We start from the raw sequence: 144,179 nt of genomic DNA on the forward strand, positions 1-144,179 counted from the left end.
TGTACCTGCACGTATGCTTAGCTTAAGATATCACAATCATATCTGTTTCTTCAAATACAGTTTGTCCATTTCTGAAACTGAACGCACACTGAATTCGGAGCACTAAACTTTCAAGAATGGTTTCTTCAATTCCTTACAGAAGTTTAAAAAAGTATTTTACTTACAGGTAGGTGCATGTGTGTGCTTGCACACATACAGTAGCATGCTAGTGTGTGGTAATTCAGAATTTGATTGAACTGTCGTTCTGCTTTGACGTTTAGAAAACACTGAAATACAAACATGCTTTCATTTGTTTTTATTACATTTTTTCAATTATTAAAGAGAATTTCTTTACAACATACATTTAGCTGTGAATCAGATGTTAAGAAGGTGAAGAAGGGGAAGTCTGTGACATCACAATATTTTACAAAAATCAAGAGTCTGACTTAGTTGCTTCTAGCAGTGTATAGCAAGGGTGAAAGACGAAGGCACACTAAGGGACTCATGGCCTATGAAGATGCCATTGACACTGTGGGCAGTATCTGTGGTAATCTGATAAACATGTTGATTCAATTCAAAATGAGTGTCCCTATATTAAATACCTGCTGCTGTTTTAAGGCTGTGTAAAAACACAACCAAAACAACCCAGACCTAATTAAGAAATAAATTTGGATGAACAAGTAAAGGTTAAACAACTTGACCCCTTTCAACTGTGAAGAAGCCACTTATTGATTTAATTCACTTTGGTCGTTTGATGAAAATCAGCCAATTCTCCACAATTGATAGTAAAAAGCAGATGTAGTTGAAAAATAGAGTATGGGGAAGCAAGTAGGTGCATACACCCTTGTTACACACTTTTACCTAGCCGATCTAAATTATCTATCTAAATGCTAAACACTACCTGATGAGCAGTCCTTCTGTCCATTTGGGGAGAAAAAGGGGAGATTGAAAATTAGGTATAAAAAATTGAAATAATACAGATTAGTACATAAAAATAATCCCTACAGCATGTTGATATAGATATTTAATAGATTAAAACATGCTAATCTGGTTGAATAAAAAAAGCAAAAGAACCAAATATTAAAACCAGCTGTCCAATGAATTCTTTTCTGGGAGAAAAAACCTTTTGGTTGCCCTTATTTTGCAGCTTTTCATTGTTGCAGGAACCAGCCTGCATCTACTGCCTGGTTATTGATTTCTATAATTTACATTATAAATGTCATGGTGCCCTTTCATCTACATTGCAGCCAATCAGATAGTGTTTCATATATCAGTGCATCACACAAAAGAGGCCATAGTAAGAACTCACATCTCTCATTCTTAAACAGCAAAGAAGACAAAAAAACAGGACTCAATGCTTAAATAAATGCCACCCACAGCACTGTCTACACTGCCAGCACAACAAGGGGTTTGTTCAAGAGCAACGTTGGCACAATTAGAAATGAACCACGATGAAGGGTGTGGTGCTACCCCCGAATATTTCTAGGGACCAGAGTTACAACAATAACATCTACATTCTTTTATTTGCTTTAATCAGACAAGGGAAAATAATTTAATTGTTAAAAAAACAACTGAAATTGAAAGGAAACTTATTTAACAGCTAAAGAACTATGCACAACTCAGGGTGTAAGGCACAAATTTACATGTGGAAGAAAAAACAGGCTATTCACAGATGTATTCCAACTAAGAACCCGTGTGATAAGACTACAAATTATGCATTTTAATAGCTGGCATATAAATGTTTTTCACACCTTTAGTTTTGCGTGGTATTCTTTCCATTTTTTGTTTGCATTTTTACATGCAAATGTGAAATGAGATGGCACGTCACAAGCCAATGCCTTTTCAGAAAGTATCAACTACTGACAAAAGCCATATTACTGAATGCTGACATCAATGGTGTGATAAATGTGCAGTTTACGAGTTCCTTTTGTAGTTTGTTTTACGTTTCAACCTTGGAGTTTTTGCTTACTGACGATCTCAGATCCAATCAGCAGCCACCTGGCACAATTAAATAAATATTCCCCCCTTTTCAGAAAATTCATGTGTGTAGGAAAGTCCAAACAAAGTTCAAGAAACCAGCTCCACACAGTTAGTGGACCCATTTGCTAAAAAATAAACATTGACTGGCTCCAGTTAATTGACTTTAAATAATTTCACACTTGATTAATTGTCTCAAGAGATTTTTGTAGCCTCAAAGGCAGTCTTTTTTCTTTTTTTCAAAAGCACTTAAATAATAAATACAAGGAGCTATTAGTGTTAACAGTCATGTGTTATTCAGTAACCAGTAGCAGATTTTTCAGGCCAAAGCCTGGACCAAAGCAGCACTTGATTGCGATGACCAATTGGTGTAACACTGAGAGGCGTTTCACAGTTATCTGCACACAGTAAACGTAAGCCATTGTTTAAAGTCTGAGTCAGCTTTGTCAATGCACTTTTCTCCTCTCTTCTCACTGAGCTGAGAGCGAGCTGTACAGTACAAGAGTGATTACACATTCAATGCAACATTGTGCTTTTGGCCTGTTGTTACAAAATTTCCATTGGGTTGCTGTATAATGCTTTGCTGCCATCTCTTACAGCATTGAAGGATGACGTGGCTTATTTTTTTGTTGTTGTTGTTCTTTTGTTTCATCGTAGTTTGTAGGTTTCAACAGAAAATATTCCACTTTTCCCAGGGAATGAGACCAAACATCCTGAGCTCAACAACAGCCTTTTTTTTCCTAAAAAAAAACCTTTTGTTGCATTTGCTGTACACAGACAAGAGACAGTAAAGTCAATGCAGTTGCGTTCCCTGTCTCTCAGGTGGTAATTATGTACATGCATCATTTGGATTGATGTTTGCTGAAAGGGGAACTAATGAGGGTTTGGGTGGTACATCAGGCTTTAAGGAAGGTGTGCGTTTCACCCCCGTCCTGGGCAGAGAGCTGTATGAGCTCATGCTTGGCTGTCTGGACACAGTCACAGCCTGTGCCTGAGCATTCATATGTATGGAGTCCACTCTCTGTGGAGCAGGAGGTGGGTTTTCCACCCTGTTGAAACTGTGGTTTCTAGATAAGTGTGAAGAATTTGAGGAGTTAGTGTTGTGCTTTTTGAGAGCAGATCCTTGATGGCTTTTCTGCTGAGAGCTTAATGGGTAGCCCCTCTTGTAATCGTGGCCATATGCAGAGGAATGCACTTCTAGACGTTTTCCCATCTGAGGTACTCCAGTGGGAGGCCCCAGGGATGCTTCCCTCTGGGGAACTCTGGGAGGGATGGCGTCGTTTTCCACTATATTTAAGCCATGGCATGGGCTCTTACTGCCTAGGTGTTCTTTAATAGCCTTATATTCCAGTGTGGCACTCTGGTCTTCCATGGCAATCTGGTTCATCTCAACCCTGTGGGGCTGGTCCACGTATTCATGCTGATAAGACTGCTGGGTGATGGGGAGGACCACCACGCTGGGGATGTGCCCCGGAGACGCCCGCAGCGGGAGATCCGTGGGGATGACCGGAGAAGCCATCGGTGCCAAGTCTTTTGTGCAGGCATTGATCAGGTTTTGGTTTCTCTCCCATTCACGGCTGCCGCGGCTCGGCTTCCGCTTCTGTTGTAAGGTAGGCGTGGACTCGGGAGTGGGCAGCGCAGTGAGGTCTAAGTGATGCTGATCAGCTTTAATCAGCATTTTCACTGTGCCATTGGGTGTCCCCATCTTGCCGTTATGCATCAGTGGGGTGAGGATAGCTTCGGGCTTGGGGTCCTTTGCCTGGGTCTCGAACAACCCTGTGAGTTTGGTGACACTGTTCATCGACCCTCTTCTTGAGTGCACCGTTTCTTTGTCTTTCCTCCGGACCATCTCCACATCCCTCCTCCGATGGTCACACACACAGTAGACGATGATTCCGGAGAAGATGGCTCCCATTACAAAAGCCAGGATGACTGCTATCGCCAAGAGGGTGACAGGAACGAGCTGATCACGACCCTTCTGGTAACTCTCTCGTATCACGCCTGTAAGAAAGTTAATACCTTTAATAACACTTTGCAAAAGAACACATTTGTTTATACTTCAACAGAAAATCCATACTACCTCTTAGTATAACTTAAGAACACTTGGCATCGCTAACTCGGAAATCCCCATTATTCTTCACTAATACTTAATACTTGTTGAAAGGCATTTTACATAGAGATCCAGTTGGTGTAAGCTTACACAAGTATTTAGAGCTGTTCCTGCAGATTTAACTTCACAGGAAAAAAGCTATAATTAAGACTTAAGAACATACCCACATGACTTCTAATGATTCTAAAAAACATTTAACAAAGAACTTCTGATTAATGTTGTGGGCTTGGAGCAGCTGTGCTTCCAAAGGGTGGTCTACTTAAGCTACTTTGAGTTTGATGGGGGTCAAGGTTAACTGAGGAGGAGGTTAGGACTAGCAGTTGGTGCCATGTGCTTTTGAAGAATTACTCAGATGTGCTCAATAATTCAGAATTGTATCTACTTCTCATTTTTTTACTAACTGGAAGTACCTGCACAGAAAATGCATCAGTATCTTTAAATGAAAATTGTTGGGATCAACTTTAATCATCTTGTTGGGAAATATAAATCTGTTGACATACATAGTAATCTAATATTTTGATTGTAATTAAAATAAATTTGTAGCAGCAGCTAATTGTCAGCTTTACAATAAAAAATAAAAATTTAAAGTCTATTACTGGTCTCAGTTGTTGGAGATTGTGATTTTTATAATTTGTAGCATGATTGAAACTGAAATATGAAAAATATTTTGACTTACTGAGGAGAGAATGTGAATATACCAAAATAATTCTGCCATTTATCTTAAAAGAACAAATGAGAACAATATATTCCACAGAGTGTTATACTGTACTCATTTTATATGAATAAGACAAAACATATATATTTTTGAATTTACAATGATTACTATATTGTACAGTAACTCGATTTGGTTTAACTTTGGTTAAAAAATTCAAGATACTCTTTATAACCATAATACATTATTACCTCAATTCATTAGAGTATTTTGAGCATTACACAATTTAATATTTACTAAAACAGGAACAATGCAGTCATATTTCATTACAGAGGTAGGTACCGCTGACCAGGATGTTGGAAACACATAAAACGTTGACCAGTTTAGGAAGAGAATCAAGAGAGTTGATTCAGTTAATTAATGATTGGTTATCCCTGATATAAAGCTGCATTTGTTTTTCTGTTTCTAGTGCCTATTCAAAATACAGAGAAAACTTTTTCAATGAGGTTGAAACATATGTCATGGCATCTATTTTGATGATCATACTTCACACGTTCCATAGAAAGAAAACTCGTTTCTGGGAATGTCGATCTGGTGGTTTGCTAAACTTAAGTTAGTGAGAAGCTAACCTGCCATGACTTGACAATGTCAGTCTTTACTTGAGAGGGATACTGTTAAGCCCCTTGACCCTGAGTCCATTTATTTGAAGTGCTTGAAGAGATTATGTCTCTTTTTTTTTTCTAGCTGGATATTTCTGGCAAAATCTGTTTAATTTACATGAAAAATATTTTCATAAGAGAGAGACCTCTCATACCATTACACATAACACATGGTCACCTTCTGTGACATTTAGGTTTTCATCTGCATCCAGTCAGAAACAGAATGACATGCATGTGGAGAGTAAGTATCTGCTTATTTTCAAAGGCTATAATCAGATTTTGTTTAAATAAACTGCATGTCCTTTTTGTATTTTGGCATGGGAAAACATTAACTAAATAGCCTCTAAATAGAAGATGTGGTAAATGTGTGGATGGAGTAAGTTTTGGCTTTTAACTCACACCTGCAGTAAAGGGATACTATCTTGCTCTTTACCATATTGACATCACTAATAGAAGGATGCAGATCATTGACCTGCTCATTTTATCTTTGTTTGATTGATCTAGCAGCTGCCATGAACTGGAAATTACTAGGGAGACCTGATTATCAGGGAAGGCCTAATCTGAAGAAAGAAAAATGCCAGCAAATTCTTTGATTCACCAGAATGTAAACAGTGCAGAAGGCTATTCACTGAAAGGGCCAATCACTCATCCCACAATCAGTCACTCAGTTCTCTGCTTCATTGGACTGAATGATAATAGTCAGTATCAGCTAAAGTGGACAGCTTACCTACATGATGAAAAAGCCTTGTACAATCTTGTCAAAGAAGCTAGCACAACTGAGTTAACAAGACAATATACAGTGAAGTTTTTAAGGTAGCAATTTGTTTCTCTGATATTCATCCAACAGATTTGCTTAATTGTTTTCTATGAAAATTAGACCTAAGCCATTTTTGCATCTATGGTCAATAGGATAGTACAAGATGTTTTTAATAGTGTTCAATGTAAACAATAGGTTCAATGTAAACAAAGTATTTTTCTAAAATAAAGACCTGATTTATATCAACCCATGTTAATTATAAAACCAAACATTTTAGCAACATTTATATGTGATCTCAAGTTACTTACACTGCTTCTGATTTGTTACAGATACAAAGCTTGAACATGAAGTTGCTGAATCCCCAGGATTTTGGTTTTAATGCCCTTTTCTTATGTAAACACCGTTCTTTATACATTTGATTAAAGTTTGAACCTTAGGAGGACTTCAGAATTTATAGTCTTAACACGCACTATCATTCAAATGACATACTCGCTATATATTCTGAGCCATACATAGAACTGTGAATGCTCATTTAAAGCAGTGCCCCTCTGTATTTCTTTTCTCCACATATTATCTTTAAGGGATAGAATTTCACATTTTGGAATGATAAACTAGTGAATGTGACGGCAAAGTTTTAAGCCTGTCAAAGCCCAAGTTTATAATAAAGAAATACGAGTTCTGTGGTGCTCATGGCAATATTTATCTTTGTTGGAAAGAATAAACGGAACAGTGCAATAAGGATCAATGCTCAGGGGTAAAGTCAAGCAACGTTCTCATTATGGAAAAGAGAAAGAAACATAAAATATACCTAGAATGACTCTGAAGATTTTAATCTTTCATTTACTAAGTAAATTGTTTCTCATCTAAGCTGCAGATGTAGACACAACAGTCAGATCTAAAGGCCACCCAAAACTATAACTGAACATAAAGCTGCAATACAACTTTGTCATTTTGACTTTTTCAGTGAAACATTCTACAAACATACAGCTAAATTCCACATTTCTACCTAAGGCTGTGTTAAAACAAAAACAAAATCTGAAAGGGCTTCAATGCTCTTTGCCAGCAAGCATGTCCTTTTTATATATGATTTTGTGATCCATTCGGATTCGGATTAGCTAAGATAGTGTCATGGATACGAGATCACTTAGTAATGAATTTGGAGGAACAACCTAAAACACCTCAAAGTACAGTGTAAATGGTCTACACTGGATTTTCAAATACAAGTATACTGTAACTAATCTGATATGTGTGATTGCTCCTGTAATGTTTTCCTTGAGAAATAATCAGAATATATTTTACATTTATGTATATTATGTAAAATATGTAAACATAACACAGGACGTTCATCACTGATTATAGGAAAGGTGTGTTCCAGACTTAGAGCAACACAAGAGGCATCTCCCTAACCTACAGCAACATGGAAGGCTTGTCCCTAAACTACAGCTAATCTACTCTATGGGTGTTTTAGGAGGTACATTTGTTACATTTGGTGCAGGATAACTTAATTTCCCCCAGACTTCCCTTTATTATGCAATTCACGTCTTCACTGGTTTTCAGATACTTGATTTTAAAATAAAATTTGATTTTAAAATTATGTCTTAGTTCTGAGCCTAAGAATGAGTACACTAATGGTTTATTTTAAGCATAGAAGAGTTTCAGGATTTTCTGTTTTATGAATGCATGAGCAAATATGATCAGATAGGTATAATACTTCCAGCCTATCTGAAGCCCAAAGTAAAATACAAGCAATTCACATCCTATTTATTTTTGTGAAATAAGTTCTGGGGAAGGAATAAACTTTCTTTTGCAGGCAAATAATAACTTCAGCATATGCATGAACACGATTGATAAAATGTCTACTGTATGCAGAAACTGCTAAAGGTTTCTGAGCTCTTTTACATTTTACCTGATGTAAACTGCTTTTTTACAACATGGAACCAACACTCACAATTATTACTCTCATTTTCAATTCCTGTGTCAGCATTAAACAAGCATTTAAGACCATTCCCACACCTCTTCAGACCAAGGTCACCCATGCTTAGTACAAATGCCCTGGTTAATCCTCCGTGAGCATGCAAACAAAATACAGAGACCTTTCTATATTTCAGTCCCTTGACTTCACCCTTACTCATTACAACAAATACTATTCCCTTTGTCTATGGGGACTTCAAAGAAGACATTTTATAATGGCAGAGGTTCCATCAAGGCTGTTAACTTTGATCTACTACTTTAAGACTAATGAATTGAAAGGCATTGTTTGAAAAGAAAGAAAGAATTCAATGCTCCAATACAATCTCCCAAACAGAACAAGTGCATTTTGTTTGTAATCCACCATTATAGCTAGATAAAAAGATAGATGGATAGATACTGAAATGACTCACAATTAAATGGACAGAAAACAGAGGGTTTTAAGTGTTCAGTAAGGTTTTCCTCAGGACCAGTGTAATAGTTTTGTGCCTTTTATTTGAATCCCAAACCATATAGATGGTAAAAAAGTAAAAAAAAAAACGATTCTATGAAAAGTCCCAATAAGAAAAGCTATTAAAGCTCTAAGAAAACTTGTTTACAATCCTGGACCCCAAAATGTTTCGTGTTGTGTAAGACTTCTTTTACATTCATTAAACTGACCAGCAGCAATGACAACATTACATCTAGCATCTGAAATTCTTCAGTATGCCAATCCACTAAAAAATACACTTAACCAAAGTACTGATTTAGCAACATATGATTTTAGGTTCCTGTGCATTAGATTCTGCAATGTTTAGACAAAATCGCCATTATTTTGCTGTTCTATCTCTAGCCTTTCTCACTTTTAGTCTCTGTCCAGACTCTGTCCGGGTCAATGGGAACTTTGCCCAAAATATGATTGGATAATGACATGACTCTTCATGATGTCATGCACACTTAACAGCTCCAGCATAGCCTTAAGGCAGGGGTGTCAATGAGGCTTGCGGGCCTGGTCTGGCCTGCCAAGCCAATTTGTTCGGCCCAAGTGGAAGTTGCGGGCAGAGCTATCGGCTGGGATTCAATTTGTATCTTGTCAGAGCCCACATAGCCTACACACAACACAAGTGCCCTTAGTGATGTACAGTAGCTGTATAGTTGTGCATGCACTACACTCCCTGTGGTTCTAAAATCACTGTCCATTCCTGGTCCCCATGTTTGATGTTGTTACAATGAGTTTGACAGGGGCATGTCTTTGTATGAAAACAGGGAAAAGGGGAAAAAATTGACATCTGTGAGACCTAAGCACACAAGCCTGGCAACCTTTGGCAGCCTTTGTCTTATTGAAACTCTTATCTCAAAGGGATCTCAAAAGGATGTTTTGTTTCCAAAAGATGACATAGTTGTTAAAGTGAATTTATTGCTGTTTTAATATAACTGATATCTAGGAGATTTGTGAGTGTTCTGCAACTTTCGTTGTTTGTTTCAGTCAAGCAACATTCTTCTAACTTTACATTTTGTTTATTCTGTTTACAAGTCAAAAATCTTAAAATTAATAACGACAACAAGGCAAACGGCTTCTCACTTGCCATCACAGCTGTTTGTAAAACTTTATCATTTATCCGAGAGCCTGTATAACATGCATTTCAGTCCTGCAGTTTACGAATTTATATATATGCACCATCCCATGGTTTACAATGGTAAATTAAGCTTCCATTACTTTATATGTAAAAGCTTACGACTCATTTTTGAGGTCTAGAACTTTGCCAAATATTACTCATTGTTACCTCAAAAGTTCTGAATCACCAAAGAACACTCTTGGGTGTGTATAACAATTGGCCCATCTAACTTAGTCCTGTAGTTAAGAAGACAAATAAGATGTACTGTATAAAATTCTACACTGTTGAACAACAGTACTGTGCAGCTCAATTCTATACAATGCAAATGTCTTTCGACCTCTCTTCTTTCACAATGCCTTTTGTCTGTTTTACAGCCAGGAGAAATGTTTCTTTGTTATTTTATCAATTAAAATGGAATGGATTTTGCCGACATGGTGTTAAAAATAAGGAGGATGTTCGATTATAAAAATCACTTAGACAAAACGGGAAGTAGCTACAAAGAGAACAGCTTTTGATGTGAAAATTCTTACATCTAGTGACTGAAAAGCAAGCGGTGGGTTATACAGTTGTACATTTATTTTCACCAGTTATTGAAATGCCCTGACAATGTTACTTTCAGCACAGATTTATGTGGTGTACAAATATCACAACAATGATATTTTAAATAATTAAGGTTAATAATGCAAAAAAAATCTCATTCTCAGAGGGTAATGAGTACATTTTCCTAAACTGATATCTAATGAAGATGTAAAGGCTGCTAATTGAATTTTAAAAGGGGGTATATCATTGTGATAAACATCACAAAATGCAAAATAATACAATAAATATAAGTATGGCTGTGTTTGATTTTAATAATTTCTGGTTCACTTGAAGTAGATATAAACAAATCTGGCCACAACAGCAAATGCGTTTGACACACCTGTCTTAAAGTAGCATTTCAACAAGAAATCTAACATTTTAATAAATGAGAAACTTCACATATGTAGGAATCCATGGTAGAACAAGTGCTCATTCATCTCACAAAACTGCATCATCCTGGAGCTGAAGAAGTCAAACAAAACAAAACCTTTGTTTCTTCTGATGACAGACACTAATAGAGAATTTTCTACTACAGTCTTCATAAATAATCACATTTATGTGTAGACTACAAGAGGTGTAGTGACAAAGTAAAGATATTGAAGGAAAGGAGGAGATATTATTTTTTATTTGACATTATTACTTCTGCATGTGAACAGAATGTACAAAATCAGTAAAATGAAGGATACACTGTTTAATGGAGAGAGGTCTCTGAATTGCTGAATATTGTTCAGACAATGGTTAAATATTATTAAATAAAGAAATTAACCTAAAAGAAACCCACCCTTTCTTAAAATTTTCAAAAACCTGACTTATTGTAGCTTCATTCTCATTTTCCTCCTTAGCTATATATTAAGTATATACAGTACAAGGGCCCGAATTCACGTACTGCTTTAATGTTTCTTTGTGAATACACGTGTTTCTGCTATTCATTTGTATACCTGATTTTACATTTCTTATCTACACTTTCCACCTTCCTGTGAAGCACATTTTCTTAATGACATATTTAAAAACGTTATTTGGCATATTGCTGAAGCTTTGCAATCACAGACTTCTTTCCAGATCCAGTTATCTTTTACTCATTGAGTTTCTGTTTGAGATTTATAGAGTGACAGGTTCATCAGTATTAGTAGCGGTGTGTGAAAGCAATCTCTATCAATTCCTCGATTCCTAAAATTCCCTAAATTGTTTGTGCCCTGATCACTCACATTAACTGTTTCCTAACCCCTGTTTCCTCTGAGACTTGTAAATCTGTCCCTTTGACTAAAACAATCTATATCACCCTTGACATCTTTTTTTTCCAAATGTTTTCAAATGTCACACAATTAGCAACCTTTTGGCTTGGGAGTACTGAAATAGTAGATCAAAGCCAGTTGGTATCTCCCTTTCTGCTCCACAGATCTAAATCACAGAGAAGAATGATATCATTGATATTAACTTTCATAATGACCTGTTAATGGTAGGTGACCTATCAAGAAATGTAGGTCACAAATCATGCTCATTTGTAGGAAAAATAGAGCTAAAATTGTAAGTTGAAAACATCATACTTCTGATTCCAAGAAAAGAAAATTTATAGTATTTCTGCAAAATAAGAAATCCAGTACTAAGACTGGCTCATGTTTATTCTTCTCATTCTTGGATTTCACCCAAGCACATTTTTATATACACTGTTCAGGAGCAGTGTCAAAAATATGTGCAATTTAACTGCACATCAGAAAGCAATTATGTCCCATATATCACAGACATGACATTTTATTTAATATGACCTGAACATGGCCAAAAACACAGGATTATCATACAAGAACTGAAAAATAAACCTTCTGAGATATTCAAAGATTAAAGCAACTAAATCATCGTCTCTGAAAAGTTTCTTGATTCTTACATTTTCTTCTGATAGTATGGTTCACGTTCTGCTATTTGTCTGAAGAAAGATCAGTACATGATATGCAGTCAAGCAAAAGACACGGCATACTTGTCAATCAATTGTTTTGCTGGTGTTTGACAAAGTCAACTCTATAGTGAAAGACTCCAGACTACATGCTGGATGACAAAGAGAAGTCTACAAAATAGAAATATATACAAGGATGACCACAGGATGAGGGAGGGGAAAAAAAAGAGCAGGACAGATTTCATTCCCCCGGACAAGAAAGAGATACAACTTTGTTAAACCAGTACAGATGCTGCATCAATATGGTTAGTAATACATTTGCACTACATAAGGTAAAGCCTTGGAACATTCCATCTCGACAGATGAAATGTCCTGTGGAAGGGAGACTAAATACAATGGTAGCAGATGGGGGAGGGAGGTTTAGTTAGGTGGGGGAATATGACTGGAAATCATTGTAAAAAAGCACAACACACATTAAGATTTTCTCAGGAACAACAATGCTCCAATATACTTTGAAAACCACACCATGCTGATGATAAATCTAATGACTAAAAATGCACTATAACAAATATAATAATAGTAAAGAATAAGAAACCTGTTTTTTGTGGAAAGCAAAATAATAATTTACAGATTGCTAATTTAATCTGAATGACAGGACATCAAGACATCCCACTAAGTACTCTCAGTTTAGTTTTCTGGAGTTGGGGGTCCTCTGAACAACATGTTAGGAAATTAACCAAGGTGTCCATGTCATTCCCTTTCATTTTTTTGTGAATAACCTCACCACAACAAGGTGGTGAAAGGAAATCAAACAGCAGCAAGCAACTACTTCTGGGTACTTTGGAGTTCACAGTTTGGGTGTTATCTGTTTACAAACTATGCTGGCTTAAAGAGATTAGAAGTCTAAGGTTCTAAGGTTGGTTTGGTGGGTTTCAGAGTACATTAAGCAAAGGTAGAACTGGAAATGTGTCATAACCACATGCACCTACTAGCTGGAAGACAAGTCTGTTAAGTTTACTTCCAGGATAAGATTGTCTGAATGAAAGCACACAGAAGTGAGATCATCAGGGGAACAGCTTTCCCACAGAAAAAAAACAGGGTTGATCGGAATATACAGTGCTTATGAAACACAAAGGGCTGAAAGCAGGGGAGTCAATAAAGATACCCCAAAACAGCAAGAAGAAAGCCATGCAACACAACTCCAAAACAGCAAAATTATATTTCCAACAAAATGCTCACTGCTAATTAAATCAAACACACATATGTGTACAAATTGAAAAGTTTAGTTCTAAATAAAACAAAATAAGAGTAGGCTTTATTTTAAAATGTGAGACCCCCCCATTGCCTTTACCTAAATGACGTGTGAAGCATGAATTTGAATCGGTAATGGCAAAGGGGAGAATAACGCAACACATTAATGCAGTATATCCATGCAGTCACCTCTGCCACCATTGCTTCCTGTCTCTAGGTGTACTGCTTCCAGCCTTGTCAATAATAACTTCGCCTCTGGAGCTTGGGAGATTAAACTGACCCCGTTAAGTAATAAGACCCTTGTGCCATTCTTTATCCAAGAAGAGATTGCAATCGACTGATGCCCAACACATCACCCAAAGTGAAACTGATGAAGCTCAGGTCACTTCAGATGATCTCATACATAGAAATCAGTTTAATTGCATCACAGTTCAAGGAGATGTGCATTACACACGCCAAGAGAGAGAGAGCTTCTTTTGTCTGTCCTTCCCCTTGCACCTATTTTGGCAGATTGTAATTGTTATGATTATGAATGAGCAGATATCATCTTAGCCCTAAATTGCGTTCCTAAACAATTAAGGAAATGTAATTTACAAGCTTCCCCGCAGAGGCATTTGATTTTTTCTATTGAAATTTATTCGTGGTAAAACCATTCCGTTATATGACTTTGAATAACCCATTTAGCAACAACCTTAGTCTCTGCACTGCAGCTGCTTCATTGTCTATGCCTTGAATTGACCTTGGGTGGACTGAACTTTTATGATGGCAATGTTGCCAATAGAAGGGTCTAGCCTGATAGGTTATTCAATGTCATGTAAAAAATTAGATCAAGATGGCATAATCTTTTAAAGGAAGCTAAAAACAATTTAGCCAGACTTGAACTGGAATCAGCTGGGTACTAAATTCCTTTGTAGGCATAAAGGTTTTCATAGAAACAAGTGGGCTACAGTATTCTTGGATGCTATTATACTAAAACCATATTGGTTCAGCTGGAAGCAGTTACACTGTAATTCTATTCCCAACCACAGGAAAATAATATTTTTATTCCAAGGCCTTACCATTGGTATCATGATGATTATGGGGCGAGCCTGCCATGTATGGGTCCTTCTTGTCAGAGGGGGCCCCGGTATCTTTTTGATCAAGCATTCGCCCCCGATCCTCAAGTATCTCTTTGGCTGGTGTGTGGGAAGTGGTGAGAAAAGGAAAGCCTGTGTGTCCTATTAGTGCCAGAAACACAACAGAGGTTGCAATATGAACAGCAAGACATTTCATGATTTTATTATAGAAACCTTCTTTTACACGCTGCTGGACAAGAACACTGTGGTACCCCCGACTGAGAGGATACTGCAGTATGCGTGCTGCATTGAATAACCTTACCTTCAAAACAAGCTCCTCTCCTTTTAGGAATTGAAAATGAACCCACTAGAAATCTAGCAAATCAGTTCGCCAGCTGGATTTAGCGCATTTTGCAACCTTTTAAAAGTCATTTTTAATTCAAATTATTATTTCTCATGGGGAGCTGCAACAGTGTATCTTGGTTGAAAAGAAACAGGTAAAAAACTTCACACAGAAAAGTAGAAAGAAAAACCAGAATGTTTTATGCCTTCAGGTGTGAGGAAGCACATCTCATACCTGCAATTAAGCTGAACTGCTGAAACTCTGAGTTTTACATTTCTACTTTTCAGTGTGGAACTAACTTTTAGTCATACCATTATTATTATTCTATCAATACATATTGCAAATGTAGAGTGTTTAGGGGATGCGAATGAAGAAACAAACTATACAACTTTCCAACACAACTCCAGTCTTTGAAATGTTACATAGATTTTACTAAAGCAGAAAAGTCGCTCTAGTTTTTTTTGGGACTACAGATGAGAATTCTATTTTGAGTTAGATGCCAAATTATTCATTTAGAAAGAAATAGAAAATAAATTCTTTATCCTAAAAGGCAATTTTCACAGAATCTAAAAGCATAAAGTGAAGCCTTTGATGGAAAAGGGGACACCGAGCTCCAAAGAGACAAACTGCATACGGATCAATCCTTTTGTACTTTATGGTTTTCACAATAAACCAATTCTAACAAACCACCCTATGTGAAAAATGGTCCTTTGAAGCCAGTGTTGTTAGCTTTGGTTCTACCAAGCACTGCACTCCTCCAGACTGCAACTCGTAATCATTAAAATGATTTATTTAACAATGTACTGCAGGCTGAAAGATTAGTGTGACAGGGCTATTTTATAATTCATTATCAGCCCTGACAGGAAGTCAGTTTTCAAGCACATGACATTCATACTGAAAACGGATGCCTAATTTTGATAAACAAACGGTTTGCTTCTGGATCACTTATCCTTTAGGCAAATAAAATGGAGACACAGGAGAGGAATTTTAACAACTAGGTAATACTGCATCAGTTGTTATCTGATGGTATATACATTATATTAATTAAAATATAATTTACTTTAAAATTAAAAAAATAAAATAAAAATATTTACTTCCAATTAGGCGAGTGTTGAGTCAAATTTACAAGATAAACTTAACTAAAAAGAAACATAAAAATATATTTGGTAACTACAAATAATCTATATTTCTGGATTATTTTGACGCTCAAGGATGATGCTTCATTATCATTTACCATGAGCAATATCATAAAAATATTAACATTACCTTAATGTTGTGGGGATTTTTAATACTTTTTTCTAACTCAGCATTTTCTGTAATTGTGAATGTGCATACTTATAACTGCAAAGCATACTCTTAAATTAACCACCTTTATAAAACAAAACATAAGAGCTGCGTAAGACAATTCTTCTGGTCAGTGCTACATTTACAGTTTTAGAAAATGTCCCTTTATAGAAAGAATTCAAGAGACATGGTTCCAGAAATGTAAAAAGCCCTGTGCAATTTTAAATCTGCTCTGTGATTTTCAGTGAAACCAAAACAAGGACAGCAGTTATTGTAGAGATTACATATACTTAAAAACAAAGAATAATGGACCCCAGTAGTGCCACAGGACTTTTCAGTCTTTACCAGAGAAAATGTTTGCATTTTTGCTGAGTGTTTCAGTCCTTCCAATAAGGCAACTTGCCCTCATTCAATGGTGAAAGATTACAAAGTCCTCTTGTTACTCACACAAAATGCAATGATCTATATTCTGTTCTACATTTTTCCAAAAGTGAAAACAAACAAAAATACTTTAGAACCAAGACCTGAGTCTGTTGTTCAAACCAGACTGAATATCATGTCTGACAAGACTAATGCAAGGTGTTAAGTTTCATCATCGGTCCCAGGTGGAAAATGATGTCACAAATGACAAAAAAACACTTGATTAGTGCGAAAGAGAAGCAAACATTTGTGTCAAACAAGTTGCATTTTGCTTTACTTCATGATTAACACATTGTATTGTGGTTTAATCTATTATTTCTAGGCTGCTGAAAAACAAGTCCATGTTTAGCTTTCTACAAGGGCAGCCACTCAAATTAGCCTTGATTGTTCTTCTAATATGCACAAGTCAGCAAGACCCTAGAGGCCCTGAAGCACCAAGTTCTATCTTATTAACAACTATAGCAACCTAATTAGACAATTAAAGGCCAAGGCAGAATCAATGCTACAGAGGCTAGCAAGAATGCAAAACATGACAAAGAAAGGCAGAAGCAGCTGGGAAAATATACAATATTTTCAAGTACAAGAGGGTAACTCTAAGGTCAAAGGGGGTTAATTTCTCTGAGCTAAAACAGCAAGAGAACTAAAGATGTGGGGGAAAAACTGACCATGCAGAGAGTTTCGAGACTTTTCACGACCTTGAGGACTGGTTGGAATGTCTATGAAAAAAACAAGAAGGGAATTCAACAAAATTTCTTTTAAGAAATAAAAAAAAACTTATTTGTGGAAGATTGCGAAGCCATCTACAGTACTGATAAATGCACAATACATTACAGAGTTTGCATCATAGATTAAAAACGGTATGCTAGCTTACCATTCAAGGCCACAAAAGAATCTGTAAGTTAAAAAAATAGAATGTCAACACTTGTACACGAAAAAAAAAACATAATAACATCACCAGTGTTATTATAAACACATAACAAAGTAGAAAGATATTTTCATTTCACCAGCATTATACTAATGTTAGTTTTCTTGAGGAAAATTGTCAAAAGTTCAACTTTTGAACTGAATTGTCAGGTTTGTGGCTTCCTTTAAGTTCTAAAACTTAATGGCCTTAATATACATCTGTTTTATTAAATCTTTAAAAAGATTAATTATAAGTCACCATTAAAAAAAATGAAAAAATGAAGTGCATGTTAACATTTCATATTTATAGAAAAAAATAAAAGAATAAGATACCCATAACAAATGATATTGACTCGATATTGTTATGGCCTGTTCTGAGATGACTAGACATTTTTCAAGCTATTTCTGTATCTGCTTTTTTGTTTATACATTTTCTGTCAACATAAAGCTGTTCAAGTAATATTGTTCCTACACTGCACAAAAAGACACTTTGACCCAAGATAAACAGAGGGAAGAAGACTTGCTTACTTTGGCAGTCACCCAGCCCATCTGTGTTGCCGTGCTCAATGTCCTGCTCAAATGCCAATCTGCATAATGAAAGGAGACATCATGGTGAGCATCTCAACTTTCAACAGAAAGGAATACCTAATAGGATAAAGATGGCAAGACTCGAAAGAATATGTTCAGCTCTTTCACAGTGCCAAAGCCTACAATCCACTGTTTATACAACAAGCCTGGTTTAATAATCACACGTTGCCTCCAATAAGAAGAAACCACTGACAGGAGTTTGACAAAGCAGGTTGTGCATCCAGTCAATGGCCATTTGTTTAAACACTCCACAACTCAGTGAATAGTGAATAGGCTGTGTTAGCATCACCTCACAGTGATCAATTGTCCCCACCTGAGAAATCCATTGTCTTTTAAGGACCAACACGTATAAAATGAATCAGAAGTAAGAACAGACCTAGACATTATAGTCCACACTTTCTAAAAAAACCTTGTTTTCATTATGGTTAATAATAGGCTTTCTGGAAATTAGATGACAACTGAGAGCAGAGAGAAAGAAAGTTTGAAATTTAATAACACTGAAAAAAAAATAAATGCAAGTCATTCCTACATGTGAAATTTCTTCATATGTAATTTGAAAAACTAAGCATTTTCTTTTAGATCTGCTACTCAATTACACAGCTAACATCCATGGCTTCTACTTATTAAGTAATTTGGTTACTCCATTACAGGCATTTGATAATGGGTTATGCAAACCACAGACACCCAATACCTGAAAAAAAGCTTACCAAACCTTATGCAGTTTTAATCATGAGCATCCTTAGCTATGTATCATTTTACAACCCTAGTCTTTGAGCACAGGAAGTGGTCGAGTTAATGGGGCCCCAAAGACATCTTTGTAATGTTAGTCATTATGACTAAGATGAAGCATACAATCATGAAGTTGTTATAAAGGTTTGCTGTGGGCGTAGCACTGGTGATAAGGGGCCAACCTGTTACTGAAATTTTAACTGGGATTTCAAAAGGGCAATAGGCCAATTATCAGCTACTTCCAGATGGCACCACAGTTCCGTTGAGAATTTTGAAAGGAGCTTAAACGAACATGCTGGCAAAGTGGCCTTTACAAAATTTCCACAGTCTGTTTGAATTAAACCAATTTTTTATCTTTTTTTAAACTTTGGAGTGCTTATGGTCAAATGTTTCCAGCAGCAGACTACAAGCTCAGAGATCATGATTGTTTAATCCCAGCTCACCCACTTAAAAATACTGTAACGTCAAGGTCACGTCACCTATTAATGCCTCAGTCCACCCAATTCCCAAAACAGACTGAAATGGAAACTCTATCAAAACCATCAGAGCTCTGCTCAGAAAATAATGACAGATTCTGATGAAATATAATATGCTTTGCAGTAGTAGCTGTCTTATTTTTACAATTGTAATAAATATCGATGGCAGATGCTGAACTCTTAATGATTTTTAACTATATGTAGTACTAGGAGGCAGATACTCTTTTAGTGAATAAGATAATATGACGTGTTATAACGGTTATTTCATCCATGTAGGGTGGAAGGGTTAGCATTGACTTATATTATCCATGCATCCATTATCTAACTGCTTCATCCAGTACAGCATCGTGGGAGTGCCAGTTCCTATCCCCAGAAGGACACAACTACACAAGACTGGATACACCCTGGACAGGATGCCATTCCATCATGGGGCACACACAGATACAAACATGCACACACTTGCACCTAGGGGCCAAGTTTCCCAAAAGCCAATAAAACTACCATCGTGTTTTTGGACTGTGGGAGGAAACTGAAGCACCAGGAGAAAACCCCCATGAACATAGATAGCACCCTAGGTCTGGAATTGAATCCAGGGCCCCAGCACTTTGAGGCAGCAATGCTAACTACTGCACCACAGTCCATTCATTTACATTTTTTGAACATTTTCTGTATGTTTAGCAACTTGAAAGAATGAATGCTAGAAATCATTCTTACTATGCTATTATTAATTAATAACAACCTGGCAAACAGCCAGTAATGTTCAATTAAATCAAATGCAGTGTGATAGCTCTGTCTTACTTGGTGTCAGGTGAGATGTCTGTGCATGTTTCTTCTTTTACCCATCCGCAATAGGGGTCACGTGATGCAATGCATGCCCTTTAAGAGAAAAGATTTAAATGATCTACGTATTCAAATTTACATTATAATTACATTGTGTTTTGCACACTCTACTGATGCACATTGATTACTTACATGTTAATACTAGATTTTAAAAGATGCATTAAAATCAATAAAAACCTCCAATTCAACAACTCTTTTCTTGCAGTGTCCTTTAAGACAGGGCTTATCATAGCTTTTCAAAACCAATGCACATAAGACAATCTCACAAAATGAACTACACTAGTCAGTAAGAGGATTTGGAAGATTTAAAACAATATACATATGAACTGCATACATACATGCGTGTGTTTGTTCAATTATAGAATAACAGGCAAAAAAAACTTACTTCTTGCATTTGCCATGACGTTCACATCTTGACAGTGGCACTTTTACGACACAAGATGTGAAAGCCACATAAAGGGAACTCCCTTTTTTGTCTAACTGCATACCAACAATTCTCTTGTCCTCCACACCATCAATGCTGCATCTGGCAAAAACAAAAGACATGTGCATGGTAAGGCTGGACAATTACCTTAGTTTCAGTTTAAAGCAGCAGTAGTTTAAAGATAAATGTTATAGTGCCTCTGCTTGTCAACCTTAATTTCAGACCTTACGCCAGGCTACAAAGAGCTAAGAAACACTTGGACACAAGAGCTTGAAGGCTGAGAGACTAACTTTGATCTTAGGGTAATTTATCTAGAAAAGAGGGAAGTCAATCTACATCACAGTCCTCAATTAGAGCTTACATCTAGGCTCTGTAATACAAAGTCAGCACTCACCCCAGTGATTCCTCCCTTGCAGAGTCACTTTTACACTAACCGCTAAACCATATGACTTACAGCCAAGGCATTTTTTGCTGGTAAAACAAGAAAGAGCTGGCTTGTCCTTCAGCACACTCTACCATTACTAAAAGCCTTGCACTGTGCGACAAAATGCATCTTTTAAATGACCTCAATCAGTTCAAAGTAAAAGTAAAAACCTTCCCTGCACTTATATTTAAATCATTAAAGTTGTAAATGCAAAACCTACCAAGACGACATTTGCTTTTCATTTCAAATAAATCTGTTCTGCATTTGTAAGTATAGCTATCTTCAAGAGGACATTAAAAGGAATGTCTAAGTTGCCTTGAAAGGCCAACACAGTTTCAATGTCTTTTTTCTTGACTAATCGTCTATTAACTATAAGCAGGGTATATGTGGAGGAACTACAGAATATAAGTTCCATGAACTCTCTAATTTACTAACCACTGTATTGCAATGAAACTTGATAAAATTATTTAAATGAAAGACAAGCCATCTCCTTGGATGACTCTGACCAGGGACCTAATGAGATACACACTTTTCTGGGTTGTAGACATTCAGCTCCTCCAGGAAAAGACTGTCATTTAAGAAACCACTGCTCATTTTGGCCAGGAATTTTAAAATGATCCCCTTCTCTGATCCAAGGAAAACGACGGTGTGATTCTGATAAGGTCCTGCAGCATTATCCACAGCAATGCGGGTCAGTCTGTATCTATAAAGAGACAAAGCAGGTTTCATTGTTTCAGACTGGTTTCATTGTCATTTGTCCAAGAGGATAGTACATTTGAAAGGATTTAGACTGCTGATCAGCTCTTTGGTATGGAAATGTGTACAATCTGTAACAAATGGTAAGGTTTGCTATACTTCCTAGACCTTAGGCTTCTCACTTAGACTTCAGGCTTCCACCTAGCTGAAGTTTGAATTGTGGCCTCTAAATCTCCTGTCCTCCTAGTGTTGCAACCTTCAATCAGAAATGCTTCTATAAACAGTTTCATAGCTGATAACATTTATAAGCTGGAAACTTGCATTAAATAGGGTGTACTGATACTACCAGAAGTAACTGAGTTCAATTGGTACAGTAGATGTGATCTTCAGGTAAATTAAGTCCCTTATTTTCTGTTTGCCTCGGCAAAACCGTATGGATTCCTTAATAGTTGAATAAAAATCCCCATTCATAGCCTTGCCAATAGATTCGACTATCCTCTCCAGTCCGTAACTGTATATACCTCCATTTCGTGTGAAAGCTATGCATTTGTATATTATTTGCTAAAGCATTTACTGAAGATATTTGCCATATTTACCATATTTGCACTCCTTTTTCTATCTCCAAGCGAATTAATTTACCAACAATTCAATAGTATCATAAATATTTATGTCTCCTTTGTCCAGGCATGTACTATAGATATATTTTGTTAGGTTTACACAAATATAGTATTGTTGTAAAACAATTTATTTTTTAGAACCAAAACTAATTGTTTTCTTGCACATTGTGAAGAAAACACTTTTTCAGCATGAGCCACGTAAATATGAGGTGGACATTTTAGGAATTTACAAATTGTATGCATTTACCTTGATTAAAACCACTGTGTTATTGTAATTAGCTAATTGCTAAGCAAATTCTGATTATAAGAAGAAGAAGAATCACCAAGTGCCAAACCTACATACAGCTTTTCATGCTCTAGGATATTTGTTTATAAATCAAGGTTTCCTACATAGAACATGTTTTCTGATATGTGATCCGGAATATCAATGTGCTACCTGGCATCTTTCAGAAGCTGTAAGAGAGTTTTGCACTTTAATTCATTTATAGATTATAAAAGCTTAGTTCCTACTGTACTAGTAATAATTCAGATGAACTTATATTGGATTGTATACTTAATTCAAATTATTATACATATATGTATACATACTCAAGCAACCTGACAACTACTGCAGAAACTCCTACTCACCGAACCATTGTCTTCAAGAACCATGGTCTGTTTGCAATGGATGACACTGCTTCATCCATTAGCGGGTGCATTTTAATGAAATTTAAGGTATCATCGGGAAATTCATTGGACGTTTTGTATTTCTCAACTGATGCTGACCCAGCACAACTACCCGGCCTGTTTGATGGGGACAAAAAGAGTAATTGTTGAGGAGACAAAACAGGCAGAGTTCTCAATGATCTGCTTAGTAAACATGGTGAGTTATGAACACAAATGCCATCAAGCTTGAAAACAAAAGGAAATCAGTTTATTTTTTTAAAGAAGGAACAGGAAATCCTTTGTATGTGTATGATTTTTTTTCTTTACGGGAACTTGAACGCAATTTCCCCCTTGAATGGGAAATACATTTGGCCATACACCAGTATTCTAAGTTGTCTATAACAGAAAACAGTTTCATTTTTAAATGTACAGTAAAATTCAAATCTTTGCTTAAATTTTGTCTTCTCTAAGACAGAGTTCATTGTTGCAATCATAAAATTAAGTGCTAATGATTAATAATATTTATTTTGTAGTTTTAAATAAAAATATTTTTTTAAAAGGTCAAGAAAAGAATGAACATTCCTTAGACCTTCTGAGAATTCTCCTTTTTGTTTATTCTCAGATTTTATATCACACCTGACTTTACAAGATGCTAGGAATGATTTTATGTTATTCATCTATAAAATATCCTGCTGCTCTATCTCTTAACAACAGTGTAAGCCATATGGAATGCGCATAGTAGCAATTATCCTGTAAAGATCTTTCTGTTAAAGCTATTTTTAAGACACAAAAGGTCCAAGGAAGTGAATTAATTAGATACACATTAGAACAAAAGTATATCTGGGTAGTGCAATAAGAGAATCACTAAGCCATCTGTGAATTGATTTTTAGAATTGCGTTCTTCGTTTATTCAGAGGGAATTATTTTTTTCTTCTCTCCGCTGACTGCTGGAACTGGGAAACGAGATGTTTACCTCGGTTTGGGCACTCTCTCATCAGGGACGGGAGTCCAAGTGGAGTCAGGGGACTTCTGTTCTTTGAATCTTCCAGTAAAAGCATTGGCAACATCTGCCATATCGTAGGCACACACTGCAGAACCGGGGATGCTGCAATTCGACATTGCACAAGACATATTTCTTACTAAAATGAGCGCTATGCATAACATTTCTCTGAATCATATGCTAAATTCAACTCTTTTTTTTCAAGGGTAACTTTAAGCAACATTAGATTCATGGCAGTCACTATGGTTGTAGACAAAGGGCAGAATTGTGGCAGCTACAGAGAACTTATTCTATTAACCTCATAATGCAAGTTGTAAATAACACAAATCAGGGAGCATTAGATATGTCAAGAACAGAAAGCAAGGCACTAAATGTATAGGCACTCTGTCAAGATAATGACTGTTTTTTTCCAATTTTATGGCTGTTCTATCCAACTGAAACATAAAGCAATTTGAAAGAAAGCCTTTTCTCTTTCCTCCCACTAGTTAAAATACATGACCTAATCAAAAGTTTATGTCCTAGTGCTGAATAAGTTGTTAGACAGATGTTATTCTTATGATTGCATTTCTTAATTAACCGTGCAAATAGTTAAATTTTAAAATTCATGAAACAGAGTCATTGTGCTTGCTAGGATATTCATTCATTCTGCAAGTCAGTGCTTCATAGGAAGCCACTTTTATGTCATTATCAGACTAGTAATGCAGCTCAAAACAGAACAAAGAACGATGGAACTAGGTGACAGGCCCAAAGTCTTCCATATCTATAATTTGATGCAATAAGCAGCAAACAAATAAAGATAGTTTATAATTTTAAGCTTGAACTGCTTCCACACACAATTTATATAATGGAATACATTAAGATAATGTAAGTATCCATGTATTTTAAGAAACATTTAAATGTTTTTTAATGTGGATTTTGAGGATTAAAATCAAGCCAGGGCATTTCAGTTATGTGATCACTTTGTGCACTGTTCCTTATAGTAATAATTAGCATTTAATCCAAATATTTTTCATGGGTAATTTTACAGTTACGGAACAAAAATTGTTTAAATACAATAAAAAATAAAATATTTTCCTTCTTACTTTAACTGACGATAAAAAAAACATGCAACATGATAAATGTCAGAATCATACATTACATTAAAAAAAAGAAAGTAAAAAAAATACAAATTTAAAACTAAAACTGTAATAATGGGCATGTAATAGGAAGACAGCCAAATCTACCCTCTAACAAATCTAACAAACATTATTGAAAGTCTGTCTATCCTCTTAATTTTTAGGCATTCTGTAAGGCATTCAAGGTAATTATTTATTATAATTACAGCCATGACTAAAGAGTAGTAGACAAACCTGAAAAAGTGAAATAAACAAGGAAAAAGCAATACAACTTTGGCAGAAACATTTACAGACCAATCCATTTTTGAGTGGTGCCATTAAACAAGCAAAAACAGAACTCTATCCAAACTAAAGTATTTGTTATAGCAGAAATACAAGTTGTTTAAGAGTTCAAGAAATCTCTTGTCTAATAACAAAAGCCCTGCAGTTCAACTTGGTAACCTCAGAGAGCAAAAGAACTGTACAATGATACTAGAAGCAGGGAAGAAGGGATACCAAGAAATGTTACTAAAAACTAGCACATGTAATAAACTAACATACAGAAATGACGATGGCTAACAGTCTGCAGTATTCCAAGGAGCATCTGTACTCAACCAGCAAAGGTGTACACCTGAGCACAACTGGAGTTCAACCATCCATATGTTGGTTACATCAGTATTTGACTATGAGTGATTCCCTAAAAGGTAGCACAGAATTACCTGAGCACTGCTGAAGGAAGGTTAGAATTAGTTGACTGGGGCTCTTTTGGCTCCAAGTGATGCCTGCCCCTTCTTTGCAGTGTTGGTGTTTTTCCAACCGGCACAGAACTGCTGTCCTGGGGCTGCATTGTCTCTGGTGTGCTAACATATGAATGGTTCTACCGTGATGCCTGCTTAAACTCATTGTGTAGAGGAGACCTTGCACCTCACTGAAAAGAGTGTCTGTCGTTCTCTAGCATATTGGATACAAATTCACAATTGGTTGTGATAGCATTGTGAAGCACGTCAACAACAAATTTTAATATAAGAAATAAATCCAAGTACTGGGCTGGTTATTTCTATTGTCATGTCAAGTATTGTCACACAGCTTTGTTAAGTGCCTTGGGGCAACCCTGTTGTGAAAAGCGCTATATAAAAATAAATTGAATTGAATATTGTCTGTCCTGAACTCTATTTAAATGTAATGGAACTCATGGAAGTTTTAGGTGCCAGGTAACCGATCTATTTGAAGGCTCTCAAAGTACCTCCATAGAAGTATGGAGGATATTTTCAGAAGGATATTGAATACTTCCCCAGTGTCATAAGTAAAAAGCTGTAAAAGACGTCAAATAGGGATACACTATTTAGCACTAACGGTGAGTAAAAGAACTTCATACCGATAAGTATTTGCAGTGTAGTTCTGTCAGCCAGTATTTTGCACTATTATTAGGTGGGTTAAATTATTACAAAGAATTTGAATACATTAAGTAAGACATAAAAGACAAGGTTTCACAGAGTGAAAAGAAAATATTTTCAATCCACTAGACTAGACAACAACAACAAAAAGTAATACCTGTTGTAGGGTGTTGAAAATGTTGCCATGACTACATCACGGCCGTTTATCTGGATTACGTTAGTCACAGCTTGGAGGATGTTGAAATAGAAATGGGAATCCCCAGGGACCGAGCAGTTGAGACGAGCTTTGAGAAATGAAGTCCACTGCTTCTCCAGCACCCTCTGAGACCCTCCTCTGTCATTCTTGCACACTCGTGCCACCCTGGGAAAAACAACCTGAGCAAAAAGTTTGTGGGTCAGAAAACTGCGTTTCTCCAATCATCTCCACAGTGGGTTTTGCCAGGACAATTGAAAAAAAAAGAACAGAAATTATCTGGTATGTTGAATATTTCTTTCTATCCACCCACCGTGCTATTCCAGCTCGAGAATAATGTGATACACTCAAGTCTCCGTTTACCAAAAGGACACTTAAACATGTGGGAATAGATTCAGAATTCAGTAAATGAAAAGCTGGAAAGATTCTTTTTTATCTCTTGCATGCAGCAACCTAAAACAGATAATTTTTAGACCTTTTGGTTCTGACATTTATAATAATATCAGAAATCCTTCAGGAGTTTTTATGACAGTAGATATTCAGAAACTCATATGTGCAAAGGTTACTTAGATTTGCCTTTCTAACCTTTCTAACCTTCTTATCTTGACTAATTAGGAACTGTAGCTTAGAAATTTCAATACACAATTGTAATCAGTCTGCTCACCTGGAATTAATGTCCTAAATACTGTTTTCACAGACAACAAAAAACTAAATTTCTGTGTTGCTGTTTCCTCATTTTAGAAGTAAAATTTTATGCCCTCTACTGATTTTTTCAATATGAAAACAGAATAGTGAATTTGCATAAATTGTTTTTTCTAGTAACTATTTCCTGTTTTCATCCTAAATATTGAAATTGTAGTTCAATTAAATGTGCCAAAGGGTGTGAGGGGAAATAGTATTCCCTAGCAAATGGGTTTTATGTTATGGAAGAAGTACATAATTTGCAAGAGGTCACATTTTCTCTTTCCTATACAAATATCTTTACATATAGAATTCTCTCTATGTAGGAATTGATGCAGCAATAGCAGCAAGATGGGTTTAGTCTTTCAAAAATGGTCAAACCATTTTAATGCATAAAATATTCAGAAAGTCATTATTCCTTTGATCCTTTAGAAACATTCATAAAGAAACTTGAACAAATCATTCAGTGATTGAGGTGATTGATATGTGTATGCGAATGTCCTGTATATTAAAAATATATTCCTAATGTATTTAAACAGTAACTATTATCATTCTTTTTTAATCACTTTTAAAACTGCAACATTTCTGTTTACATCAGTACATAGAATGGACTATTTAGTTTAATATATTTTAGTAAAGTTTATGTTCTTCCTGCAAAAAACAACAAGGCACTCAATACAACCACCTCATTTATGTGCCAATGTTTTATCCGGTTTCTGGTCTTATCAAGGAAGCCAGAGTGTTTTCAGAAACTGTTTTACACCAATATTCTGCTGCAGTGTGAGGCAACGTCTGTTGTAGCTTCCACGTTCTCTAGCCCAGACTTACCTTCCCCATGCTGTTGTACTCCACTGCAATTTCACGAAAGAAGAAGTAGATGTAGTCACCATAATCCACTGCCTGTACAAAGTATGGCTCTGAAAAAAAAGAAAAAGAAGGATTATTACAGGGCAATTTCTAACAAAAAGAATCAAACAGCAAAAAATGAGCCAAATATGGGATATTGATGAGACCTATCCTATGTAACTTTAATTGCAGCCACCATGTTATTTTAATTACAGAAGCTTCTAACTACACAGTAGAAATGAAATACATTTGACTTTAAAACACTGGTTACAGTATTTCCAAATAAATACTAATGCCAAAACTGTGGCTTGGCTCAGAAGGAAGAAGGCTAAATTATATAGCTTGTGTGCATTTCATAAACAACAAAAATGTTTTGCTTGACTTGTCAAGATGTCAGGAATGTTAGCCTAATTTCAGCTGATGAAGGGGGGACTATAAAGCTTTGTAGCCAACATTTAAAACACATCTGATTTACATCTGAAAATGCAGTTTCCTTATTTCCTCAGTGCTTAACAACTGGCTAGCTTAAAAGCAAAATCAGGCATAGGCAGAGCTTAGCTGTCTTAAACATAACTCATTAAATCAACGGTCAGGCAAGGAGGACAGTGAAGCTGCTATCTGAAGCATTTAGCACAACAACTGTTCTTACATGCATAGCTCAAACCTGCCTCCAGAACCAAAGAACCCATTTCCTTCTGCCAAATCCCACAACTCTGTCTGTGACCTGACCCTGCATTCAGACGCATTGTGTTTCCATCAACATTTTAAGAATTGTCTGATGTACACATCAGTTTACTCACCTTTCAGCCATTTTGAGTCATGTTTGACTGTTCGCAGGGTTGGACTGTCTCCAAGGCTGCGATAAATGACAGCATCGATCGCTAGGAAATCCGTTACCGTGGCAGAGTAAAGCTTCCCATCTGGAGAGAAAAGAAAGAGACCAGCACTCATTTTCCCACATCAGTCATACACACAAAGAAAATAAGCTGGATGACTGAAATCATTTCAATACATGCTGGAACACTGGACTGGAAATTTTAACTGCATAATTGGAGAGGCAATGAAAGACTAAATGGTTTGGATTTTTAAATTACACAGAGATTTACAACTCTGTCAGAAATTAAGGGGTAGCCCTGAAATGTTTACCCTGCCACAGAAAAATGGAAAAAAGAGGATAATAATTAAGTTAGCAATTTATATCAATGGGGATGAATTAGAGAATCTAACAGTAAAACAAACTGGACAAGCTACACATCATCCTAAAAAGTTATTTCACACTGCAGTTTTTTTATTGTCTTGTCCTTAATGTGAGGCAATCGCTGAATATTCTTATGTCTAATTTTCCACTGAGATGTCCACATTGCATTTATGTAATTAAGTTGAGACCTCCAGAAATGCTTCTTTGTTCATAGGCCCTGAAATATTTTATATTCTCCTCATTAATTCAATAATATAAAATGGGCATGTGGCAATGTAACAAGAAATCACTGTGAAAGAAATACAACATTAATAAAGGCTAAATTGTATATACTGAGTGCATTTCTTAAACAAGAAATCATTTTGAAATGGACTGTTCAGAAAAGATATTGCATGACCTTTCCAGGCATCAGTAGTTACTATATTTACAACTGATGAAAACAGTACTACTTGTTTGGCTAAAAACGTGATATACACAAGTTATGTAACTCAACAGGAAAAATATAAACTACTGAAAGAAAAAACATTTAAAAATACAGTTACCAAGACCACAGAAATACTTTTATTTAAACTTACTTAGTGGGCTACAGCTATAGTACAACAAATGTCACCAAGCGAAACCTGTGCTCCAACGTGAGGAAGACACAAGCTGGCCCTGCGACTACCATTTTCCTTGTTTGTTATCTGTACAGTAGATAATGATTTACAATTCAGCAGCCAATCGATCATCAATGAAATGAGTGACTAATGAACACAATCATACTATGTTTACAGATCACATAGTAACTTTACATGTGACTCCCAGGCACAAGCCACTGTAGTTGCTAATGTATTAGTCTGAGTCCTAAAATCCGTATTTCTTATAATGTGATTAATTATAGACCAGACTAAATAAGTAAATAAGATTTTTTTTTTATGAATGTGAATTGTGTGGATCTGGATCACATTGGTCAGGTGTTGGAGGACGGCAGATATCACTGGAAGCTGCATTCATTGGGGACTGGCAACATTATTATGTATAAACATGACATGGATGACAGACCTATGATCTTATTATACATTTTGACAGTCTGATTAAAGCCTTGTTGAGGCCTGTGCAACTCAAGGGATACGGTGTGTTACGGTGTTTTAGCACACAAATTTAGAATTTCTCAAAATGTATACAGTATACATCAGTGATCTGGCTAGCTCTTCAGGTGCAACGCACCAAAAAAGGAAAATAAACATAAACATGACAAACTATAACTATAAACTATAAACATGACAAATGGAAAAGAAGAAACAAAATGAACTCGCTACTGCTAATTACCAATGACTGACTCTGCAACAACAACTTAGCAAGTGAAACAGATGGAAATTTGAAAGACAAGTTTCAGGGGGTGGTGTGAAAGGCTGCAATCTGTAAATGAGTGGAGGGAATGAATTCATTCATTCAGTGCTTGCCGAATTACCTAAAATGGTAGACACTTTTGTACAGGACATGTCCTTTGGATGAGACATTAAACAGAGGTCCTGACTATGTGGTCTATAATGATCTCATGGCAGTTTGGAATACTAGGGGTATTAACTTCAATCTTCCATTAATCTGGTAAAGGCATTCATCACATCATCTGCTACATAGTGAGGCTGTTCTGTATGATTACAATGGTTGTTGTTTATCACGCAGGTTGGTGTGGTGTGACACATCTGTGGTGACTGAAGTGGACACTCTCCTATTTCATCACTTGGGATGAAAAGATCTATTGCACATAATTATTATTTAATTAATATTAATATTTGTGAGGCCATGGCATTCATACAACTTTTGAAAAACTAAATAAGGAACAGGGATGTTTTCCAAATCTAGAGAAGCATGACAAGAAGATTTCCATCTCTGGCAGAACTTGTCATGCGAATCTTAGCAATATAAGTCTACAACCTCCTTGAATGTGCCTCCTTATCTTTTAAAAATGTGCACAGGGATAACATAAGTCACATAAAAATGATGGTCTCTCCATATAACGTCACACCAAAACTGAGATTTATGAAGGGACTTTTCCAAAAAGAATCAGTTGATAAGCGAGTTGTTTTTGTTACATAGTTTTTCATCAAATATGTTTATTTTTGTTTTACAAGGACTGCAATATGTATCATTTCAAATTTTAATTTGACAGGGGAATTAAAATTACTGCAGTAAAACTGCTAAATCATGTTATATTGTACTACATTACGGTTAATTGTTGCAATTTTTTTGAGTATCATACCATTGATTACATAACATACCAATGTTTTTTTTTCCATTTATACATAAATTTGCCTAATTTTACAGTGACAAGATGGTATTCATAATAATGATATACAGTTATGTGCAATATACTGCCTTTGTTTTGTAATAAAGAATATATAGGCAATATTTATATTCTATGCTAGAGCTATAACCTTTTCTTTTTCCTTATTTGAAAACTGATTCCTCTTACAGGACTAAGTACACGATTAAGGAAACACAAAATTCTGAATAAAGCACCATTTTCAAAGACAAAAGCACATTTCTATGGTATTCTTCATGGGTACAACACAGACATCTTTACATTTTGGTGTATGAACGTACCAGCGAAAAGAGCAACATTTGCGTGCTTCGCATCATACGGGCATCGAGCCATTCCACTGATCTCTTCTCCAACGGTGTCCAGGGAATCCATCTGCAAATCAGGGAGAGGGATTTCAGAATATCTCTGGAAGGGCTGCCTCCTGACCATATTTAATTACACACACTGGTAAGTGAATGAATGTGTGTGGGTAGAAATTCATTATCCTGTAGTAGTTGATCATTTACATATAAGGTGTTCTATCTAGTACTAGGTACTTTGTTTAGAATGACTGAGATCTATTTTAGCTTTTCTGTGCAGGTTTACAGGCTTTCAAGCTCTTCCTGATGAAAAAGGGAGGCTGGTCAAAATAAAAATATTATCCTCTACTTTTTTGACATCTCCTTTTGCTCAAATCTCAATGGAACCAGCTATCACCTGCCCAACATAAGAAGACAAAAACACTTACAAAATCTGTGTAAAAAATTCAAAGCACTTAAAGAGCTCTGTTGGGAGCTACTTCTCGAATTTCAACTAATTACCACATAAACCATAACTTTTTTCAAAAGCCAAATGAGAGTAAAAAGATAATTGGTATACCTTGAAGAAGGATAACTGCAATTAAATTTAACAATCTAAATTATTTTTACATTCTGTTTCACACTCCTCATTTTTCATACTCCTCGTTTTTTCAAGCATTTTAAGATGTTCCAGTACATCTACAGATAAGAAGAAAATGCAGCTTTTTCAGCTCTCTCTCCACCCGTTCACTGGGTGAAAGTCACTGAAACCTGTTTCAGAACAGTTCAAGGAACTTTGTGGTCTGTGGTTTTTGGCAAACAGTCATTGATTTATCCTTGTGGAGAGAAATCGAAAGAAGAGGCAGACAAATAAATGGGACACATATGAGGTCTATAGATCACGTAGCAGGCAAAAAAGAACAGTAAGCTGATTTTATCCAGTAAAGAAATACATTTTCTTTTTAATTAAATTCAACACACTTCCATCGAGTTCCAGGTTTTTGTAATGCCTAACCTAACACATATATACGCATCGAATAAATTCCTAATTTGAACAGATATACAGTAAAATGAATCTGAATTCTCTACTTCCTTATAAAAGGTGTATAAATTCAGTCAACTACATTTTACAATGCAAGTGAACATCCTTAGCTGTAGAACTAAAGAATAAAATAAACTTTCCATCAATCAATCTGAGAATGTAATGACAGCAGATATTTGATGCCAACCCCTCAGTGTAACAAATAAAACACTTTGGTTTATGCTTTAAATCATCTTTCTTGATTTCTTTACTCCATTTTCTTGTCAAATATGATGGCCAATACTACCACACTGCAGCTGCATTATCACCTTGTCAGCTCATCTCGTCAGATCTCACAATCTAAACAAGGCTGGGCCTGGCCAGCACTGGGAAGTGAGACCTCCAAGGAAAATCATGTTGTTGCTGTAAGTGCTTTTCGTGGACAAGTATGTTTCACTCTTCCCTCTGGATAAGAATTTTCAAGCAAAATCAATGGCGATGTACTGTGAACAGAGACTCGGTAATGTAGGAGGTGCTGTCCTTTGGATGAGATGTTAATCCAGAGGCCCTGACTTGATCATTAAAGAGCAGGGATGTTAACCTTGCTGTGCTGGCTAAAGTGTACTGGGTTCCTGATGCATCAGTGCCATGCATTACCCAGGCGAATGCTGTACTTCACTGGGTCCTCTTGTACTGTCTGGGATACTTCTGAATGAAATGTTCTACATAGATGTGCTTTAATAAATAATTATTTATTATAAAATAATTATCATTCCTAACACAAAGTTCTAATTTGCTGTCTGCAAAACCCCAAAGCACTGTGATGCTTTGAACCTATATGAAAACATTTGTCTTCCTTGGCCTCGCAGTCAGAATAAATTACGATATTCCAGTCTAATCTCTGTCATGATGAATTGTGTAATTCCAGTTTAATCTTAGTTTTGGCTCAGAATCTGAGGTGCCACAAAATCAATATCCACTGCTTTGACATGTCTCAGGCATTTCTCAGCTATTAAAGGTAGGTAGGTCCCTTTTCAGCCCTTCTCAGTTATTAAAGATGGTGAAAAAGAAGTACTGCAAGTACCCACGTGACCTGCAAAGATCAGCACTAAATCCCTAACACAGGGCAGCAACAGGTGAAATCATCAATACTAGCAATATATCAAGGTAGGAATGCAGCTGTAAAAGCCATTAGTGAGTCCTGGTTAACTCATCCTAATAAAATATCAGGAAGAAAACAAAGGAGGAATAAGAAAAAAGAGAGGCCGTCAGTGGCAATGAGACTGGAAAGGTGTTTATTGGGAACGTTAACTGTGATAAGCAGAGCTGGAAACACAAATATTATGGTAGGAATTGGAGCTGGCTGCAGATGGGGCTAGGGATGGATGGATGGGATTAGATGCTGCTGACAAGAACATTTGTACTGATTTTCACTCCCCCTATCAAGTGACTCTGATTAATGTGAAATGTGCCAGCCCCTGAAACAGAGCTCCATTCAGGCCAATCACACGAGGGAAGAGGAAAAGAAAACTGCGGCCAAGGTAGATGTGCACACGTGCAGCTCCTTCTTTCAGACACTAGAGTTAAGCAGCGGGTAAGCCAACGGGATTAAAAGGGTTATCTTCTGCTGAGGAGGCTACTGCCAACAGAGCTGTCAATTGGTCTGAGCTTCTCCCCATTACAATTAGGCTGCATTTAAAGATTGTTCTGTGTCATTAATTAAATCTTTTTGAACTCCAATACTCTGTATTCAGAGGCCTGCTTGGACTTGCTGGTTAAACAATACTTCATCACAAGCCCTGTTTTCTAACTGTTCAGCCTGACTTTCATGTACATAGCGCCCCTTCTCTCTAGTGTCATATGATACTTTTTCCATCCGGAGCCTCTATGGCACAGGAGCTGAACATATGAACACACAACTGAAAGTGCCTGATCTCCATCAACACCACATATGAGCAATTTGACAGGGATAACATTGTTAGTATATTAGTCTGTTTTAATCTTCAATCCTTAGAATTTAACAACATTCAGTACTTAAGAATGACTTGACAGATAAAAAATCATAGATTTCCAGTTTTTCTTATAAGTTGTAGAGGTCCTTTATCATTCGAATATAGACCTTTATTTCCATTGCTTCATTAAATCAAATGGATTGATTTGAAAGGATTTTGGTTTATTTTTAAATGATAAGAGAAAGTGCTCTAGCGCTAAAGAAATGTAGACTGTTATCATAATGCCTGCGCTAAAGGAATGATCAATTATTAGAGTCCCGACGAATATCATACAGATGAGAAATTAAGATTATGATTTTAAAATGTTTGTAAAATTCAGAGTTACTTGAATTATTACTTGAAAAGTGAAAAAGACCATTTAAGCCAACAAGGAAACTATTACATTTGAATAATATAACAATAATATAACAGATAACAATGGCCAGCAGGATCTAAAATGAAGTATTACACTGTAAAAGTGTCACAGATAAGAAATCCAGATGTCCTAGAAATTCTGTGAGCTTGGCATTCATTTGATTCACAAAACAAGACTTCATTGCATTTTGCTTTTTTCATTTTACTAAAAGATAAACAGGTCTTGCCGTTACATTCCAAAGGTATTACATAGTGGATGGAGTGCATATAGCAAGGTCTAAAAAAAATTAAACTTAAGTTGTTTGAGGACAGTGTGCAAGACATTGAGATTTCTTTGAGTGTCCTTCAAGGAAATAAGTAGCTGTGTAACCTCAGGTTTTTATAATGGTGTGTGATCCATTGTGAAGTTTTCCATTACTAATCTGGATAACAGCTGCACTCAAGGCTGCACTGGATAACAGACTTGAACCATGAGTTTGGAAAACTTCTTGTAAGGAGTACAGTCGAATATGGATACGGATGATGAATAATTAACAAATTTAGATCAACACCATTGAAAAAAAGATATATGGTGAATCTGAAATCATTACATGTTACTACATGATGTACAAATGGATTTATCTGCCATTATCTTTACTTTTCAATTATTAATTTTAATTATTTATTTTCAAGTATTTGTTTTAATCATAAACTCCATTAATGTATACCATTAGCTGCAAGACTGGAAAAGAAAATAAGAAACATACCTTGTACGTTCGGCATGCAGGGTTGAAGGCATTTGTTCCACATACAAACAAGGTATCATTGTTTTGTTGAAGAAGAACTTTTATAAAATTATGACATTCGTCCTTGAAGAAAACAAAGAAAAATTCCCATAAGCAATGGAATGCTTGTATTGCCTTCATGGAAAATGTGTTTTAAGTAGGCACTGAATACCTGTAACTGAAGCTAAAACCACAAATCACTATTAATATCACAACACATATTTTTAGTATGGAATGTAAAACAAATTTTAATAACTGAAAACAAATTGGGTCTGTGAATATAACAATTTCTTAATGTTTGTATATGCATTGCAATCACAGTAAAGCACAGAATCATGCGTTGTTTTAATTGGTATGCTTGGAAAAATGGGTAACAATAAAAGTTCTAGAAAGTTCAATCATTCTCTTATCTTTACATTGAGAGGTTGTGGAAGGTGTGAACCTTATTTAAAGATAAATGACCTTTCTTAACAAAAGTTTTAGAACAGACAATTGCTGTTCAGTTACAAGCTCTTCTCAGAGTTGTGAATGATCTGATGAGGATTCTCTTTTTACCCAATGTTTTCTGCATGAACATAATACATGCTGATATTGTCTTTTGACACTGTTGATCATTTTATCTTGCTTAATAGATATTAGAAGGTTGTTGGTCTAACTGAAAATCTTCTCTAATAAAAAAAACAAACATTTGTTTGAATTGGCCTTTTCCAAAAGAGAGGTTGATCACACTGATGATACCCCAAATTCACAATTTAACTTTATTTTAACTCCAAGAAGGCTCTATATCTGAAATGTTGGTTTTTCTTCTTCCTGCTTTTCAGTGTAGAATTAATCTCTACTAGCACATATGCTGTGGGGGCCAATACTCTTGTCTTGTGATTTTAATGCCACTCAGTATATATATTTGTTCTCATTTTCAGGTCTTCTAATTACACAATACGGTCTAATGATGAGAATAAAATGGTACTGTAGTTTATAATATGATACATAGCCATGAACTCCCTCAATAATTCACAGTCTGTGGTACCTCCAACAGAAAGAACTCGCTGTTCAATTCAATGCTCTTTGACAATCAGTGAACCCACACAAGTGAAGAGTAAACACATGGAAACACTAGTTACATTACAGAAGCTTTGAAAACAAGAGACAGATGTGACCTTTTTAAAAGCCATCCTCAAAATGAATCAGCATACCTTGTGCTTTCCCTTCATTCTACAAGTGTCGACATCGCCTTGTCTAGACTTCCATGTCAATTTCTGTAAAGAGCAAAGCAAAGGCAAATCGACAGAGATAAAAATATTGCTGTGGCTGATTTTCAAGGTAAGTACTCTCTGGAGATAACAAGAGTAATGAGCACAATACTTCCAAAAGATTATGGTAAATTCCATCTTGCACAGTTGTTTTTAAAATGATTTCTGAACCAGACCATTTATGTAAGCATACTTTGTGATAAATATTCAAGTTCTTTTTCTGATGGAAGTGAACTTTATCAAAATGAACAAACATCCTTCTTTAACTGAATATCATGAATGGCATGGTAGGTTAAGAAGACTAGTATGTTCATGTGAATGCTTTCTCTTCTCTGCACACAGGAAGATGACGTATGCCGAAAGAGGCATTCAATTCCAGATTGTATCATGTGCTAAAGGGGGTGTCACGGTATTTCTTTCTTCTTGTCTGAGGCATCGGATCCTTCTCAAGTTCCACTCCATTCAGGTAATTAGTGCACACCAGGTAAGCTATCGTGGTACATGGAACAGTTTAAAGGGAAAAACATACTTACTTTGTTAAAAAAAATTTCCTCCGTATGCGATGTATCCATATCAACTGTATAAATATGATCCCTAGAAAGATTTAAAAAAGGACACATTAAAATAACATAATAAAAAACGAATGTTGTATATACAGAAAACAAAAGCAGTCTGTAAAAGAACTATCAGTTCTCTCACTTGGAGGCAGACAGCAGGGGCTAACAGTACTGCTGTTTCAAACAAAGGCTGCTTTGTTTTCTGAGGAGGTTTACAGGTGCAGTGCAAAGGCTGCAATTTACCATGAAGTTTTAACCGTATTCTGTTCAGGTCAGTTAAGCATGGCGTTCGGCCTTAGGAAGTTTACATTAACAGTTCTTATATAGTATGTTGCACTTTTGTGCTCAACCTGACATTTTAGGTTTCTTACTATCATAAAAACTATGGAACGTAAAGAAGCTCAGTTTATTTTAGAAATGTTCACTGACCACAAGAATTTTTTTAACACAGCAGAAAGGTGAAAAAAGAAAGCCTTTAGTTGAAGAGAGGAAAAACAGAGTTCAAGCCAAAAACTCCAAATTGTTTTAGAGGTTTATAATTAATTGCAGGTGTGTTTTTAATCCAACACCATCTTACTTAATGCCCTCCGAGGCTCAGTTTAATTATACAATAAACTCATACTACCTTTGTAGCAAATTTAGTTCTCTTGCCAAAATTTATAAGCACATGGACAAATGGTCTATTTCAACCTCTGACAAAAGAGAGAAAACTGTAGAGCCAATGGTTTCTTAAATTTCAATAAATTGCTAGAAATTTGAAACATATCTTGCTAATGTTAAAAGACTCAGCTGGATTATGAAAGTTCATTTTTCTTTTTGAAAATCCAATAACTAATGCTGGACTTTATATACTGTCTTTCCAAACTGCTTGCCTTGTACTTGATTCTAAAATTTACTGACTGTTCTGAAACCTGCTGTCTTCACATATTGGGCTTAAACAGATTTTTTTTAACTTGAGTGCAAAACTATTTTTGTTGAAGGATAAATAAGAATGGGAGACTTAAGGACAGTATACCCTCTTAAGATATGACTGCAAATGTTACATTAAGCACTAGTAAGAAAAATTCTAAATGAAAATGTGATGCTTTAAACACATGGCCCTTGTATTCACAGCACTAAGAACAGTATCATCTTCGGCTCCATAAAAGATAATATAACTAGTGTTTCATTAATATGCAAAATAAGTCTGTCTCTATAGAATTACTAAGTAGATAAGAACCAGTTGATGTGTCATTTTAACAAACATCCTGGGAAAACTATTGTAAGCTGTCACTATATAAATAAGGTAAGACAAACAATGTCTCCACTTTTAGTCATACCCATGCAAGTCAATACTTGTTTCCCTCTCTGCAGTTTTACTTCCTATCTTCCTTGTGAGTCTTGTAACAAAAAGACTATTATACTATTTTTACAACAGTTGAATCACATTTTTGGACTGAAGCACTCTGTCAATTCCATTATCCCCCCAACCAAACAAACCAAGAAAATGAATTTAAGGTTATAGAAGAGAAATATTTTTACGAAACGTTATTTGTAAAAAATCACAAAAATAAACACACAAGAATACTACCTAAATGTTTTGGCCCAATCCAAAATTCTATTCCTAAATGTAAAATTATGTTTAAGTGAAAAATGTGAAATGTTATTTAAAAGTTTGCTTTCCACACTTTTTCCACTAACTTTGATGGCATCTCCATACTTTTCCAAAAACCTTATTAGGAGAAAATCCTACTTTGAAAGAAAAGGTTTGAAAATTCCCCTGTAAGGGTAAGAATGGACAAACAATTGCTGATGTGTTCTTCACGAATGAATATATCTTTATTGCTGTTGTCATAAGTAGGCTTAAATTCACAATATTTGTTATTGCAAATAAATTCACTTTTGGAATTGTAATTTTATTGAATGTTTCAATAACAAATGTAGTAGATCTGGTCAATAAACCAGAGCTTGCAGAAACTTATGATCTTTGAAAAAAACTCATTCCTGACAATGTGTTTATATTTCATAAAGTACTGCACACAAATATCACCCTTCAAATGGAAATAGGAATGTTCTGGCAATTCAACCTATCAGCTTCAAACCTTTGTTGTTAAATGGCATTTGTTATCTTTAATGCCTCAGCTTTATCCAGAAAGTGTTTCTACATTGTGTTCATACCTTCAAAAATGAATTTCTTTAGCATTCAGTAAATAAAGGTGTCCTGTGAAGTTGTTAATAAATTCTTAAATGTAATTCTTAAATGTAATGCAATTATCCTGCAAACCACATTCTGGCTCAGAGTCTAATAAAAAACAAGGTAAAAATGTATTATTGTAAGGCTCTCAAAGATTTCTGCAGTTTTAATGTCTGTATTTTGAATTCTGAAAATAACAGCAAGGGAAAAAAGAAGAAGGAGTGAGGAAAAACGTAATTTGTAGCCACAATGTAAACTATGTGAACAGAAGGTCTTTTGTACTGAAGCATACACTTTGTTTAACTCTGAAATTCTGAAGTCCATGCAGTTGTGCTACGCAGTCTATCACATGACACTTTCCACAGCATACAGTTACTCTGTGATCTGAGAAATGGAACCCTAATTAGTATGCACGAAGCACCTATTAACTTCCAAAAGGTCTGCTCCACCCCCGCTACTTTCTTCACTTTTCATAAATAAAGAATGCATAGCAGGAGACTATTGTGCATTGTATTGTAAAAAAATTTCTCATGTGGCACCGGCCAGAGCTAGCAGATGTAATTGTAATCCTTTTCTTTCAGGAGGCTTCCAGAAGACAAGGGGGAATGTTATATATAAAAACGATAAATCATATAAAAGATGCATTTACAGAAGATAAATTTACATAATTTTGTTTGCCAGTATTGTCATTTCCCATTTAGAATTTTAAAACCTGTACAATAAGGTAACCATCAATCATTGACATCTGGCACAGAGAGCTTGAGAAAGTGTAATCCTCTTCATTAGTAGGTTTTAACAGGATTTGATTTTGACACAATAATTTGAATTGATGAGCCTCTAGCGCAGTAATAAATGGTCCAGTTTTCAGAATGATTGAAAATAGTCCCTTAATCCCAACATTTCCGATTTCCCATTTTCAATCAGGAAAACTGGTTTGGGTTGCCATGGTGTACTGTAGCACTGGAAAAAAATTCAGACAATGCCCTGGGTACAAAATAATCCTGCGAAACCTGCTGGTGAACTGGCAGGTGATGACTGAACCCCAGAGCTGGGACAGCCTGAGCACAAGTTTAATTAGGATAAGCCCTGGATTTCTGCAGCTCCCCTCAGACAGAGAAAGAAGGGTTTGGAAAAATTCTCCTCTCCCATCCCCCCATTCCCTTTGTTGTTTTTCAGTTTCAGTGTTAAAGGAAAATGAGAATTGTGACATTTCAATATTAATATTAAATCATATTTCAATATTGATAGCTGCATGAGATGGAACAGCACATACAAAGGATTTTTTTAGAGATCCATTGATTCCATTAAGATTTCAAAATCGAAGTGGGCAGAGAATTTCATTTGTGACCTGTTGACAGGAGAAGACTTAGTTTTGAAGAGAAAGTCCAAATTACTTCAGAAAAAGAAAAAAGAATGTATGCCTAAATGTCAAACAGTGATAATTGTCTGAAAGTCTGTGAAAATGAGGAATTTAACAGAATTAATTTTTAAATTATGTGCAGGTGTCCAGATTTTCTTTCCATGTAAAAAAGTGGACCAAAAAAGGGAGGTACAAAACGTGAATATTTCACACTGTTTTCATCATTTGTTTTTTATATATATTTATTACATTTATTATATAGGAATGCAATTTATTAATTTATGCCATGCAAAATCTGTGCTTTTGATCCATAAAATGTTTTATAGATATGAATTGTATGAACTGCATAGGTCCTCTATTCTAAGTTGAAGTTCACTAACACACCTTTAGGTAACATAAAATGATGACAAGAGATGTGAAATGTTATTTTTAAGTTTGCTTTCCACACTTTTTCCACTAACTTTGATGGCATCTCCATACTTTTCCAAAAAGCTTATTAGGAGAAAATCCTACTTTGAAAGAAAAGGTTTGAAAATTCCCCTGTAAGGTTAAGAATGGACAAACAAATTGCTGATGTGTTCTTCATGAATGAATATATCTTTTTTGCTATTGTCATAAGTATGTTTATTTTTTGATAAGTTTTGATTTCGATTTTCAAAAGACTTTCTTAATGAGCAAACAACTTTTTCACCATGTTAGGCTTCTATAGTACACTTCAATTCTATGTACAATCATTTGTTTATTATAAAAAAAATCAATTTGCACATATTCAATTTTTAAATTCAATTCCCTAAAAGGGAAAACAGATTTAATGTTAGTAGTCAAACTGATATTTGAAAAAAAATATGAACAAAAGCTAGGTAACAGTTTAATGGAGGTTAGATTATGTGTTTTTTTTATTAATCTGTTTTTTGGATCTGAAAAACGTTTTGTAGAACTGCACTATAATAGACACCCGGGTTCAGGCAACGTGTTTATTCTCAAACCATATTGCCAATAGCACTGACACATAACAAATGGGGTAAAACATATGTGATGCTCTCCTTGACTGATGCTGTCTCTTAAAATCAGTTCACCTGGATGCTTTTGCAGGGATGGATTCAGAACAGTCTACACTCCGTCAGTGGAGTTCACAACCAGTACTTGGCTAGACTACTATAGTACTAGTACAGTAGCAGTACTGTACCACCTTCCATGAAAACAATGAAATACTGATCCATTCAGACATATCAGAAATGGACGGGGAGATAGTAATTATTCTTAGATAATCTTAATGTATCCAGGAGAAGTTTTACTTCTTAGAGAGACCACCGATTGTGACTATCTGGTGACTAGACAACATCTGCTTTTGTAGTGTATTTCTCCAAAATTTCCAGGAACCACTGGATAAGTCTAGCGCAGAGCTGAAGTCAAGTTAAAACCAGGCCATGGGACCTGGCTCACCAACTGACAAGGGGGAACTGAGTAACAGTATTAAAGCCAGGAGAAGTGTAATGTGTCACAATTTCTGCCTGTGAAAAGTTTGACATGCCACTTGATAAGACATGTTAGCTATAGCACTGAACCATGGTTTGATATAACCGGACAGTATGAGCCATCATAAAGGCATTGAGAAATGCAGTTATTAATAAGCACTGCTTGTAAATATAATGAATTAGAACAAGTAATAGGTTTATTCCATGTTGAAAAAAAGAAGAAAGAAAACACAACGTTTTGGCCGTGGAGCCTTCTTCAGGTGTGTCATGCTTCAGACTCCACAGCCGAAACGTTGTGTTTTCTTTCTTCTTTTTTTCAGCATGGAATAAACCTATTACTTGTTCCTTTGCAACCTACGCATGCTGACGCAGCTACCCACCTGAAATATAATGAATTATATAACCCACCCTGTGCCATCTACAAGGTTACTGTGCTACCTTACAGTTAAAGGCAGGGAGGGAGTCAAAACTGAACTCACATGTCTAAATTATACATTTGAAAAGCACAGATGTTTTCTAGACTCTTTAGATTTAGCATATAGAGAGCAACACTGCCAAAAGCATTAAATGCTCAGGGGTTTTATAACATGTTTTAAGTTTGAAGCACTGTAAGATGAGGAAAAAGAAAAAGCTGCACCATTGTGTGGGAAACAGAAATTGAATCGCTTTTTATGGAACTTAAATGCAACATGGTGTAATTGACAAATAACAGTGTCAGAATCCACATGATTCAACACAGTAACTGAAACACTCCTGCTCCGTGTGAAGGAGATTAGGAAACTGGAGCTCTTGCATGTTTTTCTCCAGGAAAAGGGTGTTGATGTTTGTTACCCAACCATGTTGAAGCCCCTAGTCTGGCTTCTCGCAGGAAATGGGTGGAAAAGGTCCTCAGATCCGTGAGCTACTAGCAACCAAACAAGCTAGATGAACCTCTCCTTATCTGTAACTTTTCTGTAAGTTCTTATCTGTAGGTTCTCAGGGGTTTCAGAGATCAAAATATATTAAATATCTATTTTTGGATACATTAACATTTAATAAATGTGAAAAAGACACTCACAAGAAATCAATCACATTGACTTTTTAAGCTTATTTACAACTGAACAATTTGCTTCTGGTGGCATTTTAAAGTTAGGCAATATATTTTTATTAATATTTTAAACATGGAATATGCACTTACTACCAGATTTAAGAAATGTCTGTATGTGCTGAACTGACAAACAATAAACTGAGGATACCAAACAGGGAATCCTACTGGAAGATTAAAGGGTCTTGCTCAAGCATGGTTATTGACAATCGCAGGTCAGTGAAATAGGCTGTTGATACCAGGATTGCTCAATTCCATTCTCACAGTATTTAAGCACATTCTTGCTTTGCATAAAACAAGAAACAAGCTTCCATAAACAATATTTCAAAGTGCATGCTGGTTGTTTTTGTGTTCCCAGAAACAAATGTCCTGGAGTAGACGTAGCTTCTAGAAACATTATGCCTTTGACCAATTAGGAGAGAATATGACTAGGAGTTATAAGACTTTGCTTCTATGGAATATCTTAAGAGTGGTGAGCTTCATTAGCATGCATAATACAAAAGGAACAACATTTCATTCTCTTTTTAGTTTTCAGCATGGACTGAATCTCAACTTGTTTCTTCTTTAGCACAGAGGACTTGTTTTTTGTCGTTAATGTGTGCTGCTAGACCATGTCTGTATGATGTGAAAAACTACCACACCATAAACATCAAAATAAATGGAAACACGAAAATCAAGAAAAATTGATTTATAAAAGAAGAAAAGGAAAGGCCTTTAAAAAAGAAGACACAATGCTTGACGTTTTCTGATTATGTTTGCTGTCTTTCTTTAAGCAAAAGTCCTTGCATATGCTGATCTTAAGACAAACAATAGCACCATGTACAGTACATTAAAACCCCTTCGGACTTTACCAGCTGTTTATGGTTACAGAATAAGCATGGGCATCTGTATGTCTAATTTCTGCATAGTCAAAACTGGTTGGGTGGCATATAAATATTTAATTGTCATACTCTATTTCATAACACATCTGGAAAAGAATGAGGAGTAACCATCTGAAATAACATCTCCAAGGGCTGAGTAATTAGTTAAACAAGGATGAAATATCTCCTGCTCTTACTCTATCCTTATGCCCACTTTATCCCCATTTGTCATCAGAAAGATACAAGAGCTGTTTTAGGAATACTTTACAAATTAGAATCAATTCAATTTAAGATTGTATCTATGCTTCTGTCTCAAAGGGATTTCACACTTAACAGCTATTAAGACTATAGTGGCTGTGGTATCTTAGAGGTATGCAGAAACGAACACGTAAAGCACCTAGATACAGGCTAGGGTTAAAACAGGACATTGGCATTCCACAAGGAAAATGTTCATTTGTAACTAGCAATTAATAAAGTAATCAGATGTTGCAGACAAACTCATACTGTTGTCCTAGCCTTACCCCTGTGACCTTCTCATGTGAAAGCGATTATGTCTCCTTGTATTGTGACAAGAAGATTCTGTGGGGCCATCTAAAAGATTCCGTCTCTGCTTTTAAAACAAGACTGACCTAGCAGCAATGTAGAGTGTCCTGTTCATTATCAGTATCAGCTGGATATCCAGTTTATGCCTCTGCGTGTTGTTTCTTCCTGGCTTGTGACCCACAAAAGCTGGGTATTGTTTTGTATCTGTCAAGAAAAGACAAACATATCACATAATACCTGAGTCACTGGTTGGGACAGTTCTATAAAAACACTTATTTTCTCTCTTTTTTAAATTACTTCATGCATGCCTAATGTATGTAGTGTAAGTGTATGTAGTGTATGTTTAAGATTTTTACTTATTTATGGTTGCAATCAGAAGACAAATAATGTAGTGCAAATGCTTTAAATATAATCTCTAGTATTCTATAATACTAATCACTCCAAAGAAAGACACATTTATTTTTTGCCCATAATTAATATTTAATATGCTATTATATATATTGCAAATTATAAAAGCAAATCATTATGGTAACTTTCTCACCAACGCAGACAATGTCCTCAAATTTATACCAGAACAATTTGCACATTTGTAAATTTATCATCAGGACAATTGCATACTTTGAGATACAAAGTTCTCATCTTTTGTACAGACAAGACATTTTTCTCAATGCATTTCTGAATGAAATTGTTTAGCATACACAAGAAGCTTTTCAAAGTTGTGTCTCGAATTTCTTCTAAGGAATAAATCATTATTTAAGAAGATATAACTAAAGGAGAGTTTTGTTCTTAAAAGTTACCAATGACCAATGTACATTTCAAGCTCATACAATATGAGGGAAATTCAGGGAGTGTCTTTCAATCGGGCAATACTGAAGAGCTGGTCAAGGTGTACTTACAGTTGCCATGTGCAATACTGATTGGCTCAGAGTCTTCTGGGAATCCAGCCCCAGCGAAATGTAATAGTGTGAAATATAGCAGCAAGGCTTCAGACCTCATAGTAGCGCAGCTAGTCCTTTACTTGGTTACTTCTTTATGTTGGCCTGAAAGTGAACAAGAAAACAAAATATTATTACTATCACTGCTGCAACCGCCACCAACACTACATAACATTTCTTCAAGATCAAGGCCAACTGTCAATATGTGTCTTCTGAGAAATCAAACATGCATGGCAGTACAAAAAAAAAATCATCGGATGAAGATGGTAACATTCTTAAGATTCCACTTGCACATGCTAAGAAAAATGGTTTTCAGAAGCCTGACATGGTATTTGCAGTTCTGAAAAGTGAAAGCTGCAAATTTGCTGTCTATGTTAGTTACAAAGCAGTACTTTAGGGGGGCATGATTCCTCCTACAAAATCAAAATACCTTCACTTTACATTAATTGCAATCAATAAACTGGTTTTAACCCTAAAAAAAACTGTTTGTAGCTGACTCTTTCTCTTACTTGATAAAAGAGTGTCTCTAAACACCTGTGATATATGTGCTCACATCAGCTCTCTCTGGTCTTGTCAATGTGGATTCAACAGTAATGGACAAATTGTCCTGGTCATCACAGTAGGTTGTAGCTGTATTTTAGTCAAGTAAAAATACTTAACTCATCAGTGTTGGCAAAGATAGAGCACTAGTCAATAGTTATGGATAAGGAACTTAAAAGTTTATCCTTCTTATCATTTGGACAAATCAATGCTGTGCTTGGTTAGATTTTTTTTTCCCTCTACATCTGAGAACCACATTAAACATGTTTTTTTGATCTAGGGAAAAGGCAATCTTGAAACCACAACAATATATTTATTTATAAGTGTTAAACAATTTGAAGAGAAGAGGGACATTAAGAGGGACAATTACAATGAAAGCCAAGTCTCATGACAAATAAAAACATATGAATGCCATGTACAGATTTATTGAAGAACATTTTTTATCATAAAGGGCATTAGAAATTATGTCTTGAGATGCTGTTATCCCTGAACCTAATACAGTAGCAGTTACTTGAGATTCATTCAGTGTGACTAAAAAAGCCCTGAGTGTGACACTTACATTTGAAGTGGCATTTCTGTGGTGATTGTGGAAAATATCATGTTTGTGATATATCAATAACCTGCTCACAGATTTTGATACTACAGTTTTTTAAATGGATTGAATCGATGAGATATTTGTCTTGGGGATACCTGAAAGATTGAGGCTACTGGCTAAACCAGACATGCAATACTGAGGATTTAATGGCAGAAACCCAAGATAAACAACAAATGAAAACATATTTTTTCTACAATTTCTCCAGACATGCTTCAGAGTTTAATGTAGAGTTAAACTGTACACTTGTACTGTGTGGTGAATGTAGAAAGGGACATTCAACATGTCCCCAACTTTCAACAAGGGTCATTCAACATGTTTTAAAATAAGGCATAGATTTCCAGTTTTTAAAAATATTACATATTCATTTTTTTCTTCCTGCTTAAATTATTAAAATATCTATTTTTATATAACTATGGTCAGATGAACTGAAAGCATTTAATTTCAGTTGTGCATGAAAGTTTGATGTTCAGGAAAAGCAAGCATGCCCTGAAGTATGCATTACATATGAATTTAAATATTATACTGTGTACGTAATTAATCATAATGAGTATCAGGAGATCGCTTTGTAAAAAGAAAACCTACTTTAACCAGATAAATATGTTATTTAACACATACTTTTAAATGTTTAAATTAACCGTATTGTTATGCTTTAGACAGTATGTAATACTTCCTGCAGATTTTATAATCTAAAGGCTCATTTGAACGGTTATACCTTGCATATAAGGAATACATGTCTGATCTAGAACCCTTTCTGAACAGCAAGGTTAGGAGCTTATATCTTCAGGCAATGCAGAATGTCAGTTTGTATTAATAACACTGCAGTTTAAAATGCAGGAAATTGTAATCCCAAGCCTTTCTACTTCTTTTCCCTTAAGCAAAGTTCTACTGAGAAAGCTCATTGATGAAGACAAGATTAAGATGTGTATCACTGTAAGGTCATCAGATATGCTTTATGCTACTGTCTGGAATTAGGTCACTCTGGGTTAAATACAGCAATTTTAAGTAATCATGTTAAAACACTATTGCTGTGAGATTTCCCTAAAAAAGCAGTGGAGATAGGTTAACTGCAGAAAGGGAACAAAAAATAACTTTATGCCAGGAAAAAACTGTGTAGAGACATCTAAAATGTTTAGAAATGTTTCATGAAGTTTTTCGTAAGTATACTTTTGATATAACTCAACATTTTTATGGAATTTGGAAGAAACCTTTAAGATATGATTTAAGAAGTTATAAAACATGCTAAAAAATAAAAGCTGTGTTGCGTTTAAATGAAATGACTCCTGAGTGAAAGGTCTGCCATAAATACAAGCAATCACTTTTTCAAGTTGAATCTAAAACTTTAGTAAACTTTATACAATTAGTGAAAAGGAAACCGTTTGCTATTGCTGTGAATGCTTCACATTAATATTTTTGGCTGTAAAGAAGATGAATATACAAACTGCATGTGAGAATATCAGTATTATCGTACTTCACACGAGGAATAGGTGGTCACATACAATAAAAAATAACAATATTAAACAAAGTAAATACAATTTATTTTAGTTGAATCAAAAGGCTAGATGTCACTCTTGGAAATGTTACAGTATAAACAACCAAATTCAGAGTCAAATAAAAAAAGCTTTACAGGCATTACTGATCAATTACAGTGATAATCTCTTCAACCTAACACCACTGTTTTCTTGTTTGCTTTCTGTTTACTTTTCTAAACACATTACAAAATGTATTTAAAAAATCTTCAGGAGTGAGCATGTGACACTACTAGATAATAGTGGTTTGATTTTTCTTTCATTTGACCAGACACAAATCTAGTATTTAATTGCTTGTGAAAAATTTGCCAAAGCATACTTTGAGTAAATGTAACATAAGTACTCTCAATACAGTAGATGAAGTACAGATCATAACACTTCACAGTAAATAAATGCCCTCTTAAGGCACATACATTTTTTTTTCTGAACTTCAGGCAAATCCGGGGTTTTACTAGACAATTCTTAAACAGTTAGTCCAATTAGAAATCACATTATATCGTGATTTTGAGTCAGGTAGTGTCCTTTGTCATCAGATTGTTTGATTATGAGAGAATATGTGTTTTCAGATCAGGTTTAACATGGTACTGCCAGAGATGCCAGAATTAACCACAGACCTATGGTAACACATCAAGAGTACTTCAAGCTCTAGCCTTTTCCTGCAATACATACCCTACACGCTTGATAACTGTTAGTATAGCAATTTACACTTGCTCTAGCTGTTGAGGCAATCTGGGAACAGCTTCATTGTGAGACTGCAGAAAAGGACATGAACCTCTCAGATACATGTGAAAATATTAACAGCAAAAGGCATGTTTCAGCACAAAACCTCCACTGTTCAATAATCACCTTTTCATTGCCTCACTTGGAAGCAAGAATTAAAAGTGCATCCTTTTCCTTTGTTAAGCATTTGAAATTAATTTGAACTCTTTGTGAACTTATGGTTTTGAACTTCTGTCTTTGAAAAGGATTTGGATCGCATATCTTGGACAGCATTCAATGGCTGCAGATATAACAACATTTATAGGGGAGAGATGTGAGCAACCAGTTGATTAAACAAAGGGACTAGCGCCTTAAAGCTGGGATTTTATTAGGATTTCACCCTGTGCAGCAGTTTGCCAAGTATTACATTAATTTAAAGCTCAAGAGCTATTCCCAGTTGGACATCAATCACTTAAAAGCAATGTAAACAGAAACAACATATAGACAAGTAAAGACAATTACTGTAACAGTAGCTTTTGCATAAAACAACAGCTTAAGATATTGTTTACATATGGCGGCCTCATCCATCAGTGTCTGGTGTCTTTAATGTTTAAATATCAAACATTACTTTGGTCTGTTCTGCTTGTTGATAGGCTTGTCAATCCAAAGTTATTCAGGGACGCCCCGAACTGCTATCTTGCAACCATTTGATCCTTTAGAAAATGAGGTGGCAGATTAAATTACAGAACCTCTCCACAGTCGTCAATCATTAATAAAAAGGACAGGGGAAATTTAAAAAGAGGACATCAAGGAACTGCCCTCCTGATGCGAGACAGCACTGGGATTCTAAAAACAAACTGGAACTACCACACTACCACAACATCAGTAACACATTGTCGAGAACACAGACAAAATGTATACTAGATGTAAAACATCTAGGAATTCACAAATCACAAAGCCAGCTTCCCGACAATCTGTTCTATGTGGCTTAAAGGTGATGTATTTATCTTTTAGGTTAATTAATTTTGAATAGGCACAAGGGAAGCACACTGTATTTTTTTAAGTTTTTATTGAAAAATATGCAATTTCAATTATAGTTAAATTTATAAATCTTTTGGATATAATGTGTAAGTACTGTAGCTGATGAAAACATTACAGTATTTGGGAGTTAAACTCCAAGGAAATAAATAGACCTTTAAGACCTTTATAAAACAAAGTTAAATAAAACACATAGTTGAAAACAAATATTATTTTAATCGCTTTTAATTGCACTCATTCATACTCTTCCAGGTTACAAATTAAAATAAAATAAAATGTGTGTGAAGTTTATGCAGAGCCCCAGTTTCTTGCCCTTGTTCCATGTTTATGTGGAAATTCAGAGACTCAGGGTATTTTGTGGGTTGAATTCTGCTCAATCACAGAATTAAAGACAGACATATGCACAGTTTGATCATAGAAAACCATTTACTCCAGCAGCTAAAAAATCTTCAAAAAAAGACACAGAAAAGAACATTATTTACATTAGCCAGTCAGAAGGTCAGCTAGTGCAGTCTCTTTTATTAAGCAGACTTAATTCTGCAGATATAGTACTATAAAGAGGTCACTGTCTCCCCTCTAGATTTTACAGTGAGCCTCAAAAGCAAATCCAGGATCTTTAGAGCTATGATCCTTACTTATATTAACCAGATACATGTAATACAGATACATCCTGGACACGATAAACATATTTTCTAAATTAAATTAGAGCTGACTTTGCTTTTCACAAAGTGACTTCTAAATGTTAGCTCTGTTAAAATGACTTATGATCATTTAAAAAAGATGTCATTTTCTCTTAGAACGAATTTAATTTAGGATGTAAAAAAACTTTATAAGCTCTTATAAGGACATAAGCCCAAATTCTTGCTCACCTTATCCATATAACACAAAACTGAATATCTTAGACAAAAAAAAAATATTCTTAGACTGAAGAGGACTGCTAAGCTTTAAATGGATTTAAGTGGATAACCTTATACAAGAAAGTGATTAAATTGACAATTCTGACTAATTGGAAATGTTATATAACTCATAAATAAACCAAAACTCAAATGGCAAAGTTGACCTTTGGTGATTATGTAGATTCGTTGAGAAAAGGATACATACTGTAACATTGTACACAATCCTGAAGAATTAGGAAATGCAAATGTCAAGTCTAAATGTGAATATACATTAGATTCATCAAAGCCACACTGTTCCATATCTCTATTAAAGTTTAGTGTGGCTAGCTTCTACCCCAAGGGCTTGAGATGTCTTCCAGAGAATAAATGACTGCTTTAAATTGAAGGAACCTCTGCTGACCGGCAGCTCGCATTTAATAACTATCCCCTTAATAGGATATTGTCCCATATGGTCTGAGAGGCTTGATTACTAAGGAACAAACCTTCCCTAGTAGAAAGGCCTCTGACGTCCAATCAATTCTCCACGCAACCTTTACTGTTAACAGTCAGCAGGGATGCCACAGACGGTGCTTCATTGGAAATCCCGATTTGTGAAGAAATGAAGAAACAGTTTCTTCCAAAGCCAATTAAAATGACTCTCCCTTTTCTTCACTGTAACATGCGACATTTTCCTCTTTGATTTGATTTTATCCTTTCCTCACCCAATTTGGTGACTGTCACGATCGTTACTCCTCCTCTTAAGGGCGCTCCAGCCCTTCCTCGTTCTGTCCTATTCCCCACACCTGTTCCTTATTCCAGCCCCTCTTTAGTTCCACCTTTAAAGCCAGACGCAGGCGTTTGCCCGGCGCTTCTCATTGAATCCCGTTTCGTGAGAGCCCGGGGTCCTGCCGCGTCTGGCTCCGTTATGGTTTAGTTTCCTGTTCCTGATTCCTTTGTCCCGCCGGTCCCGACCCGGTTCTGGTTTTTAACTACTTTGGATGGATCCCCTGGTCTTGGACTTTGCCTTCCGTTTAGGATTTCCCTTTTGGATTTATGCTTGGATTGTTTGCCCCGGACTCACTTCCCCTGGACACCTGCTCACCTCGGACACGCCCCCCTGTCTCCTGACCGACTCCTGCATGATATTTTTCCCTATTGTTTCTTCACCTTTCGGATCGTGTCGTCCGCATAGGGCCCAGAAAGAACTGTTCCTGACAGTGACCTTAAGATTCCAAACTGTATGACATGGATCATAGTTCTATGAGCTTCTTTCGAATCCACTTTTTCAAACCCAAAGCAGCTAATTATGAAAAGCTGTAAAGGAATGCCCAGGAAATATGACTCTCCTGAATAAAAAAGTAATATAGAATAGTGGCAGGTGTGACCCAAGGAACTGCTGGACTGGTTCATCAGCTTCTTTATTTTTCTGCTGAGCAGGAATTAAAATGGGACTGTCCCGTCTCAAGGCAGGGCAGATAGGGAAATTCCATTCGGCAAATCTGAATTAGTAATGAACTTTCATGGCAACATGTTCTAAGTTCTAATTTGAAATCAAAATTATTTTTTGCAATCTTTGCAAGGTAACATTAGTGAGGGCATATTTTGCAGTTTAATAAGCATGATGGCAGTTCAGCGTGACCCCCTTTTACAATGAAAGCTGTACTGTATAACTGAGAACTTGGAGAACATACAGTATGTGTTGCCTAGTAAATCAAATTAGGGTGTTTGAACATTCCCCTGGTGTAATGTTAATTAAATCATACTGTTGAATGTTGAAAATATAGAAGTTAAATAATCTTGAAGCTTGCAGGATCCTGCTCTTGTCTTTGAAATTAAAGCAGTAACATGTTCTATGGATAAAGTACTGTAGCTCAGACTCTCTGAAAAAAAGTGAGACTCATATAATATTATTCTATGGTTGCTGTGAGCTTCATAAACCAGAATGGATCTGATTAATTAAATACAAAGAGTCAGAAAATCCACAACATTTTCTTGTAAAATAAAAATATATTTATCTAGTTTATTTAATTAGACCATGGTCATTAAAAATCCCAGGGTATTTCTCGAAAAGAGTAGGGGTGTAACCCCGGTGTCCTGGCCAAATTTCCCATGCCTCCTAATAATTCCCCTCTATGAATCGGCTACATTACTTTGTTCTCCTCCCCCCCCACTCCAACGGCAGGCGGAGCGACGCGCCGGTTGGAGTATTCTCGGTCGCAGTTAATGGCAACGTCAGCTCAAAGATTTGGTTCAAACCACCAAATGGAGACAAGTGTGCCGACAAGCGGACCCTGCTGATGCGGGATTAACGCTAGGAAAGAGAGATTTAATTAGACCACAGTATCGGCATTTAGGTAAAATGGATTACAATCCCAAGAATGTTGTTCTCACTGACACTGCCTCTAAAGCGTGTCTCACCCAAAATTGTTAATTCTACATGGCACACAAGATCACATCAGAGCACACCTACACTATTAAGGCAAATTCTTCCACTAGAAAAACTAGCACAGTAATAATATAATCAAAATAAATAAAGTGGAATAGCACTTTAACTTTTGGAGATTTCAAATTTAACTTACAAAAATTTGAATTCCATTTGTAGCTAAAAAACCTACTATTTAAATATCATTTCCTTAGGAAGATGGTTATTTTACTACAAAAACTAAAATCCCAATGTTCAGAGAAAAAATTAAATGTCTGAATTTACAGAAGAAAAATCCTTTTGTTTTGCAAACGTTGTGTCATTTTGTTTAGCAAGCAACAAACTTAATTGATAGGGTGCAAAGGTTGCTGAAGTGTTACTTTAAAAAACCCCATAAGTATTTAAAATGAAAAATGCTTACACCTGACTGTAAAATGCTCAACTGTACAATTTGCTGAATGTCAGACAGCTCCATGGGTGGTTTCAGACACGTTTCCCACAGGCTACCAAACTTGTACCTGATGACACTCTCTATTTTCATGTTGAAAATCATTTTACTTTATCACAAGTTACTTGTACAGGTTTACTGAGTAATACAGAAAAATAACTTTTATTGCTTCTGATTAATTAGCTCCAGCAAATTAGTTTTTGCACCTTTCTATGGAAAAGTATGTCTACTGAAGCTGACAATAATGTGCCAAATTCTTAAACACAGGAACTAACGGGCACACAAGGGATTGGATATGAAGTGTCAAAATTAACCTCTTGACCCCACACCATCACACAGACAAACTGTTGATGTGGAAGAGATACCAGCTGCCAGCAGCCAATCTGAAAGTCAAGAGAGCATTCTTAACAGGCTTTACTCATCTGTTCATGTATATTAGCAATTGGTATCTCAAGAATCTAATAATCTTAATAGGAAGAGCTATCTTTTTAATACCAGTGCCTCCTATTGATCTTCCCATCCTCATTACATATTTTATAGCACTATTAGGCAATAGCTGTAGGATACACCTTCCTTGACCTCTACAAATGTGCCATTAGCATTCATATAGATAACATGATTGAACCTCTTAATACCTACTTTCATCAAATTACGTTGTTTGTTTCTGCAAACTGTTTTACCATTCTGCCAGCACAAACTACAAACAATTCACATTAATTCGCCTGATATGTATAATCAGGATTAAAGACAATGCTCAGACAGGTGTGCTAAAAATCTGATGCACAAGTCACATCATCAAAACATGCAGACAAATGCCCCTTCTCCCTGTCAAAAGATTGCGACACAACTCAACAACACCCACAAAACCACCCTCAACTCTTCCATGATCCTAATACTGAAGTCAGAACCACCATCCAATAGTGGTAACAACCAACATTTTCACAGGAATTCATTTTATCTGTTCCAATAGTGAGACCAAAATAATTATATTTTAGGAGAGCTTCTAAGCTCAAACCACTTATTACAGCTGGAAGCATTAGTGGATAACAAGAATTGTTGTAATTCAAATGAACTTTATAGGTGCTTTAATTTTTTTTTAGCCGAGTCTCACCTGATGTATGATTCTCTATCAGTGGAGCATGTAAGTTCCAAAATTACAGACTGGAAACCTGTTTTATAATGATACACATTACACATGATACACATCACCCCTTGCAAAGAGGCAGTCTCCTTGGTAACCTGTTAAACTTTTCATTGAACCACTGAATGAGAGCCTTGTGGTGCATTCTGGAGTAGCATTCCAGACTCTAAAGATCATTTTCATGAATTATAAAACATCCAGGTAAAGGCTACTATACATGTTCTGGGACTGTAGATCAACCCCCCTCATCAGGCTCAGTGATAATGCACTCTGATCCGTAAATGTTGCTTCTCTCACGCAGAATGCATGTGCAATTTAAATCTTCTAAATTACAGGCTAACTTTGCACCTCTGACTTCTCATACAGTATTTCTTTATATTATTTGCATCGAAACTGTCTAAACAGACATTGAAGATAAAAGGTAGTCATTGTTAATTAAATGTAAATGTTTTTTTTTAAATCAACTTACATCTTGTACCACTATAATGAAGTAGTAGATCATAATAATTAAATTTAATTAAAATAAAACACATATCATAAATTACCAGATTATTACTTGGTATTATTAAAGAAGTACAGTATGCTTTGAGTGGCCAGGTAAAAACAACAACTCATGACCTATATGGAATTAATTTGAAAAGTCTCTGAAAAATCACAAATTTCAATACAATTGGGGGCCAATTATCAATGGTCAATCTTTGATGACTGAACGGATATGTTTTACCATTGATGTCGTGAAGTTTACAGGTATGCAGCTATACAACAACACTGGGAACAAGGTTCTGTGGGTATCTGTATGATGCTTCTCTTCCCAGGAAACTGAGGAGTTCAGTTTACATAACTGTATAGTAAAACACAGAATTTCTAAGCAAAATGTAAAATTCATGCTTTCAATCATTTCATAAAAAATACATGATAATATGCACTTTATTGAAATCCAAAATGTACCGTTTGTCTTAAACCTTTCTAGTGAGCACTGAATGTTTCATGAGCACACAAGAAAAGCTTTAAAGATCACAAGCAATCAGCTTTCGTGGGTTGCTCTTTAACTAATATTATGAGTTTCCTTAAGGATGAATTGTTTGTATCTGAAGCAGAAAAATCAATCTTTTCATTTAACTGTTTCTTTCTAATTTTGGTCATCTAAGACAGCTACATCTTTAAAACACTTTGAGAATCTACCTTTAAAGGCACTATATAAAATAAAGTTTATTATTAGTATAATTATAATAATACTCAAGATAATATAATATCAAGTTATTATAATAAATTATTATGTGCAATTTAATACTAATAAAATATAGTTTAGGTAGGTAGCTGCGTAGCGTAGGAACAAGTAATAGGTTTATTCCATGGTGAAAAGAGAAGAAAAGAAACACAACGTTTCTGCTGTGGAACCTTCTTCGGGTAATACATTTGTTAGTTTTATACTAATTCCTTAATGTGTTAAAAATGTGGAGTGAGTTATGGTATCATTATACAAAACAAAAACATGACTAAGCAGTAGACAGGATTTTCTTAACTGTATTTACTGTATCTTCTGTAAATACTATACAATTTCCAGCATTACAAGAAGCAAAAGTTCAGAAAACAGTTTCTCCATTCATCTAAACCTGTCATGAGGTAACCACTAGCACTCTGAGCAAAAATTGTAAATGGTAACCATATGTTGCTATTGAATAGCATGCAAGTCCCACTGAACAATCAAATTTCCTTCTGAGGAAGCTAATTACACACTGAAAGCATTACCTACAGGTATACATATTTTTTCTGATAACTTTTGGGCTCACTCCAGGGATCAGTTTTTATCCTCACCCTGTTTGTTATCCAAATAATATGCACTATCACTCAGAATTTTAGCTGTAAAAATTCTGAAGAGACATGCTAGACACTGGCTGCCAGGGTGTTACTAAACACGAATCTCTGACCCTTTTCTCTCTAGATCTTGTCAACAACATAATAAAATGCAGCTGAGTGTTAATTTTTTTTCTTCCATTCATATCCACATGGAGCTTTCATTTTCAGAGGAACATTAAAGTGAGATACATGGAGAAAATACCGCAAGGGTGATTCTAATCTAAAACAACGAAAAACATTTTCTCCGGTTCTCATTTTTCGCTCAGTAACAGATCAAAAGTGGAAGACATAGCGGGAGAGAATCATGAGAGGGCAGAAAAACACAAATGTAAAAAGTGCAATTTTTAGTTACGAGGGTGATTCAGAAGTACACCAAAGAGAAATCTATACAAAATTTAGGCACAACAGACAAGCGCTACAAATGTATATTGACATGTAGATTTAAAGAACCTGATTTAACCACCTTGCCCTTTAAGAACAGCATAGTGATCTGAACATGGCACGATTTATACATCATGGTGCATGCAATAAGAAAAGTGCACACTGGGTTGACAAAAATAGAGGGTCAGATCCCATTTTCATGCTTAGAAAACATACACTTTAAACCACATCGCATTGGGCTCAGTAGCCACCCCGTATAGGGTCAAGACATTTCAGCAGAAAAGATAATTCAAGTAATATGGTAGATTGCAGAAATCACAAGTTTTGCTGGCAGGTAGCTCCTTCATTGTCACAGAAAACAAACTTAAGCACATTTGCTTGTTGATCATTTGGTTTCCTTTGATGTATACATTTAAAATGCAGTTGGAAATGCACAAGAACTCAAGAATAGGAATGACAGGATTTGTGCATATATGTGATATATTCTGAGCAGAATTTTGCCACGGAAGTTTATTTTTGGTAAACTATTTTCTATTACGTGACAACACACTGCAAACAAGATAAATCATTCTATTTCACGCTCTAAGAAGTGAACAGTCCAGTGTCCAACCCCATGCACCCATTAGCTAATGAAAGTTCCAGAAACAAAACATACTGTACACCAAGAAAAAGACCTGTCGGCACCAGAGAAAGACCAGGGATTCCCTCATCAGATGGAAGAAAGTCCCAACTATTCCATGAGGGCACAGTGTACCTTGTGGAGAATCAGTTAGATGGAGTAAAATTCTTTTTTTTGTGGTTAAGTACATCATATTAATCTGTAAAAGATCACTTGATGATCTGGGTTTTTAGAGGCATACTTCATACTTTGCTCCAAACCTTACCATGAAATACTCAATACTCATCAAGGGAGAGTTCTCTTTGTTAAAATAGTCATAATTTGGAGTGGTTTCCTTAATAAGAAGGAATAAAAGAACCTAAACACCATTAATTACTTCTATACAGAATATCAAATAGCAGTCAGAAATACAGTAAGTATTTTGCCCCAGGGAACTTAATGGGATCACATTGCAACTTGTACCTGTACATAAAGGGAAAAGGAAGATCCTGAAATGTTCTGAATATCTATACAAACTTTGTGAGACATCTGCAAAGTATTTATCCTCAGCAATGACCATTGCTGGGAATCAAACTGGTGATTTCTGGTTAAAGAGAAGCATTATGGAAGAGGGGATTGTAGAAACAATTTTGATTGCAATTTGATGTTTCTCTGCTAAACTAAATTGTAACTAAAAATGAGATAAAAGATCTGAATCCTAAATTGCACTATCACATAGATCATCCAAGGATAAGCAGGTACTATAACTTTTGAGGAGAAACTTCACTGGACTCGAGTTCATGCCATGGATCCATGAAAGAGGGATCTCAGGATTATGGCATACAGTGACCACATGAAGAATGGTTGGCCGAAATAAGATTTTAAAATTGTGTAGAAACAGACCACCATTAGATTTTGAGTGCTGCAACATAGAAAGCTTTGGGCCAGGCCATGTGACCTGGTCATAATTTTAGCAATTAATGAATTAATTCTGTCACAATACCCTTTATGACGAGGTAAATGGATCATCAAGCAGACAAAAGTAATGCGAAGAAGTATATTAATCTTAATAATTGACATATGTGCTTGAATTGAATAAGGGTATTGCATCCATTTAAGTTGATCCTTTTTGACATTTTTGTAAATGGATAGAAAATTGCTCTCCACGGTCTTCGTTAGAGGAGGATAAATGTCACCTACAAGATATTTAATGCGTTCAACTTTCATGAAGGAAGTTTACAGTGCGGTAAGTATAAAGATGTGTATTTCTGTTCTGTAATAAATAATAATAGCAATAAGATAATGATAATGTTCTAGCCCAAGAACTTCTGTCAGATGGGTGAAAATAGTTCTAGAAAATCACATTTTATCTATTTAACAAGCACATTACCATAAACAGATAATTATACAATAAACTCACCTGTACAACCTGGAAACTAAAATACATCTAGAATACTTCGTTCAACAGCTACTGTACATAACAAACTATTAATACCAAAAGCTACAAGCTAATTAAATCTATATCTATATCTGTTTGCTGATAAAAGCAAAGCTGTTCTGCAAATGGTACTGGACTCTCAGGAAAGAAGTAGTTTACACATGCTTTTTTGTACTGGTTTTAAAATAAATAAAATACTCTTTACAAGCACTTATTGTGTCATTAGCTACAACATTAGTTTAAAATTCAATTAACCTGACTTTACTGTCACCAGACTGATGAAACTATAAAAAGCAAAATGCAAGCAAGCATTTGAAACCAGGATTTTAATGTAATCACAGAGAAAAATTGAGGGAAAACATATTTATATTAGATTATTTTATTTTTGTTATCTATGCTAATTTACAACGATGTGCCAATTTATGTAAGAAATGTAAGAAAGATCTGAAAACCAGAACCAAAACATTTTTTTTATTGTGGTTGTTCATGTTTTAGGTTGAAAAGATCTTCTCTTTCTGTCTTCAAGAAAGAAAAGCTCTATTAACTATATTAAATCAAAAAGGCAGAAGCAGTAATATTTGAACACAAAAACTGGTTATCAATATAATTTGTAGAAAACACCTTATTAAGTATCCCAGAGGAGCCTGAACATTTATTCTTAATTTACTGCTTAACTGCTAAATTACAACTTTATAATCTTGTAAATTTGCCAAATTCCAATTAACTGAAGTTTGCACATCATTAGTAGACTAGTTTGTCTCCTACGTATTGATATAATATCGCTTTTTTGGATAGCACATTTTTAACATACCTTTTATCTAATTCAACTTTGATATATTATATCAGTACCATTATATTAGTATGTATAATGATTTTAGCATTAAATAATATGAGCCTAATTTGGAAAGATTTTTACACTTTAGATTAAACAAAATTTGTTAAAACCATTCACATATTATTTTACTCACTCTAGATTTACCCAGAATTAATATATATGAAATACTTTTCATGTTTATGCATTATTTTAAAACTTTGCCATCAATTCTCTCGCATATAGTGTGGTTATGTTTAGAAAGTTTTTCTATTTCTCCAGGCTTGTAAACCTGTGCACACAGTTCAATCACGAAACGATATGAATTGTTATGCTTGGATGACTTGGAGTGTCTTCACATTTCTTCTCATAAATTTTGTTATTCATCAAGTTATCTCCATTCCTGTTGGGAGTTTTAGTCTCCAAGACAGCTCTACATGTCAACTGCAACATTTATGATATTCGTAAAAGATTGGACTTATAAACATAAAAACATGACCCAAGTTACAATTCAATACTACAACCTAGAAAGATTCTTGCCGCTAATTAATTTCATTTGATTAAGTAAACTGAACCGAATATGGTAAGTAGGTCCTGTTGTACAGTAAATGGTGTGTTGACAACAATATTACTTTTTAGTCTGTCTCTCACAGGGGATATCCTTAAATCAATATTCCAGAGTCTGTAATGACAAAAAATGACAAACAAAATGATTTGAAATAGAACCACAGAGGTTCTTCAAGGATCAATATTACACCCTGTAATAGTATGGGACAACAATATTAATCTTCTGGTTTAGCCTAATCAACTACTTTACAAATCCAAGATAAAATACAGATAAACAGAAGCAAGTAACACATGCACACAAAGAAGAAGAACAAGGAGTACAAAGAGAAAGGAGATGAAGTACTGTATGCCAGGCAAGAGGAATTCAAATCAACCTTAAAGACTAGATTCTAAAAGTCTAAGTATTGTTTAGGAGAGTTTGCTGTCTCATATTAGGAAACTCTAATTTCCTTTATAAAGAATCCCAAAGTTAAAAACAATCTCCCATGGTTAGTGGATGCATTTTTAACTAGAATAGGGAAACATTCACTTTGGAGTATCTGAATTTATAGGACAAGAGATTGAGCTTTGGGCTGTATTCTGTTTTATTTAGGATGTAGGTTTATCTCTCTTGTTGGCCTGTTAGGCATGGTATAGGATATCTGAGTACTGGGTTAGCAGTCTGGATTTTCTGTTTATCAGGACATGGGTATATTCTTGGCACATCTTTTACAATTTGGGCGTTATATATATAGTTTAATTATTGATCTTACTTAGTATTTTCTATTTTTATTTCAAATTTATTTAATATCTGTAGCAGTGCGGTGCAGTGGCTCTGTGGCTAAGAATCTGAGCCTGTGGCTAGAAGGTTGTCGGTTCAAATCCTGTGGCTGGCAGAGGAATCCTACTCCACTGGGCCCCTGATCAAGGCCCTTAACCCCAACTGCTCCAGGGGTGCTGTAGAAATGGCTGACCCTGTGCTCTGACCCAAGCTTCTCTCCCTGTCTGTGTGTCCCATGGAGAGCAAGTTAGGGTATGTGAAAAGACAAATTCCTAATACAAAGTGATCTTATCTTATCTAACAATATTATTATCTTATACAGGGATATAACAATTTGAGACTTTTTTCTATTAAACTACTTGACACTCAAATCTTTATAAAATGTTCCTCTCTGTTAGAATGCATGGTAATGCAAAAAGTGACACATACTAATCAATTCAGGAATTACTATATCATTATATGTAATAATCCTCCACGGGCTTTCAGCACTTTCTGAACTTAGAAAACTGAGTCAACCACATTTTGAAATAAGGGCTGTTTTAATTTTTTCCACTCAGCAGTTTCAAGTCTTAAAGCAATGCAAGCAATTTCTTTATACAACAACATAAACACCTGTCTAAATTTGTTCATATTTTTCAGTCAAATGTAAATCTGTGCTTTTTGCGACTTCTAGTAAAAACTGAATTCTTTGGTGTTTTTAGACTTTATGATATGGGACGTTGTCTTCTTGAAAAGAACTAGAATATTCTGGAAAAATATTGGAAATACTGAAAAATTCATATATTTATCCATGTAATTTTTGGCCCAACCAATATTCAGACAATTCATTTCTAGAATAAAACTTTTATTTTTTTGGTGTTGTATGTATACAGACAATGTACAAAGTACAGCTGTGCCTTCTAGTGGTTAGGAGTCTGGACCAGCGGGCATCACGCTAGATGGGATTTTGTGCCCTAAATCAAGGTTCTTTGCTCAGATTAGTCCAGTGAAATCTCCATACATCAATTTTCTAACCTCTTCTTCCAATTTTTGGGTTGCAGAGGAGCTGTAACCTATCTCGACAAGCAATGTGCGCAAGGCAATGTACACCCTGGTTGGGATGCCAGTCCATCACAGGACAGACACAAAGACACAAACATATACACTCACACCAGGGCCAATTTTCCCAAAACGCAATTAACCTAGCAGCATATCTTTGGACCCTGGAAAGAAACCAGAAGACCTGAAGGAAATCTACATGAATACAGGTGTAACATACAAAACCCACACAGGTAGTAACCCAGCTCTGTGATGGAACCAAGGGCCCTGTTTACTTGTTTGTTTACACCTACATTGTCTACTGTTTGTTTGTATATTGTCTTGACGCACTGTCTGCACTTTGTGTTTTACACTTTTGTTTTTTAAATCGTGGACTTTCTGTTAGTAAGAATTCCATTGCAGCAGGACATGTACTGGTTATATATGGCAATAAAGTTCAGGTTCAAGTTCAAGTTCAGTGCTGTGAGGCAGCAATGCTAACTACTTTGCCACCATCCAGTGAAATGTCCTGCTCTACAAATGGGAATCCCCTTTCTCATTATAAATTAGAATTTATTCTCAAATGACTTTTCAAATTCCCTGCTTTTTTCATGCAACAAGCTTTTGTTTTATTTGCATGACCTTCTATGGTTAGAACAACATACAGTATACAGTATATGTAGTTTTCTGCTGGATTACTTAAGATCACAATACCCAACATTTCAGAAATTCTTGGGCTTCATTTTTCCAATTGTACTACAAGTGACAATTACCGGTTATTTAAGGGAGGCTGTCTAGTCGCTAGACGATGAAATTAGGTAATTTGGTGGAAGGGTGAATTAATTGTCTGTGGTTAAAATATTATCAGGCTCCATTTTACTCAAGAATAAGATTATAGGGTAATGGTCCCTGATTATGAGCCGATAATTGTTCATGATTATTACTTTATTATCATCTAATTTGCTAATTCTAATGTTCCACTGACACTAGTATTGATAGGATGAAATGCATGGATATTAGAACTAGAATAGGGGCCCTATTCTGACTGCATTGAATTATTTGTTCTCTTATAATCTAATAGTTTACAGATTGTATTAACACTGCCAGAAAACATACAGTATGTACCTATGCATATTTTATTCACCAGAAAAGGAAGATAATCCCTATTAATTTTTACATATCTCTCAATTATTTTAAAAATGAAAATCTAGAACATTTCTGACCTAAACATCATTCTGTAGATGCTCTTGCTAAATATCTCCATAAAACTGGAATAAATTATTGGGAGAGAACACTGATTTATCTCTCCAACTTGTAAATGCTATTCTTAGATTGAATGACACTTGTCGGATATGTAGATCTCTTCATTGTATTTGTAATTCCTTGATTACCAACTTAATTCATAGCAATTTTTCTGATGGAAGTATTTCATTGCACCAGTTAGTGGTACAATAGATCACATGCCAAAACAACTCCCTTAGCAACTAAGGAGTGACTCACCAGGATGCAAGGACACCCACCAATCAACCCTTTTATCCCAAACATATGGAATCAGGTTAATAAGACCTTCTAAAATAAAATTAAGACATGCAGTCACACCTAAACAAGCACAATCAGGTACATAACTGCTAATCAAAATAATAACATAAGGATAATTATTTTTAACTTTTTGTGGGGGCAGGTCAAGTATAAATTGAACACATCATGAATTAAAGCTTCTGTAACTGTACATACTGTAAATTGTTTCACCTAGACCTCCCAATTATTGAATTGCTTTATATATGAGACTGTTGGTTTCTGTGCAGTCACGCATTTAATCTCTGGGTAAGTGTGATCCAGGCTGAAAAACATAATTATATCTCCTTTGTAATCAATAGAAATGACAGTTTATTGAAGGATAATCATAATTCTAGGAAATGCTGACCAACTGGAAACTAAAATACAGTAGCAAGTAAAACAATACATGGTACAGTGTATATACATACAGTATGTAGGAAACATGATGTCACATTTTGTGAATGTCACAAATCTAATCACAGCAAACTTGACAAATAAACACTGTAAGAGTCACTAATTTCTAATTTTGGTCACCCAGTAATATCACATATCAGGCTGCACACAGTTCGTGCAATACTGTGTTGAAAGTACGGCAAATCCTGACCAAATGCAAGGAAATAGTACAAATTTTACACAGAACATGAATATTAATGTCACAATAGTCCAAACTATTACAGGGGACGGAGCTATCACATCTATGACAGGTCCTTCTCCTGCAACACTGTGATTGAATAAAGTGTTAATAACATTCGGAACCATAAATCATTGCAATTGTCACTCTACACTCCCACACTAACCTATTATATTATTGCTTACATATATTTATTGAGAAAACATGAATGAAAAAACATTGAGATTTTCAATTGTTCACTTAACTTTCCTGGGTGCTTTTTATGAGATAAAAAGCACATTTTTCACAGTGGTAGCAGTGAACTGTTATGTAGTAAAATCTGAAAGCCAGAAGAGATCTTAGATAGAGCATCTGCCGTCATATCTCCAGTGCTCGAGTCACTTGAACCTGGCAGAGTACAGTCTGTAGTGTTTGCTTTCCGCAGGGATTATAATTCTTGTTTGCATGAAACCCACACCCTCTGAGAAATACAAGGAAAGCTTTGGATAACTTCAGAAACCTACCAACTGATCCTAAAAACAAGTTATATGGGAGACTTTGATCTTTAGGTGGAAAAAACACACAACAGGTGGATATTGAGAGGTGACTGAATTCTCAGGGAAAGTAAATACTGTGCACCCACTATGACCACAATAAAGGACCATTGTTATCTTTCACAAGTTATGTTTTGTTTATTTCTTCACAAAGTGTGATTAATATTTATTCACCATCCTGGTATAGTTAAACTAAAACAAAAATAAGCCTGCCAACCTTGTGGTTTATCTACTTCTTAGTGTTTGAACAAAAATTAACTCAGCTATTTTTAGGCTTCTTATCCATCAAGCACAAAGGTTTACAGAACTGCTCATTTCTGAATGTTACTTTATATTAGTATTTTTCAGCTGACAACAGTAGAAAGGTGTTACATTACTCAGTACACTTTACTAAAACTAAACTAAAAATATGTTAACATAATTGGATACATTCTCACATGCAGAAAAAATGTTACTTCCTTAGAAGATGTTTAAAACATGTTACCCCCACTGAGCATCACTGAAGACTAGAATAGATTACTACAAGATCAGGATCATAAATCCAGCCTCCCATATATGGTTTGAATTCTCAGTAAAAGAGAAAGACATTTACTGACAGCATGTAACCATCCCTAGTTCACACTCCACTTGCAAATGTACCAGGGAAATATGAGAAATAAACAAGGAAACAAATTTGTCCCGTTTTATCAGTTCTTATTATTTTCCTGATTGTATCGTTTCTCTCATAAATGAGTTGATTCCACTTGTAAAACAATAATCACACAACATCTAAAATGATCTTTTCAATGTTGTTAATCACACCAAGCTGAAACCCTTGGCAAGTTAAAGTGTTTTCCAATTGTGATATCGATTCTTTAAATAGGTCAATTGAAGGAAAAACAACAGATCAAGGGAGTTCAGCAGCATTTCTTCTGTCGCCAGACACATCCACCTGACAGAAGTTTGTTTGGACACAGTATTCTAGCAGATTGTCTCTATAGTAATGGCAATGGCTATTTTTGCTGGACAATCTGATGGAATGCCTTTCATTTGTTTTTTCTTACGTTTCTAGATGGCGAGCAGATTAATGCAGCAGGAAAATTTGATTCATGGGTAAGCTGAGTAATGTAAATTAACTTAATGGAATTGAGGACTCTGTGACCATCTCTTTGATAGTGATTAGGCTCAAGTATCCACTCAACTAATGACTAAAGCAACAGTATAACAGCTGCTGCATCATGTCATGCTGTAGCATGAAAGACACTTTTTTTTTTCAGTGAGTCTCTGCTTAATGTCCCGCTGCTACCAAACCTGTCAGTGATGCGTCCGGACCACACCCCCACCTCTCATCATGATGCTTAATCCAAGGACACGTCTGACTTCCAGGAAGGTAGTTAGCAATCATTGTCAGACAGCAACCTGAGACTTCTTGACATAACAATAAAATCTGTGTCTACTTTACTGTCGGTCTCAGTCTTTAAGACATAAAGAAGATAAGCCTGCTCATCCTTTAAGCACTTAACTGTTGGTGTACCAATCCATTATGTACCCTTAACGTCTGAATCTGCAAGGTTAGCCCAGATGCTTGTTGCTTGAGAGCAATGTAAAAGCTATACGCAAACTACATCTAGAAAGCAATATTTAATACTTGTAAATGCAATGTATAAACTTTCCAGATGTACACTGTGACATACAAATGGTAAAAATTCTTCTTTCTCTGGTATCTCCACGACACGCACATTTGTTTTTAATTATTTACAGTATTATTTCTAAATTTGTCTATATGCTGGAAACACACATTTGTATTGCATATTTCACACTAAAATCTGGAACACTACCATTTCTCTGACGCCATACTTTCACTGGTAGCTAGTACTACCAAAATAAACTGTCCCTGTTGGAGATATTCCTTTAATAGTAATGCTGGGTGCTGTAAAACTGTACAGCAGGACAGATTATACAGCTTTTCAGGTAAATTCTCCTTCAAGTGGGCTCATTGTAGGGATTAATATCAGCTTTGCAAAGGAAGGCCTTCAGATATAACTTTATCTGGTGGAAACAGAGGCCCTTCCAGCAGGCGCTACAAATCACAGCAGCTGTTCTTTATTTGACTAAACAAGATTAGGCCACCTCCATAACATCTGAATTCATTAACATTTGCAAATGATCACTGCTACTTTTAATTACAGATAGAAGGTTTCTCATCAAAAATAGCACTTTAAAGAAAAACAGTATTTAGCACAGGACAAAAAATAGTAAGTGGAAAAGTTAATATCTATTTATCGCTATACAACACAGTTATCTCAGCATAAAATCCATCTAAATGAAACAAAACATACAAAACCACAACTAAAACATAACTTCCTCAATGTAATCAGTTTGTAAGGTGATTTTCAAAATAGTGTGTGACGTATTAAAACATCTTACTTTAAGCTAAAGGTATTAAACTAAAGGGGGAAAATAATTATGTGAATACTCCAGTTTAGACAAATGAAAAATGAGAGTTAATGCAGTTATATGTTTTATGATAGAACTCAGATCTTAAGCAAATCAAATTATTTTCATTGGCAAAATCTTTATATATACTGTATACGCAGCTTGGAAGAAATCCTGCAGAACATTACTGAAACTTTGGCAAAACATGTGCCATGCTTCACGGCAATCTGTGGATGGTTCTTGTGAAAGAAGTTAAACTGGAAGGTTAGTGAATTAAAGAAATAGGCATTGTCCTTAGAAGCAGATGAACTATTTAAATAAGGGTGACGTATGCTGCTTCATGCAAGGTCCCCATCTAATCAAGGTCCAGCATAAGCTCATTGAGCAGTCTTCCATGCATTAATCAGGCTGCCAACAAGCTGATGTAAGACTGTAATAAAATACTGAAGGGACCACTGGCAGTCACACAAAAGCCGTAACTGACTGAAACTCATTACACCCATTCTATTTAATGAGTGAAATGGACCAGTAGCTGTGTTTGTTTCAATATGAGGCCACAGTACATAACCTTAAGTTTGCTTTAGGAAATATATGACTCAAATATAGAATCCTGTGTAGCTAAGGAAGTAAAAGGAACATACCTGCAGGGGCTGAATGTATTGTGTACGTATGAAAGAATGTAATGTATTACATTTCAGAAAGCAACTTAGTATAAGTCTTCTTTATTGTTAAACATAAGAGAAGTTCTGAGTTAATATATGACTAAGGCTGAGGTACAGAGATGCAGACAACCGTCAAAATCAGAACAGAAAGAGCATTTAAATATTCTTTTCAGATTTCAAAGTGCCTTGTACACATATATATGTTTATTATGAGTTAAGGGTATCTAAAAGGCGTAATTTAATTACATGAAATATTCATCTGGTGTATTTTGAATGCTGCTTGTCAGTTTGGCTATCATCCAGGGAAGACAAACACAGGTATAACCGACATCTCTCTGATTAGAGAGAAATGGCAACATACATGGAAAGAGCCAAGAGCAGTGAGTGATTAAAGTTGTGAGAAAGGACGGTCAGATGCCTGTGAAATAGGACGATACATTTTTAAAGAGTGAGTACATAGCCTGGCCCAGAATGTATTAGTGAGTAAACAACTTAATAGAGAAAACCATTCATGGCACAGGAGGCCAAATATAGACAGGTACAAGGTACATTTGGTTCTGGAAGCGTTAACCAATCAACACTACAGATTTGACATCAGCAGAGTATTGATACACGCACAAAGGGAAAATACATTTTTTCCATACCACGTCAACATCAATGAATCATGGATTCACTAGTTCAAATCACAACCTTTTATCAGGGTGTGCAGTGACATCAATCAAAGTGATACTCTTAGGTTCAAAGATCTCAGCAGTCACCTTCTGGGAAAGTTCCTTACTGACTATCTTACAGCCAAAACCGTCATGGAAACATGCTGAAAATATTTGTTTGAATCATCTTTCATAATTTTCACTATGTTTAGAACTGCACCCTTTTCTTTCAAGACAATACTCAATGATATACTACATAGCTATTGAAGCAGCAAATTTAAAAGACGACACTGGCAGTGCTTCCTTGCCTGTACTTATTTTTTAAAAACCTCTTTTTTAAAACCAAAAAAAACGTTTATTCTCATTTTCAAATGTTTTTTATACACAAAAAATTCAACCTGTCTTTATATAAATAAATAAATACATTCTTAGATCAGTTTTCATGTTTAGCATTCTACACTATATTTTTTTATCCCCAAGTATAATGACCAACATTAATTGTACATCTTGCTGCAACCCAGCTGGTCATTAAGGATTGCTGACTTATCCATTTCATTAAACGTTAACATCCAAACAAGCAACCATTTTATGCAGTGAGCACATTCAGCAGACAGACTACGAGTCAGTCTGATCTGACCAACAGCCTGTGCAATACCATAAAGTTATGGTGTGCAATCAAACTATTCAATTTCACAAATCTAATGATTTGGCATCCCCCATTGGCTGTCATGATCACCTACATAGTGTTGCCTGGGCTCTGAAGTAATATACTTTGAGTTGTGTGGTTGACTCAAACCTCTATTGAATGTTTAGATACTAGGATCCATTCAAATTACATTATTATTATTTTTCATTATTTTTTCTTGCTATTACTATACATACTTAGCACTGCATGTATAGACTTTTCTCACTGAATTCTGTCATAGAACCGTTTTTCTAACACATGTTTTGTTTTGCTTTAGAAGCCCATGTTACAGTTTGGAATACATTCAGAGGAATTTAATCAACCCGCTGGAAATCTTATTTTAGCCATGGGATCATAAGAGAATGTTTCTAGCTCTGGTAGAATGACAAGATTACAAGGATGTAATGTCAGAAAAAAGGCTTGGGTTGATAATACAAGGAATTATTTAAACTATAAAAACATGAGAGATGTCCTTTTCATGAACATTTTCATATTTTATTCTTGTAAGAAAAGTCACTTACAATACCAAATAATACTATTTCTGTTAACATCAACACTTTACAAATAACATGAAAGTACTTTATGTAAGAAAACCCTCAGACTGTGCACATCTTAAAATCAAAAGAATAATTTTATCATTCTGTGAAACAATGTGTACTGTAAAGCACCTTGAGATGATGTAGCATAAAAGTTAGCCTATGCAACACAACATAATTATTATAACCCCACATCATTTTAAAAACACGGAACATAAACTTACCAATGATGTTTGACCCTTCCCTAAAGAACACTGAAATGATAATATAATCAATATACACAAAATATGTCATATGAACTACATTGTCCTTAGTCAGAAGCATTTAGACAAAGGTTGATTAAATATTGCTAACACTAATTAATAATTAATAAAAAAGAATGCTGAAAAGACAAATTACATTTATCTGTTATTTGTCAAGTACAGTAAAAGTATCCTAAAGAAGTGTTTGAAACATTACATGGACACATATTTAGTGTTTTTAAAAGCATTTCTAGTGTAGCTGAACTGTACTTTCATAAATATACTTTAAAAATGTAGCTTTGTTTTGTCTTTGCTTTGCAATTCCTTCATGAAGGTTCCTACTGATCCTTACAGTTCTAAGGCAATAAAATAGGTCTTTTAATATGACCTTTAATTGTAGCTCACTGCAATATCCTCATTGAAGTCATTCTAAAATAGAATAATCAATATTTTGCTGCAGAACTATTAAAGTGCTTTCTGCTTAGCAAGGGATCTTCATGTTTTTAATCAAAGTCCTTCGACGGAAACCGACAATGTCACATTTTCAGCTTCTTACAGCCCATCTCACGCCCACTAGACCAGTCTGTTATTGCTGTCATACTTTGCACCATACACAAAGGTTTGAAAAAGCAAATAATTAATTATACAAGTGCAGAGCTGAAAGGCAAAGAGATGTCTTACACATGGGTGAGTATCTAGGCCACAAATAACTTAGGAGTCTCACTTGATATATCTTTATAGACTGCACATACTGTAGTTCTCTCTAATCAACTTGCTATGCTTTGTTTCACCAACCTACGCCCCTCCCCTTGTCCCATCTTTTACTTTCAGCCCACATGATACCCGTGGACACTTTAAAAAAAAAACTCTTAGGCAAAAGAACTCAAGCAGCAGAACCAATTAGCAGAGCCCCAAGGGGTGGCAGTGAGTGAAAAGGAGGCACTGTAACTACTGCCCACATAACAATGACACATTCTTTCAATAGAAATTGTACATGCTAAAACAAAGGTTCAGCACAAGTATATCTCACTTGATCTGAAAAATAAAACTGCGTCTGTGTTACTTTGGGGTTTCTTTAAATATAGGCACCACACATTCAGTCATGAAGGTTGCTGTCTTATGTTTTTCCTAACCACCACTGTGCACTTGAATGACTACCTCAGTATGAAATAAAAACAGTGTATACTGTAACCGACTGGAGTGCTGTCTACTGGCTCAGCAGACACTAGCAGTATCTGATGTCTGGGACCATCTCGGCATTAGCAGATGTTGACATCTCAACCTGATTTACATGTTTGTTGCCAGTGGCTCTTAAACAATCAACACTGCACTCCGCCAGGGGAGTTCAAGCAGACTGCTGTGGACTGCCTTACATACTGTAGAGCACACTGCACAAGAATTGGCATAATGTACCTTTTCCATCAAAGCGAATGCAGTCAATTCGATTGATCTAAGGTGATCTGAATATCAATGCCATTTCAATCACACAAATTGATCCGTTGTGCATACTAAATTAAGCCAAAGCACTCAGTTTTATTCTTTCAAACCATCACATTTACTGAGAAATATTTTAAGAAATGTATTGTTTTTTTTCTAATCAATTCATATCAAATCTGCTATATTTTAGATTTAGATACTGTAACTTAATCTCATATTTTTAACAATATAGTAGATCTCTATTTCTGAGATTATAGTATGACATCCATTTTAATTGGATACTTATATTTTCTTGCCAGTTTAATAATAAACCAACCAAGAGATTCTTTAAATTCATTTTTTGGGTAAGTGGTGGTATTCTAAGTCCCCACCTTGTTCCCAAATGTTGCAAATTATGTAACACTTTTACTAATATTCAAAACATAAAGTTTATTGCCAAGCCTAAAAAATACTGCAGTGTTCTCATGTTGAATTTTCTCAGTAAAGCACTGCTTGAAAGAAAAAAAAAGAATCTCAAGTCACTTATATACACTGGAAGTCAACTGAGGAGACGTGTCACAAAATACCCACCACACAATCACAGACTCACAAGCCTTGATAGGTTCACTTGTATTAATATGAATACATGACATACTCTTACTACTTTATTGCATTTCTTTGGACAAAAAATCTTTGCATATTGTAGTTAATACTTCTTTTCAAGCTTTGTGTATTTCATATGTATTTTATATTCAGTATTAAATTTCCTTTGGTTTATTCCCATGACCTAAAGTCTCATATAAAAAATTAATAAAGTTTTGAAGGAACAGAAGAAAGAAGTAAATAATTCTGAAAAATTCTGACTTTTTTAGCCTGTTCCCTATGAGCATGCCAACCAAATAAGTGAAAAGAATACTGCAACATGAGGCCGAAGCTCAAATGAACAGAAACTAATACCCTATTTATAACACCCACACATTGCATGTTCAAAATTTTATGAAACCGCATGATTGCTATTATTGTAATTGACAATGACACTTCTGAAACACAATGACCATGAATTGTATTAATATTGATTGCCAACAACTGCAAGTTTTGGGGTTAGGTTGGTCCTTACTTTCCAGTTTATCTGATCACGTTCAAGGAATAACAAAGGCAATCAACAAGCCAGTGTCAATCAAGACTGCTCTTTATAGAAAGAAGTGAACATAAACATATGGCTTCATAAAACATTCACGTCAATCAGACACTCAGAATGAAACTCGGCAGGAGAAGAAGTTTTAAATGACATTTCAAAAGAGCGATTCATGAAAAAAAACTTGGCATAGTTTTGGAATGTAAATTTGAAAATTTAATCTGTAATCTCTTAATTATTCAAATTCACTTGTGTACGTACTATGAAAAAGGCGGCAGAGACACATATTTTAAGGTTTAGTCCACCATGGAGAGTGAAGACCCCAAGATTACATTTTTTAACATGGTTCTACTATCGTCACAAAGATTTTGGCCTAAGTGGAAGAATTCAGACATCTTATATAAATGCTACCTTCTTGGGAGGTAAACTGCTCCTAGTGAAAAAGGCTATAAATTAGTACAAATAAAACTAAACAAGCACACAGAGTGGCAGTTTTGTTTCAATTGGATTGGAAGGATGATCATTGAGACTGGAATTTTTGAGTTTAGCAGAACAAGTTGTGGTTGATGAATTTCAGACTACGTCGAGTAGTTTTTTTTACAGTGATCTGACTTACACTATTAAGAAGTAAGACAATTAAGCTCTTGGAGGTTCAAAGTTGGAAATGTTTCTTAGCTCTAACCACACGTACGCTCACCCAGTAATCCCTCATACAGCTTCTCTCGAGGAAGTACACTTTGGTGTACTTTAGTAGTGTTGCTCATTTCCCTTTCATTGCTGTTGGTATTAGTTAAAAGAAAAATGATGCCCACATGTTATTAGTACATGGCTTAATTGGTTAGGTTATCCTTTAATAATGACCATAAGATTTAAGATAAGATAAGATCACTTTATTGGCCATATACTGTACAATTTCTTGCATTAGGAATTGTCTTTTCGCATACCCCAGCTTGCTCTCCATGAGACACACAGACAGGGAGAGAGGAGCTTGGGGTCAGAGCGCAGGGTCAGCCATTTATACGGCGCCCCTGGAGCTGTTGGGCTTAAGGGCCTTGCTCAACGGAGTAGGATTCCTCTGCCAGCCGCGGGATTTGAACCGGCAACCTTCCAACCACAGGCACAGATCCTTAGCCACCGCACCGCACTGTTACAGATATTAAATAAATTTGAAAGAAAAATAGAAAATACTAAGTAATCCACAGAGCCACTGCTTATAAAATTATTTTATTTTATTTATAATAATAATTAAAAGAATTATATTAAAACACAATATTAAGTTTAAATTACATTCTATTTTAGACTACAACTACTGTGCAACACCATCCCAGTCATTATTATTATGTTGTACTACAGCGAAGATTTAAACCCGTTTTAATAGAAATAAAAGACAAAATACACTATTGCATTGTGCATCATTAAACCTTCCTTTTGGAGTTGAGAAATATCTAAATAAAACAATGTTCCCTCAAGAGCTGATAAATATGACATTGAATTTGATAACAGTAATTTATTTTTAAAATAGTGGAGCAATCCAGAATCTGTAAAATGAAAACATGAGGTTCCTTCCTCTGAAGTAACACGTACTGCTCAGCGACTATAGCTGCAAAGCAGGTTGCTCCTGTGAAAATGATGTGCTAAAACAAAAAAATAGTGCTTTATATGTACTTTGTTAACATTCTACAGTGGCTATGCATGATGCCATACAATGCAATTTTTTGTCATTTTGACTACACAAAAATGAATGTCATTGTAAATTTCCTTACAATGTCACATTATTTAGAACAAAGCAAATGCTACTTCATACACAATAAACCAAAACTATTACCTTTAAACATATGGCTACAAAGGACTGTGAAAAACAAAACTCTTCTCACGATATAAAATTATAATATAAATTAAACAAAACAGACAAAGGGAAAAAATCCTTATCCAATAAGAACTATCAGTGGAGGGCATTAAGCACAAGCATACCAATGTGAACTGAATCTCACTTTATTTAAACACACAAGAACTCCTGACTTATAAATTATAGTCCCATGACTGTGTTTTATAGGTGAGATTCTCTTTCAAAAGTTTCTAGTTACACCGAATAGCTTTGTCAACTAGAGCTTAGGAAATTCAAGATGCAAGAAAGGAGATACTGCAAAGTACACATATTATGTCAGCACCAATTGTACAAAAAATATTTTAAAGAGTAAAGAAATTTGAAGGTCTTCCTGACAGTCTTATCAATGTGATGTAAACATAGCCTACATGAGTGATGATAATTCTTGTGTCAAACTGGCCTTGGGAGTCCTGTTCTCCACTAGCACATTTTACCCAATACATTTTCATCTGACACGTAAAGATAACAAACAGGCATCTGTCTGATACTGGACCATAGATATAAACATTTTTAGGGCAATGCAAAATCTATAAGATAAATCCCAGTTAAATATTACTTAAATTCAATGTTTATTCTACATCCACAAAATCTGAAGCATTAACACTGGTCTAGTGAACACAGGTATGTAGTATTGCGCCCACGGTTCTTTTTAAAGTATTCGCTGAAAAGCAAGGCAGTAGAGACAATAAATTGTTCCATATTTGACATGAGAGTGAGAAGAAGAATATATACCCAAAGATTACAGAGATGAGGTTATACAAAAAAAAATCAATTAAAATAGTAGCAGAGTGTGAATTCTTTTTTGTTGGTTTATCTAAGGTGGAAAAGGGAAATTGTATAGTGGTGAACAAGATTCTTTAAGCATCATACTTTTTCAGTTTTAACTCATAAAACAGCTGCACAAAACAGATTTTATAGTATGTGACAATGCAAGTGAAGCGTGTATTGCTTCTTATAATGAGCCCTATGCTTTATACATTGAGTGTGTTGGGAGGGGGAACAATTAAACCACCAAAATACCAAATGCTGTCACATTCCATAGAACAGTGCACAATAAGTGACAACGGAGATGAGATTAAACAAACTCAGAACTAGTTCGCATACACCCATATCTAAAAACTATAGAATAATTTATAACTTTAGTATGACAGCTTTCTGCTGGGCAGAAAATATTTTAAATGAAGCTATCTTGCCTGAAGTTCACAATGAGATGCAGACTTAAAGTAAATTTGATTGAAAACTTTTAGTCGAAGTATGTATTTTTGCTACATGAGTCTGTATTGAGCATTCAACAGCTAATGATTTTAGAGCTGTAGCATCTAGTAGATGGAATGATTGAATCTGAAGAAATAACGTTAATTTTATGACAGCAGAGAAATAAGGATATTAGTTAGGTATAGAGCTTTTAGAATCTGTCAATAGAACGTAACAGAATATTAGATCTGTAATCTATCCATAACCTTTTTTTATATATGACACTTGGTAATAAAGAAGATGTACTTTGCCTTTTAGTTGTTTACATATGAAATGAATAACCCAGGATGAAATGGTATCATAACACTGTTAAGCTGAATCCTTCTGGAGAAATCAGCTCAAGCAGTTACATTAAACCATGTTTGTTTAAGATAAGAAGCCTTGCAACATTAAACATTTAGGAGAAGTCAGGCCCAAGCCCCAGCACTGGAAAAGGAACATGAAATGCTGAGGCCTTACATTAAATTTTAAGTAGGATTATAAAGGGTGAAAATAGATCAAAATGAGGCAGAAAAACATTTTTTTCCAGATACAAGACAAAAACCCCAATTAAATAAGCTACATTGTAAGGAGCAACATCTTTTCCAGTACATTGTGAAGAAGATTTGGACTAAGTTGTATTAGCTCTTATAAACATTAGAGGGCACCCTAATAAGCTATAAAACCGAAATATACAGTAAGATACCAGTCTACCACATTACTAATTATTGAGATAACAGCTGTAATAAGAGACATGCTTGAACTCCTGTGTAATCTGTACAATGTAATGAATATAAAGTCTAATACTGGTAAAGGAATCAATTACTTAATTAAAATTAAAGGTAGCATACATGTATAAAAATACAATACATTTTGTGTATTTCACACAACACCACACAGCAAAAATACCATGACTGGGCACAGTTATTTTCTCATGGTTTACATATGAAAAAACAAGTATGTAATTACAGAAACCAGTAATTATACAATTATCACCATATCCCTTATCACAGAATTTATTTTCAAGTTGGTGCTTTCACAATGTACAAAACTAATGAATCTCATAAATATATCAAACATAAATGTACAGATACCAGACAAAAGTTTAGCAAACATTTAGCAGGAAGGTTATGTATTTGGAGGATCTCAGAATAATAAATTATTTAAAAATGCAAATAATCAAAGCAGAATGTCTATAAATACAAGAAAATAATTTGTTTGAGAGATCTATAAACATTCACATCAGTAACAGAACAGATAGACTGAACCTGTTTAAATGAACCTACAAACGTGACTCTCACAACAGGACTTACACATATTAAACAGACTGTAAACCCATCATCTACATCACAACCTGGATCATAGGTTAAAGGAGTGCACGGCCACTCAGTCTTACTGCTGAATCATAAAACTGCTCAACCAGGTGACCAGATGACATCATCCAAGCATGAAAAAGCAAATAAGTTTACAGGAAACCAGTAGTACCACATTTAGCATCAATGGACCTTAGGCAGTAAGTGGAAACGTCTTTTTGAATAAAATACACAAACTACAGGTATATTCGCTCATGAGTCAAAATTGAGCAATTCTGAAAGCTTGAACCATAATTCACATGGAGACAAAAGGAGAAAACAATAATGAGAAGCTAAATGGATCTTCTACCAAGAATGATGATGGCTCTATAAGAGTTTGGGCCTGCTTGAGCTCTGTAGGTACTAACCATTTCACTAATAAAATAAACAAAATGGTGGAAAACTTTCAACATAGATTTATATTTCAACAAACCAATAATTTGAAGCACACAATTAAATCAATTAAGGAACATTTAAAGAGGAAATGGCCACTGCAATCAGCTAGAATCCAATTCAAACTTTAATTATGAGTGCCATAAAATTGCCAATATTAATGCATTTAATATCCTTTAATAAAAAAAATAGAATTTCTCACATGACAAGAGGCCATCCAAAAACACTCCAGTTATCAGCTTTTCCCAGATACTTTGTTTTTTCTAGTTTTAATTATTAATTGAATGTATTTTTTAACCTTTGTTACACACTGGTTACTTTGCATTATGTATCCATAAAGGTGAATATTTCTGTGTTTGTCACTATTTCACCATTACCAGGACTCATCAGTGAGGCATTGCTCATATATTCATATTCACATAATTCACAGGAACAACTTGCTTTTCAAAACACATCATAATCCTGAAAGATGTTTCTCATAAGACACGTTTCACTGTCCACTATTAGGTATGCTCTGCTAATAAAAATAGTGCAAAAATTTTCTGTCATTGCGGTCTCTGACTTAATATGCAAAACAGAATAAGAAGTGTATTTTGACTGACTCCAGCATTGTGAAATGGTGAGACCTCATTAATATTCAATTTCACAAAGTTATTGCAACTGTTTGCTATGAAAATACACCAAAACACTCCATTGTGTGGGACATAGACAGAAGTGCTGAATAAAGAATACAAGCCATAACATTTACCTTTTAGTATTTCTTTTTAGAAATAACATTTAGCATTTATTTAGACAGATGCAAATATTTCAAGCACTGATATTATGCTTGATTCTCAAATATGTTAAAGTTGAACAGCATAATAGGTAGGGAATTTAGCTTCTATGCCTTTAAGCATACTGCCCTTCAATACAGTACATGTCCTTGTATTGTAACTACCCCACATATATCAAAGCATAATGAACAACTGATTCTACCATTCCTTTCAGAGGCTGTTTAATGTTTTCATTATGTTTTATAAAGTGGAATAACAAGTAAGAGGTGGTGAAACAGTGAGAGCCTTGTAGTGGTACTGTGTGAACTAGAGACAGCCTTCATTCATGCACGTGGGAACAATTTTGTTAATTAACTATAATAAATGTAAACATATTCTTCGTTTTTCCTATACTTCTTCTTTTGACAAGGTTAAAACAGAACTTGAAACCAACAGCTTTAGATGCGCTGCTTCATTTACTGTGCAGTGTCTGATTCTAATAAAGTTGACTCAATAATTCCCTAAGATGTTTTTAAGACATCGTGCTTAAAATGAGCCATTCACTCTGAATGTTACTGCATTCAAAAGACTGCATTGCACAGTAGAAAGAAAAGTGCTGTGTATTGTTTTTTTCAGTTTTTTTTTCCACAAGTGACTTCTATTTCGAGTTAATTAACCACCTTGCTTATGGTAACAGCCTGCTAAGAAATGAATCTGTGCAATTCTGCATCAAAATTGACTTCTTTGCATTATTATTAGAACCACCTACTTCTCTTATCCCTGGGAAAAAAGGAAACCTTGATGCAACATTTCTTAAAAGAGTCAATAGGTCTTCAGTTAAAAAACAACAACATTGGACCACAGACAAGAAAAACCAGGAACCCCACCCGAAAGATGTGTCTTTGTGAAGGTCAGTAATCAGTACGTTCATGTCCAACACATTTCCTTTAATCATACTTAAAAGGAAACACCTTGGAGATAACAAAGTCCTTTCCCCCAGGACAAGAAAATAGCTTCACCCACTCCCAATATCATTTTTCAAAAATCATCTTTCTTGCAAAATTTAAGAAACACAATATTTTCCCAGTCAGTCTTCTCAGGTTGGAGAGGTTTTAATTTGCACCTGGACATGTTTTCAAAGTGATTCTACTGAACCTACCAAAGATCACAACAGTTTAAAGGCAAAATAAAACATCTATGTCAGAAACCAAAGGTGCACATTTCCTTTTCTATTGTAGCATACTATTCTGGCTAGAAAATGTCTTTACCAAGACAAACCAAAATTTTACCAAGAGTATCACAGCGTCTGTGTGTCATCTTGCCTGGGATTTCAGTCCAATGGCATTCACAAAGACAAGTTTCTTTATTATGGTAAAACATATAGCTAGCTACAAATTAAGCAAGAAAATAATAAAAGAAGGAAGAACCATTCTAGTTAATTTAAAAAAGAAGGGTTATTAAAGAGAATATTTTGCCAATTGAACAAGCAATCATTCTGATCGTAGATTGTACTGTTACTGTGTGACTGTCCTACAGTCTTGTACTTTAATATATGTCTGATTTAAGACACCTATCTCATAGAAGAGTATGAAGACATTCCATAAAACATTTTACACTATACTTTACCATTGTCAATAACAGGCATTACAAGACATGACACAAACAAGCAGTTTAAACCACATTTTGAGGTAGATGTCCTATAAATGTGACATAGCACTAAACTGAGGCATACAAAAGACTTTGTGAACAACCAGGTCCCAAAATAAATCACTGTCACAGCCACTCATACAGGCGCCACTACTAGGTCCTTTGTACAGGGAACACACCACCTGCAAATTACTTTTAAATCGGTAACAGAAACAGTGGAAGCCATTCGAAGACACAGTTGGATACAATACTATTCAGTCACTAGACCAACACAGTTTACATAAAGGTCTTAGAACAAGCAACTCATGTATTTACCACTTTTATCAAATGCAATCCAATTCATACTACTGTAACAATCACTATGAGACCAAAAGTCAGATACTTATATATCTATATAAGCTAGAGCAAAGTAAATGGTTCTTGTTCTATATTATCAAAGTAGTTTCTACTACATACTAAATACCTGAGCCTAATCTAGGATAAATCATAACTTGGATACGAATAAGAACAGCCTTTCAGAAAAAGGAAAGCTTTGATCAGGAACGTGTTTTTTTTTTTGCATTACAACACTAATATCTCTATTGAAAATGATGGAGTTGAACAGAGTTGCAGATACTTACTCTACAAAAGATCTTTGATAGCTATAAAGTGAAAAAACTTAACACATTTTCTCCATAATCAAAGGTTTTCTCGGTTTTGAGGGTAGAGTATGGCAAAGCTTTCTTCATTATAAATTCAGGTTTAACATAAAAAACAGGTTTTCAGGAAAAACACTTGTTCTCATCACAAGGGTTTCAAGTGTAATAAAGTATCCAATTATACATTAAACTTTTAATTATCTGCAATTCACATATTACTTTGGCTTAATACCTTTTTCCATTGAACAAACAGATTTAAAGATATACTACCTTAGTTCACTTGCTGTTTTTATGTAAGAGAAACAGAAATGTTCTCTGCACATTGTGTCGACTTTATCAGAAATTCTTTGCCAATATTTAAATTCAATCCTCTGCCCAGCCATTCTTCATTAATTCTAATGAAAAACCTCCCTAGTCTGGCAGCAAAGGCAGCCATTAATCTTTGAACTGTAAACTACCAGCAAATTCAAGTGTGAGGCCAAAAAACTACTACGTAAACAGACCAAATGGCTTGAGATCCATACAAAAAATATATCAGGCATAATTACGGTGAGATCCATGGGATTTTTTTCACCATAAAATCTTTTGTTAAAAAAAAACACAATATTGCAAGCTTTTATGCTTTTTGGAGCAAATGATGCCATTGAAAATGACTGCTAAGAGCACTGCCCTGCAATATTTCCAGCCATTCCCAAGGCACCCCAACACTATCTGAGGCTTTGAAACTATGGCAACCGAATAAGAAAGCAGGCTCCATGATTAATAGATGAAGATCCCAGTGACAATCTAGCAAGGCCATAACTCAGGACGAGCACAGATGCGCTTACATCAAACCCAACTCCAAGTGCACTTGCCAGACACTTGAATAAGGACAATGGGTTTCCAAGAAATGCATGATCACAAAATAATTTAAGACAAGTGGATGGCTGTCTGCTAATCATCTTGATACAGTACTTCATTTTGTATTTTAATTCCTTTACATAGTATTCTGAAGCTCTAACTTTTTTCTTTTAACACAAAACCTAATTTACAATGCAGATTTCAGTAGGAACTGCTTTTAACTATTTAGTTTCAAGATCTCTTGGGTTAAAGCATTTGAATGCTAACTTTTAAAGTACCCCGAGTTAGAAAGGCACTTTTGAGATGATACTCATGAAGATCGCACCGGGTAAAAATAACGTGGGAAAAACAGATTCCGTTGCTTTACATTTTTAACATTATCGTTTTTATTGTAAATAGTCGTTGTCGGTTTCCGATTCTCTGTAAGTGAACTTTCGAAAAACTCCGTCATTAAACGGTTAACATGTTACATCAATTCGATAACAATTCGATTTTCATATAAATAACTTTTATATGAAACCAACAGAAATGCTGACCTTTTTCAAAGTAACAGATGTAAACCTGAGTGGTATGAATGAATTTACATTGGCTTACAGTTTATAAATACTTTAAGTGAGTAATTTATAATTACATTGTCATTTAACCTGGTGTCTAATCTCTACGCATTATTTACCTATGAAAAAAAAACACGAGGTAAAACGAACTGTTTTCAGAAAGGTAGTTATCCAAGAAGTATAACCTTAATCAAATCTTTGTTGAACCTATTCTGTTATGCCGTTTCACGTTTTTCACTTCATTCCCAATACGTTCCGTTTTAAGTCCACAAAGATAGAAAGGGGTTTTAAGATTGTAATATACATATATTTAAATACCGATGTATTTCAACGGACACAAAAAGGCTGTGATATTACTACACACCTCCCTCGTAGGAAAGGATGCGCTCAGCGCCATGACTTGGTTACAAGGCGGCACACGTATTAGCGGGGGTCAATTTAATCCTAACACCGTTGCTGTCAGCGATTGTGCTCTACCCAGGGGATGTGGTTCATTTTATTCTTCCCCTGCTTACAAATGGCTTAAATTATTGTAACGAAAGAAAAAAAACGAAACCAGACTGCAAACAGGCACTCGACTAATACTGTATATTTCTACGTTCTTTTTCCAAAGAACTAGTTCCTAAAGCATATGGTATTTTTCGTTTAAACACAAATGCCAACTCCTTAATTATCCACATGGTTTAGGGTTATACTGTACATTGCGACTAGACATTGTGACACTAACATAAAAGACTAATAGTTCTGTTTAAAATTTCACGCATTTGAATCCTGATAGCCTCTGCGTTTATTGGGTCCGTGCATCTCTGGGAAGCTGGTGTTTTGTTGGAATATGATTTTACTTTAGTCCCTTAAAACTTCTTAAGGAAGAGGCATAGTGTTTTGCCCGAACTTCAGAGTTTAATGCCTTGACCTAAAAGGTACGTTTTTCTCGCCATGTTGGACTACGGGAAAGCTGCGCTAAACTTTTACAAGTTCAGAAGTTGCTTTAAAATCAATAAATAGCTGAATCTCACAGACTTGCCCAATACGCATATGATCTCTTCCAGATACAAGGGACCTCGCTTGTAAAATGCACAGTCTGATGTACAAAGTATCACTAGCACTGACGCAAACACATTAGCAACTGATTTAAGACTCCGTGTCACGGATGAAAATCTTCAGGAGGACCACTCAGCGCAGATTACTCTAAATGTTCTTTGGAAAAGGTGAACGTTTTGTTGCTCATCTTGTTTCAGGGGCACATAAAGTCACTCCGCTAACTTGAGAAATCCAAAGCTTAAAGATTTTTTTAAGATCACATATATACGGATACATTTCTGTAAACCAGCAGACGTGAGAAAATGTTTCCCTTGAAAGACAAAATTGAGTTAAAGTGGAGATATGTTTTAAATTATTTAGTGTTCTATTTCTGTTATGAGCCACCTAACTTTACGACAGGACTTCACAATGTAATGAAGGCTTCCTAGCAGCTAACACGGCCAAGTTACAAGCTGAGCAGCTCACATTTTTAGATGGGAAATATATCCACAGTAAAACTGTCACTACATATATTTTACTCTTGCAAAACACGGAGTGGAAAATGTCTCTATATTTAACTAAGGGACTTTGAACATAAAGAGTGATTACAAAATCAAATGAATATGAAAATAGCTTTGCTTTATACAAAATAAAGGCAGACCATCACAAATAGAATAGTCCCTGAAAACACATTGTTCGAATGAAAGAGAATATACGATACAGCCAGCCCTGCTGTACAAGTTGAACATTTGACAACGTCATGTTAATATGCAAAATAATAATACATACACTTATATATAAGGGAAAAAAAAACAATCCACAGACGCGCATGCAAAGAAACTTAAGAAAAATACTCTACCTCCTGCTCATGAATAGGCAGCAGGCAAGGATAGCAGAACTAGCTGCAAGACCGTCCCGTTAGTAATCCATTTAAGATTTTGCCTGGGCAGTTCCGATTTAAAGTATCTTTGTTCTTCGTATAACTACATGAGTGTTTAAGTAGAATATTTTCTTTTAGAAATCTGTGAAGAGTACGCGCTTTTGTCATACAGACCGTGAGGGAGCTTTGAACAACAACTTTTGTTCTTCAAGCGAGAAAATCCAGAAGAAATCCACTTTCAAAGCCAATGTTGTTTAAATCCTTTAAGGAAACCGAAACAGAATAAATCTTGCCTCCAAGAATTGACCATGTAGTGTCCCGAACCTTGTTCATTCGCAGCAGGCTAGCACACCGCTCCTCACAAAAGCTCCTAGTCATCCTATTTGGAGATGAAGGTTTCTTACTAGCGCACACCGATCCCAGCTGTCACTCGCTACAAATGGGGAGGAGTTAAATTCCAGACTGGATCACAGTCATGTGGATTTGGATTCCTTGTGCTACCGTCCATACAGTATTTACCAAATGTTTACTTGAAGGGAACCATAACGTCTATAATTAAAACAATATAGAAATAGAGAGTGAGTTTTACTTTGCATTACTAATTAAATTCTTTTTATATGTTCAATAATTCAATGGTTTCTTACAGGTAAACCTTGTTTTACCCTGATGTCCTGGTTGTGTTGTCGTTAAAATGGTTTAATGATGCGTAAAATACACCTGTCTCACGTGCGCAATTTCTAGGAAGGAACCAACAATTCAATAGGAAACTAGAATATCTCGTCTACAGTTTTACACATGGTAAACAACGTGGCTTTATAAGTTTCGTATACTTATTGAAACGGAAGAGCAGACGAAATGCAGTTCTAGGCGGCTAAACTGTGGTCTTTTAAACTCTCCTTTGTCATGGAGGAAGAAACCCAACTCCGGTGGGCTGGGATTTTCCAGGCACAGTGTTTCTAATCGCCCTTCTTTCTGATCCCCTTAATAGCCAATCAGTTCTGTGAGGGAAGAGGAGAGCAAATCCTTTTAAAGTTGCTGCTTCGGTATTGCGATTTCAGTTGTGCTGAACATGCTTTGTTTTTTGTGCATAAATCCATGTTTCTTAAGGAACTATGTTCTGCTGCTCGTTTACCACACATTGCGATATCTGTGGTACAAGAACTCTCGTACATACAAAATACATCTCCAGAAATCCCTCTCAATTCTTCAAAGTCGCAATTGTAAAGGGATTACCTCTATAGCAATCTATCTATAGGAGTAATGACGAAGCGTACGGATGACAGGCTTGGCAGGCTGTAATACAGACGCACTGTTTTACACGACAGGTGATTTTGTACACAATGTTGAAGACCGACATAGTTTATGAATGATTAATTTCTAAAATGATTAATGGGTGAACAGAAAGTTATATTACTCATTACTAGTAAATTAAAAAAAAACTCAATTGAAGTAAATAACAATAGTAACTACTTACAAAATTTAACCGTAATTTTCTTATTTTTGCTTATTTTTAGCCAGCAAAAGGTTTGCTAAAAATTGTTTCGACGTGTGTCGTACAGTAGATGTTTAATGGTACCTGGGAGATCATAATATAACTTGAGATACGTTTTCATCAGGATATCAATTGATTTATAAGAAATAACGATTTAATGATTTTTTCAAAATCCCTGTTATATGTACACGTGAGATTATCGTATCACTAATAAGACAAAAACAAACGCGAAACCAATTTAGCCAAGCTACTTTCTATTTGATGTTATTTCGTTTAAAATGTAATATATATATATAGTATAGAATATAACGGGATGTCACATAACCAGCTGTTGCAACTGTAGTCATCAGTCGTTGGTGATTAGGAGCTGCAGAAAACTGCGAAAGAAAGTAACATGGATGTTAATGTATCCTTCTTCTGTATCCTTATCAATATGTGTAGCTGCAATAAAAAAGTAAACAGAAATCTTGGATATATAACAGAAAATGTGGAATTTAAATCCAAGGAAGTTATGTTTAAGCCTTGTATTACTAAGACTTCATGTAGAACATTATGTTCACTTCTGTTCACCACACCACAAAAAGTACTGTATATTATAGCCTTAGAAGGTGGTCAAAATAAAGACACAAGAATAATTCCTGGTTTCGGGGGTTTGCCAAATATCTGCCATCTCTTCAGTATAGAACAAGAAGGGATTTAATTCAAGCACACAAGATTCAAACTGATATAGATAGGTTTAACCATGGGACTGTTTTACAAAATTGGAAACTAAAAGGGAATTTATTTAGGATGGACACTCATTTCTTTACACTGATTGTTGTGGGTATCTGGAACAAGCTTCCCAGCCAGGTTCTTGAAGCCAAAACTGAGCACTTTTCTGAAACAGCTGGACAAAATTTTCGTTTCATTTAGTTACTAAACTAAAAAATGAGATGAAACAAATGGTCATTTGTCGCATGCACTCTTTCTTATGTTCCTATGCAACATGTCACTGCCACTGGATTAGACAATGTTTCACTTGTTGTAAAGGCCACTTTTTATCTGAAGAATGCACTCTTTATGTACACTGGTGGACGGTGAGGAACATGCATGGGTAGTGATGTTGTTTGTGAGTCTAGTCTACCTTCACTGGATAGTTATTTATCTAGAGTGCATGTAAATACAGGAACTCATTCACATGGGTTTTGTACATTCACATTTGTATCAAGAGAATGCTTACTATAAAAAAAACTTCCAGAGCACAGGTTCCAGAACAATGATGGTCCTTTAGTCAGCTTCCATATATAAGAACAATTGCATGCAATTGAGATAAACTAAAGGATTGCACAAGTATCTAATGTTAGAGTAGAGTGTCTATATATCTTGGAGTGCCGCACAGACCAGATATTGATTCAGATAGTCATTGGATGGACTTACAAACAAAAATAAACATATCTCCACATGTCTGACATGCTACTGTATATTGGATACTGTTTTCAACATTTGTTTGTTACATGTTATTGTCTCAGAAATTAATGGCCCCTTGAAATGTAGGTTATACCATTAATAATTAAATATGAAAGGGGAAAGTGAAAATGCATCAGTTGAGCTAAATGAGGCAATTACTTTTGTTCAGTGTCAGAAACCGTGTTTATACAAAGAGTTCTGCTGTTGCTGGTGCATAGGTATAGAAAAAACACCTAAAAATCCCAAACCTAATTCAGGCCTGTGAATCAATTCACTTTCTACATAAAAACAGATTAAATACAACAAAATGGTATTCAAACGTAGGCAACAATAGTTTTCTATACATTTTCTAACTGCTTATCCAATACAGGGTCACAGGGTAGGGCGAGCCTATCCTGGCAAGGAATGAGCACTGGACACAGTATACCCTGAATGGTCATTTGCATGCCAGTCAATCACAGGGCACACACAGATACAAAAACTCACACACTTACTGTCACGAAGAGTTTTTCATGACCCTATGCAGACGGCAGAATCCGGAAGGGAGTGAAACAAACATGGGGAAAGAAGACTAGAAGTGGGTCTGGTAGAAGAACAGGGGGGTGTGTCGGCGGTGCGCTGGTGCTTGGGGGGGGGTGACCAAGGCAAAGAAGTCCAAAGGGATTCCATAGGAAAATATAGGGTGAGCAAAAGACCAGAGCCGGGTAATCCATCCTTGACAGACAAGACAGGAGTTAAAAGCCCGAGCGGGATCCGGCGAAGGGTCGGGTGGATTAAATGGGGTAACCGAGTCAGGCGCTCCAAGCCCCGGACCCAGATGGTCAGGACGCCGTTGCAAAGCCTATGCTGTCGAGCCACTCCTGGACTCGCTGGTAGGCGGGCTTCCGGGCGTCCATCTTCCGAAGCTGAGCCTGGAATGGTAGGAGCATCTGGCTTTTGTAGGGAAGGGCTGGAACAGGAGGCAGGTGCAAAAAATCAGGACAAACGAGGAAGATTCAGAGTGTCCTTAAGGCTTACGATCGTGACACTTACACCAGGGCCAATTTTCCAGAAGCCAATTAACCTGCCTGTATGTCTTTGGACTACAGGAGGAAACCAGAGCACCGGGAGGCAACCCATATGAACATAGGGAGAACATACAAAACAAGCAAAAAATTATAATATGGTTTTGATTATATCTTTTAAAATACATATTCGAATGCACAAAAAAACAACACTGTATTCTCACAGACTGAATTAAGTATTAAAGACAGATATCACACAACGTCAATAGAAATTCTGAAGAAAACAGCCTCTGGACAGAATGCAGCTGGATTTTCCCCCATTTTTTGTGCAGTTTGCAAAGGTTGGCCGGTTTCATTTTGTCTGCTGGGGATGGGATTAGTGAGTTCTTCCCCACAAATGTCCTGCTGGACTTAGATCAAGATAAATGCTGCCCACGTCAAGACCTCAAAGTTGTTTTCGTAAAGTCTTGTCATTGTAATCCATTATTAGAAATGATTTCTTCCTGGAATTTGTTTTTTAGTAGCCACTGAAGTAAAATGATTACGCAGATGGATAAGATAGGTTTGACATTCCTGGGCTGGTGTGCTGACCCACTGCCTTTCAGGATGTGGGCTGTGCCTCACTATAGCTGGTTTCCTGATTCCCTGGACTAGTTTTCTGATTGTTGAAGCTGAGCATCTCATTCTTCAGAAAATCTCTCACAGATAGTTTCTTTAGTCATGCCAATAGCAATCAGGTAATCTTATTTCGTAGAAGTAGAAGCATGGTTGTATCTTTCAATCTTTTTACTTTTGATGGCTGCTTCTGTGTAGATTCTTAATCAGTGCAGTTTTTTATTAAATAAAAAATCAGTATTTTATACACCAAAGAACAATACCATGCAAAACTATGTGACCTTTAAAACTGTGGGATCTGAAAATATAAGTGACATAATGCACCTACAAGATGGACAATTGACGTATAATGTAGACCATAGCAATTTTATCATGCATCAGTATATTTTTTCTATACAGAGCAGCAAAGTTCAGAACATAAGAAAATAAGAAAGGTTAGTTACAAATGAGAAGAGACTATTAAGCCCATTTACTGTAGGTCACTTAAGTCTGAAAATTTCTTCCAGTTGTTTCTTGAAAGAAGCCAATTAGATGACTTCTTTCCAATCCTTCAAAAGTTCCTCCTTGTTCCAGTCCTACAGTAGTTCCATCTGTGTCCTCTTTTTACATCTCACTATTGCTTCTGAATAAGTCTGAATAGGTTGGCTTGACTGTCAATATAAAATAATAAGTGTTGGCTAGGTTCGGACACAAAACTTTACGTTTCACAAAGAATACTATGTGAGACAGACAACAGGAATTAAAAATCAACTTGTATGTATTAAGAAAAAAACATTAGTGCAGGGAGGAAAAAGATAATCCCAGGCTGTCTTTCGCTATTAGAGAAAACAATACCATTAAATGATGAATCTGTGGGGTTGTGCAGCTGTTGCCTTCAACATATTTTGGTTGAAAAGCAATAAACCAGATTGTGTTGTTTTCGGGATGACATTGTTCTTCATGGAACATCTGATAAAATCTCATTCTTTTTTTCACAAGTAAAAAGATGCAAAAGCAGCCATATTACAGTGGCACAAAGGTTATATTGCTTGCTTATACAGTATGTCCCTTTCTAAAAGGTCATGTTGGCAAAACCTCTTCACAATCAAAAACTCAGCCACACACATAAATCTTATTGGATGAAAATATGAAATTTCTCTTGCAGACTCTAAGGTTGAATGTAATTACCTGGTATAATCGTACTAGATAAGTACACTGATATTTGACTTATTTACTGCTTAAGTTTTTTTCAACCTACAGAGTGGCTCCACAATGCCTATGGCATTCTAAAGTACTTCACATCATTTAGTCTTGAGAGAAGGCTTTAGACTTGTCTTTTAGATTCACTAAATTTCTATCTGCGCTTTTCCTGTTCCACAAACACTTAGCATGAAATAAGGTCTATGGCACATTTTCATGACGGTGCCAGCTCAGTCCAGGGTTTTCTAAACTGTGAACTTCAGCTAGTCTAGAGATCTCTGAAGGCTAGAAACCTTAAAGTTAGTTAGTTCTATGATATGAGTGTAAAGGGAAAGAACATTTGTATTAAAAAATGTACACAGCTATGCATAGTCTGTAGATGTTCATGAAAATATGTGTTTTATTAAAAGTACTTGAAAGTAAACATAAGGTTTTATTTTTAATACTTCCTCTATTCGTCTTTCAGTGAATGAGATTACATGCCAATAGAAAACCAAAGATGATTGTGTGTTTAACATCTACATAAATAAATATATTTTAAAGGATTTATTAAGTGCAACCATGAAAAAAATAGTATCTTTCTCAGAATACATATCTACTTTGTACTGTAATTCATGTTCAGTTCTGGTGTTCTCAATGTCAAGGAAGAAAAAGTCTACAAGGATAATTTAATAGCCTGTGTTTTATACAGATTATTAAGAGGTGGATGGCTGCAAAGAAATACATTGATTAATATGCAATAAGCAGTTCTAGTATTATTGTTTGGCAAAGAAAGGCAGATTGTTTTGACATCTCATTGAAAAAATTCTGAGTGCACCAATAAAAACTTTCTTGTAGCGTTGGTGAGTAGTGGATTATAGGGCAAATGAGGACAATTTTAGCTACTAATGCAATGTTACAATGTTAATGTAATGAAAGGAGCATTTTGGATACCTTCCCTTTTTAATTATGAAAAAAGACATGCTTACAAATGGATCTTCAATAGTTACATCAACGTTGTTCCTAATAAAAAGAATGAAGTCAGTTTTCATGTGTTTATCACAGCGAAACAAAACCAAAATAACTTGGCTGACAGCGAGGAATCTGGCGTCACCAATTATCACTTTATCTGGAAAACATTTCTCTTCGAGTCTCTACAAAAAGTCTCTTCATATCTTAGGTTCTCCAAAATAAATTTACCAAGTAGATAGCACAGTAAAAGGTAAAGACTGAGAAAGACTTAAAAGGGCTCCCAAAATCAATATAAGTCTCAAAAATCTAAAGTTTGTCTGTGTCTGTGACACATTGCTTTTCATCTGGAAAGAGCAGTAAACCTAAACCAAACCTTCCTAGAGTACGTTTTATGCTGGCTTTTCCTAGGACTTTCAGTTGTAGCCTTCATTTACATAATCGTAAAAAAATCACAGCGAGTTGCTGCATGCGCCCGTTACCGTCAGTTGTGTAGCGTGACACCCCCAGCGACTTTGTCATAGCGCTCTTCATAGCATCTACTAACTGGTTTAATTTTCTCGTAGCAAGTCGCAAGTCATAGGGATGGGCTCTTGTGTCTGCTACAGTCAACAGCCAATGAGTGCACAACCGGAAGTACAGTTCATACAGTGCGGCTGCAAGGAAAGAAGGAACTGTGCAAATGGAGGAGGCGCTCGTCGAACTGTGGAGCCAGCACAGATGTCTGTTCGATGTTTCGCATTTGTCGTTTCATGTTTGTTGTTTGATTACTTTCGTGCGTTGTCCCTCCCCTTATTCTGGTGTGCTCCACGTTGATTGGCTGCCAAAATGAGGCGACCTCGCGGTATTCTCACGCTGCAATACAGGATTTGCAACCGTGATGAATCATGTAATTAGTCACTGCCTGCGATTCCTTGTCGTATAATTTTACTCCATCTAGGACAGAAAATGCAGCGAGATTCAGCAACTACAGTCGTTAAAATTGACATGCTCTCCGACTAGAAGTCGTGTCGAGTCCTGTAGTGTGACGCCAGCTTTAGTGTTAGAACATTCGCTGTCATAAAAATATGTCCTTATGTAGGTTACATAAAACAAAAGACATGTTAAAGACTTTTTAAAATATGAGTGATATCTGCAAAACAAAAAAAGGTGCTTATAAGCCCCTGTGAGAAGAATTGCCCATTCAATAAGTTTTGCTAAAAGGAAAATTACTCATATGGTTCAGAATTCATCATTTAATTAAATATTGCGTTTTCTACACAGGGCACTGAATTAATTTTACTGTTAGAGATAATATTGTATAAAATGTATAAAAGAAGAAATATATTTTTTTATAATATTTCCAATTTTTAATAATATTGTAACGCTTACGGCCGTCAGGTACTGTGTAAGAGCCGGCGTACCAGAGCAGGTGACGTCACCGCCCTTCCCTATGATAGCAGGACTACAGCTACTGGGCTGGAAAGAGATCTCTCTTTAGCTCACGGTGCTGGGTCGCTGCAGAGAGACGCGGAAGTCCCGGGTTCGAGCCCCGGACAGTGTGGGGCCGACCTGATGCGGCAAGGGCGCCCGCCTGAGCCCCCGTTGCGTTACATTGGTGTCAGAAGCGGGGTGGGATAGCCCTTCGCCGGGGACGGCGATTTAAGCGGGGGAGAGTGTAACGCTTACGGCCGACAGGTACTGTGTAAGAGCCGGCGTACCAGAGCAGGTGACGTCACCGCCCTTCCCTGTGATAGCAGGACTACAGCTACTGGGCTGTAGAGAGATCTCTCTTTAGCTCACGGTGCTGGGTCGCTGCAGAGAGACGCGGAAGTCCCGGGTTCGAGCCCCGGACAGTGTGGGGCCGACCTGATGCGGCAAGGGCGCCCGCCAGAGCCCCCGTTGCGTTACATTGGTGTCAGAAGCGGGGTGGGATAGCCCTTCGCCGGGGACGGCGATTTAAGCGGGGGAGAGTGTAACGCTTACGGCCGTCAGGTACTGTGTAAGAGCCGGCGTACCAGAGCAGGTGACGTCACCGCCCTTCCCTATGATAGCAGGACTACAGCTACTGGGCTGGAAAGAGATCTCTCTTTAGCTCACGGTGCTGGGTCGCTGCAGAGAGACGCGGAAGTCCCGGGTTCGAGCCCCGGACAGTGTGGGGCCGACCTGATGCGGCAAGGGCGCCCGCCTGAGCCCCCGTTGCGTTACAATATGCATGGGAAATAATGTCTGAAAGGGTATGCAATGGGAAATATAATAGTGAATTGGAGATACCAATGCTAAAATGCATGTTGCACTGTATTTGTTATTTAAAGGCACACATACTGTCATGAATACAGTAAAAGTCAGGAATTGCCTTCTTTCTAAAATATAAATGTATTTATATAAATATAAATATTTGCATACAAAAATGTTCAGCTGGATTCCACAAATTTTATTCCACTTGATACTCCACTAGTATCTAAAGGAAATTAAATTCTATCCATGTACTGTATGTTTTTAGAAAAATAAAGTGTACAGATTTTGGATATTAATTAAAATTGTTTGCTGTCATTTTCATTCATTGATCATTCATGACTGACCATGATATGGCCGAAAGTACTACATCATCTCATTAGTGAGTTGATTAAAGGTAGGTGATAAGGTATACTCAACAGTGGCAGAGCCTAGTCCTTCTTAGTGATGAATCTGAACTGTGTGTAGACCATCTTGATAGATGTCAGAGATTAATGCACAGATGTGTTGAATGACATGGTAATTGTTATGAACAATAGACCAATCAAAGGGAATGTCTAGGCGAGTGTCTGAACAGGATTGTTTATTTTCTAAAGAGCTCTACTTATAGTGATGGGCAGCTGCCTGACTACATGGTTCCGCATTGATCATGTTTCAAGACCTTACTTGCTGCTGTTCCTTTCTTGAGACTCATCCTGAAGTGACAGGACATGGTCATGAAGCTCATATAACAATAGCTTTCTAGAGAATGTGAGAAGTTTGCCTTGGAAATCTGACTTCCCTGACTTGAGCCACATTGAACATTAGTGGGATAAGCTTGGATGAGATCTGTCATTTAGGGCTCAGAGACCAGTTAGCAGGCACATGAGAGGAATGGTATAGAATCCCAAAGACATCTGGAACCTGGTGCAAAGCATGTGTTACAGATACAAGCTTGCAGAAGCTTGTATCACTTCCATCAGTTGAACATGATACTATACTCTTTCATAGCATATGCCCTGTTGATCAATCCTATTGATGACAAATGTTAATCAATATCATTAATTACATATCAGTTCAATAGACTGGTATCCCGTTTAGGGTATGCTCTGCCTTGTGCCAGTTGCTTGCTGGGACAGGCTCCGGTTTCCCCACAACCCTAGATTGGAAGAAGGGGTAAGAAAATAGATTGATGGACACCAGTTCAATGTCAGTGTGCTTGATAAATAAAATATTTGAACATTTTTGCTGAAAATAACTTACCTTGCTTATCTCAGTGTGCATGTTTTATAGTGTCAAACCATGTTTCTTTTTATGCTCAGAATAAATTAAAAAGAAATAAAGTCAGAAATATTTACAAACCTTAGACTATGCAGGGATTTATTCTCCAAGACTTAATTGGGTACAAGAACAGGAGCTCTACACTGCAGTGAATGCCTTCCTTATTTGTTTCTTGTAAACTAAGTGCTGAAGGATTAGAAACTGCAGACCCTTATCACACTATTCTACTCTCTTAATCCTTCATCCTGTCAGTGCAGACACTAAAAGCAAACAGGAATTGTGGCATAGTTCATGCTGATGGCCAGCCTCGCTGGTCAATACACCTGGGACTTAATTAAATCAATATAAAAAACCTGATGCTCATCCTGTTCTATACATCAGACAACAGTATATTGTTTTTTGCAAAAACAATAATTTGCACTTTCAACATAAATGATCAGAGTGACTTTCGCCCGTCATCTTATTTATTGCCCTTATATAAGAGTGAAAGCACTTGCAGGGTGCAACATTTCCAATTCAAAGTACTAGCTTTATTTCTGTTTCCGATGCTTCTGTCTCTAGTCCAATAAACATTAAATCACACAATATTTTTATACAGCACATCCTTATAACACCATAGAAATCCACTGCCAGTAATGCATTTTTGAATTTAGCAATTTATACTTTGAAATTTTATATTCACAGATTGGTAAATAAGAAGCATAATACATTTTATTCTCTTTAGATCAAAATACCCAGTAATAATACCATACTTTTCTAGATCCAAACTTTAGCTAGGGTGACACTTAGAAATTTTCACTGCATTTACTTTAGTTGTCAAAAGGTTAGAACCGAACTTACAACATCACAAAGAAGAAAATGGTTTTCAGAAAAAGGCAATCAAACTGTATTTTGTTTGTTTTGCTCCAGAGCTACTGTTTTTTTTGCAAATTCAATCAAATATCCTTTTGTAGAACAAATAGAAGAATGCACAATTAAAATTATGATGTAGCATATCTAATCTGTGTAAGAACATATACATATTTGTTTTCAACTGAACATTTATGCCCATTTAACACAACTTAATTCATTGCAATAGCTGTTTAGAAAAAAAATTAAATTAATGAAAATCATTATGAGCTTTAAATATTGGATTCTTTGTTCAGACTAGGAGGTATAAAGCAGGAGATGATTTTATTGTTAGGATTCTTAATGATAAAGCAACTCGACATGAAAAAAAAAAGACATTTCCTGACCCTGACTTATGGTTTATGTTCTCTGTTGTGTTAACTATACAGTAAAAAATACAGAAGATATACTAATTTTTAGTGGTTTCAAACCATGATTACACCTTGATAGATTTAGTGGGTATACTGAGCGAACATTTATCTAGGAGTATAAAACTGTTTAATGTGATGTCTGGAAAACCAAATTATGAGTATTTTTTAAGGACAACGAAGTACAGTATGAGAGTAAAGCTTCCTCAGGCAGAGTTTAGTTTTTTCAGCAGGGGTTTGTACAACAATGGGCTTTAATAGACAGGACCGGATTTGTTTTCAATGCTGTTTTTAACAGTGTTTCACACTTCCTGATAGTAGTACAAAATAATGAACAAATTTAGTGTTGCTAAATTTTACTTACTAATGTGTATATTTTACTGTTCCCTGCAGTGGCTGTATATTTCCAAAGCATGTTTATTTCGTTGTACTAATCATTATTCAATGATTATTACAAACAAATGAATGATTTTTATACACATTAATAGTGTTTGCATAGCTATGTTTACCTATGTTACGTGTATCAATAGCAAGTGTAGTGCAGTAGACATCCTGTTAGTATGAGTTCCACGTTCACAGTGAGTATGCACAAGAAGCAAAATACATACAGTTGAAGAGTTACTGAAGGATAAATCTGAGGGGTCACAGGTGCTGTCTTAACAGAGGAATCTTGAGCTAAAAGGTGGTCAGGGACTAAGCAGTTCCGATTTCTGTGGGTAGTTCATTCCACCAGTAATGGGTGCAGGTGGAGACGGAATGGGTTACAGATAGTTTGACTAAAGATAATGAGTAGAGATTGCCAGAAGGGGTGTAGAGAGAGATGGCATCCTGAGGGTATGTGGGAGCAGTGACAAAGTGAGAACAAGGACTGAGTTGGGAACCAGCGGAGACAACGGGAGTAAAGGAGCAGCGTGTGAAAAGTGAGCAAGAAAAATGACCGGGTGAGCAGCAGAATTTTGGAAGAACTGGAGTGAGCAGATAGCACTGGCAGGTCAGGAAAGTGTTACAATAGTTCAGGCTGGACAGTAACAGGAACGTTACTAGAAGATGTATGGACAGCTGGCAAGGAAAGGGCAGATTCTGAGAATTTTGAACAAGAAGAAGTGGCTGGAGCATGTCTGAGAAGAAATGTGCTGGGAAGTAGAACAGAACTCATGCAAACTACCTGCCCCCCCTTCCCAATTCATGGCGAGAAAATGCTAAATACAGTATCTCCTTTTTATAAGCTATATATGTCACAAATGATTAGTAGAAATAAATCCCATGGCTGCGAGTCAAAAATATAATCCTTTTATATTTGGTTGGGTCAATACCATTTTATCTTTTCTCACTGTTGAAAATGGTATTGAAAAAACAGCATGGTAACACTGATAAAGAAAAACCTCGGGGTTGGTTTGAGGCTGCTTGCTTCATGCCAGCACAGGCAATTCACACTGCAAAAAACCAATTCCTCAATACCAGCTACAGGCCATTAGATCATTTCAGTATAAGCAATAGGATTGGGGTGGCAGGGCAATAGTTACTTCATGCCTGCTGCATATTTTATGATGAGTTCAAATGTAAATTAATAACATCTTTATGTGAATATTGTTATTAATGAAATCCCATCTCAATCCATCTTAACTAGTGACTAGAAAATCTAGAAAATAGGCAACATTTTGCATAATGGGCAAACTCAGAATTCAGTCCCAGAAATTGCAAATAGGAGGAATGACTACACAATAGTATGCTTGTAACATATATTACATTAGGTGGATTATGGAGATCACTGAATCTAAGTCACTGTTTGGAGCAAACTTTCTTAAGCTCTATCAAACCGTATTTGAGTACCTTATATTTGAATCAGATAGCCTAACCACACAAATCACAAGCTGCAATTTATTTTGCAGTTATCAAGCTGTTCATAATATTTCTGGTAATTGAATTTTGAACTTCTATATTGCATACAGTTGCCTTACTGCATTTTGGGAATTTGTGAGAGAACCAACAGGGAATGGCACACAAATAAGATGGATTGTCTGAGTCACTAAAAAGCTATACATATACAGTAGGTTATATAACCTAAATATTGTTGCAATGCAGCATGAAAAAGAATAAAACATTTTCAAAAACTCAAAATGCATAATGACAACATTGTTATTAAAGCTTTAGCTGGCACAAAATTAAGTAATGTCAAACCTGTCCACTATGATTTAAAATGACTTAGTTTACAAATCTGAAGGCATAATACTAAATATGGTAATATACCCTTTATACATTTTGATGTTAACAAAAATATATTTTTTCTTTTTAAATCCACTCTTTTGATGTCTGACTCCATGGTGTTACAAGCTCATAATTCAATGTACTGCATAAGAAAGATGGCAGATCTATTCAGGTGAAACAAAATGCAGACATTTGTAGATGCTGCTGCACCTCTAATTAAGGTTCTAATGAAATCTTGACTGTGGTAGAAACCACACTACATTGTTACGAAGGGCTTGCTTCTGACACCAGTGACATTGTTTCATGAGGGATTCTCAACCACCTTTGAGGGGTTAATCAATTATGTGATATACTTATTGTTTCATGTGCGTTGTTCAGGCTGGTACTGTACAGCACTCTGACAGGATTCCAAGGTCTCAACACGAGTCGAGTTTCAGCAGGACACTAGGACAATGAGCCTCAGAGATTTATGTGAGAACTGCACTCCTCTGAACTGGATCATCAATGTGAAATGAAAAACGATACTGTCTCCCATTGCGTGTTACCACCATCTCAATTTCACTAGTCTATGACCAGTGCCTGCCCCTTTATGTTCCGTGAAGAATAATGGCTAAATTGTCTCTGTCAACTGTAAACAAATGTACTGGGAAAGTGACAAAGATATCATACATTCAAGGGTCATTTGTGGACTTTAAACTAGCATGAGATGATGTATTTCTGACAGCTACTGTAGAAGCAATGTTTTGCACTGTGAAGTATTTAACAGCAGTTAGAGTTTGTGAACAAAAATCCAGTTGTAGGTGTGATAATAAAGTCATGATACAATGTCAAAATCGGCCATAATAGCCCATGCACTGTAATAGCTACTGTATGCTTGTGTACTGTAAGTAAATGTATTACATCAATTATGGTTTGTGTCTTCAGAGATTTATTTTGAATTATTAATATAGTTCATTGATTTGAAGAAGGATATACAAAAATATTGTAGAGAAATTGTTGAAAAGTCAATTGCAGTATATGACCACTTTCTATAGCATTTATCTTAACCTAATACAAAGACATTCTTACTTGACATGTTTCTGCACAGAGAGCTGTACTGTATATAGTCATAACCTTTATACATAATCCCCATTTCCCCTGTCTGCCATACATCCAATAGTAACATGAAATTAAGCATCTTCCTTATATTATGGGAAATAAATGGTTTCTGACTGTTACCATGACTACATGCTTCAGTTTTATGCAATGAGATGGCTACTCTTATTACAAGCACTCTGGGGGGAGGGGTGGGGTTTTTGCTTTGGAAGCCATCATGGCCCATTGATCCTGAATGGCCAAGAAGCTAGTTCTACCTGAAGTCAGTTAAAAGTCTGAAGTGTATGTTCAAATCAATGACATACAGTATACAGTATTCAAATATATATACTTTTTTAATACAAAAGTACTATATAAACCTAAAGAGAAAAACATTCTTTATTATGTGATTACAAAGTAATCTGAGGTTATACGAACACTAGTTTTAAGTGAAAAGCCATGACACAAAATTCCTGACCAATCTTTTGCGAGTAGTGTATTCCATCTCGGCTTTGACTAATTCCTGCTAATGAAATTTGCACTCATTTCAACAAATTAACATTAATGAGAAACATAATTGTTTTCACTTTCACAGGCCTAAATTGGCATGGATATTATGTTATAAGCTTTAAATAATTTTAAAATGATTAAGCTTTAAATAATTTTTAAATTATTAAGCTTTAATAATTTTAAGTCAAAATTAGCAACATTTCTTATTGTCATGTACTGTAAGCATTTTTCTCTTACCATTAAGATTACAGACAAATAATGATTACATTCAGGTTAAGTTTGAGCTGGGAACATGATATTAAACCAAAAAATAAAATCTGATATCTGCAATACTTTCTAAAATTTGGGCAATCTGACTAGATGTTATTACAGCTCATAAAACAGGGTTTTGTTGAATCTATAACACAGATCCAACACTGATCCTGTCACTGCACAGAAGTGAAAGCATTTCTCAGCTGGGATTTAAGCACAGGCTATAGAATTTACAGCTCAGCTTAATCCAGATAAGAGCTCAACAATAAAGACCAAGAGCTAAATTGCATCATAATTTCTAGTGTTTTATCAATCCATAACAATGTAATAAACAAACTGCAAGTGGTGAAAAGCTTGACCATCTTACATGTTGTAGATACCAAAGTTCAGGTACAGCAGAGCTTTTCACAAATATACTTACTGTCCTGTATTTGCAGAAAGGAATACTAATATTCTTACAGAAATGCATTTTAAATATGCACTGTATATCTCAGTGTTTGAAAGCAATTAAATGCATTATGTATAAAATGCACTTATTCATCCAGTAGCACATATTTTTCTTTATCAATTTAGAATACTTTTAAAATCAAACAGTAGGCAAATAAATGAATAAAAAAATCATTATAAAATAAAAACTAAAAGAAAATTCATAATTCAGGATCTGTAGAATAATATATCTTACAAATGTCTTGTAAAGTGTAAACAATGGTTGAAAAATTGATTACAGCCTACTGGAGTAAAATAAAAACCCAAATCAAAAAATGATTAGCAGTTTTTCATTGCTTCTTATTTCTCTGCAAAAAACAGAATCATTAACAATTGTTTGTAAAGTATATCATGTAACAACTCATTTTAGGTTTCCAATGAAAAGGAGGCACATCCTTTTGCTTATGAATGGACATGCTGTTCAGAGGGGTGGCAAAGAGAATTTAACAAGGAGTTTACTACAATGACTGGGTCCAGGAAACGTTTCTGATTTCATGCCAAATTTTCGTCAAGGGACTCTTGATGTCAGTATTGCCAGGGAGTGTTGAAAAATTGTTCCCTTTTGTTTCCACTTGCCATTTTTTTACAATGGCCAGATTTATGGTGTATTTATACGCTATGTTTTCTATTTTAACTGTTACTATTTATGAACTATGGTCCCATATCTCTAAAAATAACAAATCCATTACAAGCCAAAGCTTAAACCTAGAGAGAGCATTACAAAACACTCTAGTACTAACAAAAAATGAATCATTAATGCTGCCATTACATGTGATTTTTTTTCCTTGCTTAATCAGCAGCTCCCTACAAAAATACATTAAGCCTTGTATTCCATATTATCACTATATCTCCAGCCATTAGTACTGGACTTTGTATTTAATACATGCCATTAAATGGGAAAACTAATTCAATATATTTTGAAATTTACATTAGGAGAAAGACACAGGGATGGGTTTAACCACAGTGGCATAAATGACACTTTGTATTTTAAATCAAATAGAACATTTAGTCTAACCCTGAAAGATTTACAATTTCAACTCCACATATAAAGGTGAAATGATAACATCAATGAAACTGTTAGAAATACGATTGGCATTCTACTGTACTAACCTAAGAAATTGTTCACTGAACTTGATATTTAGCTTGTATCTGCCTATTCCCACAAGGCCCAATCAGAGGGGAGCTCAGCGACATTTTGAGGGCCAAGCCTCAGCAGACAAATACTGCTGGCAAAGCCTGTCTGCTCTACACTGGGGGCAGGAACCAAGCAGTCCCCACAGTGGTTTTGTTCTAAACAAGCAAGATTTACCTTCTCTTGACAGACAGCCAACCCGACTGAAAAACATTTATTACAGACATGCCTAGTAACTGAATACATGTGCACTGGACTGAACACTGAAAATTTTCAGTGTCTAAAGAATTGTAAACCATTAAATCATTTTCTTAACAAGGTCTGAAGCTTAACAAACTAAATACACCATTTAGATTCAGCTTTACCTTAACTTAATCATATGTCTGTATGAATCCACAAAAGTCAATATTTGCAGACAATTCATTTGCCGTCTGTTGTTCAGATCTCAAGATGGCTTTTGAATCTCCAGTATCTTTTCTTTAAGCCTAACAAGTACAGGGAATTTTCAGACTTTACAAAACTGCACTAGCACATTTCCATCAGATGGTGAGATTACAAATATGTACCAGGGCCCTGGTTTTCAATCGTGGAGCATAGTGTTGTTTTTCATAAAAATATTAATTTGTCAATAATTTTACACTACAATATTTTTCCTAATAAACATTCCCTAAGAATTGCTACATTCCAATTAAGAAAGGATTAGCAGCAGTGACTTTTTATTATAACTCTTATAGCAGAAATTAGATTAAGTGAGTAACGGGTTAGTTCGGGCTCTATAGCAAAATGCAACGCTATTTTACATTTAGTTTGTAATTAAATAATTGTTATTATTGTCTTCTTATAAGTTTCAAAATTGTTTTTAACATTAACTAATGGTGTGCCCTCACAAAACAGAATGAGATTTGCAACTGAAAGAATGGAGACAAAGAAAGTTAAAATGGCGAAATTTGTACCCATTTTTAAACGGAAAGAATAGTTTCATACAGAAAATGTTGTCATGATGGTATTTCTTCATGTGACAGTATGTTACAAGTAGCCATTACATTAGTCAATTATGATGCCTCCGTGTAACTGAACTGAACCACACTCTGTACTTACTGTACATATGGTTAATGTTTACACATCCTGTGGAGAAGTGGTCTTCCCAAAATAAAAAGGTAAATCAGTCCATAGAATAAGAAAAAGTCTCAGGTTCAATGTTCATTTGACTTAAACAATGTTATAACGTACAGAAACGAACCTTAAGTTAGAATACCATTACCAATTAATTGGAAATGCTTCCACTCTATGGCCTTATTCTGTGTCCAGTGAATGAGGTGATGATTAAAGGCATCACTACTCTTTATAATAAAGCAACACCGTGGCTCATTGGGCCAGGACCCATCCTAGTTACCACAGTGTTGAGTGGAGTGAGAACACACTGTTTCACACCCCACTGGATGGGAAAGCCTAAGTACCTCGTTCAAGGGTACAACAGGGGACTGGAGTTCACAACTTGTCACTTATGGATCCAGAGGCCCTAAAACCCAGTAAAGTTTCTCTCTTGATCTCAGTTTGATCTCAGTTTCAAAAGCACTTCTATGTAGTTTCCACTTGTGTCCTCTGGTTTACTCTTCTGATGTAGTTGAATGGCTTAACTTTATCCTGACTTTTATGCCCTAAAAACATTTTGTTTTGTTAAAGAGTCAGACCAGGCTGTGATAATAAAATGAATTTCATATAGCACCTTTAAAAGTAGAATCTCAAAGCTCTTTACATTACTTGTAAAAAAGAAAAAAAAAACAGTTCTAAGAATAGCAAATTACCGAACAGCACATAAGAAACGCAAGTGGAGAGACGTGCAGCAGAAGATAGATGGTCATTAGAAAATGAAGCCGACAGACTCTAAATGAAATAAAAGTCTTTCTGAAAAGAAAGGTTTTGTGTCTAGATTTAAATGAACTCAGGGTAGGTGACTCACTGATATCCTTGTGGATAGAATTCCAGAGCTTTGGGGTGCAGAAAGAGAAAGCCCTGTCACTCATAGAATGTAAAATATACGGGGGAAATACTGTATAGAAGACCTAACTCAACGAAGGTTGAGAGGTGGGATATTCCTTTAAGACTGGGAATGTATCTGTTTGCTCCTCTTTAGACTGAATCCATAGCAGAAATACCACTTTTTATAACACGTTGACCACAATTGGACACATTATTATACAATGAGGTACAGTTAATGAGGTCTTACTCCATTGTAAAATTTTAACATAACACCCACATGTACACTTAAATTTTATTTGTCACCATACATCCAAACATTTTTTTTGCTATTTTTGGAACATTAGCTAGAAGATGCACATAAAATGTCAAAACAAACACCGACATTTTATGTTGCTATTCTTTAAATTGAACTCCACAAATGCAGTTCTGTTTTGCACTTTGCTGTTTATGGCTCCTGTCTTAAACTCTGTCAGCTGATTCAATAACAAATCTAAACCTTTCTCAATGGTAAGTATAGCCTTTGCTTCCTAAAAATCTGCTTTAGTGTTTGAAGGGGTGGTTGTTACCTGGAACAAGCTGCCAGCTCATTGTTGTTGAAGCAGATTTCTTGAAATGTTTCAAGAACAGACTGCATGACACTGTAGGATTAATATACTACTACAATGGCAACCAAACAAGTAAGGTGGCCCAAAGGGCTTTCTCTAGTTTGCCATCTTTCTTATCTTCCTAAAACCACCTACTTTGACAAGCCTTCCAGAAGTTGTTATCTGTAATTGAAAACTCCAACCCATCTTTAAGTTTTTACTTGTGCTTAGATCCCTATTTAAACATCACATGATAACTCTCTTCACCACATGAATATACCACAGTGAACCTTTGCCTTGTCAGAATATTTTTTTTCTTTGATGTTTTTTTTAAACACAGCTACAGGTAATAAAAGAATAAAGGTGGCTTATTGTTTGCATCATGTCTGCACAGTTATATCTTTAAAATCATGCAAACTTGAAATGAAAGATGGAACAGTTTAATCAATTTTAAGAGTATTTTCAAATATTTTTGCCAGTTATAATGCCTGAACTTCAATAGCAGTATAGGGGCTTATTTTGTTACAAAAAGAAGAAAAAAATGCAGAAAATTAAACGTCTTTTCATGTTTACCCAACATGATGACAAGGGAACTTTCTTCTGTTTCCAAGTATCTCTTCCACTGAGCAGCACCTGGCACGCAAGTTTGGTATTCACAACCAGGCATTGAGAATGAGATGAAACATTTGCTCTGCATTTGCTTTAAACCTGTCTATTAAAAGTTAAATACACCATAGCTACAAAGCAGGTGCAGTCCTGCTTCACTTAAACACAGACAACAAACAAGTCATTTTCATCAGGCAGCTGGTGGAATGCAATAGGATACCCATTTCAATGTTTCTTGAGATATACCTTGGCCATCCCTCTACATATTAATGGATATAGATTTTCTTAACATGCAGTTTTTAATTTACTAATTAATCAATTCATAAAGGGTTACATACATATTGTTGTTCTGCAAAAATCATATAATTTTCAAAGTTATTTTATTGACAATGAAAGTTAGGAATATACTTTACACTAGCAATAGAAATGAAGGAGTCAAAATGTGCTGTCAAAAAACATTTTGTAAGTAAATGTGAAACATTCATTATAAAGTTAGGAAAGAAATAAACCTGACAACCTGTGTAGTGCATTTTATTTTCTTGATTGAGAGATTAAAGAAAACAAACTCAAACTTAATTACAGTCTATGTGCCAAAAGTAGCTCTGATTTAACTTCACTGATGTCAGGAATGTGTTTCTTTCTTTTCTCATTGACCTACTTAACCTGCTCTACTCAGTTTTTTTGACCTTTCATCCAGGGGAATATGTGTTCTACAAAGAAGGACCAAATCAAATACAGTTTAATGTAAAAATCCCTCTTGAAGAATAAGGAGAGAAAAAGAAAAAAAATAATCTGGTTCCACAGAGTAGTGATTTTGATGCGATAACAGCTAAGCACTGTGTAAGCCACCTGAACTCATTCCATATGAGAACAGAGTTCCCAGTTAATCAGATTGACTTCTGCTCACTTTGGTCTGCAGACTAACTTTAAAGCAGAGAAAGATGAAAGGTCAGCACTCAAACAGGTCTTTGTTCCATCAGTACAACCTTGCCTGCCCAAAACGTTAAGCCTCATTATGTAGTTCCTCTTGAACCGAATGCTTTTACACAGGGAATCAAATCAAAGTGTTTGCAGCTGTGTACTACATGTAATTTAAAGATGTTTTATAAGCAACACATTTTTTTTACAAGATTAATAGAGATTTCTGTGCTTTAGGTTTAAAGGTATTTATCAAATAAAGGCTCCAATGAATATATGTACTATATACCGTGATCTTACAAGTAAAAGTATTTGCTTTATTTTTTTAACATTGCACGATAGGAAACAGTTCCAATGTCATCAGAGACCATAATATGTAAGAATACTGCAATCAAACAGTTCTGAATAATAATAATCAACATCTTTTACTAGCTAATAATAAGACATCCCCTTATACTGATGGATAATTATATGATTATATACAATAGATATGTTAATGTAAAGATTAGTACAAATGTGCTCTATTTCCCCTAAAACGACAAATAAATCAAAACACAGTCTTGGTTTTTTTCAAATATATAAATAAAAACAGTAAAGACCACCAAGTCTGGAATATATTTTTGTTTTGACACATCCTTCTGTAGGTGTTCATTTCTTTCACAACAATTCAATGTTGGAATGGAATTCAATGCTAATTAGGAAGCTTAAAGCTACATTTAGTTACAGAATCTTGTAAAAATAGTTTTAATATCTCTAAATTAGTATACAATGTTTTAAAATGATCTAGTAATGTGTTCACTGATCACTTAGATTACTGGATTTCAACCTCAGATTCCCGATTGATGTACACAATGTACATACCAATATGTATATTGGTACATATAGAAGTATTACCTATATGTATCAATGGATTGTGTGTGCTGGGAACTCATGTGCTCTTCATACAAGATACTGCAGGTTTGTGCTAGAAACTGGAAAAATATAAAAGCCCATTATTATTTTTAGTCCATTATACAGGTCTATATACATTATAGGCATACATTATATACTGTAGGTCAGCATGAATTAAAGAATACTATTTAAAATTATATGGTCTATATAAAGGTGGGAAGCTTTTTTCCATTGTGATTGACTTCTAAAAATCAAAATAACATCCAAAATGATATATGATGTAGATGCAGTTTGCCACAGAGGTATCTATTTTTTCAATAAGTAGAAAAAGGCTCCTAAAATATAATAAGACTGACTTAAACTTGAAAAGATAAGAGAGAAATAGAAATATATTTTTATAAATCATGAAAACTTCATTGCAAGTCCCTGCAGTTTTGAAAATGATAGAAGTTAAAAGATGTAAGACAATAAGGGGTAATTATGAATCATGCTTGGCTTTGTTTTGACTTGTGCGTAGTTCTATAGTTTTCTCTTGTGAATAGACTTATGGTCTACTTCCTGTGTAAATTACTCATCTCAAAACATGAATGGCTAAAGACTTCATAGGGGTATTTTTTTAAGTTCTCTTTAAAGTTTTTTATGAAAATGTTTTTAGGTCGCTTGGAGGACACGGTTTAAAACTGTGCAAATCAAAAGAAAAGACACTGAGATATGCTGTGGTTAATGGTTTGAAGTAACATCATAAAACCCATTTAAGGATTTTTTATATCACTTCATATTTTCTAACTGTGGTTCATTATGATAACAGACACAATAAATACTACAATTACTGTATTTTTTTAATAAAAGCAAGATAAACCTACTTACAAGCTTGTAGAATATACAGTAGATAGTAGTGCATTTATGTTTTTTAGTTAATCTGTACAATTTTCTATTAATTTCTAATTACACAACTACTTTGGAAGGTTAACAGAATGCACACTGAATTTAATATTTTTAAACTTACTACAGTGGTCACATTGGAGAGTCATTATTTTGTCATTATTTTTTTGAGAAATAAGATTTTTTATGCTTAGAAAGACATAACATGAAAGACATGCTTAGAAAGATAACATAACAAGAACTATATATGATCTCAGATTTTAATTTGTAAATTCCTTATATGATGTTCTCTTTCATTGATTTTGACATGATAAAGTCAAATATACATTGTTTAAAGACCCTAATAACTATTATTATGTAGAAAATTGTAAATTGAATACCATTTGAATAAGATCAATAAGTCAATAAGATCTCCACGAGTATTTAAGAAAATATATAAGAGCTTCTTAAAATTATTTTTGTTAAAGCAGCCTCTGATGTAGAAAATAGGTCTAACAAAGATGAAACTAATAACTATAAAGAGGATAATGGAACTTGCTGGTGAGGATCTGTTTTCTTCCTATGGACAAAAGTGATTGTCCTCAAGTGTCTCTTAAGTCCCAGGTGGCCTTTGTTGTCCATGCTCATTATTTTTTGCATTCCATCAGAGACACCAGCTTAAATTCCTTTGCAGCCCCTGTTAGAGCTGGGTGTCATCAGCCTTAGCCTCTTTTCATGTCACTACAATGGCGAGTGCAGCTAGCCCCACCATATGTGCTTATCTTTCCATGTCCTTTGTAGATCAGGTTGTAGTCAAAGCCCGTGATCAGGCTGCTTGATTTGGCACTCACCAGGCACCTTCTTTTACCATTGACGAAGCAGAGTAAGGGGTAGAGGGGGAGTTCTTCAACTGTCACTCACACTATCTGTAGCCTGCAGAGAAAGAATAGCAACATCTGCTACTTTGTCCACCCCTCTTGTAATTTATTTCCTATTAAAGCCCTATTTACCACTGTTGAACCTAAATCCCAGCCTGCCCAGTGGAAACATTCAACAAAACCGGTGGCAGAAAATACATAAAATCGCATTGTTTAAGATAATTTTCATAGCTAATTTTCCTTCAGTTTTCAATAGCTTCTGTCAAATACCATTTGACACATACACATGCACACATTCATTTCCCAGTACTGTAGGAAGATCAGCATTTCCAAGGAAGGTGTCCTCCCCTCTCTCAATGTGCTTCTGTCATAAGGAAGAGACCACATTGTAAAGGCCAAGGAGACGTTAAGCTAGCATGCCTTTCAAATTCTGAGCTTTTCTCTGCCAAAAATTGCATTTAATTTTGTTTGAGGATAACGGCACTTTAAAATATTTGAAAGCAACATACTTCTCCAAACCATGTTAAGGACAATCTAGTTATAGTGATCCATAGGTCATGTAATTAAATTGAACTTAATCACTTTTCTTATTTTCACCAAGACATACTAAAAACAGTTAATTTATGTGCATAAAAACAGACTGAAATTATTGAATGAAAACAACAAGAATACTAAAATACCCTATACTACAATACATCTACAAATAACATTTTTTGTTATAACTTGAGGTCAGTATGCCAGTGAGATACTTGTGAATTGAGGGATTATGGGGAGGAAGAATCAACAACATTGTCCTTGTGCTCAATACAAATAATACTTTGTATCACTACCTACTAATTGGCAATCTTTAGTAGAATGTGCATTTTAAATATATGAAAAGGACTCTATTTAAAATATACGGAGTGTGATTATTTTTCTTTTTTTTCTTCAGAAGTACTACATTTGTTCACTGCAAATTTTTCCTCCAATAGACCTTATTTATTTTATATGACTATTTGCTTCAACAAATAAAAGAATTGGAGAGTGATTGACGCTTAGTGTAAATGGACGTATGCAGACTATCATTAAAGCCATTACACAGATAAAATGAAATTATAGTTTGAGAGAAAATCCATGACATGTTTGATTAAATGCAATTTGTAGCGTAAATGACAGATAACAAAAACCACCACAATTCAAGGACAGGATCTGTTGCATATCGTACATTATGTAGGTGAGGTTTATAAAGCATAGTTTTTTTCTAAGACACAAAGTAAAGATTTTGATAACCGGAATTCAAGGGGCAAGGGCCAAACACAAAATCATTGCCCTTGCGCTGGAGAGAGGGACTTGCACCAGGAAACTGATTTTGAATAAATGTAACACAAAGAACAAATGAATTGAAAAGTTCAAGTTTACATTTTTCAAAAACTGAGCATGAGTGGATCAGCTCACATGATCCTTTGCTTTTGCTGTTGGAATTGAAGAAAAAAATAGACATATGGCACACAGCACACTCACACATGGCTTCTACAGTGTGTGTTTTGTTTCCATTTCTGTTGACATGCATGTTAGTATGTTTTGTATTGTTGTCTGATTGACTTTTTGTATATAGGTGTACCTTTCTGATTTGTTTATAATGAGTGGATGGTATGTTGTTGAGTATAAATAAATTGTACAAATAAAATATTAATATTGGTCTTAAGTAACAACCTCAGGTCTTGTAGTTTCAGGAGATGGCACCATAAGTCTACAGTTAAAGGAGTAAAGATGGTTGCACAGTCAAAATGAATCTATAATCACATGCAATACAGACACTTTGGAAATCCATGATGAAAGTAATAATTTAAATGATAGTTTTCTGTTTCAATGTTATTCCTGCTGCTTGCACTTTTCAGAAAGCTCTTGTATGCTGCATCCATGAATGGTTAGAGGTGTAAAGTTTGTATTGCAACTAGTTCCTTGCCCTGTCTTTATTGGGGTACAATGAAGTGGGGTGAGATCAGTCATGTTAACAGCCTGTTATCAAAATCATCCTGGAGGACAGTCTTTTGCTACTAGCATTCAGGCATGCACTGACGTCATGAGGTGCAGCTTATAAAATAGACAAACTTCTTTTTGTCAGCAGTTTTGTTGTTTTGAAGAAACACATACTATTTATGAAACAACAGAAAAGACAATAAAACCTTAGCAACAGTGCTCGTATTCTAAAGTGTGCAATATAATCAAGCAATAAAACAAGCAGAACTTTTGAAATGTAATAAATAAAGATGGCTGTTGGTATTATCAACCATGTCTCTGCTTTCCTCTTAGGACCTTCAAGCTCTTGATCCAGACCTGCTCTGCCTGATAAAGACTTGTAGGGATAGACTGTCTCAGTCCTATGAAATAATTGTATATGATGCCCTACTGAAGTGATCGATTTCTATCAGATCTGGAGATTTGGAAGTCTGGGGATATAATGCAACACACTTAAAATTCCATATCAGTCTCAATATCTTTATTTCTTTTAGACCTTAACATTAACCCTAACCATAACTGCACATTAACCTTCATTCTAACAGTAACTTCACCTTTCCACTAACCTTAACCATATCTTTAAGCCTAATTTTGTCCTTAAAACCTGCATTTCATAGATGCCCCCTTAATTCTGCATAGACATTAGTGGGCATGCACCCAGTACTTTGACTTGAGTATCCAGCATGCAGACTTATGTTATTCTGTAAGATGGGAAGGTAAATTGCCCTGAATGCTTAATTAAAACCCCAGTGACTTGATATAATGCCTGGCTTCCAGTCGACTAGTGAAAACTAACAATGGCAGCAACAGTGCTCAGAAAGTCAGAAAGAATCATCTGCAGTTAGTACTGAAGTCACCAAAGACACAACAGGAAATTAATATTCCTTATCTCCCTGATTATCAGACTCCAGTAATCGGCACATATTGACCACATTTTTCCTTGTCCACTCGAAAGCAATGAACTAAGACAATCACTATCACTTCTAAAAAATTAACCCTTGGATAGTATGTCTCAAGATCCTCTTCTTTCAATGTGTGCACATTTTCTCTGAATGAACAAATTAGCAATTGCCTTCCATCTTCTACTAATTAATATCTAATTATTGATATGTAAATCATATCTGTAGTCTACATATATAAATGTAATGTATATATGCACTTTAGCACACTGATATCTTACTTGATATTTTAAGACTTTTATAATTTGCTCTTGTTTTTTTATTCAATTTTAAAGATCTTTATTTTGAAAATCAGTTTCTGCTATCGATGGTGAATACACTCTATAGTCTATAGAATTAATGACCACTTGCCTCAAAAATTGTACTGACCACCATCACTAGTATTAGTGCTGAACCCTGCAAACTGTGTGGTTCCAGTATTACACTGTAGTCCTTTCTCCCAACTTTCATCTTGATAGACAGGCAGTTGCACAAGAGTCAGTGTTTTGCCCAGTAATTAAAATCCGTCCAAGCAAATCCTAATAATATAATAACACTTCCAGAAATAACCACAATACAATTCCCCTCAAAAATATTAGTTTTGATCAAGACTCTGATGTTGACAGTTTAAGTCTCCTGAATTTTTCTGTATTGTGCAGACCACATTTACACAGAACTGATAAAATGCCTTAGATTGTTATCTTAAAATTACTGGATTGCCTTAGCCTCTGTGTTTCTCAATTCTTTTTTTTCCAAATGCCAAGAAATGTAATGTGAAAGTGACTTTCTTACCTGATTAGTGGCAAACCAAATTGAAGGAATTGTTACTGTTGCTGTTATGACATGTTGGTTATTCTTATAGGGGAAGAAGACTGAGTTAAAAGGAACAGAAAACACAGGTTGGGTTAAAAACATTATTTTTCTCAATGTTCTTAAAGAGGTTGAGCAGCCCAATACAATTAGCATTTAAATGACCACTAACTATCAAAGTGCTAAGGCAACTAAGATGCAATTTTTAAAGACATATTCTGCTATTTAAAGGCAGTGGGATAAAGTTCTGGGGCACAATTAACACTTTCAATCAACCTAATGTGTGATTTAGAGGTTTGAGGAAACTGAGGGATCCAGGGAAAACGTACAGTATGGAGACAGAGGAAGGACATGCAAACTCCTCACACAATATGCCCCAGCTCAGAATTGAAACAAGACCTCAAGAATTGGGAGGCAGTAGCAGTCATCACCATGCCATCCACAAATTACTACATACATTTGAGGGTAACCACTGGAAAATTCTTCTTGTACTACTTGCTATTTAATTTTGTTTTAGTTGAAATTTGGCTTTAAGCTTCATATAAAGTCTGAAGTACTGTCATATACTCCACTTTTCTTGGACATGGGTACTTACACAGAATAACTAAGATTAGTTGTTAATACATTGTTGTAGCATCTTTTGCATTATGAAATATTGTACTGTTTATCCGTTAAAACATTTCCAGGTGATAGATGAATGTTCTCTTGAGAGAAAAAAGATTTTTAAAATAAAAGATAGTTTTATTAAAGTGGGGTGGCAATTACAATACATAGCCAGCATAATGATGCATAATAATAATTGCATTTTGAAAATTACTGGATTACAACATATAAATTGAAGACGAAAGGCATGCTATTATTTAAGCATCAGATTCTTACAGTATGTTCTGTTTCTTCAAATGCAACTGCATAAATAATTAAACCTATTTTTTACAACAAATTCTAGAATTAAAATAATCAGAATCTATTGTTATTTCAGAATCTCAGAGGTCATTACTTAAAACAATTGCACATCATTAAAGTAATTGCAGATCATTAAAGAACTTCAATATATACAAATTAGACAGGAACCCCTTTTGAAAACCATTTATGCACATTATCCGTTCAAGCAACAAATCAAAATCCAGCCCTGAGTAAATCAAATTTAAAAATACTTTCGTCTTTTTCTGCAGAATCTTGTACTCATTAATATCTTGTACATTATTCACTTGCTAACAAATTAATGAGAAATAAGAAGATGTTTCCAATTGCTTTTTTATGCACATTTAAAACACATTCATTTTTACCTTAAATACTCACAATCTTTAAAAAGATCAATCCGAACCAATTCTCAGCATATTGAAGAAGGGCATAATGGTTTATTAATACTTCTATCCAAGCCAAAGGGGTGATAAACGAAAGACTAGTTCAATAAGGCCACAGGTTCAGCAAATGTCTTGGGTTTGATGCTCAGCTCATACATTTGTGTTAGAATTTAGCAACTTACAGTTGATTGGCGTATTAGGCATATCAAAATAAAATAATAAGCATTTTATTGAATATGGAATCTTATAAATAAGTAGTGTGTAGTAGTTAAAGTTTTTGTGAAGTTCATGGATATTTCTAGATTAAAAATTTTAGCATTACAGTAAAGTTGCAGTAAATTTAATTTTTACAGTAAAGTTATAGAATTATATTTATATACAGCAAACAGCAAACTCTGCACTGAGTATATTTTTCTGAATCACACTGGTAATGTTTTATTTAAAGAACTACAGATTGGGTGGCAACCTTGTTCTGACCGCCTTGTAAGTGTGTTTCCAGGTGGCTTCTTGTGGTGCCCCATAAATGTCTATGTTATTACAGTGTCTTGAACTTCCAGTAATCTATCAGCCGTAAATTTTCATTAATAACAGAGTAGCAGTGCACAGTTATTTAAGAAGTTACACCTGCAGCATGGAGCAAGATTGTAATGGCTATCAAATGTGTTACAAGATCTTTTAAGTAAAAAAACAAACAAACCTGAGTAAAGTACTTAATTTGAAAGTATAAAGAAACAAACTTTACACTTGATTAAAATTGAGTGACCTTGTGAATCAAATACCTTTTTGCTCCTGACTTCAAGCTCCTATTCTTTTGAAACACTGGATTTCTTCTTTTTTAATAGTATATATATTTTTTGCCAAGTGCCAAATTTTGCAAAAATATGTTTACAAAAGCAGCTATTCTATTTAAAATTCTTAGATTTTTTTAAATACTGTTTTTCTTCAGCGCCAACAGGATTTGATTTGCGAAAAAAACCCAAGCACTATTTCATACTGAAGAAACTCATCTCTAATGAGATGACTGCTTTGTGCTTTACACTTCAGCTCAGTCTTTCACCTACACACAACTCTTTAATTTTCATGTACAGCTGGGAATACTGTCGTTAAAAACAACACTATGTTTTACAAAATTTATTAGATAGGCTGTTTTTTTTTTACTGCAGAATTGTATTTTCTGCCTCAAATGCCAACATTCATAAATACAAATTTAGAGATTATTTGGATAGAGAAAAATCTGAAATGTTCAGTTTTTGATTTTGTCCATAAATAATAAAACAGCAATGTATTCATTGTGTAAAGCCTGTGCTAAACCAACTTGTTTTCTATTTACATTATTATAATGAAAACAAAACTCTGCCTTTTATAGAAACTGTACATTGCACGTCCAACAAAATTTTGGTATGTGTGTGTCTCTGGTCCATCACTGAAAGCAACATTTGACCTGTCTGATTAGTCAGTTCAGACCCCAACAAGGATTTACAGATAATGGTACAGTAGGTATAAATAGAAAACACCAACAAGACGTTCAATGCAGGCCTCACAGAATTATCAAACTCTAGCACTGAGTAGCTGCTTTAGGCTGACTTTTTCCATATTACCATGAACATCACTGAACATCTAATGGAATTGAAATCATAAAATGTATTAGATGAAATTTTCACAGAGTGAAACGAACGGGTGTGTGGGCACCAGGCGTCGAAGTTTTATAGATGTGAATTGACTTGATGGGTCAGTGACACCTTAGTGATGATTGTGTCTCCTGCTGTGATCAGTGGCCCTCTTAACATAAGTACCAGGCAATTATCACACCATTCAGGGGGTAACTTGTAAGGGTTAGCAGACAGTTTTTAGTGGATCTGTGATGGAGAAGGGGGGTGCACACCTGGCCATATTTGGGCAGCCTTTTCCTGAAGGAGCCCCAGGTGGCTAGCTCTGGCTACATAAAAGTCCCATCCCCAGCGGAAGAGTCAATTGCCTTTGTTTAAAAGGCTTAAATAGCCCCAGTCATCACAGAACCTGGAAGAAGCAAGGACTGGGGAACAGACTGTAGCAGTTGGACACTGGAGAACCTGTCCTGGCACCAGGGACTGGGAGCAGCAGAGGAAAACCCCAACATCATCATTCTCTCTCCCCTCTACCCAAAACTGGACTTGGAGACATGCAGGTTGGGGGCGGGAGGGAAGCAGGGAATCATTTGTTCATGAGACAAATAGAACCAGGGGCAAGGAAGTAAGGGGCCTATCACCTTTTAGACAGGAATAATTATTGTTTGAGGTGTCACCTCACCATGACATAATCACCCCTAGAAGTGGTCTACCCACTACCCACTATAACTATATATTGTTAGGCCACAGTATATAGAGGGGTACTCTGTACTGCATATTACACCTGAAGAAGGCTCCACAGCTGAAATGTTGTGTTTCTTTTCTTCTCTTTTCAGCATGGAATAAACCTTTACTTGTTCCTTTGCAGGCTATGCATGCTGAAATAGGTACCTACTTGAACTCTATATGTTATGCTATTATACTCTAAATTGATTTAAAAAAATCAAATTAAAATAACACTTTTAAAATGCACTTAATTCATTGGTGGGGCTACAAGCAGTACAGGGCCCAACTGGGAAGAACCTAAGAACCTGGGAAGGCCTAAAGAGTACACCCCTTAATGTGTCCACTATTAACTAGTGGTATGATATATAGTGAGTTACATGTTAAGTTTTAGAAAAACTTATTTTATTTTATCAATTCTAATTTGCTTGTATTGTTATTATATCATTATAGACAATATTAAATAGCGTTCACTCTCCTGGGACTTTCTTTTGTCAATTGCTTTCAAAATGTTTTTTTTTTCCCGTAAAATAGTGTCTGGCTAAGGCCTGGGTTAGATATGGGGTTTGTTGTCTGGATATGAAAGCTCGTGCAATAGTCTTTGAGAAATACACTGACTGTAGTGTTTAAATATGCTAATTATAAAATAAAATTTTATGGGAAAAAGACAAAATGTAAATCTTGGCTGCTTTTATAATTAGCCACAATATGTAAACTTGTAATCTTGTAATGTGTTTCTTATAAAACAAAAGCATGAAAGTGGTACTCAAAAGAAAAATAAATGAGAGAATTTTGAGGTGGCAATGAAAATGACTAATGGAGAGCTTTTTTTGTTTTTCTGGGTTGCAGCTGATACAGAGGTTAAGCGAGACGCTTTCGTTAACTCTGGCTCACTGATTGTTTGCAACACACTGCATTGCACAGCACTGCTGTGGAGACTGGGGTGGAAACTGGAACACAGAGCAATGATGAGGAATTCACCACACCAGCAATCTCCAGCAGCTCCATTGGCAGTGAACTGGAGTCGGGTCATGTTTATCCAACCAGCAGAGCATCATTTCACCCAAAAATATAACAGTTGGACAAGTAAGGCGTGTATTGTGTATTGTAATAAAGTACTCTATAAAATGATTGTAGACATCTTTGCGGAGTGTGATTCAAAGGATGAATTTGAAATGACTGAGTAGGCTACTTTATTTTATTATAGTGCTACTAGTATGTGATGTCCAGGCAGGTGGAGGAGTGGACCCATAAACATATTAGCACCTACAGTGCCTGTGATTGTCAGGTTCCTCTACAGACTTCATGAAACAAATGTGAAACAAAAAAATAGTGCAGTGTGCAGGTTTTATTTCTTTCTATGTAGTGCATTTCATGTATGAAAAAAAAATCATACTGTATGTTAAAAATGATTCAATTTGTGTAAGAAATGCTCTTTCAGTCTTTAAACATGGTTCATGGCTAAGTTCCTGTTTTAGTATTATTAAAGTACATACCTCTTTATGTCTCATGCTCCCATTAAAGCTTAGAAAGCACAGTAAATACATTAAAACAGAACTTTTGTTTTTATGGAACAACAGGTGGAAACAAAGGGAGCTTTTGATTTTGTTCTGAGTGAGGTTCTTCACACACTGGTCTATGTCCGTTCTGCTTGGGACTTACTGGCTTTCAAAATAACTGGGCTGTGACAGTGAATAAAAAATACCCACAAAGGACCCAATTTCTGAAGAATGAACAAGAAAAGGCCATTATATTTCTGAAGTTGTGCCACTTGCACTTGCTGCAAAAACTTAATGAATACACTGACTGAGGAGAAGAAGCAAACCAGGCACCTGTGCAGCTTTGAAGAGATTAATGGAGCCAACTTGCACAGCAGTAACAATATAACAAGCAATTGAGTTTCTTCAAGATTATGATTGTGTTCAACAGGTGCCATTTAAAAAAGACAAGGGACCACACAAAAACATTGTAAGCGACTATAGTAATGATCAAATAAGCACTGTTCTTTAACAGAAAGCATGTTAAGTTTAATTTACAATACACTGTGCAGATTTAGTTCAATGAAAATAACGGTTTTTTTTTTCAATTAGTATGCTTCATAAACCACCTTCATCTCTAAGATGACAACATAAATGTTTTATATATATTGATCGAATTATTTATATAAGTATTATTAAGACACCTGGAGGATCCGGACAATTAACCTTTGGTCAGTTATTTCTAATATGTGCAGTATGTGAGGGTAATTCAGATGAACACAAAATGAAGTCAGGTGAACTGAAAGTTATTTATTTAAGGGAAGAATTGTTTTGTTACTGAAAGTGCATAAATTTGAATTTATAGCAGACTTCTGTTGTATAGGATATCGTGTTATGAATGTGCGTTGGGACCTTAAATCACAGAGCACCTCATTATTTACTGTGCTTGGTGCGCTGGTGGTGGCAGTACAGAGTGAAAATACTTTTCATAAATAAGATGCATGAAAGCAATCCTTTTCAAAGTTTTCTTTTAATGTCTCCTGAAATAACACACATTTAGACAGAACATTAGACCGAACAGCAAGGCACTAACATTTGTAAAAACTTGACGAAGAGAGAACATATCGAAATCTTCTTTGTAAACTTCAAAAGAATCTTTTAAATAACATCAACAAATGAATGGCTTCTCTGTGAAATCCTCATTACTATTTTTTGACTCAGCCTGCTTACTTTAATGTCAGTTCATGTAACTTAAAGGATTATGGACTCAAATGAAAATACCACTAAAGTGCACATAGAAGATACCTCAGTCACATGTCAGGCAGCACTGTGTAGAAAATTTCTAACTGGGAATTATGTTATTTTTCTTAGGTTTGTAATCAATAGGAGGGTTAGAATGTGCAGCTGCATTAGATAGCTGATTACTGTACTGCGTGTAAAACAGAAAGAAATAGCGTCATTATATCAATCACAAAAAAACACTCATTTTTCAAACTTTTGAAACTATTTTATTAAATTCATTGAACAGCCATATGGCTTGTCTTGTTACAAACACAAAAATAGACATAAAAGAGAGAGAAAAAACTACTTAAATTTCCATTATCTTAGCTTTGTGGAAAATGCTGATACCAGTAGAGTGGAAAATGATAACAGGATAATTTTCTGCACCAATAACAAACAGCTTGTAATATTTCCAGAATGGGAAATGGGTGTCAGTTCTAGAGATGTATATTTAGGGAAAGCAAAAAATAAAATATTTTTCAGGTTTTCTTTTCATTTAATATTGAATTACCACAACCCTAATATTAACTTAAGCTTTTTAATCAAAATATTTAGGCAAAAACATTGAGCTTCGATAATAGCTTGGTAAAGCAGGAAATAAACTCATGTAAAATGTCAGTACTCAGTGTATTAGAGCTCATAGTTCTACAGAATAATATAAGAGGATACGATGCAATTTAAGTTTTATGTCAATTTAAGGTGAATATCAATTATAGATAATAGTTAAAAGATATTAGAAGCAAGAATTTAAAAAGTAAATTTTAATTATTTATGAATGTTGACCTAAATAAATTTGAACAGAATTTACTTTTCATTTCATAGAATATATAAAACTGTTATTCCTGACAGCCTCATCTGACTGTCAGATATAATGCACCATATTAATGTCCTCACTTTGTTTCCATTCATTCCTTTACAAAAAGTGCCTTTGTTTAAAATTTGTGGAAAATGTTGTGTAGTTTATTAGAATTACAAATAAGTATCGCACACCTTCTTTTACAAAAGCGTTGTTTTCCTTGGAGACGCCCTTTGAAAAAGTGAAATATGCATGACAGGTTACAATGAAGAGACCCTCAGACGTGACACGCAAAACACAAGCAGTAAAATCTGGCTACGCTTCACCTGTTAGTCATGCACAGCAGGGCTGTCCTTCACTGCGAGTGATGGGCCTGATTTCATGGAGCAGTGCCAGGAGCAGAAAAAATTACCACCAAGTTATGCGATAGCAAGGAAGAACATTCGGTCTGCACTTACACAGCAGGACAGCCATCGCAGTAAAGCATTAACATGCTGATGAGAGCTGGTGGAGAGCACAGCTAAAGTGTCCTCATAGAAATTGAAATAAAAATTATTGGTTTAAACCACTCAGCTTCTTGCAAAGGTTGGTAAAGGGGCATGAAACAAGATATAAACTTAATTAGCCCAGTACGTGTCCTTCTCCTTGAATGTGTGAGAGAATATATTGCAAAGCAAGAAGCATGTAAATCCAAAAGATTGCAGTTTATCTAATAAAACAGCACCACAGCCAAGAAACATGAAGTGTGTTATATAAAAATGGCTTCACCACTTTGCGGTTGTTCTTCTTAAGTTACTGATTGGTTTAAGAAAAGTTACATAGAACTTTTCTTTAGTTAGGAGCCAGAAATACATCATTTTAATTACTTGTTTCCTCCCAACCTACAGTTTTGGAAATACAGAAACAGAAGCAAGAGTGGGCATATTACAGCTTTTGTGTTAAATTAAATGAGACTGAAGACAGTATAGCATTGACCTGCTACAGTGTTAGTGGTTGTCAGGCAGCCCATCAGAAAAAAGATACTCTTTGCTAAGAAGAGGAAACAAAACTAAAGAAGAAAGGTTTCTGAGTAGCTACTGTACATTCATATTGGGGCCATTTTAGTGCTAATGTCCATCTTACTGTTCTTGAAGAAACTTACAGCAAAGTTAACCTAAAGATCTCTAATGTACAATTGTCTATGATGTAGACAATTTAAGCTGAGGATCTTAACCAGTTTTGTGGAGAGTTTTGTTTCTGTGCCTATTCTTCTGTCAACAATAGCTGTTTATGAACCTAATGTCTTGCTTACCCGAATTAACTTACATTAGAAGAGGCAAGAATCTCAGAATCTGTGTGTGTCAAGGTGCAATGATACACAGAGTATAATGTGCTATGGTGACCTAGTTATCCCATTTACACGACATGAATTCAAGAGGGCACCTCTCGAATGCACAGGATCTGAACATTCCTTATCTGGATCTACTGTATGACTATGTACACTTGCTGAGCAGTGTGCAACACTTTTTGCTGAGTGGAATATGATTTCCTAGTGAAATATAAATGTTCTTATACAGTCAATGCCACTATACATGTATTAGATGCAAGTTTTGTACTTCTGTGGGAGAAGCCACAGACAAATTTCCACCGCAGTGGACAATAAAGTATCTATTACAGGCAGCAAATGGAGGACACATAAGATATTAGTATTTGGTATTTAACCTCCTTAGATTTGATAATGGGTTTGAACATTAAAGTGTCATAGACACCCTGGCATTATGTGCAATCCATGTATTTCTGTTTAAATAAATAATCTTCAATTTAGTTTTGTAACATCAGATGCTATACTTTTTTCTTACTTCTTTTTTAATACAATTTCCCTTAAAAACGGTGGAACTGAGATGGTAGATATGATTAATGACTGCTTTCTTACACAGTTTGTAAGAGTGCCTACTAGAAGGAATGAATGTATCGATCTAGTCTTTTCAAACAATCAGGATAGAGTGTGGAAAACAGAGGTGAGAAAACTACTAGGGACATGTGATTATAATGTCATGCTTTGATGTACACTTTGAAACAGTGCAGGTAGACTCTAAAACGAAGGGTTAGAATTTCAGGAGAGTGTGCAATGGAGGAATGAATTAGTGCTTAAGAGAAGTAGAATGTGTCAAGATAAATATGGAATCCGTAGAAAAGTGGTGGTAATGGGTTAAAGATATTCTGCCTGAAACACAAAACATGGAACATGTAATGAAAATAAAGTCAGTACAGCAGAGACCCACACGTTTAAAAAAATCAGTTAATTAAGAATATAAGTTTAAAGAAAGCCATTTATAAAACATTCAAAAAGAGCAAAATCCAATGAAAATGAGTATAATGAAGTGCAATCAAAAGTTAAAATGCATATTATAAAGGCAAAGAGAAAGGCAGAGGAATATAACAACAGAGATTCGGTTGTTATGCCCACAGAAAAAATAAACAACCTGTCTAAGGCTGAGCAATCACAAAGTTCTACTGTATACTATACGTTATATTAGCTTAGAAAAGGCAGACGTCTTACAAGACCTACTGTAGATGCACATAAGATACATTTCAAGCCCACAATGGAATTCTAACAATTGTACTTAAAGAAACAATAGATGCGATTCATAACAAAACTATTCAGGCACTCTCTCAAGACAGGGGCCATACCCATTGAATGGAAAATTGCAATTTTAGTTTACGTTCATAAAAAGGGTGACAAAATTGAGGCAAGCAATTATAGATATTTTACTATTACTACTGTATGTGCAAGTTTATAGAAAAATTTGAACAAAACTAAAAGTGTATATACTGTACAGTATATGGCAAAAAGGTATAATGATATGGTATATTTAATTTATCAAAAGGCTTTTGACAATTCCATTTATATTCCATATAAAATATAATTCCACATAAAAGATCACTGCTCAAATTGCAGACAGCAACCATGCAAAGAAATATATGTAATATTTTACATATACATAAAGTAATATACATGTATGTAGTTGCTCTGTAAACATGAAGCAAAAGGGTAAAGACAAAGGGTGAATACACAAATTGGAGTGATGCAATTATTGTGGTACCACAGGGATCTGTATACAGATCAAAGCTTTTCCTGATTTATATCAATGATCTAGATTCTGGTATGTTTAGCAAACTACTTATATTCATACTCTTCCAAAATAGGAAGAAACTGAAGAGGACCGAACAAAGCTGGGCAAACACCTGGCAGATGCCTTTAAAAGGAGACAAGAGCAGGATGTTAAATGCAGGTAGTAAAAACAAACTGCATGTGTTAAATTGGAAACACTGAGCTAGTAGAGGCTACATGTGCAAAAGACAGTATTACAGTATGTACAATAAACTCATTGCTTTTGCCAGTTGCAAGAAAACAATAAAAAGGGTCAATGAAATGTTGGGATGTTTAAAAGTGCAGATTAAAAATTGTACAGTGTTAAAATGTTACAGTAAGTTCTACAGTAACCAGAATATTGTGTATAGTTGAGGTCATCACATTACAATTACTTTGGAATCTGAAACTCTGGAATCAGTCTGGAGAAGAGCAACCAGATACATTATGGGGCTTAAGGGAATGTCCTACAGTGACAGGCTGAAGGAAATGAACCTTATTTAGTCTTGAACAGAGTAGGCAATCAGGGAAGCTGATACAAGTATTCAAAATCTTCAAAGGCAAACCCCTGGATTTCTTCAGGATAAGAAGTGAAAAACAACCCAGAGGAAACTTGCAGAAATACAAAATCAAGAACAGGAGACATTTTATTTACCCAAACGTTTGTCGAAGTATGGAACAACCTAGTCAGTCATATTGTTGAAGCTGATACCCTGGCATCTTTCAAGATGAGGCTGGATGGGATCCACTGATCAATTAGCTAAAACCCATATGATCCATATGAGCTACTGTAGATACTGTATGCCAAATGCCCATTCCTTATTGGCAAACATTTTTACATTCTTAAAAGAATGAGCAAAACGTTATTTCAAAATCAGATTTCTATAAATTCTAATAGTCAGATTGAAAGGTGCAAATTAAAATGATTCCTTGTCCATAATAAATGTTGTTTATAACAGAAGCTCAGGAGGAATGTTGGATCCTAATCTTGCACACTTCCTGTGCCTACTTACTGTATACATCTTTCACCCTAAGGACTTCCCTTTGTGATCTCTCTCGCATCCCCCCTCTGCCTTCTCATCTACACCCTTGCAGCATACTCCCTAGCTCAATCTTCACAATAGTGCAATAGTGAGGTGGGGGGGGGGGGTTGGTTTGCTTATCCTTCAGCATCAAGATATTGAAAACTGCCTTGAAGGCTGCTATTGCAAAGAATAATCATAGTTGATTGTAAAACTCCAAAAATATCTACAGTATGGAAAGATTCGAGGAACTGCAATGTATTTTGTTGTACTATACAACTGAGTCTCTGTTCTAGTTTATATATTTAATTAGAACATTTGAAATTTACGTGGGTAGCTGCGTCAGCATGCGTAGGCTGCAAAGGAACAAGTAATAGGTTTATTCCATGCTGAAAAAAAGAAGAAAGAGAACACAACGTTTCGGCCGTGGAGCCTTCTTCAGGTCTCACACATTTGAAATTTACATTGCATTTCAATTTCTTTTTGGTGTTCTTCAATTACTTTTGTCAACTACTTCTGTTCCAAGGACATTTAGGCTCTGTTCATTTATCATCATTATATGCTAACAGCACTAACAGCTGACAGGAAGCATCCATGATCAACTCAGACCTGATCAACTCTGTGGGATAATCTAGGGTAGACAACCAGATAAACTGTATCCACACAGGAACAACTTCAGCTGCTAATACAATTGGGAGTCTTGAAAGATCCACAGACCTGACTGTAGTCATCAAATTGTTCACTCAAGATTTGCTGAGTCAAACTGAGGTCAATTGCAGCAGTAATGTTGTTGCAAGATAATGACTCAATTAGTCATATTTTAGCAAAAAAATGTATGGATGGTTCCTTTCTGACTAGGTACTGTCTCTTCTTGTTGTTATTAGGATAATGCAGAATGCATCTTTTACAGATTCACTGTCTAGAGGTCATATTATTTAATCTTGTAAAATGAGCCATGAAGCTTGTTGGTAAACTCAAGTTGCAACTCATGCAGATATTCTGCTAAATGATACATTCCACTTAAGACTTTTGAGCTTTGTTAGAAACTTTGTCTGAAAAATAAAAATATTCTATGTCAAAATCAATAGGTCATTAAATAAGTCACTTGATTTACACGATATGCTCTTTTGGTTAATTTTGGCTCAGAACTCTGAAGTGAAATATTTTCTTTTAATATTTCCTTTTTATATTCTGCATGTTTAGTTTACATGGATTTCATACAAAAGGCAATGCTAATGTTCTAGAAATCCTACGTTTTGAGATGTGTGTCTTTTACAGATAAGCAATATCTGTTAAAATCATTAACTCCGATATAAACCCGCAATAATACAACACTTTATTAAGTAACTACTATACCGCTGTAGTAGTTCTGAAAAATACCAGCATTCACTGGAATACAAGAATAGCACCCATTAAGAAAATACATTAATGAATTTTGACTGGATTAAACCATCTGGCTGAGGACCAACCATGTAAATGTAGGTGTCATGAAGCGTTCTTTCAGGACCCCATGCAGACAACACAATCCGGGGACGAGTGAGGAAAACACGGGGAAAAAAGCATGCAAGGGGGCTGGAAGGAAAACAGGGGGCATGTCTATGGTGCGCTGGTGCTCGGGGGAGGTGTGGCCGAGGTAAACAGTCCAAAGGAGTCCGAGGCAAATCTATGAGTGAAGCAAAAGTCCAATACCGGGTAATCCATCCTGACAGACAAACAGAGTTAAAAGCAGGAGCGGGATCTGGTGGAGGGACGGGGGAATAAAAGGGGGGTCACGGGACCAGACGCTCCCTAATCCAGAAGGTCAGGACGCTGTGATGAAGCCTGTGCCGTCGAGTCGCTCCTGGACTTGCGGATAGGCGGGCTTCCAGGCGTCCATCTTCCAGAGCTGAGCCCAGATTGGCAGGAACGCCTGGATTTTGTAGGATGGGGGCAGGAACCGGAGGCAGGTGCAGGGAATCAAGAATAAAACTAGAAGGGCTGGAGCGTCCTTAGGATGAGGGGTTTAAGAACGAGACAGTAGGATGAGAAAGATAAGACCATCAAAAGAACCAAACAGGATACAAACCATCAATGAAGAACTAAGGATTAAAATGCAAAAAATACAGATTATGACCAAGTTTTCTTGAGGAAATGTAAGGGATTGTACTTTGAAAATAAGAAAGCAAATTTGGGTAACAGGTATATTTCGGGTATATTTCAACCTGGAAGAGGGCTGGGAAAAAAGAAGAGTCAGGGGCCATGAGCAAGAGAAATCAGAAAAGCAAATGTGGGAAATAGGTGATACAAATAACGCAGGCAGTAGGGAGCCAGTGAACAGATAACAAAGAAGCATTCAGCACTCCATATTGGAGACAATGGTTCCACTGCCTAAGGTGGACTGTGGGAAGAGCTGAAAAATGTCTGCTGTATTTGTAAAGGAAGAACCTACAAAGTGAATGGCAAGATCAAAGCAACACAATTAAGAGAAGGCTGATATGGTTGCAAAACTGAAAGCCAGCTTCCAGGCAGATGACTGGGGTGGAAAAGCGGCTGATGAAGAGGACATATTCCAGCAGTCATCTGGAGCTAGTGAATCTTGCCTGAAAACAAAACAGACTTCATCAGAGCAAAAGATCCATGGCAACATGACAGAGAATGTCTTTTAAAAGAAAAGAAGAGGTAGGGAATAACTGGTAGGAAGTAATCATAGCAGCAGAGTTTGTCAGTCTATGCAGAAAAGAATAATGTGTATAAAAGTGATGGACTCACTATGGTATTTCTAGTTTTTCAGGAAGTGGTGCCACAGAGAATTATGATTTAGAGTAGCAGAGGTGAAGGAGACCTGGGTCGCTGTCACTCCTCCTGAACTTTCATTAATAACTTCATTTTTATTTTTAAGTCAGAAGGTCAGATACAGTAGACGGAGACAAAGCCTCAAATGAAGATAAACAACAAAAGGTCAAATATTTAATCAAGAAAGTAGAATGTGACCCACTTAAACTTATTTGATTTACACTCTCATGACATTAGGTGATACTGTGTTGTTTTAAGACACACTAAGCCTAAATGTTGCACAGGAATTTTACTTTTAGAATAACAATTCCATTAAATCATTTGATTTAGAGTTCAATAAGCCAGCACTGTATACAATTCATTATTTTATTTTCATTTCACTCTTTTATCTTTACATAAATACAATATTGTTTCATTTTTCATTCGTTTTGAGCAGTAGTGCCTGGGACTGCTGATGAAAACTCTGATTTTTTTACACCCAATCAAGGCAAGGTAATTGCATAGCTCCTTGCGTGCAGGATGTAACTGTGAGGTAGAACATGCAGCCAGCTTGTGCGTCAGATACTTGTGAAGGGAGTTAAAGGGTACTTAATGTGCTATCTGTCAAAATCAGCCATCCTGGCAAAGGAAACCCAGGACTAGCAACAGGATGGGGTCTCCCTTCCTGAGGAAAATGATTAGATTGCCTCTGTGTTATTGCCTGCTAATAACTTCCCAATTTAGCTTACCTGCAAAACGTTGATTGCAAAAACATCATACGGCACGTAATTCCCACATAAAAAATGCAAAGCTATTGTTAGTAACAGCAGGAAGCAAATTATCATTATTTCCCAAACTGCCTTTTCATCTGTGTTGTTTAATTTGATATCAAGAAAAATAATCATCTTTACTAAGCCTGTTGGTGAGGTTGCACATAAATGTATGAAATAAAAACAGTAATTTATTGTATTTGCTAATAACATCCATAGCTACTGTTATGTTTCATGTTTTCCTATCCATGGGATCATACACATTGTATACCAATATAACTGGGCTGGTCCAGGATATTGTTATGAAAACAGGCTTATATTTACTGGATGGGCGTGTGAATAATCCACATGATTTTCGCGTTTCTGAACAGTCATTTCCTGTTTTTAATGTTTAAAGTTGATGTCTATATGCCAGTAAATGTTATTAAATGTCCTGAGTTTATTTTTTGTTTGGAATGATGTACCAAACGCACAGTAGAAAGGCACTTTTAGTAAAATTAGTTACCAATGTATAATGTGGACCTTACATGTATGTGTTTCAGTGGAAACAAGCTGTTTAAAATGTACTTGTACGATCTGACAGCAAAAATCATTTAATCAAAGAAGATCTTAGAAGCCATTTGGCAAAACCTATTTCTGGCAGCTTCAGGTATTTCTTTATTTCAATACTGAACTTTACATTGCTGACATTAAATACATAAATAAAACCTTTTGTCACTAGATTCAATCATAAAATAAATGATGAGATTAATTTATTTACTGTTTTGAGATAGACCCAACAGCATTTATCATACAGACGTTGCAGGATGAAGACTATCAAATTGTTCTTGGATTACTGTACCTACAGTATACTGTGGATTCTTGAAAGGTTATTGCATTAACAGCTTTAGAAGGAATTGTTACACATGGGAGGATTTTTGTGGTCTTCTCCACAACTAAGTTATTGGCCACATTAAAAGAATGCTATTACATTAGCAATACAGATGCTCTGTATGCCTTGTTGAAATCAAAACAACAGTTCTCAGGCAACAGCAAGTGCTATTGATTGAAAGTTAATACAAATGCTACAAACTCATACTCATCCTCATACGCATACACTTTAATACTGTGAAATTCTATTTAATTTCTAGTTCACCCACTGCAACTGATGCATTTTCAATCCTTTTAAAAAAAATAGCTGCTTTCAGGACAGCTCAGAGATTCTATTTCTATCATGAAAGAGTTGTTATAAAGACATTCTCTTAAAGATTTTTTCATATACCTATAACTGATATTCATCATTTTTGCCTTTTGCAGATAAACATTCAATAACACAGATATACAGTATTCAACAGAAATCTAAAATTTGTTCTTGTTTAAAAACAAAACTGAAGTTCATAAGAGGCCCTTTAAGCGTAGAAATAAATAATGTATTAACAATAAATTTAATTTATAAAAATTTACAGTATGTCTGATACAACATGACAACAGTTTACTTAATTAAAAACCAAAGGAATCCATATACTGTATCCTCTAAACATCACTGAAATGAACATAAATTGAGATAAATGCCTTTTTTATTACTGGATAGTGTCTGTAATACATACATTACATTATATAAGATAAATGAATGGGTAAATAAAATTAAAACAAAGATTAGAAAATATTTCAATACATTTTTTCATATAATGCAAGTTCAAATTTGTTAAAACTAAGAATAAACACTCGATCCACATAAAAAAGCAACAAATGCTTAATGATTAGAAGTTATGCTCACTGTACTTTCATATTTTGGGCTTTTCTGGGAAGAAGCATTGCATATTCAAAGCACACATTCTACTCTTGTGCAGTATGTGATGCAATTTCTTGGAAACATCTTAAGTTTGCCTGAAAAACATGGAAAAATGTTCAAAAAGAAGTTAAGGGAGTCTGACACAAAGTGCTGAAGCTACTATTGTCTCAAAGAGCCGGATAAGTTGCTTACTCGTTTACTAACATAGTGTGTAATTTTTAAAAACAAAACGGGAATGCCAAGGAAATATTTTTCTTTTTCCTTCATTAGAAAATCTTTTTTATGCACTGAAGAATGTCGAACACTGAATAACATTGATAGAGAATCTACAAATGAAGCACTGAATTACAGATCAACCATACATACAAAATGTAAATGACTGGAAATAATCTGCAGAATTTTGCCGTCCAAGCTTGCTTCCACTACCGCACAAACTCAGAACTTTACATTGTTTTCTGAAGACCTCTGCGGGATCCTTCTTTTTAAATATGAACTTCTTTATTTTTCATTACTCAGATGATTTTTGTTTCTCATTGACGAACCTCCTCCGCAGCTCTCCCCCCTTCAGCTCTTTTGACCTCAGCTTGGGTTTTTCAGATTACTGAGCTTCCCTCGGCATGGAGGAAACCTCCTTAAAGTCTCTAGAGGTTGTCTTTGATTGTATCCCATTCTGTCATCACCTTACTACAAGCCAAACTTGACTTTTCTCAAAACTTTCTTTTGCTATTACTATTATTCTTCTTCAGTCACTTCAGCTCTGCTATGCAAAATGTCCCTTGACATTTGTCATGGTCGTCATCCCTCCTCTAGATAGCACTCCTACCTTTCCCGTATTGTTGTTAGTTTTATTAGTGTCAGCTGTGTTTCATTTACTTTCCCTTATTTAAGCCCGGTGTCTCTGTAGTTCCGGGCTCAGCTTTGGAAGGAGTGGCCCAAGGGCAGAGGCTTCATCGCAGCATCCCGACCTCGGAGCACCTTGCCCCATTATGGTTTTAACCTTTCGTGTTCCTGGTCCCAGTTCCCTGTTCCCATTTTTAACCGTCTGCGTCTCTGATGAATCTCCCGGTTTCTGGATTTTGGACTGCACCTTACTACCTCTTTGGACCTCCTTTGGACTCGTTCGCCTGCGCTCCCCCCATGCACTGGATCACCTCAGTCACTGCCCCCTGTCTGTCATCCTGACCTTACCTCGCTGTGCCTTCCATGACGTCATTCTCCAGACACTTCTGGATTATACCGTCATGCATAGGGTCTTTAACAACACATTTCATAGGAGTCTGACCCGACTCCTGTGACAACGTTGTATCGCCATTTCTTATTTTCTTGACCCTGCATCTTCAACATCTGTACATCACTGTGTCCACTCAGACACCGACTTCAAGACAGAATTAAGGTACTTGCTTCTGGAGCAATGGAATGGCTTCACTTTTTATAATGCCTGCCTTCTGTCTCCCAAAGATTTGCAGCACCATCTACAGTATAAACTTTAGTGTCTTTATGGAAGAAAATGGTTTGCGGTCCCCTGCCCATATGAATCAGTTTCTTCAGCAGATTTCCAAACTGAACACCATCATCATTTCACTTTTCTTGGGTCTTCCAAAAGTCTTTGGTATAAGTATAGTGATACATAATGTACACATAATTAAAAGGTCATATTATGTACAGTATGTTAGACATATTAAGTGTCTCTCATTATTCATTCTTCAAATGCTCACATTCTTAGCAAACTAATTTGCTATAAATGGATTTTTATAATTCATATGGGTGTCTCCAGATAAAATTCACTGTAACTCCAATTCACAAAGCAGTTGGATTTCATACAAGGCTGTAGACGAAAGATAAAATTAAAACATTGGGCTGTTTTGTCTCTTGGTCTCAGACATTACTCAGTAATTCTGATCTGAATGACACAAAGGCTAAACAATTTAAAATAATACATTAGTACTATAAATCACAAGCATGTAAGGCTTTCAACAAAGGATTGGTTGTGATATAAAAAGTTGTACATATTTTCTCTGTTAAATAGCTGTGGAGCCATGATAACATGCTCTGTCAAAGCAATGAAAAACAAAAAAAAGATTGTAAAAATATTCAGTTTAATATTGATATCTATCAGATATACTATATCATACATGACAATATAATATTAATATTTCATACAATACATACTGTACTGTAGATATTAGGCCCATTAAGGACTAGAGACTGTGGGCCGACAAAATTAAATAAATGAACTTGACATTCAAAACAATGAACAAAGACTTTCAATAAAACAGTTTTCCATCTTTTTTTCTCAGTATGACTGTTGAGATAGAAATTTTGTCGCCCCAATAAGATGCACAGACCAGATTAGCATCTGACAAATAAAATTTAAGCCATCCTATGCATGTTATGCATATTGGAATTTGATTTGTATCCTGATCAGTCCTCCAAAACCTATATCTACCTGCTTACAACAAGAAAGCTCAGCCAAAAGATTGGTTAAGTAATTGGTTGCAATACCTTTCAAAGTTACATCACAGTAACAGAAATAAATTTCAAAGGGGTCTTGTCAAAAATGCACATTTATGTAATTTTTAATTTGATTTTGAAATATTTAAGGCTATTTTGACTTACTTGTAGTATAATAAAAAAAAACATTAAACAAGTCTGTTAAACATACAGTACAGAGATACTCCCTATATTTAGTCAAAGTGTATTTGACTCTATCTGAATTCTATTGAGACTGAACTGGATTATATCATTTAACCACAAAGTAAAAACAACAACTGAACAAACAAAACAAAAACATTCGCTTTCAGTTGACAGAACAAGGTAGTAGTTTTTACAATGAGCTAGAAACTGCTGAAACCAGTTGAGTAAATGAAGATTGAAGCCTTTGGTCACAGAAGAGTTCAATGAACAGCTTGACTTCACCTGATGGTAGGACTACTTCATCAAGTGGACAATGCATGCAGTCAGCTCAGTCCAAATACATCCTACAGGTCCTTACAGAATATCCAAAACTTCACAGGTTGCTGGAGATGCGTATTCGTCATTTATGTGGGAGGATCTGTGCAACTCTTCTCAGCCAGGAAGGTTTAGATCTGAGGGAATGACTCATAGTTGCAACTCATGAGATTTTATCTCAAGAAAGCAATTTACTTCACAAATCCATTGATGACATTACTGAGCATCAGAATTTGTATATTCTTACGATATATTCATCTCCTTGAAGATGTTTGCTTCAATTATGGAAGAAGAAACATCTGACATCTGACTTCTGTACAGAAAGTTCACAAGCTTGTGTTTGATTCAGTCGTCTGTATCAACATACAGCTCATCTCTGAGTTCAAAACATTGTTCAAGGACATTTCCTCTTCACAGCCACTGCAGAGCAGTATGGAGCAGAAGGACTTCATGCTGGAATCAAAATTAATTGCACAAATCTTCAAAAAGGTGACCTTGAAGTGTCTGAGAAGTTGCACTGTTCAAAATGACATTCTGGACAATATTCATACCTTCTTTCTTTGGTAACAAATAAATGCTCCCTTAGTGTCCATGTCAGACAAAGACCTTATAACCTGGCACAAAAGCTTTTCCATCAGCAAAGAATCTCACCGATTTATATTATCCATACCACATTATAAATATTTCTTGTACTGTTTCTTTTTTTGGTAAATGCCAAACAAAAATGTCATCAAAGATTTGTCCTTCCTAGATGCTCTGAATCCAGCCAAAAAAACATGACTTAGGCCTTTCATGCTGATGTCAGTCTGAAGAGTGAATGCCTCTTTTTGGTTATTCATGGTTTCTTTCTTGATCTGCAGCATTTTGTGCTATTCTATGATTTTCTATAATATAATAATAATCTGTTGTGTCTGCTCAAAGAGGACTATTCCTCTTTATGCAAGTTAAAACAAACCTTTTGTAGTCAACACTACTTGACACTAAATACAGTACATTGAGGTTTCTGTTTCCTGTGTATTTCAATACCTATAACTTCAAACCCTTTGAAGGATTTGTCACATTTTTTCTTTTATGTTTTGCACACCTGTCATTTTTTGTCAGCAACCTTTGGATGGTAATATCTATGATTTTGTATTTGCAGCAGTATTGTATTCTAGTCTTGTCTAATGTGATGGAAGCTAAGAAAAGTTGGACCTGGTCTGTTCTGGGTTAGGAGATCTCAGAAAAAAGCAGGTTGTTCATGTAAGGAGAGTTTGTGAACCAGTGTAACCAGTGCAGCTTACACTCCTCCCTCTGGACCACAGTTTCCAAAGCCAATGCCCCACTGTCCACAGAAGCTGTGCTATGCTTTGGGGTGCTTTGAGATGTTTAACTGAACTCCTTATATGAGTATCCAGATATGTTTGAAAGCAAACAATAATATATATTTTAAATATCAAATATGGAAATAAAATAATACAATGATCAGAATTACTGTAATTATACACTAGTCACGTGTGTCCTGTTTGTAAGGATAGCATCATGAAAGCATAAGAAAAACAATTTAAATAAAAAAAATATTTTCTCCTCAATGTAGTTTTATAATACGTGGCAGCAGTGCAATTTACAACTATTTTAACTACAGTATGTGTGTGTTTCCTTCTGCAGCTACCTGTAAATAGAGTTGCCAGAAGAGCTCAATCATTGGATTGGGCACAAATGAGTCACCTAATTCATTTTTTCACAAAACCCTTTTTTAAGGACAATGTGCTGTCCAGTGTCAAACACATTTCTTTTTTATGATAATGTTAGAATTTTGGAGTGAAGTTTACAAGGTTTTCCTTGGTGCCCAATTACAGTAATTATTTTCATTAGTCTTCTGAAACTAAATTCAAAATCTCAAAGTGGTATACAATATGTCATTTAGCATAAGGTTATCAACTGTTGTAATAATTATTAAATTATGAACCTTGCCTACTAGTAAGATAAGGTAAAGCACTCATTCACTATATGTGCAAATAAATGTTGTATACATGGACAATTACATTCTGTGAGATGGTACTCTCACTACAAGGCAATGATAATGTAGTACATGAATATTGGAACAGATTGCATTTGTTGTGTTTTAATACTCCAGGCTTTTAATCCATTACAAATTATTTTAACACATTTTTTTCTTTCATGTTCAAAAAAACAACAGACATATTCAATTTAATCTTAGTTAACAACCTGATGCTGTAATAAAAATATCTCTGTGTTCTGAAAGTGTAGCTAAAGGTAAGTAATAACAAACTATTTTTAATTTTCACAGCTATTCAGTTGCGGTTTATGCAATAGTACGCATGCACTGTTTATCAAGTCTGTACAATCTCTTAGTGAATTATTTTCATAAAATATGTAACATACTATACAATAGTTTTTGAAACCCTCAAGGAAAAAAAAATCTAAAGCATCTAGTTCTAGAACATAGGAAAGTTTTCAATTTAAATTCATCAACATAACTTGCAGTCTATTCAGTAAGATAAGAACGTGTATATTAATGTTTTGTCATTCCTTTTTTTTCTTGGAATGCTTATCTCTCTGTGGGATACACATTATTCATTCGTTTTTCATATTTGTTTTTTAATTTATACAACAAGCCTCTTTTTCAAAAATTGCAATAAATGCTTGAAAATAAATCCTATAAATCGAGTTGAAACCATTTTCAAGACTACTTTATGACTCATGACATTCATGACTCATGCTCAATGAAAACACTCGGCTGTCACTAAATGCATTATACTGCTGGAACCAGAAAAAAAATAGCACATTGATTTTGTATTAGTCTGTTACCTCCATTATAAGAACAAAACTGGTTTCACATTACCTAGTTGATTTTCAGAATTTCATGTGGCAGCCCATAATTTTACGAGTCTTCAGTCTGTATTTATATCTGAAAGAAAACAGCACTACATTCTTTCACTTTTCTTTTTTTAAGGCTGCCACAAAGCAATATTCATATTGATATGCAAATCCCAAAACAGATGTTGTTCAGAAGTGCAAAGTGGTTTCTTATGTATGACCTTATGTTTTGAACCACAGTTTAAGTAAAAGTAATTTAAGTTTGAATCTTTTGAATAAAAGCTGACCTTTCAAAAATGGAACATGTCTTTTAAATATTATAGGACAGAAATGTTTTGCAAAAAGCAATGTTTAACATTTGAAAGCCAAATGACATTGCAAAAGTTACCAGAGAAAATGATTTCTAATCCCAGTTGTCTTGGATTGAAACCCGCATTATAAAATTAATGCAGTTTCTGTAAATTAATTTAACTAGGTTAGAGTTCTGGCAGTTCTATTCAACACTGAAAATGTATCATTAGTCAGTGTCCTACAATTTTTATACTGAAATAGACTTAGTCTGCTAACATTTCGCAACCTGTCGTTTTTCAGTGTGCTGAAGCACAACAAACACATATCCAAAAATTATAGGTTGATAGAATATGTTAATCACTTAATTTTTCTTGAACTGTATAAATAATGGTTTTATTCTGAGATACTGTAGATAACCATGAAAAAAAAAATCTGCTACTAAATATTTGTAAGCATGCAAGCTGTTTGCATTGTTATCTTGCTTAGAAACAGCTGCTAACAAAGATGGAAGACACATATGGCTGGTGTATTAGGGCAGGCCTCTCCCGACCTGCCTGTGCCTATTACAGTGTACTTGACTTGGCTGGTGCTGCAGCTGGAAGGCCTGATTGCCAAATTGTTGTTTAGGCTTTGGGCAGAGAAATAACTAATATCAAGCAGTTGGCAGTACGAAGCAATATGAAGGACAAGTACATCATATGGGAAAAAAGGGACTTATCTACTTTGTGGCCATGAGGAAAATAAGAGCAGTGAGGTGATGATATTTTGATATTTACCTTTTTTCACTTCTCTTTTTCTGGATCTGCAAGATAAACTTCATCTTGTGGTTGTTTTTAGTGTTAATAGAAGATAGAAGTAAAAAGATTTTGAATGTAAAAGGCCATTAATTTATAATGGACATTTGCGGTTTGGCTGTAATTAATATACAGTAATCTAACTTGAATATGAAATTAATTACTTTAGAATGGACTATTGAAAGTTTTTTATTGATGTCAACTGCATGTAAAAAATAAACTAATTTTACAGAATACAAAGGATTAATTACAGTTTAAAAACCATACGTTCGTGAGCATCTTAGATATTGCAGAATACCGCCTTCCTCTATGGATAACCAACACAATTTTCCTCTTAAATTCTCAAATGGCCGATTTTCTTCCGTTTTAAACTCCAACTTGGATTCAACAATATGTAAATTATCTTCCTATGTATATAATTTGAGAAGTAATATAGGAACCTCTGCATTCACTTCCAACACACCAATATCTCAGCATTATCTGACATTTTAAACTGTGAGAGCTCCACAGTGCCTAGCGGAAGAGTTAGCACTGATTGGAGGAGCACTGTCACTCTCACTGACATCACTTTATGCTCACAGGCATTTAGCAGATCCTAAAAGTTGATGATGTGATGAACGTTTAAGTCTTAAACTTGTAACAACTGCACCTAAGCATCCTCACTCTCCTCGTGCACTACCAGAGTTATTATTGTGAGCTGAGATATAAAAATAATTGATGATTCCAAATTGGGTGGGTATAAAATGATGCACACAAAACAATAATTGAAGAAAATTGATTATATCATAATGAAATAAAAAAGTACTATCATTGCAGGTACTTGTGTATCACTCATATAATTTTCTTTAATTCTTGATGAGAATTGTATTGACATATAATAAAATAAAAAATGTCACAATTTGCAATTTGCTCTGCATTTCAATAATATAGATTGTATGAATTCTATTGTATGCAATGTTTGTGTATGAATTAAATACATTAATGTGATTAAGAGAAATGTAAAATAGTCTGCTATTTTATTTCATAGCAGAAATTGGGTTGCAATTTGCAACACTGCTTCATAATTATTAATAAGATTGTATTAAAGCATGTTATACAACTAAATAGTTCACAATTGAATAGGGTAATGCTTCAACTTACATTCTATTCTCCCTTAAGAATTCAGAGGGCAACTGCTCAACTCAGTTAAAATTATGAAACCTATTATAAGATTTATTGAATTTACTGAAAAGTATTCTGAAAAGTTAAACAGCCTTTTTAATCATCAATGTCTGCTTAATATAAATCTCAAGGAAGACACTGGGCTGAGCTAGAAGATAAACAATACTATAGATACTGTATTTTTAATACACATTATGATGCGTACTCACATTAATAGACAATTTTTGTACACAATGGCCAAAATACTAGTAATACTTGAATCAAAAGGACCACATCTCTCAGAGGCAGGCACAATATGACTGGCTAGAGAAAGAGCATACAGAGCACATTTCATTTAACTTCCTTTGTCAAAACAGTACCAATTTAATCGTTCTGAAAACACATACTGTACTTCATTCCCACACAACATTTCCCTCATACAACCAGTAGGTTGGGATTGAGCTGCAAATGGTTCAAAACCACATGTCACATCCTATCCAGGTAGCTCTTGCAATGTCCATTGCTCCAACCAAGTGTATAGTGGGGGGTCCTAATATTTGATGCAACCACAGTCCAGTAGTTGAAAATGTAATAGCATCACTTACTACTTAGTGCATTAATGAGAGTAAGAGAAGCCAGTTTTACCAGGGATAAAAACTACCGAAGATAAAATAACTGTAATAGATCACTTAGTTATATTTGAACTTTATATTTGTCTTAGCAGAGATAAAAAAAGAGTGAGAATGTACCAAATTAATTAAAGGTGAGTACATGACAAATATCAGAAGGTCTAATAATAAGGAAACAATGCATGCAATAACCATTCAGTCTACATCTCATAGATTTATAAAACATTCTGTTGCTTGCATTAAAGCCACTTATTGATACAATCCCATGTTGTGATATGAGTAGTATTATTGATTAGATATGTAAGTAACCATAAGGGGTGTACTCTAGAGATCCAACTACATTACATTGTACTCTGTTTCTCCAGTAATATAGGTATTCAATACAAATGCAATGTAAAGACATTTATATTAAGCAGAATATATGTCTGTTACAAGAACCCATAAGCTATCTACTTTAAAGTGCAAAACAACTTTCTTTGTCCAGGAGCGGCACAACTGCTGCCAGCACATTGCTCTAGATCTAGTTTAATTTCCTGATATAAGTCCAGTATGATATCCTCCCTCAATATGCTGTGTGACCTCCTCCTCACACAGACTCCCAAGATCATTCTCCTTCTCATCCTGTGCAATTCTGCTTTCCTTACTATGAAACAGGATATCACCTCCACATTTCCCACAGTCTGCACCCAATTGCTTCTGTTCTATTTGTGCCTGGATGTTGTAGTCACACTGCCTGCTTTCCATAGTTGCTGAAATTAACACACACAAAGGCACGACTTGGTGAATACTGTGTGTGAATTGAATGCCTCATTAGCGGTTTTTGGCAGCTTCATTTAACTGCTTTTTAACTCTTAAAGGGCTCAGTTTCCACACAGAATGAGCAAAAAGTCTGGTTTTAAATCTTGAAAACAATTACAAAAAAACCCCACAACAAGCCTTTGTTTATAATAGGTGAAGCCATCAGGGCATCATATTTAACTTCTTTTTAGATTATCTCTTCACCTCATAGATACATTATTGTAAAATCAGTAATACTTTCAGAAAGTATTGTAGTGGCTGTGCACCTAAGCCGGGAGATTTGGGACACAGATACGCTGAGAGGTGGGCTCCATGAATGCTAGTACTGTATATACAAAGTGGGACAAGAGGTGCTTCTTTCAGCAGCCGAGGGCTTTGTCTCAGGTGGTGGAAGTTTTGACATCTGTCCACTTTCAAAAAAGCCCCTCAGCGTCTTTCACTGCCCCTTAGGGGTGCCTATCTGCTGGTTCATTGATGTATAAGGAATACCGCTATAGTGTGACCTTCTTCACCATTAGTTTCTCTCTACTTTAATCACAGTGTCTACTTCTAAGGGCTAAAACGATCCTTGGTGTGCCAGAAGACTTCATGAGAACCCACTGAAACATCTAGCTGAATCACAGTATTGTATTACCCATTTCATTAAACAATACAAAGCAAAGGCCTACACCTTGCAGCCAGCCTATAGAGGCACCACTATTCCTCATTCCCAGAAATAGTACTGCTGAGCAAAAAAATGAAACAAATTTAATTGGTGTGCCCACATGATATATTCATCTTTGTGCAGTGTTTCTAATTTACGTGCACCATTTGCTGCTTGTCGTGCATGTTAAATTTCTTCAACTGGGGCCCACAGTTTTCGTGGTGAAATAGACTGGTGTGATGTGTCATCTCTAAGGTTCCATACCTACAACAAATATATTTTATCATCATCAAAACTAAATAATAATAAATATTTTTACTTTAATTTTTACTGCTTTTTCCTAAATAACACTTGTAGAAATAGTGCTGCAGCAGCAAAAGTAAAAGTAAAAAAGCAAAAGAGCAAAAGTACTACGCTTACCAGAATAATAAACATTATTATATTATTATTATAAGTATTTTACTTATTTTCCCTTTAAAGAACAATATTGTCTCTGTTAAGTAGAAAATATTGGAATATTTTGTTTTTGTTTAGTATACATTTTCATTAGTTTGACATAATCTGTCATCCATTGACATACATCACAATTGCATTTTAATTGCAATGTAAAATATGTATAAAGAAAAGTTGTAATAATTTTCTCCTTTCTTTTTTGCAAAAAATACACTGCAGCTATGTTTAAAAATATTCTGATAATTGAGTACTTCAGAAAGTGTTCTGGTTGAGGAAGACAGTGTTAACCACTTACAATATCCTGACAAAATATTCAGAAACAAATTACAAATGCAAGTCTTATTGGTATGTTTTTACCAACTTTGCACACTGGCTTGGTACAGTTTTTGCTCAGTTTTGTTGGAAGTTGCACAAGCTCTCTCGGGCTGCTTGAGGATCACTCATGGGCACTGTGCTTGACAGTAGGGATGGTGTCGACAGAGTGATGCATTATTGTATATTGAGTGATCTGTCACATGCAAGACTTTTGCATTTGAACCAGAAAGTTTTAATTTTGTCTTGTCTAGCCACAAAACCTTTACCACATGTATACAGTATTACTTTGTTGGTGCTTTACTGAAAGTCCCATGTGGGATTTAAGATTTTTTTTTCAGTTCCATAAAAGCCTCCTTTGTGGAGTAACTGGGATATTGTTGACATGTTTTCTCCCATTTCAGCCACCTCACTCTGTAAGTCTTAAAAGTAATTGTGGCCTCATGATGGAATCCCTAATTAGTGTCCTCTTTGCCCGGCTGTCAGTTTGGAGGGATAGCTCCTTTCATATTATTTATTTACTTTTTAGTTTTTTGCTTTGAATATGTAGAGTAGTAATTAACACATATTTGCCATATCAATGTGTCATGACTGCAACCTTTTCAACAACAAAATGTAAAAACAGTGTGGTGGTCTGAATACTTTTGCAAGACACAGTAACACAACTAGTACAAACAGAATGACAGACTGGAGATTCAGTGTTTCAGAGAACAAAGACAGAATTTTCCCCAAGAAATATCTCCAGATGAAAATATGTTCAGATAACTCCAACTATTTTTGTTTTTTCTAGGAAGATCATGTGGAGAATTTAATCACAGAACTTTAAAAGTGAGGTTTCTCCACTACACACATGCAGCCTGGAGAAGGCAAGATTAAAGCTATGGATGTAAGCTGGATATTACAGTACATTGGATATTGAAAAGATTGAAGGGGTTAAGTTTTGAGTCCTGGATAAGGAACATTCACTGGCAGCTAGAAGTCAGTTTAGAAAAGGGGTTATGCTGTAGAGAAAGCATTATAGGTCAAGATAATGTAACCAAACATGAATTTGTTTTGGGCCATTTAAAATAAACATTGTTAAACCTTACAATGTGGTTCCTGACTTCATTTCCCCCATCTTCACTCCATAGTATCTAACAGTCAACAATTTACTTTAGGTGAGTGCTCAAAGCTAATGAATTTATAGCATATCATTTACCAAGACACCTGAGCTGTATCTTTCAGGAATTTCCAATTAGATAAGAAATACCTGAAATAGTCCTCAATTCATTGAGGCACTAGGGAAATAAAAGGAGCAAATTGTTTTGTTCTGCTGGCAACAGTTGAGAGCTGATTGATTAGTTCCAGTGAAGACTGTAAAGGAATGTGTTCATCTCTATCACAAACAACAGCAGTAGTCAGAGATTTTGACTGGTCATGTGGGAAGATAAATATTTGGCATTTAGCTAAACTATAAATGTATGCATTATTCATTTCTATTTTACTTGATCCGAATTATCCCTAAAGCTTGAAAACATACACGGTAACACTCTGTAACATGTATTATTTGAAAATTCACTAGAAGTAAAGATAAATATATAAATGAACATCTATAAAGGCTTTTTCAAAGATACGGCAAGGCTTAGTCAGTGCCTTAGCAAGGCTTCACATGTTTAAAAAAATGTCAGGCGATTCCCACTCAGTTTGAAAAAAGAAACAGTAATCTAATATACACTTACTAAGTATGCAGCATTAAACAGATGGAGTGCAGGCAGCATGGCCAAGACCCAGAAAGCTGAAATGAAAAATATATGAGACAATTTCTAAATTTATATCATAAAAGTATTTCTCCTCTTTTTGTTAATAGTCAATGTCTGTTAGCTAAGTTACCCTATGGGTCTGCCACTGTAAGAGGTGTAATAACAGCGAGAGAAACAAGTAAACTGAAACCACTATAAAACAAACTTCAAATATATTAGCATTATCAATAAAATGTATTTTGTGTTTCACTCAATTTCAAACTTCAGTATAATCCCATACATCCAGTGAGTATTATCCCATAATTATCCTGTAACACCTTTACAAAAAGGTCAGGACAAAAATATTTCAGGGAGTGAAAGATAATTATTTTAATGAATTTAATATATTTAACAATCGATTTCCAATACATAGCAATTATTTACTTGATAAGTGAAATATTGCCGTATGAACATGCAGGAATCTCTCCTTGTGGAAATAATTAATGGAAAATATCCTTTGCCCTAAAATGAATTTATACTGAAAACAATTGACATAATGTAAACCTATAATCCATCCACCCATTTTCTTATTGCTTTATCCAGTTCAGGGTGGATAAACATGGTGATGGAAAAAACAGTGATTAATGATATCCCTGCTTCAATCTCTTAAATATTTTTATAGTATATTATGCATCCTATAATTAACAAAGAAAAGCTCTGTTGTAGAGCCAGGAGCAATCCCGGCAAGCAAGGGGTGCAAGGCAGGGTACACCCTGGATGGGAGCTTTGGGAACATGCACACACACGCTCCCATTTTTTCCAGAAACCAATTAATCTACCAGCATGTCTTTGGAGTGTGGGAGGGAACCAAAGCACCCAGAGGAAACCCACACAAGCATGGGGCGAACAAAAATTCCATGCAGAAACAGTAGCTCCCCAGGTTAGGGACAGGACTCAGTGCCCTGGTGCTGCAAGGCAGCAATGCTAACCACTCTGCCACTGTGCTACCTTAGAATCAAGATAATGAAAAAAAAACAACAATCATCAGAAATAATAAAATTAAATAATCAGAATACTTTCTGCTTTCCTGATTTGGCCATGAATCAGGTGACCAAAATGTCAGATTTTTAATGTAAACCACAGTATATAAAGATTTGCCCGAAGATTACATTGTGCTTGTGAAAGACTCAAACAATAAAGCCCATGCTTGAAGCCCATGCTGAGCCTTTGAATATTGGCATTGCTTACTCAAACTAATAGTTAATGTCATTAACCAACTGTGAATGAGGTTCCCCAAGAGTACAGTTGGCTCAGTGTTACCAGAGTTGGTAGGGCTAGAGCTGGTCAGGGTTTCACCTATTAAAGAGCTAGCAGTATGTCAAAAGATAAATAATTCTGTTATATAGGCATACTGGAGGTGTCTGTGCACATGTTCCTATTTCCTATGTGCAGTATAGGGCCTGTAGTGGCAATACAAGATGATAACTATTTGCCAATCCCAAAATAAATCAGGTATAAAACAAGTCATGATTGTCAATTCCATAATCTTCAGAAGGCTTGAAGTGTTAACATGAAATTATCACAGCCAAGGACACAAAAATAACTGAAAGATGAGGAAAACTGAAGATCAATATGTGAAGGTTACAAGTTTAAGAGAACGCAGGATAAAATTCAATAGACAAAATATATTTTTATCTCACTGATTTATAAATATTTGGTGCATATCTTCCAATATGGAAAAAAAAACAATGATTAAAGATATCTTATATAAGAAAGTGTACAAGACGATTCTTCACTTTGCTGTTTCACATTGAAAGTTATGAGGAGATCAAAGCAATCACTTGAAATACAATAATATAGAAAAAATAATAAACTAACACAGAACAAGCTGGAGTTTTGAAATGAAAACTTTCTTAGCCAAAGAATGTGAATCTCAACCAATTCATAACCAACATGGATTAAAAGGGATGAACTTCACATTTTGAAACAAACAGCAATATCAATCATTAAAATATACAAGCAGTATTAAGGACAGACTGATTATTATCAAGAACTGGAGTTGGAATGCCTCATCCATACTTTACTTAAAAATGCATTTTTTTGTGAAATATTATTTCTTCTAATGTTTTATTTTTCTGTTTTTGGTCTGTAATTATTCTGGATTTTCAAAATTGTGGACAGCACTGTAAATATAATTGCGGATGACTTAAAAGTATATTATTAATTACAGGATAAATCGATAAAAGTGCTATTGTAGAGTTGACATTAATGCAAAACAAAACTCATTAATAAATTTACAATATAATTTCAGAAGGAACCTAGGTTAGGTTCTAGGTTTTCTAAATAGTTTATCCTCTCTTTCAAAATATTGCACTCTTTTAAAGGAATGCTCATTTCAAGGAACAATATCTTGACTCAACAAACAAAAGCTGAAAATTGGAAAGGAAGAGTGCAAAAACTACCTGCAGTGGTATATTTCTTGAGGGGCACATAGGCTTCGGGCATATTATACTGGTTGGGTATAAATATTAAGCTTCTCTCCAACCAATTAAGGTTTGTTATATATAGTATTCATGGTCGTATTTTCCAGTTTAATCCCTTTTGCCCTCCTAGAATTTCTCAACTGCCACTACTTAATAGCAACACATGCTGGGAGAGGCAAGTGGCAGCAGGTGTAAGTTCACCAACAGCTGCTGCTGGTTATTACTCCCTCGAAGTTCAGCAGCCCATGCTGGATTAACCAGCATGGGATATCTGAAGGCCCTGTTTTGCTTTCCAACAGCAATTGTTTCAATTTAATTTGAGCCAGTTATACTAGTTAGAACCAGTGAAGTATTCATGTTATCGATTCATGTAGATAATA

At 35.4% G+C, this 144,179-nt stretch overlaps 1 protein-coding gene across 3 annotated transcripts; it reads right to left on the reverse strand.

Annotated features, from left to right (window-relative positions):
• Positions 1-280: 280 nt before the first annotated feature.
• Positions 281-85,017, reverse strand: sema6a (sema domain, transmembrane domain (TM), and cytoplasmic domain, (semaphorin) 6A). 3 transcript variants are annotated; one of them, XM_088910818.1, is made up of 20 exons: positions 84,582-85,017; positions 46,195-46,338; positions 45,385-45,502; positions 37,780-37,840; positions 37,190-37,252; positions 35,979-36,080; positions 31,849-31,939; positions 28,865-28,984; positions 28,047-28,135; positions 26,502-26,719; positions 23,830-23,961; positions 22,839-22,994; positions 21,428-21,601; positions 20,436-20,576; positions 20,009-20,086; positions 17,946-18,004; positions 17,386-17,406; positions 17,180-17,230; positions 14,471-14,629; positions 281-3,957 (listed from the first exon to the last, which is right to left on the reverse strand). In XM_088910818.1, the coding sequence occupies exons 2-20, from the start codon at positions 46,292-46,294 to the stop codon at positions 2,786-2,788; spliced, it is 3,105 nt and encodes a 1,034-aa protein (XP_088766944.1). In that variant the 5' UTR covers positions 46,295-46,338; positions 84,582-85,017; the 3' UTR covers positions 281-2,785. The 3 variants fall into 3 exon arrangements, with proteins under 3 accessions (XP_088766944.1, XP_088766945.1, XP_088766946.1); XM_088910819.1 differs by lacking the exon at positions 17,180-17,230 and having other exon boundaries at positions 84,582-85,012; XM_088910820.1 differs by lacking the exons at positions 14,471-14,629; positions 17,180-17,230 and having other exon boundaries at positions 84,582-85,012.
• Between the last annotated feature and the right edge of the window lie 59,162 nt (positions 85,018-144,179).

The sequence above is a fragment of the Atractosteus spatula genome, chromosome 3 (assembly GCF_055471065.1).
Source record: "Atractosteus spatula isolate fAtrSpa1 chromosome 3, fAtrSpa1.hap1, whole genome shotgun sequence".
NCBI classification, from domain to species: domain Eukaryota; kingdom Metazoa; phylum Chordata; class Actinopteri; order Semionotiformes; family Lepisosteidae; genus Atractosteus; species Atractosteus spatula.

Coding starts and splice junctions, on each gene's coding strand:
- sema6a (XM_088910818.1), bottom strand. CDS start 46,294: ATGAGGTCTGAAGCCTTGCTGCTATATTTCACACTATTACATTTCGCT. Junction 26,720..28,046: donor AGTACAACAGCATGGGGAAG/GTAAGTCTGGGC, acceptor CTTTTTGCTCAG/GTTGTTTTTCCCAGGGTGGC. Junction 17,407..17,945: donor TGGGCTGGGTGACTGCCAAA/GTAAGCAAGTCT, acceptor TTTAACTTACAG/ATTCTTTTGTGGCCTTGAAT.